General features: G+C 48.2%; 2 long non-coding RNA genes across 2 annotated transcripts; both read right to left on the bottom strand.

Annotated features, from left to right (window-relative positions):
- Window positions 1-21,826: 21,826 nt before the first annotated feature.
- Window positions 21,827-97,790, bottom strand: LOC135895939 (uncharacterized). The gene is made up of 3 exons (XR_010562525.1): window positions 97,359-97,790; window positions 27,766-27,878; window positions 21,827-21,999 (listed from the first exon to the last, which is right to left on the bottom strand). It is a non-coding gene; the product is annotated as an uncharacterized lncRNA (long non-coding RNA).
- Window positions 97,791-102,152: 4,362 nt separating this feature from the next.
- LOC135895926 (uncharacterized) lies at window positions 102,153-118,237 on the bottom strand. The gene is made up of 3 exons (XR_010562522.1): window positions 117,974-118,237; window positions 114,173-114,341; window positions 102,153-102,359 (listed from the first exon to the last, which is right to left on the bottom strand). It is a non-coding gene; the product is annotated as an uncharacterized lncRNA (long non-coding RNA).
- Between the last annotated feature and the right edge of the window lie 11,493 nt (window positions 118,238-129,730).

Here is a 129,730-nt window from a genome sequence, read left to right as displayed (position 1 = left end):
GGGCCAGCACATTCACCGAGGCGTCGCTTTTGGAGCCCGGTGTGGCTCATGCGCTATCGCCGCCGTTCCCGTCGCGCGCGCACGCTCTTCTTTCAAGAAAGGAAGCAGGGCTCTCGCGTAATCACGCCGTAATGACCGGGACGTTCCCAGCACTCGGCAGCGGCAGAAGGGGCGGCCAGGAAAAGAAGCAACAAGAAGAACTGAGCGGCAGTGTTGTGGCGCCCTCCTGGCAGAGAGGCCGCCATTCCTGGACAACGTAGGAGACAAGCGAGAAGAAGAAGCAGGAGAAGCCTCCCGGGCAAGAAGGAGGGAAATCGGCGCACGACCTTGGCGAGGACGTGTGCCAAGCGGTGCCTTCTTCCCTCCGGCGAGAAGCCGCGCCTTCTTCGGCCACTGGGCGTGCTTGTTGCGTGCGTCTGTACGTGCGTGCCTGTATACGTGGCGCGTGTCGGATGTGCGTGCGTGCGACCTTGAGCGCATGCTTGAGCTAGTGTGTGCGTATCGAGAAGAGCCGAGAACGCGCGTTAGATCCTGCACCTGTCGGCTGAGACTGACTGCCGGGCGTCACTGTCATCAACCGCGGTCCTTCTCTCTCGGCCCTGCAGTGCCCCGTCCGCCTGACGTTGGCGCGCTGATTCCGGTCCTTTCGTCACAGCCACGGCCGGTTGGGCTTCGGAATAAGACGCCTCCTCTTCCCCTTCCTGTTGCACTTTGCGGCCTTCCACGAAAGACATCGCGGTGCACTTCGGCAGGCCCAGCTGTCGACGATGCGATGCGCCGCCCCGTATATAGTAAAGCGTCCCGACAATATGGCGCCGGAGCACTGAAGCGTGTCCGCCAGATATACGCCGAACCCCGTTCCTTCGTCACGCTCGCACGTCTTCATTCCGGCTCGTTTGTGTGAATGTCCTTCTGAAGGACGTTGCAGGCAGAGCCTGCAGCGAAATCAGAAAACGAGGGAACTCGGTCTTTCTCTGAAAACATCCGTACACTGCAGCAACGATTTGTGGAGTTACTGACGCATGGCTTTTAACTGGACTGGTGCAGCGTATCTTCAGTTCATTCATCGTCAGAAAGATACCGTCGTTCATTACCTTCGCGGCGCTCTATAGACATGAGCCACTTTTCGCCGTGAAGTTACATAGAAGTTCGCACAAGTTCTTATCCCTAACTCCTCGCGCTGCAGTGCGGGGAGTTAGGCTTAGGCTGAAAGCTTTTGCATGGAATAATAACAATACGCTGCAGTAGCTTAGCGGCTGTAGCGTTGAACTGCTGGGGTAGCGGGTTCATTTCTGGCCTCGGCGGCCGCGTTTAGACTGCGATGAAGTGCAAAAAAAAAAAAAACAGTAGCGTACTCTGATTTAGGTTTATAGGTTGCAGAACTCCAGGTGGTCAAAATTATTCCGGAGTATGTCGATACGGCGTGCCACGTAATCGGATCGGAGTTTTGGCGCTTAAAACTGGAGAAGTTAATTAGCTTAGAAACAATGCCTATTTGTCATTTTATGTGTGCTTTTCGTCACCTTCAGTGTGGTGAATCGCCCTCGTGAGTATGAGCCACATGCTGAAACACTTTCTCACTCCCGTTAGCATCGACGAAGGCTAAAAACCGCGACGATTAATTGTACCGGGAAAGCAGTGTAGTCACTTCGGATGACTTCATTGAACACGTAAAGCACGAGAGGCAATTTACGGCGACCATTCTAGAAAAAAAAAAAAGTCGCCCTGAACGTGCAGAAAAAAAAAGTTTCACGTGTAACGCGAATCACTTATACGTGATAGCCGGCCAAATATACTGCGCAGCAAGCCTGAGACTGTTTCGTGCAGTGTTTGTTCTAGTGAGCATATAGGTATGAGGGAGCAATCTCCTTTCGAGAAAAAAAAAAAAAGTGGGAATCGTATTCATTTGTGGAAGTTGAAGTGGAAGAATTTGTGAAGTGGAAGAAGCGCTCGTTCCTAGCCAGAGATCGGCTCCGTGATTTCTAGCTAATTACGCAGTGCTATTTACCTCGAACATAAGTTTTGCTTGCACCAATGTGTCCGTGAAGGCCAGCGGCATCGACCGATCCCAGCTGACCCCAGAGAGTTTCGCCTTGGAAGGGAACGGACGTGTCGTCGGCACGCTCCCCAACCAAGAGGACGACGCCATCTTCACCGACCGCCCTCGGCCGGGCCGCTTTCGCCGGAAGCCATATGGGAAGCCGCTTTCTTGCCGTTTCCCACCGACCGCTCGATGGCTCTTGCAAATCAACCGCCTGACGCACCTGCGCGTCCTGGACCCTCGCGGGTGACGGACACGCGCCGCCAGGACCTTGACAGCATGGATTTTCAAGACTCTGCTGCTCACAACCTCACGACACCAAAAGGACCCAGCGACCAGAACGCCGGGACAGAGAGCCAAAGTCAAACAGATGGGGATTGGCAGACGGTCCTCACGCTTCGGCAGAAAAAGAAGGATGCGAAAGAGAAGAAGATAAGAGCACTGGAATATTCGGGGACCTTGAAGAATCAGCAAGTTTCCACTGGTCAAGCAACTGGTAAATCTAAACACAAACCAGCATACAGGCGGTTACCCCCCCTGCCAAAGGATGATTTTAAGATAGTGGTGCGACCGCATCAAGGGCTACCGGTCAAGAACCTGACTAGTCCACTACTGGCGGATGCCGTGATTGCTGCATGCAACGGGAAAATATCAGGTGAGCAATTTCTGCTCAGAATCAAGCCGGGCTCCAACATCTTTATCGTGTCCACGCCACACCAGACAGTGGCGGACTACGTTAGACGTATTGAAATGCTCAACATCAACGGCCGGCCTCACTCGGTCAACGCCTACGTAGCGACAAGTGACGGGACAACCAAGGGTGTCATTCACGGCTTGGACCCGCACACGACACCTGAAATGCTAAAAGCGAATCTACGCATACGCACGCAAGGGGTTGAGATTCTCCAAGCGCGCATGTTCCGTAACACTAAAACGGCCGTTATCACCTTTTTTGGAGGTATTACGCCGCGGTACGTCTACTACAACGGCGGAGAACTTGCTTGCTATCCCTACAAGATTACCACTCAGGTGTGCAAAGTGTGTCACCAAATTGGTCACCGATCGGACGTCTGTCCCCAGCCGGACATTCCAGTGTGCCGTATATGTGGACAACGGGACCCTGTAGCCGGACATGAGTGTGCTCCCAAGTGTGCAGCCTGTGGGGAGGGTCACATGACAGGAGACCGAAGTTGTAAAAAGCGTCTCAAACCCCAAAGCAAAAGAACGCCGAGGACTGGCGTTCAACGGACTACCCGGAAGGACAGCTCAACGAAGCCACCTCAACGCCTACGTTGGTTCAGTTCCGATGATGGAGAATCCGCATCCGATTCCTCGCCGGAGGTATCAGAGACTCGCCGTCGATCCAGGTCAAGATCGCGGACCCGAAAGAACTCCAATCCAAAAAACCCACCGCATTACCAATCACCAAAACCACCTAAATCGGGGGCTTTCGGCACTGTGACCAAGCAAGTGCCACAAGATAACACGGTAAGCTGGGCACGAGTCGTTTCTCCTACTGCTCCTATAACAGAAAATCCCGAATATCGGAAGATCGTTAACGAGAACAAGCTCCTCCGCGAGAGCTTGGCAGAAATTAAGCGAGAGTTGGCCTCCCTCAAAGCTAGTCGCTGTACCGAAACGAACAAAACAACACATACTAAAGCAGCAGGCATGCCTCTCGAGGTTATAACGACGCCGAATTCTGTGGAAGTTACACTCCAACAGGTTGTGCATCAATTACAAACTATGCAAAATTTTCAGCAGCAGATGTACGCAGAATTTCAAAGCCTAAAAACTTACGTCGATGAATCTGTGGCCAGTGCAAAGAGCGCGGCTCGTAAGCGAGCCAGCATTAGCCCCAGCGCTCAATCTAACCGCCGTCCGCGACCCATATCGACCTCGGACAGCGAAAGCACTATTCATGGCGAGTAGAACGCGAGTACATCACGAATATCTCGAAATTTGGCAATGGAACTGCCGCACCTTCCACAAACGGGCGGCAGCTCTACAACAATACATTAACACGGTGCCAGTCAAACCTGATGTTATTTGTTTGCAAGAGATCGGTAACAAGCCAGTCAGATTGACTGGCTACTACACGATAACCCACCCAGACTACCCTAAGGTCGCGACGATGGTGCTCAAGGACATAGCAATCAGTATAGATTATCTGGCGACTAGCAGCATCAATCATCAAATTGTAACAATACTACCGCAGAAGCGTAGCAAAGCAAAAACAATAATCACGAACGTGTATAGCCCCCCTAAAGAAAAGAGGGCCGATTTCGAGGCCATCATTCGGTACGTCATGTGTCACTCCGGCACCCAGGATAGACTACTGCTTCTTGGGGACTTCAATGCTCCTCACACCAGCTGGGGTTACCGAACAGACACCCCCAAAGGCCGAGAGCTCGAGCGAGCGACCGAAGCATATGATCTCCAACTCATAATTCTCCCTCAAAACCCGACAAGATTAGGTAACAGCGTCAGTGCAGACACATTTCCAGATCTCACATTCACAAATAATGTCAACGAGGTATTCTGGACCAATCTAGGAGAGAATCTAGGCAGTGACCATTTCATTATCAGTGTGTCGGTAGGCTCCCCGAAAATTCGGCGACCCTGTGGCCAGGTGGTAATCACGAACTGGGTAAATTATCGCAAAATCCCCATGCCGGAGATATCACCTGAGAACGCTGAAGAGTGGGCAAAACACATTCGAGACGCTCATAAAGCAACATCTAAGCGGCTAGCGCTCACAGCGGAAACGCCGGTAGTTGACAACCATCTGCTACATATGTGGGAAGCCAGAAGGGGGCTAACTAAACGATGGAAAAAACAGCGACTTAATCGCAAACTGCGCCACAGAATTGCTGAAATATCAGAGCGGGCAAACGCTTACGCACAGCAGTTAGAGACAGCGAATTGGGCGAGCTTTTGCGACTCACTTCGCGAAACGTTACACACCTCCAAGACATGGGCGATACTTCGCAGCATAATGGAACCAGGAAAAACAAAAACGGCCAATAACCGCACTCTTCAAAAACTTGCCGGAGAATTTTCAGGAACAGATCAGGCCCTCCTCACTAAGCTTAAAGAGAAGTACGTAGGAGCAGTAATCACTCCCCCATGCACCTTGCCATACCAAGGGCAAGAAAACGCGGTGCTAGACGCTCCGATAACTAAGGCAGAACTCTTCGCGGCAGCGCAAGCTGCGAAGAGAAATACTGCTCCAGGACCAGATCAGCTCACAAATGCTATGATCCGGAACCTGAGCGACGACCACCTAGAACAGCTTACCCGGTATTTTAATGAACAGATATGGGAAAGGGGCGTAGTTCCACAACAGTTGAAGGAGTCCAAAATCGTCTTTATTCCGAAAGCAGGAAAACCTCATGATCTACAAAATCTCAGGCCGATATCACTAACCTCCTGTCTTGGCAAATTATTTGAGAAGGTGATCCACACACGTCTCACGTCTTACATTGAAGACCGCAACCTATTTCCCACTAACATATTCGGCTTTCGCCAGCATCTGTCGACACAAGATGTTTTCCTGCTACTTCGCGAAGAAGTTCTATGCAACACCACGGTTGGTGCGGAACATCTCGTCCTAACTCTTGATTTAAAAAGCGCATTTGACACTATTTCACATGAACTTATCTTATCTGAGCTAAGTGACATCGGTTGTGGACAAAGAATCTATGATTACACCCGCTCTTTCCTGACCTCTCGCATCGCGACAATAGGCATTGGCACTACGCGCTCAGACCCTTTTCCCATGCCTAATAGAGGTACACCGCAAGGGGCGATACTCTCCCCCCTTCTTTTCAATATCGGTATGAGACGCTTAGCTAAAACACTCGACGTGATACCTGGGCTAGGGTACGCGATATATGCAGACGATATTACCCTATGGGCAACCAGCGGCTCGTTAGGACAAAAAGAAGAAATCCTGCAAGAAGCAGCGACCGTTGTAGAAACCTTCGCTCGCAGCAGTGGAATGAGCTGCGCTCCCGATAAATCAGAATTTATCAGGATCCGAGGGCGAGGCCGTCAAACTCACGAGCCGGTGAACCTCTTTCTAGGAGACAGCCAGATAAAGGAAGTCCAAAAAATGCGAATCCTCGGACTGTGGCTGCAAAGCAACAAACGAGTAGACCACACCATTAAAACCCTTAGGACTACGGTGAAACAGATCTCTCGTATGATCCGTAGAGTAACTTATCACCGAAAAGGTTTCAAGGAAACAGAGACGATCCGGCTCGTTCAGGCTTTTGTGCTAAGTCGTCTCACATATAGCCTCCCTTTCCAGGACCCCACGAAAACAGAACTAAAGGCCCTAGATGCGTTGATTAGAACGTCGTACAAAGCGGCTCTCGGCCTACCACAGGGAACCTCTACTGAACGCCTGCTGGCCCTCGGGATTCACAATAACTACGAGGAGCTACGGGCAGCGACGCTCATATCTCAACGGGAGCGGCTTAGCTTAACCACCTCAGGCAGAAAATTACTTTGCCGCGTGGGTTACCCTACTCATCCACAGTATGCGGGAGAAGAACTCGAATCTCTGACCAGAGTCCTTCGTGAAAGGATCGTAGTAGCCCCAATCCCTAAGAACATGAGTCCAAAATACCACCAAGGACGTAGAAATGCTCGAGCTCGAAAGTTAATGCAGCAATTCGATGGAAACCCGGATACAGTCTACACAGATGTCGCTCGATGTGGTGCTGACAAATACGCCCTCGCAGTGGTAGGAGCGGCTGCAAATCAAGGGCTTGTTACTTGTGCCACGGCTAGAGTTGCATCTGCGAATACCGCAGAAGCTTCAGCCATCGCGCTAGCTATTAAAACTAAGGACGCTCTGGGACAATCGTCGATAACTCTTACAGATTCCCAAGTCGCATGTAGACTATTCCTCACCGGGAGGCTACCACACAGCACCACTCACCTATTAGGATCCAACCTAACGCAGAAACACATGATCGTCTGGTGCCCGGGTCACGCAGGACTCGAGGGCAATGAGAGAGCGGACGGCGCAGCTCGTGCTTTTGTCAACCGAGCGGCCGACCACTCTGACGAAAACCCCTTTTTACCACGAGAAATCCTTGAGCACCAGCGGCGCGAGCGAAGAAAGTACAGTCCACCACACCCTGACCTATCCAGGCACGACTCTTATGACTGGCGCCGAATACAGACGCACACATTTGCAAACCTTTATTTGAAAAATGCCATTCACCCAACGCTGTACAGCGCTCGCTGTCCTTGGTGCGGAGGCCGGCCAACTCTCGCCCACATTACGTGGGACTGCCAGAACAGGCCACCCAAAATTAATACACCAAAAATAGCCGGCAAACTTTCCGGAAGGGAGCAGTGGGAGACTTGGCTCGCCAGCGAGGATCGGGAGATGCAACTAGCGCTTCTCGACCAAGCACGGCGGACCGCTCAAGCCAGTGGGGCCCTGGACTAGGGGCTCCACCCACTCGCTTTCTGCATTTTTTTTTCTTTTAAATAAACGTTTTGATATATATATGTCGTCTCCTGGGGCGGCTTGCACGAAAGTTTAATAACGAAAATAATAACGAATTTAAGAATCCGTTCTTGTAGGGACTACGCGTTGTCTATGGAACATTTATGAACGCCTTCTTAAATTTGATATTATTGTTGTTATGAAATGTTCGTGCAAGCCGCCGCTGGTTGCAAAGTGGAAAGACTCGGATTTTCTTTCTACTCTTACCTGTGTGGGCTTAGACACTGGTCTCTGCTAAAGAGCAATCATTGAGTTTGCTATTCTTGAAGCAAACAAGACGACGTCGGCGCCGTCCAGTAAGCACGAGAAGAAGCTGTCGATGCTGTCACTCGAATACCAATATTCTCTGAGAGAAAATTACAAAGAAAGAAAAATTTTCATAGTGGAGCTTGGCTTTCACACTCTCTTGACTTTGCAGAGAAAATCAGTCAGCATTTCGCCTGTCACGAATTCACCTTCTGTAATGTTACTTCACGGGGGCTAGAACAAACCGTGAAAGCCCCGTAAGTGTTGTTCCCCACCGGAACATACGGGCCATCGATGGTATTTATTCGTAATACCTCAAAGGTCCCAGAAACGGGACATTACATGATATCCTTGTGATTCTCGGGGTGCCTAGTTTGCCGCGTATAAGAGTTTATTTATTTATTTAATCATTTATTTATTTCAGGATACTGCAGGCCAGGAATCGGCTCAAAGAGCACCGATTACATTACCAGGAAAGGTTACAAGTGATTAGAAGAGAAATGAACAGTAGCAAACCACATATCAAATCACCAATACGACAACGCTGAGACTGCGAAAAAGTGGTTCCCGGCGCAACTACGAGATTATCACATTTAACAACATCAAGTAGCCGCAGAAAAAAAAGAAAAAAAAAAACTACGCTCACGACTATTCGCTGTATAGCAAAAATTGGAGTTAACGAGTTATATGCAGGGCAAAGGCTCCGCTTCTCTCCGACGGTGTCACTTCTCCCCGCGAGCGCCGGTCTACTTTTCCTGCGGCGAGGCACACGAGTTCATGCGTTATCTGTCGAGGAGCGCACGAGCGTGCGCATGCACCACACGCTGGCTTGTTGTGCCGGCCCGGGGTAAAACGGGTCGCTCGCACGAGCACTGCTGGGCAGGATCGCGAGTCGCGCCGGTTCCGAGGGTGGTTCCGCCCGCGATTCGGGGTGGCGGAAGTGGCGCCGTGGATAACGCGCCGCCTCGAGCAACTGCACGCGGGCCATCTAATGGACAGTACTTCCACTCGACCGCCCCCCCCCTCTCCCGCCCTTTTCGAGCCAACGAGTGAATGCGGAGATCGCGTGGTCGTTGTTGTTCGCGTACAAAGGCTACAGCAAGCCGAGCCAAGCGCACGTCCCCCTCTCCCGCGTCTTGTTTCCCGTCGTTATGGCACACAGCAAAAGAAAGCGCAGTTCTTGTGCACTGCGCTGACGCGCGTAACCCTCTATGTGACGTTTATCAGTCGATGGATATCGCGGTAAAAGCACGGTGCGTGGTCTCTTAATCGTGCTTTCTGTCTTTTTTTTTTGTCCATTTTTCCGCATGCGAAGGGCGTGTCTCCCTGCTTTCGCGTGTTGAGAACGGCACGACTTTCGCCGGAAGTTGTGCCTCTAACTTCACTTTTGTGTAACACGCGCGGGGCTTCAGGGAAAACAGCTTGTCGCGCCTTAAAGGTTTTCTTACGAAATTCGAATACTTCCGGTTTATACTAAATTTGAGTGCCCCCAGAAAGATATATGTGGCGATGTAAGCGTAGGATTAATATCGTTATGTTTTCAAGTAGTTATATGTCATATATGTGTGCTTAGGTTCCGCGCATTCGTTTGCAAAACTGAACCGGACAGGACAGGACCATCTCAGGTGTATGAGATTGACGTTGATCGCAGTGCAGTTGGGGCATTCCACTTGTGCTCCTCTACTTGCTGAAAACGTCCGGTCTAACTGGTGCCTTAGCTCTCGTCTTGTGGATAAGAACCTGGTGAGCTGCTCTGAAAAGGCGAGGATACTAGGAACCCACTCCTGTAGTGGAGTCTTCTTGTCTCGCAATCTGGTGGTCTGGTACAGTGACGGATGGCAGAGAGCCATAGGTGCGGTCCAGCAATGGTGGGCACACTTAGGGGCGAGGAAGGGTTCGCTTTAATAGCAGTCGAAGCAAACGCTAACAGATGTCGGCTTCTAAAGCGAAGCTTTCTTTGCCTTTCTCTTGCAATTTTCGAGTGTTCGTTACTGGCTGGTGGCATCTTGCACGACCGCCGGTACCGGATGTAGTGCAAACAGAGCTGGTGTGGCAGGTGATACACGTAAGCAGGGACATGAGCTCCAACACCAAAACTCCGCCGTCTTCACAGCCGTCGTCGTCATTCTGTCGGCATTTCATCATTATAATAATAATCACACCACCACCACCACCACCACCACCACCACCACCACCACCACCACCACCACCACCACCACCACCACCACCACCACCACCACCACCACCACCAACAACAACAACAACAACAACAACAACAACAACAACAACAACAACAACAACAACAACAACAATAATAATAATAATAATAATAATAATAATAATCCTGGCTACGCCCACTGCAGGGCAAAGGCCTCTCCCATACTTCTCCAATTACCACGGTCATGTGCTAATTGTGGCCATGTCCCAATCTCCATCATCTCCTTCATACCATTGTAATTATTCATTTGTTGACATGTCATCGCCTTCCTTCCGCTGTCTTCGCTCAGTCGCCGTTACGGCGTTGTCATGTCGTCGTCATTATGCCGCCATCGTCCTTGCCGTCGTCGTTGTTGCGTCGTCGTCACAAACTCGTCGTCGCAACGTCATGGAAGCTCGATCGCTGTCATTCTATCGTACAGCGATTACGGCGTCGTCGTGACATTGTCTCACGCCTTTGACGTCACACCGTCGTCGTCATGACGTTGTCGTCATGCCTTCGTCATTAACCCGCCGTCGTCATTATTCGTCGTTATTGCGTCGTCGTCATTCCAGCTTCGTCATCCCATTGCCATCACGCCGTCGTCGTCATACCATCGTCATCATTTCGGCATCAGTATCTCGATGTCTTGATTCGACCTTCGTCATCTAATGTCGTCATATCTTGGTCATCGCTCCAGCATCGTCATCGCCTTGTCGTGCCATCGTCGCCATACAACCATCATCACTCTAGCATTGTCGTCCCATAGGCGACACGCCGTCGTCGTCATAATGTAGTTGTTATACAGTCGTCGCCCTGTTACCATGGTCGTTCCATCGTCATCATCCTGTCGTAGCGATTCCAGTGTCTTCACGCCACTACCGTCACGTCGTCGTCGTCGTCATTCCATCTTCGTCGTGACAGTCGTCGTAATGCATTCGTGGTCGTCCCATCGTCGACATTTTGTAGTAGTTATTACAGTGTAGTCATGCCAGTGTTGTCATTCTAATGTCACCACGCCGTTATAGTCATAGCGCCGTCTTCGTACAGTCCTGGTCGTCCTTCGTCCTTCGTCCTTCGTCACTCGTCACTTCAGTCCTTCGTCACTACGTCTTCGTCGTACGGTCGTCGTCATCTAATCGTCGTCGTGCATGCCATGCGCATGGGTGAGGGCCGCAAGTTTACGCTGAGCGAGATGTTTCTCTGAAAATGTCAGGCTTCGTTGTGCTCTCTACGCTTGCAAATGGTCACTAACAAGCACAGTGTTCTTCTCAAGCACCGTGAAATCTTCGCTTAAAGCGAATCCCCATCCCACGGAATCCGCATATCTGTTCTTCCAGACTTGGACCGTACTACTACTACTAATAGCTTATGCGGATGGGCGCTAAGCCTGACTACACGGCATGATCCCCTCACCCCCCCCCCCCCCGCAAGAAAGAGAAGAAGAAGAAAGAAAAAAAAAACAAGGTGCGACACCTCGGCTAGAAGGTTGCACCGCTATCCATACTCCCACTCCCATGAGATCAATCATCATATTGCGTGTCGCCGTTTTCGAAACGTGACTAGCTAACACACTGTGTTGAGCTGTTGAGCGTCACGGAGAGGCGGAGGCATCCGCTTCATCATCGCCAGCGCGTAATCAAGGTCAGTATCCTTCCGAGTCTATCAACGCTTTTATCGCCTGCACGCCGTCTCCTCTGCTTCGTGATTCCGGGTTCAAAACATGTGTGCAGCATCCCTTGGGCACATTATGCTGCTTTAATGACCGCCGTTTCAACCTATTATCTGCGCTTTTTGACGCAGCCGTTGCAACGATGGCGTCGATCAAGGCTCGTGCGCGTATACAAAAGCGGCAACGAAGTAGGTCTCTTATCCTTCTCTGTCCCAAAAGGCCACGAACGAGTAACGCTAAATCAAATCGCTTTTGCACAAATTCGCAAGGTATAATAACGTTCATGACAGTAAAATATTATCCTCCTGAGGAAGTTTATCACGACGCTACAAAGCGATCGCACAAGGGTTCCCAAAAAAAAAAAGAAGTTTCACAGTTGACAACAAAAGTCATTGATCTTGGGATCGAAGCCGGAACCAACGCGTTTTCAGGGGGTCCCTCTACCATCCGAGCTATGCACAATAATAATAATATTTGGGGTTTTACGTGCCAAAACCACTTTCTGATTATGAGGCACGCCGTAGTGGAGGACTCCGGAAATTTTGACCACCTGGGGTTCTTTAACGTGCACCTAAATCTAAGCACACGGGTGTTTTCGCATTTCGCCCCCATCGAAATGCGGCCGCCGTGGCCGGGATTCGATCCCGTGACCTGAGCTATGCACAGGAGGATAGCAGATCGCAGGTCAAGTTCAATTAGTCCTTGCGCTTCAAATCGTCGCTTAATTCTGCCTCGCTCCACGTTCTGATAGCCTCCTGGTTAGCTCCTGTAATACAGCGACCACCCGTGAAAAGGCCTTGATTCCGTGTACAGCTCCCGGAACAGGAGATATTTTTTTTTTCATCCGCGGAGCCTTTTTTCTGCGTAACTCAGATAAGTATCTTTTGTAGTTTTGTGCTATTGTAAGGTCGATGACAATTTTTCTCTTTGAATACTCAGCGAAAATCCTGAAATTTTTTTAATTGCCAGTGGCAGATAGCACAATTATAGTTTATGAGCTAGTCTAGAGGCGGACATTACTTGCGAAAAAATTGAAATCCAACATCGACTAATAAAAAAATCACAAATTAAGCTTTAACTAATTACCTTACGGCAGACATTCCAATTTGCAAATTCTAGCGGGTGCGACTGCAAGGCATATCCACTTGAAAATAAATGTCAATGACACCATTCACAAGATATGTGCCGTCATAATTTCGGCAAAAATGCACCGTCGTTGCAAGTTACTTTCTTGGCAAAACGTCGTTCTATGCACTGAAGCACAAAACTAACCCGAACGCCAATGCACTTCTCTGCAAAGTTCGGGAACTAATATCTCGAAACCAGTGTCATCGGGAGAATACGTCTTGCGGACTCCCCAGCTAGAATTTGTAAATTACAATATGTGCCATAGTGTAGTTAGTTAAAACTTTAATTTGCAAATTTCGGTTAATTAGTCAGATGTCGTGACCTGTAGACAGGCGGTGTCTCCTGATGGAACGTTCGGTGCACTGGGTCGTCATGAGGCGACGTTTCTGTTGTCCTGGTATGCAGGAAAAGTGCTCGTGTCCTCTTCGTCGTTGTGCACAGCGTTGTCGCAGGAATCCTTGGGGTGAGAGCACTCCTGATGGATGGTGCTGAAGGTGTGTTCGACGACGTTTCTATATTGCAAAACGTCGTATTCGTTGAGTTCGCCTTGGATTGAACGGGCTTGAGTGTTGATGCACTTCTTGCTGTCGCATCTGTGAAAATTTCGGCGACGCTCTCCGTCGTCTTGTGTTTCGAAGTCATTGTGGTTGCTGCAGTTGTTTTTGAAGTTGTTGTTGTTGACGATGCTGTGGCGCCATTTGTTGAGGCAGCGTTTCTAACCTAATATGCCTTTGATTTCTTTCGGGAAATTGAAGGAAGGATCAATTGGTAACTGTGAGACTTGTCTGGTGGCGAGGGTAGCCTGCCAGGCATCTCACAAGACTCTTCGGAGGGTGCTGTGACGTCATTCAGGATGGACGCTTCTGAAATTTGACAGTGTGCGATGCTGCTTGGCGCACGCGACGCTTCTGTAGTGGCAATGGATTGTTGAGGGTGAGTACGCAGAAGAAAGCTAGAGAATCGCGAAGCCGCTTGATCTTCATATTTATGTGGCTCCAAATTGTCGTCGCATTGAAAAATACGTGGTTGTGTGCTGGCGCTTGTATTCTGATTGCACATTGGCAAAAGGCTAGTTGGCTTCGTTTCATCAGAACTGATCGTTGCAATATTTCCTGGATTCTTGTTGCCAATACCAAAGTTTGTGTTCGTGCAGTTTGGAATTTCTGCTGATTGATCGCTCGATAGTGCCGCAGCGAATGTCGCTTGACCATGTTCTTCCGAAGAAAAGTTGTCTGCCTGCGATGTTGTGACGTCGTGCTCAATCGCGCAAAGCATGCACTGCGGTCTGATGTTCACGAAAGAGCCGTGTGACTTGAAAGTTCATGGTGGCCTGCGCATTCGAGACGGGCGATGGAATCTGTCAGAAGTTGCAATGACCACATCAGAGCTGCAGCGTGCTGAAGACGTGCATATTGTTGACTGATGTGCGGAGGTCCAACCTGGTTCAATATTGCATTTCGGAGGAATGAATAGGCGCGCACATCGCTTAGTGCGCAGTGGCTTTTTTTTATTATTATTGGGAATGTCAAATTCATGCTGGACGTGCGATTACGTGCCCTCTTCGCGGGAAAATCACGACGAGGAAAACTCACCGACGATCTACTAATATAGGACTTTGTTTCGCACTCATAATGATCGCTACGTGGAAATCGCGTGCGACTGCGAAGACGCAGTGTAATTGTCTCTAGTTGGTTGATAATGGAGGGGTCGTTCACTTTAAGTTGGCTGATCATTTCGTCTTTGATATTGTGCTATGATTCATCGTTTTAAAATATGTGCGTGAGGTAGAAGCGGAATGCCTCACCGGTCACGTAATCATTGAGCTTGTGAGCTTGACGACGATTTCCTGTTCCGACCATGAGGCAGCGGATGCGTGGAACTCGACGAGGCGGAACCAATCTTCCAGGGGACCATCGTCCGCTGATCCGCTGTACTTGGGTATGTCCAAGGCTTTCGATGACGTGGTCGTGACGCTGGTCGATGTAGGTGGTCGATCGCTGCACTTGGGGTTCACCGCGTGGTGTTGAAGGCTTGCATGATGACGTGAGGCCGATGAGGTGGCTGGCAGGCCTTTGTCCTGTCGACTTGTGTGACGCTAGTAGGAGGTTGCGGATGGAGGCAAACATAATGATGATAACGAATCTCTGTCATGGCTCGCACCCACAAAGGCGTATAGGCCAAGAACCGGGCGGCAGGAGATAGCTAAAGGAAATTCTTATTTGAAGACGATAAACGAAAAGTAAAAGAAATACAAAAACAAGGAGATGACGTAATAACTACACTATTATATGAGCGAGCAGTCACACTAACTTAAAGGCAAACGTGGTCGCTCGAACATTGCCTTTAATCTCCATCTACCTCTTCTTGTACCCACCGTCCACCATTAAAATATTCCGATGGGATAGGGGCTCAAGAGGTGGGGGCGTAGCTGTAGCTGTGAAATCATCAGTTAGGGCAGAAAGAATAGACTGTAGTCTTTCAGAAGCAGTGTGGTGCAAAATCTTATTAAATGGTGTTGCGTTCGTAGTGGGAGGCATATACAGGGCCCCTGCTACCACGCCTGAGTTCCTGGACGAATTAAACGCTTTTTTGTGCACCCAGTTGAATAATAATACAAGGCTAATAATGACTGGAGATTTTAATTTACCCCACATAAACTGGAAAACTCTCTCGCCTGGACATGCGGAAGTTTCGAGTGCTGAAAAACTACTGGAAATTATGATTTATCATAACTTACGGCAAATTGTTGAAGAAAATACACGAGAAACTTTATATTCTAAGTCATTGTTAGACCTTGTGTTCCTATCTTGCAAAATAGCTGCTAATAGTGTGTCAGTCGAACCAGGAATATCGGACCACAAAATGATATCTGTCGATATACCAATCGATATACCCAGTCGCCGGCGGTTACCTGCTTTTAAACTTATAAAAGACTACGCGCGGGCAGACGATACAACAATAGTAGATAACTTAAGTCTATCATTTAGTGAATTTGAACTTGCGTCATCTAGTGAATCTGTAGAAGAATTGTGGCAACGTTTCAAAGGAATCGTCAAGCATTGCGTAGATAAATTTATTCCTACCCGCATGAAAAAAACAAAGCAGCATAGCCCATGGATAACTCGGGAAATAATACACTTAAAACGCAGAATAAAACGATTACACAAAAATAAACAAAACCCAGCCCAGGTGTCCAATTTGCGTGCTCAACTAAAATTAGCGTTACGGGAATCTAAGGAAAAGTACTTTAACATAACGCTTCCTGGGTTCCTAAGATCTTCGCCACAAAAGTTTTGGATGCACTTAAGGGATAAAAAAGAAGAGATACACCAGATAAAAAGCGGATCTCAAATGATCACGGAAAAAACGCAAATAGCAGACTGCTTCAACGTATTTTTCCAGTCAGTATTTACGAAGACGAGAACAGAGCAAGGAAACAATGAGCGCAGTGAATTGGGCGCCTGCGCAATGCGCCCACTAGAAATCACTCAGGCTGGCATATTTCAGCAATTGCTTACGCTTGATGCCAAGAAAGCAAGCGGGCCAGACGGGATCCCAAGTGAATTTTTACGGCGATATGCCGAATGGATGTCATTCTACTTAACCATAATCTTTAGAAAATCCTTGGAAACCAGTTCACTACCTCAAGATTGGCGTAGCGGTGTTGTGATTCCGGTTTTTAAATCCGGCAGTCGAAATCAAGTTAGCAACTATCGTCCCATATCGCTTACTTCTGTGACTTGTAAGCTTATAGAGCATGCAGTAGCAAAGCATATCGTTCTTTTCCTTGAAGCCAATAACTTTTTCTTTTCGTCACAACATGGATTTCGAAGCGGATTATCCACTATATCGCAACTCATTGAGACGGTTCATGATTTTTATCTAGCTTTGGATGCCTGCGAACAAATTGACGTCATCTGCATAGATTTCGCAAAGGCCTTTGATAAGGTACCGCATGGTAAATTGCTTTTTAAAATCCAGAACGCAGGTATTGCTCCTGACATTGTGAACTGGATTGCATCCTATTTGAGAGGTCGTGTACAATCCGTCCGGATTGAAAACATCATGTCTAATCCACTAGAAGTATTGTCTGGGGTTCCACAAGGGTCGGTATTGGGGCCGCTATTGTTCTTGATTTACATCAATGATATTTCAAGTGTTCTGGAATCACCTGTTAAAATGAAACTTTTCGCCGACGATTGTTTGCTTTATACAACTCTGGCAGATACAACCGACCAAAGGAAAATTAATCGGTGTCTCCAAGGTTTACATGACTGGTGCATAAAATGGGGAATGGAAATAAATTATTCGAAATCGACGTTTGCTCATATAACAAGAAAGAAAACTGTGCCTTCTTTTGACTATAAAATTGGTGATAACTCTTTGTTGAATGTACGTAGCTTTAGGTACTTAGGGGTGATCATTAATCATGACTTCTGCTGGCGCCTCCAAGTGGAGGAGGTCTGCTCTAGGGCTTACAGGAAACTGTTCTTCTTGAGAAAAAAGTTGCAGCATGCACCAACACATTTGAAGCTCATTGCGTACAAAACATTTGTTCGCCCGGTTTTGGAGTACGCCTCCCCAGTTTGGAGCCCTCACCAACTCTACTTGCGAGATAAACTCGAAAAAATTCAGAGAACTGCGGTACGTTTTATTTGTTCGCGTTATCGGAGAGCCGATTCTGTAACACACATGTTGAAATGCTGTGACTTGGAACTGCTAGAAACACGACGAGAAAAACAACGAATGAAATTATTTTTCCAGATAACCAGAAATCAAATAAGAATAAACAAAGAAACATACATTCGCCCCCCTTTAAAACACAGTGCGCGTTTAAACCACAGTGCTAGTGTACAACCTTATAAAACACGCCTTGATGGTTTCGAATACTCGTTCTTTCCTTCGTCTATTACTATATGGAATGGCCTTCCGGATTGCACTGTTACAGCACAAAATGTTAACGAATTTTGTAGTCTATTAGACTTGTATTACAATCAACGGGATCATTGAGACTTGAACATGCTTACTGTTATTCTGTGTACATTTGTTCATCCTGCCTGTAATTTGTGTTTGACAATGATGTATAATGTTGTATTGTCAATGTTGAAATGTAAATTTTTTATTCTTTTCCTCTCCTGTAATGGCCCTCAAGTGAGGGCTACAGTATTCCTAAATAATGAAAAAATAAAAAGATATATATATATATATATATATATATATATATATATATATATATATACAGTAAAAGCTCGTTAATTCGAACCGCAAGGGGAAGCCGCTTCAGTTCGAATTAACGAAAGTTCGAACTAACGAAAGTGAAGGAGGGCAACAGTACACTGCGATTTGGAAGCAGTAGGGCATGTCAGAAATTTGGCGTGTTAGAAAGTGATGGCGTGTACCGCGGGCACACGTCATCTTCAAGTCGAAGCTCTGGGTCCTACTGTGCCACACCACCGATGTCCACCGAAACGAACGTTAGCCGAGGCTTAACACCATCACAATGAATCCGCGACGGCCGATACCTCCTAAGCTGAAAACAGAAGTGCACAACCGATGAAGACTGCCGAGACAAAGACGCTGAACATGTGAAGGTGGCGAAGGCCCTGATTCGTTGGTTCTTGATTGCAAGCGCAGCTGCGACGTACTTGATTCGCTGTGTTTTGGAGCTTGCCGTGCCATCTCCACACAACATTAGCAGCTGTACAAGATTTGCAGAGCCTCCGAGATTCGCAACGGGCAAGAAGTCTCGGAGGTTACGTAGAACGGAGAGGCGGCAGCCGCCGCTGCCTTCTGACTGACCCCGCGTCGGTTAGATTTTTGTCCGATTTTGCCTTCTCTCGCCGTTCTCCGTTTCGGAGGCAATACAGCCTTGTGTGAAAGCAGTAGGCGCGTTTCTCTGGCCGTGTGCTAGGCGAGCGTAGTTCGAATTATCCGTGAGGGAACCTTCTCGCGTTCGAATTAACGGACTTTTTTACACATAGACTTCTATGGAGCTTGGCCGGACGAAATCGTACAGTTCTAATTATCCATAAATTCGAATTATTGAAGTTCGAATTAACGAGCTTTCACTGTATATATATATATATACGCAGGAAGGAGGCGACAAACTTTTTGGAAGACTTATTTACTAAACGTTTTAGGCTGGTGTACCAGCCTTCATAAGAGGCCTTCGTGCGGCACTTGCCACATGCAATACATAGGCCAGAATGAAACACCTTTCAGGATCCGTCTTAACAGCCACATGTCGCATGCCAAATCCCAGCCAAATCTACCACTCTCAAAACACGTTAACATGTCGGGCCACTCATTTAACAATCTCAAAGTAACAGTACTCGAATCTGGATTTCGCACCAGCCATGACCGCGAGCTTCACGAATCTTACCTGATTCATAAATTTAACACTGTCTCGTCCGGCATAAATGAAAGCAAAGGAAAAGTAACCTGTCTAACTTTAGATTGAGCACCAATATACACTTCCCACAATGTACATGTATGATTTCAACGCTTTCTTTACATGTGGCTTTTCTGACTTATGTGGCTGTGGTTTGAAGTTGTACGCTTAACACCTCAATTTTTAGATAATTCGAGGTTGCACTTAGAGATGCCATCTGCTAAACATCACACCTTTGTATCTGCATGTGTACGTCATTTTGTTTTCACTACACATAATCATTGTAACCGCTGGCACTTACCTGAGAGTCATGTTTGTATATATTGTATTCTGAACACATCTGCATTTCATTTTTTGTATTCCAAAATGTGTGTCATTGATATTCATTCATAATGCGCAATGATAATGATTTATGATGCGCAGTGTATGGTCTAGTCAGTAGCAACTTAATTAATTATACAAATTAATGTTCTAGTTAATATCGCAAGCGCGCTTTCGCGTGACTGCAGAGACGTGACCCAGAGAGCCGCGCAGTGAGAGCGAATGAAACTCCCTTTCCCAACACTTCTTAACAGAAAATCACCGCCTGCTGAGCCGGCAAAAATGTGTTATCAATGCATTCTGCGGCATGAGCTACGATGTGTATTAATCGGCGCTTATCACCCCGACTTCTTCTTTTCCCTTCGCTTTCATCTGCGTGGGACTGCGGCTACAGTTCTAGCACACCGTACCGCGGCTGCACGAGCGTGATGTATCCTCGAAAGGTGTCGGCCACGCAGCGTGGCGCATGGAAACGGGGAATATACGATGCGGCGGCGGCCTGCAGCCTTTCGAAATAGCCTCCATTTGCGCGGGGCAACGCCTCGGCTGCATGCGTCGCGCAAGCGGTCCCCCCCCCCCCTCCCCCCCACTTCGCTGGAAGCGTATATCTCCGGGCACGCGTGCCGTTGCGCTGTTTCTCGTCTAGGCACTGCACTCTGCGGAGATGCGTGCACATACAAGCGCGCAGACACGCGCGATAAGAAAACGCGCGCACCCGGTACGCCCGACACGCCTCTGGGCCACGAATTGGGGCCTCCTGCACGAGGGTTCGCGTAGACACTCACGGTCCGGCGCCTTATACTTGCAGCCGCATTACCTTTTTCAGTCGGAAGGCGAGAAAAAAAGAAAAAAAGTCGTACAGTAGCGTGGGCACGCGGTTATGGAGGCAAGAACATTCCTTACAGAATCTAAACGAATGCCCTGCTAAATTCTATTTTCTTTATTACTTTTAAATTAATTATTACTCATTCAACAGCACCTTCGTGATTTTATTTCAGCCGGTAATTCAACTCTATTCAATGCTATTCTCATAGATATTAGGAAATTTATGCTCCATATTAATTTCGTATAATCCACCCATGTCTTGGCCGATCCCCCATCGTGGTTAGGAGCCACACGTGCCACAGGCTACAACAACAACAACAAGCTAAAGGCTGCACAATGACGGGAGACACGGAACATCATAAGCGTAACGTCCAGAGGAACACTAGATAGGAAAACTAGGGGGTACAGAAGGAGAGCGTTAAATCTGTTTTAGAGTATTGAAGTATTCTTTCAAAACTCTGTTGTCGTTAATTTCGCGCTGAAATGTTCGTTACAGAAAAAGAAAAGGAAGTGAAGGCCAATCTGCAATGTTTTGAATTTCGAACCCGAACGCCAGCGTCGGCATGTCATCGCGGATCGGGGGCAGCAGCTCTTCTCAAAGCTCGTTAAGAATTGGCCCACTTAGAACGTAACGTAGTCGCAGATTACCGATAAAAATATTAAATATGCCCGAGAAGACGCTAGCAGTCAAAGTCTGTGACGTCACGGCGACCAGTTATGGGAACATGAGGGCGACGTTGCCACGTGCCTTTCGATTTTGCAAATTTTTTGTCTGATACTGAGCGTTCCCTGGTGGTAAGAGTGGCCTTTCTTGGTGTTCCAAACGTGTGATCTACTTGTAATTTGGTCAATACGGCACCATTCTTGAATAACATCATTGTTATCCCACCAGTAATACGTGGGGAATCCGTGCAATCGAGTTGGCAGGTACTACAACTATGGTGCCAGTTAACGCGCCGATTTATGTTAATAAGGTTGACTGCGAATATAAACATAAGTCACGCAAAGAGACATGATGGACAGGACGAGGATTTATCCTGTCCATCTTTTCTTGTACGAAACGCTTGTCGTTTTTCGAGCAGTCAACCTCTTTTAAGAGAAATTCAACCACTAGCGGACCGAGATGTCCTATAGTTAACGTGCCAGTGTGCTATCTTAAAACGCTCAGCTGAAGCGATCGTGGAATAGTTTACCACATTTGTAGGGCAAAGGTTTCCTGCTGCTATCTTCGACTGGAGCGGTAACAAGATAAGAGCGCCTATATAGCTCGACAGGAAACCGTACCCCCAGTTCCCTAGAGCAGGCATCGGCGGCAGCCACTCTTCCAAGGTCTTAACGCAACAGCGAGAGCCAACGGGCGAGCAGGTGAAGCTCTTTGTCGGCAGTCGTAAGTCGGCAGGAGAACGGCGAACTTGAAGGACGTTCGTAACAACTGCCAGCCGGTTAGCACTGGTCATACGTGCGTGCGCCACACCAAGCAATTGCTCGGTCTTTCTTTCTCTCTCTTGTTTTTGGACCCGTTTGTTGTTCGAGCCACCGCTGAACGTTCTCCTCGTGTTTCACTTTATTTTGTTGTCCAGTGTTCTCCAGTCACAGCGCGCAGTCGCATAATCTAGGGTTACGAGGTTTCCGCCAGCCATCGGGAGAGCTGCGTGAAAAAGGCTTTCGTTTATAACAAAGCAGGGATGCTTTCGTTGTACCATTTGCAAAGCTTTATAATGATTTGATGCCGTCCTTATGATGCAAATCACATCAACTTATGTGGTTAGTGATTCGGTGATCGTGTGAAAATAACTAAACTTATATAGGTTGTAAACAGAGATAAGGTGCCTAAGAAAGGCTGCCCAACGTATTAATAGGAGGACCTATCTTCGCAGATAGGTCCCGTCGCCACTTCCACCAACCAAACGTGACGTCACTCCACTAACCCGTTAAAACTAACGTGCCGAGGATAACGAGGCCGTCCGCCTATCGAAACACAGGCAGCCTTTCTGAGGCACCTTATACCTGTTTATGACGTGTCTACCACAGCGCGCTACTCCATCTATAAGTCCCATTCTTCATTTGAAACTTACACAAAGTAATACGGCATAAATTTCGTGCTCGTTGATTCGATGGCATCGCGTGCATTTGTGACAACTCTAGCTTTCGTCAGCTTCTTTCCTATGCGGAATATCTCAATGCTTACGATATCACATTTAGTGAGCCTATGTGACTAGACTTTGTGTTGCTGTGTTTCTGAGTTGACTTACAGTTTTAGTGTGACATTAGCGTACTTATGTAGCTGGCCCTCGTGATATTATGATTTTGACTTGATTTACAGTTTTAGTTTGACATTAGTGCACTTATGTAACTGGACTTTGTGTTATTATGATTTGGAGTTGATGTTTAGTTTTAGTGCGGTTAATTCTTTTTTTCTCCAATCCCTATGTGAAAAGGAGCAGCCGGCGCCAACTAAAGCGACATCTCCTAAGTACCATATAATAATAATAATAATAATAATAATAATAATAATAATAATAATAATAATAATAATAATAATAATAATAATAATAATAATAATAATAATAATAATAATAATAATAATAATATTAATAATAATAATAATAATAACATAGATCACTATATGAGAAGACTCCTTTGAATAGAGCTAGTACTTGGTCCACCAGGTGAGCCTTGCCCAACGACTCCGGTCATTAGATCTTAAAAGCAAGGAAGTCTGAAGCATGAACGTCACCTTATAGTACACCATAAGTTAAATCAAACTACACCATATTCATTTTCTGCCCTGTCTCCTCTAATAAATGATAGCGATAACTTCTAGCGTGTTTCCCATCAGCAACTAGTGTTTAGTTTTATATCTTAAATGCAAAGACCCTAAATTAAATATGTTTAGGTAGCAGTTCTCGAAGGAAGCAAAGTTCTTTTTTTTTTAACTTATAAACAACGCATAGAAAGGGAGACAAGAAAGTGAGACACGAACAAAATTTCGAAATAATGTACCAAACAGCGCAACAACAAACTTTGGCGAAGATTATTTTTCTTTAATACACGTGTTTTAGCAAGGGTCGAATTTATATTGGCGAGAGCTTAATTGTGAGCTCTTTTTGGGTCAACCTCCTTGCTTCATTAGACCCAATATTTAGTCTTTTCTCGACCGCGACTATCCCGTATCACGCCTCGCAAACACGACTAAATGAAGCAGCAACAAAGCACGCATGACTCAACAAGGCCAGTAAAGAAAAACATTAAATTAGTTTATACTCATAAATAACGTATTCTTTCAAATCTCTATTTTCGTTAATTTCATGGTAATAATATGATAATTAGGGATTGAAATTGAAGGTAAAGGCCTGTTCACTTTCGCGGCCAAAATCTCACCGCGGTTACGTCATCGCGACATTTTCACAAATATTAAAGTATTTTTCTTTCTTTTTGCATGTGCGCCATTGTGACTCGGTAAAAGTCTTTGAAACTTGCCAAGTTCACTCGTTGGTTCTTCTTGAACACGACGTAGTCCATCTACAACGACGAGACATTAATAAATATAGGCCTATAGCACAGGCCATCGAAAACCACGACGCCACAGGGAACTGGTGCGGGAATTTCAATACGCCGTCACCATCTTGTCTGGGATATATATATTCTTTTGCCTGCTTTCTGGCTGATTAGTTTTCCTCTCACGGTAAGGGTGGCTGTTTTGGCGTTGTTAAAAGGGTCATTATATGTCCACCTCGAATTTCCTTTTTCTTTTCTGAGTATAGTGTCATTTTTTAAGTTGATGCAGGAGCGAGCGTGCGTGGTGTTGCTCGCACGTGGGGCGTGGTTTGAAAGTGCGCAGCCTTGGGGGACGGCGGTCCTGCTCGCTTTTCTCTCTTTCTACTTCTTCTATCTGAGGCGAACTGAATGTCAAGCAGCGTTGACGTCCACCGGCCTTCCTTTGGAGTTCCGCGAAAGGGTTGCTTTCGATGACCGAGCGACAGCGGATGCTACGAGCGATACGGCTAAGTATAGCGCAAGGTCAATACAGGCCTACTTGTTCGGCATTTCTCGAGTCCGATGGTAAACAGAGCTCTTGGGCAGCTGATCCCTTGAAAAAAAATATTTGTTCAAGCAGTCAAGAGGAAGCTTATATAGACGTTTTTATGTTGTGTGCATATTTTGTGCAGATACCCTTTTGGACTACGTACTGCTTCTGACATATTTTTTTGTTTTGTTTTATCGACTGATGTCGATAAAGGGCTCGTTTCCTAAACGACGCACTGGAGAGTCTGTGACCACAATAGGCCAATGGAAATCAACTCGTTCACTAGTTTTTCCTGAACAGTGTGCATAGTTTAAATGAATTTCTTTACAAGTGATGGTCGTTTCTGTGCGCTACCCACCTCGACCAGTCAAGCTGTGAGTCCAGTTAGGTACGCTCAATTTCTGGTTCCAATACCGGCCGGGGCTTATTCTAATGTCACTTGATCTAGCATAGTCAAGGGGATGCGAACACGTACTGAGTGAGCGGTACATTTGCAAGAGGTGCAATACGCATAATTAGAGCAATGAATCCCCATTTTTGCAGGCATTTACCTGCCAACGTACATGGTGACGCAAACGTGTGAAAATTGTCGTATAGTGAGAAATTTTCTCAATCACAACACAGAGCATTTCAAAGGTGAAGAAACTGCAAAAATAACAATACCTTCGTTGTCCTATGTTCTCCAGATGTTCTGTCCTATATGTGCTGTGTCAACTTGCCTAATCTGATATTTCTTACTCTGTGACACTCTGAATACATTAATACGTGTAGGTCGATGGGACAGTCCGATTGAAAGAACACTCAGCCAGCAATAAAGCTCTTTGCAGTGCGCTACCTTTCCAGTACTGAAACTTTGTGGACTCGACGTTCTTTTTTTAAATGGGTGGGGCAAAATGACGGTTGCAACCCTGCCACTTTTAACAGTTGAGAGCAGCATTCCGGGCAAGTTGGTAATCCAATACTCAAATGATATTGCGCTACAAAAACCACACGGACGTGAGAGGACGACACACCAAGCGCAAACTTTCAACTATAGGTTTATTCTTCAGAAGAACTTCACTTTGGCCTAGTTGGTATTTACTACATATCATATTGACCGCAAATAAAGACGGGGACAGAGGGAGAGAACACATAAACAGCACGGGCGGTAACTTTCAGCCTTACATGCACTCTTCAATGAAGATAGGTTTATTGTACCACTGAAATCGATTTTATACACGTGAAGCAGTGTAGACCGCGCATGCACTTATACGAAAATGAACTGCGTATTCATGTAACATAGTTACGAGTCATGTGATGCCGCGTCCAAGAACCTTAGTTATTTTTCTTTGAGGGCCAGAGAAGGGAAGCTAACACACTTATCTCCCAATTTTGCGATCATCTGCGCTTCAGTTATTTCACGGATGAGCTGCGTACTGCCACGGGAAACAATTATGCATTGGTCCTCAAGAGGTTTGCGGCCGTGATCGCGACAATGACTTGCCAAGAAACCACTGGAGCCATTTTTTTACATTATTGCTGTGTTCGCGGAGCCGATCATTGAGGCAACGCCCAGTTTGTCCGGTATATTGCTTCCCACATGAGAGCGGAAGGTTGTAAACCACCCGGTGGACACACTCGACGAACTTTTTGCGGTGATGCTTTGTGCACTTATCGGGTGGGACGGCATTTGGATCCGTCAACCTGCAAAGCCTGCCGAGCTAGTGGGGGCAGAAAAAACAACTCTTACATTCGCCCTTTGGGCCATCTTTTTCAAGTTATGGGATACCCTGTGCATGTAAGGTATAACACTTACTTTAGGGCGTATGCCGGGAGGGGCATCAGCAACTGACTTCTGCGTGCTGGAACGCGCTTCTCTTAAAATGCGTTCCGCGACAGACACTAGCACCACCCTAGGATATTCAGCCAAGGACAAACGTCGAGTTTGCTTTTCAAAGCTTACGTCCGCTACATGACAGCAAGACTTGCTAAGGGCATTCTTGAAGCACAAAGTGATAATGGCCCGCTTAACAAGCTTAGAATGTGCGGACGTATACGGTAGAAGTGGCTTGTTGGCTCGCGGCTCATACGACCAACACGTGTGGCGGTCCTGAAAGCTCAAGCGAAGATGAAGAAAACGAAGAGACCTATCTACCGGCATCTTATGAGTAGTTTGAAGGGGAACTAAGCACTTATGAAATGTTTCTAACGCTTTCTTATTTTCCAGAATGAAGGCATCAGAAGAGCAGTCAATGAAAATTAAAAAGTCATCAACGTATCTAAATATTTAAAGAACTGCAGTGCGTTGCACTTCTAATAAAATGTCACGGTCTAAACAGGATAAAAACAAGTCACTAAGAATGTGAGCAATTCAAGAGCCAAGACAAACACCGCTCTTCTGCAAAAAACATTGGTTATCCCGAGTGATGCAGGTGGAATTAAGATAAAGTTGTAAAAGTTCTAAAAACTGATTGCAAGACATGCCGGCCTCATTCTGGAATGAAACAGCACCATACTTATCAATACATTGCTCAACACAGGACAGTACGCTTATATGCGGCAAAGAATAATAAACATCCTTTACATCGATAGAAAACACCTGAAGACCACGGTCGGAATGTGATTTCAAAAATATCAATCACAGTATCTGAGCTTGGGTTAGTAGCTCTTGGGTATTGGCATCACGATTTCATGGTGCAAGAGGGCTTGTATTTTTGTAATTGTGTTTTTCCCACTCCGGTTCTATTAATTTTCTATTATCTGGAGAGCCGAGTGGCTGGCCCCGGCGAGAACGAAGCCAAATCGTTGTGCGAGTCAATGAGGACGCGAAAAGTTTATAAAGTGGAAAGAGTTGCAAAAAAAAAAGAAAAACATGATACCGGCTGTACAAGATGCGTACGCTCGGACACAACGCCACTGATACTATGCTGTGCCTTTGGTTCCTTGTGTAGCAATGCGCAGTAAGCCACTCCAGGAGAAATGACCATATACAGGGAGCAATGTGTGGCTTCCGCGGCGGAACAACGAACCCGTATTTTTGTCTCCAGGAGAGCATACACTTAGAATCGAAATCGACACGCCAGGGTCGGGCATATCTGATGTGGCCACTGCGACGTCACACATATAAAAATGGTAATAAGATTAAGCTTCAGGTAAACAATCCTCGGAGGAAGAAGCGTTTTACACCTATATGTTCGTAGCAGTCGTATAGTGGGTTATCGCGAGAAAACATCAAAACCCTTTGACGTCGGCCGTGTTAGAATTCCGATCGCATTGTGGAAGCAACATAAAAACTTGCACAGAGGAAGCAAGATTGCTAAGCTCACTTTGGCATTTGGTACTTCACGCACGTACGCATGCGAGTGTCTCCGCAACAAGTTAGACACTTAGTGGACAATTTTAAATCACCTGGGGCGTCAGCACTGTTCATGACTTGTTCTTGACGCACGATGCGCTGCTTCCATGGATTCTTCTCGTCCGTATTCCAAAGCGATTGGTCTTTTCTGCTTCAGTGCAGCGAACTGTGTGCAAGAGAGCGCAATACGTCACGATTGATGTTTCAGGCGGCCGAGTACACTCTCGCCCAGTATAAACTAGAACGCGCGAGCTTTTTCATCATCGCTTCTCTCAGAACGCGTCGCACCGTGCTCACCCTCCCTCTGCCATTTAATATATTTTCATCTAAAGCTTCCGTTGAGACTGTCATAGAGTGGCTTCGAGCATTGCACTGACTCGCGCGTCAGTGATAGCACGCGATCGTCACACTCCGATTTTTTTTTCTGGCGTCTACAGGAGCCCTTGCAAGACCCGCCGTGGTTGCTCAGTGGCTATGGTGTTGGACTGCTGAGCACGAGGTCGCAGGATCGAATCCCGGCCACGGCGGCCGCATTTCGATGGGGGCGAAATGCGAAAACACCCGTGTTCTTAGATTTAGGTGCACGTTAAAGAACTTCAGGTGGTCGAAATTTCCGGAGTCCTCCACTACGGCGTGTCTCATAATCAGAAAGTGGTATTGGCACGTAAAACTCCATAATGATGATGAGGAGCCCTTGCAAGCAAACGCGATGTACAAGACGTCGCGCTTCATTTGGTGCGCGCTTCGAAGTACTCGCAACAACTTATGGTGTAAATCATGAATCATGAACTTCGAGGGGTTGAGGACTCACAAAGCCCCCCCCCCCCCCCTCCCTTCCCCAAAGAGAAAAGATAGAAAGAAAGGAAAGCGGAACAATAATTTTGTTAGTGCTGTTTTAAAAATTCATTGGAGGAGAAAACATGGGGTAGGGGGCACACGCACTTTTAGCAGCAATGGACGTCACGAATCCTAACTGCTGTAACAGTGCCTGGCGCCTTCATCAAATGTGCATGCTCGCGCACAGGGACGCCATAACATCGCACGTTCTGGTATCTAATGACACTGACCCCTTGTATGAATAGAGTGTTGCGCCGTAACGTCATTCCACACGCACACACACACAAAAAGAAATGGCCAGCTAGAAGAAGCCAACATTCGTTCCCGCGGGGCCACAACGAACTGTCTCTATGACTTCAAAAAGAAAGCTCCTTGGCCAACATCATGAACAGAAAGGTAAGTGTTGTCAAGTGTAGGTTGTGATATAGGAGCGTATCGACGTCATCCTTATAACAGCGCAATAAGATAAGGCTTAAGACAAACAGCCGAGGAAGAAGCGCCAGTAAGATATCGCGAGGAAATATCTAGAAGCTTTGGCATCGGTCGTGTCGGAATGTCGGTCGCCCCCTGCAGGCGCATCGAATATTGCGCAGAGGAAATGAGATTTCTGGGCTGATCTTGCGTTTGGTACTTGGCGCACGTATGCGCTATATAGCTTGTGTCCCCGCAGCAACTTGCGATACTTAAAAGGCAATTCTGACTTTTTCACGGGCGTCATTCGTGCGCACGGCCTATTCTTGACGCACGCGCGACTGCCTTCGGCTCGTTAATGTACAGGCGCGGCAAAGCAAGTGCCCTTTTCTACAACAGCGGCGCGAAGTGTGTGTAATCACAGACGAGCTGTTTCCTAACGCTGTGCTTGGAACTCTATAGAGGTGCTGTCAAAAGGTGTTTGACACGTTCAGATAACCCCCAAGCCGTTTCTTTACGCCGGAAAATGTTTTAGTTGAACTTGTTCAAAATGTTTATTCCTGAAGACAGGAGAAGCTTATCGTGGGGCAAATGGTCAGATAGCAAACTGTGGGGAGACCGAACGAGCAAGTGCGCGCATGCCGCCTTGGCACGAGCCGGCACGCAGTTTCGTCACAGACTAACCTAATATGGTTAAGATGCTTTATGAGGATATCGTGCCTGCTAAATCGACGTATCATCATTATTACCATCATCATCATCATCATAATCATGCTAATTATAATCGTCAACAGCACCACTACCACCATCACTATCAACTATCCTCCTCCTCCGGTCGTTCATCCTTTTTCTATCTTTCTTTCTTAGTTTGTTTCTTTGTTATCAGAGGTGATGGGGAATGGTATTGGTTGATTGTTCCTTTCACAGTGGAAGGAGGAAGAAATAAAAAAGGTTGCTGATGGCACTGTAAATTTAACTTATATGGCGATTAGTTTTATCCACTCGAGTCCTGACCCATTCCCCATAGTGCGTATGAGCCACAAGTTGAGAGGAAAACAACAGCCGTCTAGCTTGGGCGGCCTACACCTGAACGTCGGTCAGCAGATGGATAGGGGAATACAGGACAGGGAGAAAGGATAGCAGATACAATAGAGCGGCAGGAGGAAATTACCCTATACAGTTATTCACAAGTAGCAATTACATGTCAACATTTCACCAATAATTTCCTCGCGTGAGCCAGCATGAGCTAACAAAAGGAGAGGCCTGAGCGAAGAGAATCTGATAAGGCTAGTCCGCGCCTTCTTGTTATGCCATTTCACGTACGTTGCGGCCATGCACGTCTGGAAGAGGGCCGAGCGAGTCAAGATAAATGTCATGATAAGGAGGGGGATCAAGAGCGCGCTCGGTCTACCAAACTACAGACGCACTGACCGATTCCTGCAGTTGGGTATTCATAATACTCTTGGAGAAACTGCAGAAGCACACGAAAGGGCACAGATTCTCAAGCTCTCCGGCAGAAGGGCGGGCAGACGACTCCTAACATAGATGGGCGTCTTCCCGGTCATGGTCGAAGACGCTTACCAGGGCCTTCCGAAAGAGCAGAAAGACAAAATCGTCATACCCCTCGCCCCGCGCAATATCGATACCCAGCGCAACGTAGAAAGAAGGAAGACCAGGGCGGTGGCGCTCCTACGCCGCGCGACAGAAATTCCCTGGTGGCAGCTGCTTCGTTGACGCAGCCTAGTATGGCAACAGCAACAATTTCACAGTAGTGTCGATCAACCACAGGGGTTCGACCGTTAACACCGCTTCGGTACGAAGCACGTCGTCGCGTGCGGCGAGAGCAAATGGCCATTGCCTTGGCCCTCCTGGACGACAAACATGCCAATATATTCAGCGACTCCAGGGCAGCCATCTGGGCCTTCAGCGTTGGCGCCGGGTGTAAGGAAGCCTGTCGCATCCTTGACGGCAAAAGCATCGCCACCCACACTCTCACGTGATTCCCCGCTCAGGTGGGATCCATAATGGGAGGCCCCACAAAGCCTTCCGAGTCGGTATGGATGACAGCGCGGCTTGCAGACACTGCGGCGGCGAAGAGACTATCGAACACGTGCTTTGCCACTGTCCTCGATACAGCGCGCACCGGCTGTCACTAGCGACCGCGTTGGCGCGCCTTGACGACAGGCCGCTTTCAGAACAGTCGGTTTTGGAATGCCGACGTGAACTGTCGTCGCAGCAAAAGTCGGTCAAGGCTCTGTTGACTTTTCTACGTGACAGTGGCCTATTAGAAAGACTCTAATGACCCCATTTCGTCCCTTCTCATATTTTTTTTTCTCATGCTTTCATTTTTGTCACGCTCTTCTTTCCGTCTTTATTTCCCCTTTCCCTTCCCCTAGTGCAGGGTAGCAAACCGGACGTTTTAAGTCTGGTTAACCTCCCTGCCTTCCTTTCATTTGCATCTCTCTCTCTCTCCCACAAAGCTCAACGAGCTGGCCCACTCCAAGGCGCGAGGTCTCGCTTTCCGCGACCATGGAGAACTCCAACGCCGGCCCGCATTGGTGGAGAACAGAGATTAACCGACCACATACAATGAAATTGCGCAGCACTTTTATCTCGGCAGGAGAGACTTTCCCCTTCCACACAAGAAGTTAAATAGAGCGCAGGCATTGACCCTCAGATTATTGCAAACAGGCTCGTATCCCAGCCCGGCTTCATTCCACAAGCTTTATCTCGACACCTATGCCACTAGTTCTTGCAGGCACTGCAACGACATCCCTAGCCTAGACCATGTGCTCTGGAGTTGCCCCTCGTTACGAGGCACAGAACAAATCAATGAGGAGAAGTGGCTCTACGCTATCAAGAGCCCCGATGCCGGGACGCAACTATGGGCTGTCCAGAGGGCCCACGATGCGGCGGTCGGGCATGGCCTGATTGTCCCAACGTGGGAGCAGGCCCGCAGCACGTTGAGTCGCGTACCTCAGGACTTTCATTAGAGTTTTGCATCCATCCATCCATGAGCCACTTCACTGAGTGTTTTATGCACGGCTCCCGCACACTGTCACTGTGTTATTTGGTTGTACAGGAGCCGGGTTGTGAGAAACGACTGCGCTAAGAGACAATCGCAAAATGTTTTGTGAGTTGCCTGACACGCGCGAGAGCGGCCGCGAGGCAAGCTTCTCTGTTGGCCGGCAATCCGTGCGTGTGGTAGCAGCTGAAGAGTTCCTTCCGCAGTGCCACGAATTCACTGCACCGCAAGAGCAAGTGTTCAAGGGTCTCCACTGCAATGCAGCATAGTCTTGGTGCCGAGACAGGAGCCTCATTCTCCGTCAGTCCAACTTTTCCCTTCCAGTGTCCGTCCACTACAAACAAAGCGGCGGACAGAAACAAACAGGAAGAGGGATGCCCATCGCTTCAATGAGACGCCGAACTGGATACGCTACGTTTTCCAAAGCAAAAGAATCCTCGGAAGTGATCGACCCAGAATGCGCCCCCTGTATGCCCGCTGTATGCTACTTAGCTCCAATGCAACGCGGTGGCCCTTGAATGGCACTCATGAAAGCCCAGAACAAACGGACAGCTCCAGTCACCAATTTATTGCGAATGGCGAAATCGCTATAGCAGAGGAGCTTCTGTCGAAGGTGCCAAAGGGAACTAACCAAGATGTGGGATGCGCACGCAAGCGCCTCTGTAGCCTTTCTGGAGGCTAAAAATAGTTGTAAGAAGAGGCAACGCTCCCCGCAAAGCCTTCTCTCCCTGGCGGGCGATCGTTTGTCATAGAAGGGAAGACCTCGCAGACTTTGTCTGTGCTCGTTTGCACGACGACGGGCGTGATTTACGGGCACGCGCCCGGTGACCGCTTGATGCGCTTTAGAAGCCCACGGCTCGCGTGCAGTGCTGAATAACTGTCCTCTTTTGTGTGCGCGTGTGTGTGTTGATTTGCCGGGAAAGCCCCCAATCGCTATGCTGCAAAATGCGTTGCAAAAGATGAACAGTTTAATTATGTTTATAGTTAACCGCGTCATGAAAGCTACGCTTCAAATTGGTTCCACAATATGTGTTAGACATGGAAACTTACTAAAAAAACTTTCTGAAGTGACTTAGTGTTACAGATTACGTAAGCGAAGCGGCGAGTTGCAGGAATGGCGTTGTGGCGAATATGAAAGCTGCTGTAATTCCCCTGATATAGTCAGCTGGCCGTCAGCATTTGTCTGGTATTTTCAATGCTCGTCCCGTGCCATGAGTGGGGCTCCTGCATTACGAATGCTTACCAGCTTGCCCAATTTGCAGTCCTAACAGGACCAGCCGATGTCAAAGAAGATACAAAATAAACGCGTGAAGCGTATGCCTTCAAAGCTTTCTCAATCGACACAAGCGGTTATATAGGTGTCAGAGTATCTTATTCTAAGTAATCCAGAAAAGCCTTGAAGAAGACAAGTCCACTTGTCAAAACGTTGGCTCCTGCATTCACCTTGTTCACGTTTTGCTCATCGTCTTATTCTCAGTAAGCGCTTGTAGTTTCACTCAGAAAGGTATGTGGCTCGCACTCTCGCAAGGTCCCTTCAAAATATTCTGACGATGGCCCCGTTATCACAAGTTGCTGTACGTCACATGACAAAGGAAGCCAGAACTTTAACACTTTATGAGGTTCGCCTTGCCCGGACGAGAATTTTTCGAGGACGAGAATGTTCACAGCTTTCGTTTCGAGGGCTCAGGACGCGGTTCTGCTCGGTGGCGAGTGAATGATAATCTAAATTTATATCGCATTGCACTTAACCTCAAGAAAATACTTAGCTAACGAAAATGGGAACGTTACACAGAAGTACGCCTTATATTTGATCTTTATTAATCTCCTGGATAACAATGTAAGATTATGGATCATTTGTATACAATAACGCACTTCGTTACGCTGATACACTTCGGTTAGCGTTCTTTTTTTTTTGCCTTTTTTTTTGACACGGGAACGTGAAAGTGTGCCTTTGATTACAACTACGGCTTAAGTTTTATGGCGCTATTGTTCTTCACGGTTGTGTAAATGTCAATATTCTAACATGAAACGTGCTTCTGCGCTCGTCCACTCGTCTGAAAAACCTACATACATGCTTGTTCTTAGGATGCTTGGCACGCTTTACTTTTTTCGATCACCTTCCTCACAAGTAGTAGCCGCAGTGCCACCTGAAGATGTTAAAATCTCCACCGAGTTCCGTCTCATGTTGAAATTGAAGCATAATGAGAAAGCTGATGGCTTCTGGCGCACGAAGCGCAGTCATGTTCTCCAAAACTGAGAACCGCAAATAACCTGCAGCACACAAAACACGCAATACGAGATCAATTTGGGACATTCTACAAAACTCTAGACATCAGCCCTGCGTGATTAAAGGACGGACTTGCCAAGTGGCTGCCCTCTTGTATCCAGTTGGAACAGACTCCGCCTACACAAGTATGGACAAAACCAGGGGCCGAATTCACAAAGCTTCTCGTTCGTAAGTGACCTCTGTCATTGGATGGCCGCCCTCCCTTATGATATGGCCGACATCAGGAATAGCTACAATTAGTTCTTGCGAGCAAGCGTAGCGTAAGAGGGTTTTATATGAATAAGGATTCTGGTTACGCGAAAGCGGCAACGCCGCGAAGTGGGCCAACGACGCTGTCACAGAACGCGTCCACTGCTGTTACACCACAATAGCTGCCAGCAGCTGGTCAGCTAAACTGGCCACGAACAAAATAAGCAGAACACCCGTCCTTGAAGAACAGCGGGCTCCCGCGTGCACAAAAAAGACGCCCTCCGTATCCGTATACCTAATCCGTCCCTCCTCTATTTACGCGGGGCGCTGACTACTCGCTACGAAACCCTTTGTTCGTAGTTGCTCGGACGGCCGGTTGTTGTCCGTCACCGGAGCCGATTCTCTCTCCGGTTTCCACGGAAGACGATGCGCGACTCTCGTTGGCTCAGGGCCCGATTTCGTCGCCTGTAGTACAACCGGGGTTCCAGGCATCCATCAGCGCCAGTTCGCGCCCCCAGCAACAGCAACAGTATCCGCGCTGCTGGTCATGTTTTCCCGTCTTTCCTTCCTCTTTCTTTCTTTCCTGGCACCCCAGCGGCCCCAGCTGCAGCGACTGACCCCTTTCCTTCCCATCTCCGAGTTGTTTCTTTGCCCCGGTTAAACAAAGGCTCACTCTCACAGCGCTTCGTGGCTGTCTTGTATAAACGGTGTCCAGTGACCTTATTCAGCGCCTCGCAAGGGTGTTCGCGTATCATATTTCATCCGTGTCTTACACTGCGTATTTTCATCCTCAAACGCACAGATTCATTTATTTTGTCTTTCCTGTCAGTGAACGCGTAGTGATAATGACTTTCGAGTTAACCTATACCTTTGATCTAGCACGATGTTATGTAGTGCTTCCATACCTTGCAAGTGTTTCGTGCTTTCCAGCGCTGTGCGTAAGCTGTTGCAATGCTCCTTAGGTCTCCCGCTGTTAACCACTGATGACAGGTTATGAATGCGGTTCGATTGCTCTAGAATAAACGCTCGTGCGACGCATTACTTATGTCATTTAACATTTGTGCCCTTGTTTTTACGTACCTTTCTTCGTCGCTTGTGCTTATTATTGGTGTCGCTTGGATAACTGGCCCTTCGCTAGCTTATTCTGGCGCGTGCTTGCCTATTTTTCAATGCCCTACTTCGCCAATGAAGAACAATAAGCTCCACAAAATTTATACGGGAACACAGAACGTGCGCACCACACAAAACGAAGTGAGTTTGTGGATTGGGCCGCTGCACTTTCGAATTAAAACGAATCGGTGTCACGGGGTGCACAACCTTTCTCCTATGCAATGGCAAGCGCCATTTCCTCTTAAAACGACGACGACAACAACAAATGTCTTTAAGAAACTTTATTGTAAACGGCAGAGGTTTCTCTGGGGGTCCGCCTAGCGGGCTACTCCACGTGAATGCAATGACAAATAGAATGGTACGCACTAGACACACAGACGTATAACACATAAAGCACACACCACTCACTACATGCTACAACATCGTCCTCACTGACTGCCACATCACGAGCATTCTTCGAGTGTTGCTGTGACCGCTTGGCTAAATAATTATAAAAAATTGAAGGCACCCTTACCGGATACATTTATCTATTATTATTTTTTTTTTGCACAACGATGTGCACGACTGGAGTAAAAGTGTTGAGCAATCCTAAATTTTAAGATTGTGTAGTCGAATGCACATTGGGCATTTTTTTTCTTGCACACAGAAGCTTTGTCGATTGCAAGACAGTGCGTAGAGCTTTCATCAACGCACTGAGTAAGATAATCAATGATGAGTAGAACCTAATTAAGCTTCCAAAGCCTAAATTTGTGTTATCTGTATTCTATCGTCGCTAAGCGCGTGAGCTCAAGCACGAACGAAAATAAATAAATAAAAGCGAACAGAAAAGAGTGAAGAAACAAAGCCATGATATAGCTCTGTAGGATAGATGCGGTAATAGCGGGATGCTATCAGCTTTCACAAAACTGGGATTTTTTTAACGTGCACCCAAAACATGATAACCGAGCACTTTTGCATTCCGTGGGTCTCGCAACCACTGAAGCAATGGTAAAATTGCAGTGAAGCGGTCAGTACATGAGGCCTAATCAAGTTCAGAACAGAGCAAAAAATTCCGAATGATACGTTGTGACGGGCTCGCCATTACGCAATAAAGTTCCCAGCTGAAAATTCGGCAGCCTTACTCTGTCACGCACTTACTGGCCTATACCTGTCGATGCAGTCGATCTATTCAAAAAGATGAAAATAGGAAAAACCCATTCACAGAGTTCCTTTTGATTTGTTATTATTGGCCAAGTCATGATAAACGAGTTTCTTAGGAGGGCCGCGGCTTGAGCCGTAGCAGCAATTGCATTGGCTCTCACCCTATAGTCCATGCATCCTACAAAAGCGGACAGAAAAAGAGCGAGACAGAGACAGAGACACCGCGTCAAATACACGCAGAAACAAAGCGTAAGTAGTGTATGTTGCAGCATAACTGAATGTTCTAAGCACGTGAACGGCACAGTTATGCTATTGCTGCATCACATCGACCGTTATGCATAAAACGTAACTAAGGTCCGTGCTCAAGCAACGAAGATAGCCATGGGCTTGCTGCGTAACGTATTCACCCAGGGCACTCGGGAATTGCCTCATGGGACTTGGAGCGGCGTCTTTGAGAGGCGCAGCTGTGGGTGGTGGTATCGCATCGTTGTGCTCAGGGGGACGCTAGGTATCCGCGCCACGCTCTAGCCTTCGTGCCTGTGGAGGGCGTAGAAGGAACAAAGCAGTTTTATTATTATGTTTATTTGTTAATATGAAGCATTCTTCGCCTCATTCGTGAAGCGTTGTGGTAGGTAGGTACATTCCTGGGTCTCGCCTCGCTTTAACAAAAAGAAATTCTTGTGTGACAGATGGTTGAATCGAACCTTTGCCGTGGAGCATAGCAGCCCACTACTCTACCGCTAGGCCACGATTTCTTTTTATTTATTGCCTCGTATGTCACAGCGATTACGAGCTAAAAAGAACAGAATAACAAGATCATTTTACCGTGAACCGTCTGCTGTTTGCTGATTACATGTCATCAGTATTTCTGCATGTGTAGCAAAAGTTCAAATCTGGGAACTTACTCCAGTACATGTGTCTGCATCTTCTGCACTTCGCCAAAATGGGACGCAGATTCGTAAACAAATATTCGCGAACAGGTCTAACATCAACATCTGCATTGTGTACATCCGTCAGAGTTCACCACACGCTGTGCAGGCCCACGAGCATAACTAGATCAAAAAGCACGCCGTTCTCGTTGTCAACCATGCGATAAAGGATTCCATGCGGACTTAATAGCCACTTTTTTTTCAGAGTTCTTTGTGAGATGTCCTAGAGAATCACACCACTACAGCAATCTGCAGTCAGGTGTCCGGTTGTGTCAGTTTTTTTTGCATAATAAATAAGGAGTAACCCAAGGAACAAATGAAGCCCTATCTTCTAACCATGTTCTGACGGGTAAGATTCCTGTGCGATGTATAGAAAAAAAAAAGGCGGTTTTGGCCCGTGGTGCTACGATCATTCTTTTAACGCTTTTCAAAACATCTTTTCCTGGGCCATCATAGTATAGTTCACGGTACAATTGCACAGGAAATAACACGTCACCGAGGTTGTTGTACAGTTTCTTACATCACACTTCGCTCATATATTGCAAAGAAGAACTCACGGACAAGAAACGGCAAGATGAAATCACTTCTTTTAACTATTCCCGTACTGGTCCTTGCATACAGGACGAAGACACGAGGAATTCCAGTACCGCATTACTCAGCCTCAGTTGAATCATAGTTCTCAGAAACGTGTAGTCTGCATATCGGAGAAAAAACAAATCGACTGAGGTACGAGTTGTCTTACAAACAAGTGCACTAAACCCAGCGCGCACTCTTGTGAAAAGATTGTTACGTTTCTTTCCCACGCAGCGCTCCAAATAGATACCGCGAACCCGCTCTGCATATTTTGCACATTTAACCTGCTGCATCGCAAAACTCGCATTACATACCCCCATAGCTTGCTTACAAGAAATAAATTGCAAGTGGTGGACCGTGCGAGAATTCACTTATCACAGTCTTTTCAAGTAATACCTGTTTTTTCTTTTTTCAATAAGGCTAGTTGTCGCAGTAGTACCGTAGGGGAACTCCTACGCATATTGTCGGTGTTTTTTGCCACTTAATGTTCATAAACATTCTGGGTGTGATGTCCCATTCCCCATGCCAAAACTTCAGGCACTTGTCCCAGTTTATTGCACTAGCAGTTGCTTGACGAAAGCTTTGTACATCATAAACAGTATGCATTGCACTTTCATTATCAACACAGAAAACTGCAATGTCATCAGCGTAAGAAAGATAATAATAATAATGTATGGGGTTTTACGTGCCAAAACCACTTTCTTATTATGAGGCACGCCGTAGTGAGGGGCTCCGGAAATTTTGACCACCTGGGGTTCTTTAACGTGCACCTAAATCTAAGTACACGGGTGTTTTCGCATTTCGCCCCTATCGAAATGCGGCCGTCGTGGCCAAGATTCGATCCCGCGACCTCGTGCTCAGCAGCCTAACACCATAGCCACTGAGCAATCACGGCGGGTCGTAAGAAAGAAGGCTGACACCAGCTTCATATAAATTGAAGCCGCGTAACGCTTTCTTCCTAATTACCCTTGGACAAAAGTTTTCATTGTATATACAAAAAGGAATTGGCGATAATGGGCGCCATTGTCTGACTGAGCGCTGCACTGGTATGCATTCGCCTACTCATTTGTTTGTTATCAACACGTCACTATCTCGTCGTTTTTCCTCATGTGACAGCTCGCGCGTATAGAGGCGTCTTGTCAGACCTCACTATCTCCGTGACCGGACCACTTTTCGCAGCACTTACCTCGCAGCCATTTAAGCTAGAAACTGTGGGACGTTCTTCCAACATCACGATCGCCCAAGATAATCCTGTTTTAACACTTCTTCGGCTCTAGTACAAATGCCATCGTCTATTTGAGATAAACCCCACGACATGGCCAAAGGTATACGTATGATTATGTAGCACGTAGTCGCTGATGAGGTCACAATGCGTGTTTCTCTCGCTTACGCTCATATACTGATTCTGTAGAGCCCAGCAGTGGTGATGTGGCAAGCTCGCGTCGAACGATCAGCCTAGATATCGTGCCTTTGATGCCATACGATCGTCTTCGACATGGCCGTCGCGCTGCTATCGTCACACACACGTATAAGCTCGTGACCCACAAACAAGCACCAACTACTCAATTCATGCAAACACACCGGTTCCCCTTCTAACGGTTTGTGGAATACCAAATAATGCTAGATGGCCAGGTATCTGCAATATGCTTCACATAACATCCATTCCCACAGCTTGTGGGATCTACACAATTTCTTTTTCTTTTTTTTTGGTACAGTCGCAAGGCTAACTGCTGTTTTATACTTTGTTCTTCCTCAGTTCTGATGTGCTCCCTAGTATTCGCATAAATTCGCATCTTTTACCATCGTTCACTGGGCTGAACAACATTAACAAGCGACAGCATCCGTGATTGCTAAGTGGGTGGCGTAGCACCCATCGGTGCCCCAAAGACGCATCGCCTCCGTGCTCTATACGGTCTCGACGCAGCCCTCCACTGTGATTATCGTTATACCGCCGAGAAAGGATGACTTCGTGTGCTCTTGAGAGATGAGCGCGGTATTCCAGGCATACGACGGTGGAGGCGAGGCTGAGGGCGAGAGAGTTATCGCGAGTCACATGCCAGCGAGAAGACCGATGCTAGAGGGTGACGGCAACGGAGGCACACATGGTTTCTCAAGGTCACGAGCGTTTCTATTTCCGAACTCTTTGTCTGCTTTAGAAGTGCTGCTCTTTAGTTTCTCTCTCCTCGTCGTCCATTCTCTACGTCCTCCATTCTCCGCAACTCATTCGCTTCCTGCTTTGTTTAGCAGTTTTTTTTTTGGTTGCGTTTGTTTTAGTTTTGTTTTAGTCCTTAGATGTTTTGCCTTTTTTTGTTTCTCTTGCGAACGCTCTCTCGACTTGATACTTTGGTCGTAACCTCTGTCTCCACATACACACACACGCACACGCACACATATAGCGCTCGGCACATGAAATTCACTACCGCCCTACCGCACACAATTCTGTGCTAAATATGGCGCGCGTGCTTGAACAGCCATGCACTCGCCCACGCGAACGTGCATTACAGCCTCGTTCATTAATGGATGCGCACGCGCACACTCCAGCTCGGTTTGACTTTTGAGTGCGCCGTTGTCCCTTCCGCTTGTCGACTTTTCTTTCGTTCTGTCTCTTTTTGTGGTTTACGGGGCATCGGGAGTGGCGGGTGGTACGTGGCGACCACTGCTGCTGCTGGATACGAGATCCCGAGTGGTGGGTGGTCTTGACCCCCCCGGGCCTCCCGCTCCTTCCCCGGCGGCCATCGTGCGCGGAGGGCATGTGCACGCACGAGCGCGGGCAGTGAGCTACGGGAAAACCGGCCTCCCCGCGAGGCGAATCCGCACGCCAGAAGAAGGCAACGAGTACCAGAGGGAAAGAGCCGACGGCGGTCAGCAGCCACCTCGAAAAAAAGGGGAGCTCCGGTGTCACGTCCAGATTCGCCTCGCAGAAGGTTAGCCCCGGTACCCGGCGCAGAGGTCGTGGAGCAAGCCGTGTTTCGCTGCGCGTGTTTGCCCAGTGTATGTGTGCGTGCGTGTGTGCGTGCGCATGTGTGTGTGCGTGCGTGTGCGTGTGCGTGTATGTTTACACCATTTATCGTATGCGCCAATCACAGCATCTGTGTAGTTGTGTGCAGCATCAACGTAATTTGGGATTAAGCAAGAAAACATGTCCCGTTTTAGAGTCAGCAGCGTTTTTTCGAAGCTATGAAACGGAATCATATTATTTCGTCGCGTGGCCAGATATTGTACAGGGGATTATGAGGGGCGCCGTAGTAGTGGCGGGCTCAAATAACTTGTAGAACCTCGGAGTTCTTTAACCTGAACCTAAATATAAGTACGCGAGCTGTTTCTTTGTTTATTTATTTTTTTCCCAATGAGAATGTGGCCGGCGCAGCCAAGAATCGAACCCGCTACCTTATCACTGTCACGAAGTCACGCAGGCAGGTTTGGAAGATGCAGATGCTTGGTGTTGCTTACAATATATGGGGCTCCAGGTGCAATATGGCCGCTGCTGGCCTCCAACATACGTACACAGAATACACCAGGAAGGGCCCGGCGAAGGAAAAGTAACTCTTTCTCTTCGGAGTGATAGCAACAGCTTCTTTCGCCGCTATATATATGCCATACATACTTATAGTCCATATTCATGGCACGTACTTATGGTGCACATGGTGCATAAGTATTGCAGTCGTAATGAGCGATGCCAGTCAAGAATGTGTGCACTCAGGAAGCTCTTAAGCTGAGGAAGCACATCCGTACTGTCCAAACAAAGCAGAGGTTCCCCGGAAGGATTGAGTCTTAAAACTGACCAACAGGGATCAAACAAAGGGCGTCGCTTGAGCCAGTGTTGCAGCAAGAGGAAGTCGCTGCTCAGACGAAGAACAAATGATCCCGTCGAAACCTTAGCTCAAACGACGTCCCTTGTTTGCTCGCTGTTAGTGACTTCGTCTTCGTACTGGGTGGTCTGAAAACGCCGAATAAAAAATACCTACAGACTTGACAAGATGCGTCGTCACATAATTCGCAATGATTCGAATGTCCCCGACCTGGCGATGCAAGCGAATATTTACGCTCAATTTCTATGCGCACAGATACGTTGGTCCAAGTTAAGGCAGGAGCGACGCAGCCGCAGTGAACGTTTGATACTTATAACGCAAACGCTCGAGAAAAAGAAAACGAAAGCGAGAAAGAAGAAGTTTCGGATAACAAGTCGACGTGCGCAAGAGGAACGATTGATTAACGCGGACGCGAGACTTTAGAGGGTTCTATGCGGAGCGGTTCAGCCGCGAGAGCTTTCTACAGATTCGGTCGATGATTGCAGCAGGCATGCTTGCTCTGTACGGTAGGGTGATTTACGTGCGAGCTGCATTGTTTGCTAAGCAGAGAGGCGTGCATTCGAGGCAAGATAAACAATACCGTGTTATGCATATAGTCGCGCCCATGTCAAACTTCGGGATATCCGGACTCCCGTATACGCCACCGACTCCGCCCGCTCGACGGCAGCGCGAAAACTGCATACGGACAATGGCGGCGTCCTCGGCTCGTCACGCAACACTAGCTATACCAGGCACCACGCCAAAGGCGCCTAGCGGCGGACAACGCACTTGGGTGTACGACCGAGCAGGACGCCATCTATGCTCCCTGCGATGGCACGCATCCGACCGGCTCAACCTACAGCTGAACTGCAGGGCGACCGCTCTCATATAGACAGAAAGGAACTTCAAGCACCGAAGAGGGGGCTCCACTATATGAGTCGTGCACGTGAACAAAGAACAATGGTAGATGGCCACTTAAGCACCAAAAAAAAAAACACATTGTGAAATCGGTTTGTGAAGACAGCGAACACAACGACGATCTCACAGTGGGCATGTTCTCTGAATGTACGCCGTTATTATCCTTCTTTTACGTTTGGCACATTATTGCTCGAATGACGGCATTATATACGATGACAATTTTTGCCGCTGCGTATGGACGGACACATCGACATCCGAAAAGAGCCATTATATACTGTAGAGTCCACCTTGATACGCTCGCGGGGATATGACAAACAAACAATTGCAGGAAGTGCTATAAGGAAGCTACAGATCTTCGCCCATATAGTGCAAGCGTTTCGTTGCCTCTGTTGCCTGACTGCACGAGTTGACCGGGCCCATTGTACTCGCTACGGACCGTGTCTTATAGAGCGAGCTTGTTATTTTGTGCGCTCCGCGGCCTTGTGCACACCTTAGTGGGGGCGGACCACGGAACGCACGGACCAAGGTTCCTGGCAAACACGACAAAATTACCTCTGTTTCCTTTCCGGGTCCGCTTCTTGTTATTCTTTGCCAGCAAGCGGCTAGCTCGATCGAGCCTTTGCAGTTTAGTGGGCTTCATTTGCCCGCCCATCAATTGTGCGCCCACGTCATTTCATCTCTCCATTCATCTCTTCCACCGACTCTCGCTGCTACTTTTGTTCTTGCATTCAGAACGCGTGCTTTGTTTACGAACGACTCGAGCCGAACGAGCTGCATCTTAATAAGGTGATCCTGCATTCCAAGCTGAAGGATTGAGGTATAATTATGATAAACCTGCGTGAGAAAGCGGGGCCGGTATAATGTGACGGTTACACTTCAATTATTTTTCCGATCGCGCTTCGTCAGCGGCCCGAGCGCCGCACCGCCTGCGTTATTATCGCCAGGATCGCGATTGACGGATGGTATAAGAAAACAATAGAATTGAGTCACACGAATCGCTACATTGTGCCATACAAGGCTGTCTTCCCGCCTGTCTCGGTAAAAAATGTCCAAGAAAACGCAAGTGCACGACATACCAGGCGTTGTCATATAGCAAACATGACAGACTTGTTTCGATGCATTTGAGCGGTAACGTCTCAAGACTTTGCTTGCTAAGTGAAAATATAGACACTGAACGAAAGTTGGAAACCTCGCCACGCATTCACAATAGAAGTTTTTACGTTGTAACTCTTTGGAAGATGAGGTGCCAACCAATCGTTATAAGTTGGACACGTTGTTAGCGAAGGCGGCTGCAACCAATGGCGGAGAGCACTTGCTAACAAATAAAATAAAGAACGGTGACTTTGGCCCCTGGTGGCCGCTGTTTCCAATTCTTGACCTAATTGCGCTAAAGACGGCCTCTCGACCCAACGACGTTCATATCTATTTTATGCAATAAGGTTGTGTAGATTAAATCACAGGGACCGCCGCAAGAAGGTCCGCCGAACGACACCGTAAAACGGACCACGCGTCCTTGTTATATACGTGAGGTCGTTGCATCTGGTTGGGCTAACTAGGATACGACTTTGAACGCAGAAGAGGGCCGAGGGACCGCTTATAGCGTTGCGTCGACATCACTATTATTTACTACGTGTTGAAGTATAAGATGCAAGAAATCCGCGCGTCTTGGTTGAGCGATACCACAGAAGACCTTCGCAGCGAAAAAGGCGACAACGAAGCCGATGGCCAGTACCTCGTCTGCGCACGTTTGTTCGTCTGCATCCATTGTATTCTGCGCTGCAGACGACTTCTGTGTCAATAAAGCTTTCTGGACCGTGGCTGGAGCAATCTGAAAAGATGGCCATACCATGCCCAAAATATGTCTGAGGCGCGTTTCTTCTGCTTCTCGCGTTATATTCTGTAGAGTTTAATGCTTATCCATAACTAGTCAGTTTGTGGGGCAGCGCTTTTGGCACAAACGTGCCTGCCGCAAATGTGGTTTCTTTGCTGTGAGGTTTCGCCGCGCGAATTCCGCGGCACTTTTAATTAACTGTATGCAATGCACCCTGTTTCTTTCTTTTCGCCCTGAATGATAATGACATAATTACGTTAAATTGCTATCTAAGCAGGTGCAGGCATTGTCGTTCAGAGAACTTAATTGAAAGAAATACAGGATGAATAAAAGAATTGAAGCGCAATAATTTGTTTCTTTTCCGGCCACCGGATTTGCCAGTTACGTGTGTGAATTCGTTAATGACCTATACTGCAGGTTTTCGTATAATTTAGCTCCACGCAATTAAGGAAATGGTGCTAAACATACCTCCGTGCGAGGCTCCGAGACGGCAAATGTGGAGCGCGATAATAAGGCCCCCGAAATTACGCATCACCTTAAGTACGCTCCTGTAGGAGAGCGAGTTTTCATTAGGGAAGAGCACATGCGACACATACAGTATGCGAGGCCGGACGTGGAACGAATATTGGGCTGTGTACTTTTCCAAGTGCCTCTGACATACCAATGCAAACCAGGTCGCGCTATGGGCAGCGGTAGTGCGAAGTATCCGTAGTAGCCTCATCGCTTTGTCCAAAATTAAGAGCCGCGTCTACTTAAACTGAACTCTTTCTGTAAGGTAATTATTATGCTCGCAAGGCATAGCTCTGGTATCTGGATGTAAGGATGTATTTCCTGTCGCTTCTATCTATCTATCTATCTATCTATCTATCTATCTATCTATCTATCTATCTATCTATCTATCTATCTATCTATCTATCTATCTATCTATCTATCTATCTATCTATCTATCTATCTATCTATCTATCTATCTATCTATCTATCTATCTATCTATCTATCTATCTATCTATCTATCTATCTATCTATCTATCTATCTATCTATCTATCTATCTATCTATCTATCTATCTATCTATCTATCTATCTATCTATCTATCTATCTATCTATCTATCTAATTGTCTGTCTGTCTGTCTGTCTGTCTGTCTGTCTGTCTGTCTGTCTGTCTGTCTGTCTGTCTGTCTGTCTGTCTGTCTGTCTGTCTGTCTGTCTTTAATTATAAACTAGGTTTCCAAGGCCCCAAGATTTGTGCCTACAGTTCACTAAGGTGCATACCTTTGTGAAGTTACTACGTCTGTTAAACAAACAAACAAACAAACAAACAAACAAACAAACAAACAAACAAACACAAAACAGTGGCTTAGCTCGGCTGTGCCAGGATATATGTAGCGAAAGCTAAGGAATAGCATATTTAGCCTTGGTTATTCTTGATTGCAAGTCCAGGTTAGTCTGGTTGTCTAGCTTGTTGCGGCGTTTAGCCAGTCGTTCGGTGCGCTGTTAGTCTGTTTACTGGGCGATTCGTTTCCTCTTCATATCGTTCCGATGTCGATTCCAGGCCTCCTCCTGCTTATCAGAATTGTCGCCGTCCATACTGCCACCTCAACTGTGGTTGCGGCCTACGCGAGCTCTCCTTTTCAATCCTCCGACATGTTATCAGGCATGCGACGCAGTTGGCGAAGCGAGCGGAGGCGAACGCAACGACGAGGAACACGATGTGACGTTATGTGCCTCCTCGGAGCACGGCCACGGCGAAATCGCAAGTTTGCGGCCAGTAAAGCTTTCGCTTTAGAACACTTTGTTCTCAACGTGAGAATATTTAATTAGAAGTGCCGCTGCCAGCTAACGCCTGCGTACTGCGAACGCTGAAACATCAATTCGCTTTTTTTTAAGATCACTGTCTGGGCACCGCACGCGTAATGCGAAGACGTGAGACTGTTCCCCACCTAAGGCAAGTTGGTTTTCATCCTCTTTCGTTGCCATGAAAACATCATTTGTTGAATTAATTCAATTAGTAAGTACAAGTAATTTCCACTGTGCTTTCCATGGCGTCTTTGTTTGTTGGCTTCTCATGAGTCTGGCTTTTCGTAACTCTGCATCTGATACCAATTAGCTTTCTAAAGGGGAGAAGGTGAGAGATAAAGGCAAAGGAAAGATAGAGAGCTTAACGAGAGGATTTCTCCGGTTTGCTGTCCTGTACCAGGGAAGGGTTCTCCGAGTTCGAGCCCCGGACCAGGACGAATTTTTCTTCAACTGCGAGGTTTTCTTTCCGCGAAACCCATATGGGTTTCCTTTGTAGCTTCTTACTACAATTCGGGTGGATGTCACTTTTTCTTTTTCAAGATATAGCTCGTTCAGTCGTACCTCGGCACGAACAAATGGGCTAATGTTCTCACCCAGAGAATATTATTCTATGCCTAATATTAGTTGCATATTTAGTATGCAGTAAATGAACCAACATGCGAAGGTAGGCCTCATTAGGGCCAACTAGCCCACGATTTTTAGGTTGAAAGAAAAACGACACGAAAATAACCTAGTACGGACTAGAACAAGTCACAAGCTTGCCAGTAGTGTCACGCCGGTATCACGGTCTCAACGCTTGGTACAGTCACCGCATTTCGTACGGCTGCACCTAACAGTACAGTCATAAGCGCGCCAAGCTGAGGTTCACAGGCGGATGGATACTTGAAGTGATAAAAGGTGGTCTAACAAAGATGCCAGCTTTTCGACGAGTGCTTGTCTTCTTCCGGGCACCAGAAGCATGGTCTGGTTATTTGGCATGGTTTACCGAACCATCGCATACAGAGAATAGATGCGTGATAGATGTAGATCTTTATTGGATTGGATCGGAGCCAACTTTATTTATGCCTGCAGTTGGGCGCGCGTGCGCCCCGACGAGGGCCTACGTCATCCTCGAAGTCGCCGTTACTCGGCGCGGGTCTCCGCTCGCCGTTGCCGGCTCGCTGGGTCCGTGCATTTCGAGCGCCTCGAGGACCTGCTGGACGGCCCAGAGTTGATCGTCTCAGTCGTAGCTCTTCGCGGCTGCCTCGAACCGCGGTGGGAGCGTTCTTGATTTTGCTTCTTCTGGATATTTCACGCAGTCCCACAAGATATGCGTGTAGTCTGCGGTCTCCCTCCGGCAGACTCTGCACATATCTGTCGGATATGTCTCGGGGTGCAACTACATCTTTAGATTTAGTTGCACACATCCACTATGAGGTATTGGCCCCATGTTGTTGTTGTTGCTGTTGCCATCGTTCTCAGCGTTGCTGCTGAAAAAAAAAAATGACAACCTAGGTAAATGTTGTCGGTGGTGGCTAAACACACCCAACAAAAGTGACAATAGCCGTGGTCGTCCTTAGAGTTTATTGACCCCAAAGGCAGGTACGCTGATCTACCGCGAACACACCTCTGATTTATTTCATTTTCGCGCGTCTATCTCCTCTTCTGCAGCCCGTCTCCCCACACCTTACTCCTCCCTCACCCGCCGTATTTTGAAGCTAGAGGAAGGCGTTTCCGAGAACAAGAGGTCTCCTAATGACGGCGCAGCGGACCGGCGAACGCGGGCCGCTCCGCGGCAGTCGTCTGTATAGTTTCGCTTTCCTTTTTACTTGATTCCCAACGCGCACCAACGCGGCAGAGGGGGGACAAAAGAAAAACAAATAAAAAATGGCTGTGGCTTAGGTAAGGTTAAGCCCAGGATGCGAAGCATACTAGCCTTTATTTTAGTTGTTGAACCACTGTTTAGCCTGGTGAACTGCTGTTGCTTGGCTATATTTGGTTCGGCTAGACGAAGAAACAACTCATGCATTACTTCTTCGCCTTCAAGAGTGGAACGCGACAGCGTTCCCGTCGACCCGCCAAGGGGTGTAAGACAATGGGCTACAGGGCAGCGACTACGCGCCCCGCATTGGACGCGGTGAGCGTCGAGCAAAGCAGCGTTCGGCGCGGCAACGAAATGTGCGCCTGAGCAAGAGACGCACGCCTTAGAAACAGCGCGTTTCTAAGGCAACACCGCATTCACTAGAGGCGCTTTTGTACCGCTTTGAAGCGTTGTACTCGTGGCTCAGTGGTAGCGTCTCCGTCCCACACTCCGGAGACCCTGGTTCGATTCCCACCCAGCCCGTCTTGCAAGAGTTGAGCCAAAGCCACTTCTCCTCTGTCGTGACGTCACGGTGTCACGTGATTTCATGGTCACCGCCGCGCCTGAGGAGCTGGGTTGAGCCCTCGTAATATGCTTCGCATAAAACAAAACAAGCAAGCGGCCAATGTATGAGTAAGGATGGGCAGAAACAAACGACAGGCCGCCTTCCAGAGAAGGGGCGCTGATCCCCTGAGTGAAAAGGGCACGTCAGGAGGTCGGGACGTTCGTTCCGCGAACGCTTCAACCAGGAAACGGCGCTACGTGCAGGAGCAGGAACGCGTTTGTTCAGCTGGCGCGCCGATTGTTCACCGCCCGACAACGCCAAAGAAGTTCGCCTGGGACAGCTGCGCATAACTTCTGCAGCACAACCTTTACATCCAGTAAAGTGCGTAACTCAAACAGCGACACCACTGCCCGAAGATTGCGACAAATAACCGCGCTTACACGCTCTCTCAAAGACGGTAGATTTTATCGTTCTTCTTTTTTTCATTTATCCATGCAACAAATATTTGACTTCGCTTTCACGGGCTGTAGAGGTGCTCAAGATGGCGTACTCTTCATGTGCCAACAATGTCAGAGCGCAGAAGTACGCGCTATTGGCGACGTAACAACATAAGTTTCTGAAGCCTTTGTCGCTTACAAGTTGACTGCGCGCAACGGCGGTACATCTAGGCTACCGTCGCAAGACCTGCTATGTGCGGGCGGTGTTTCCCTGTGTCGGGAAGTACCTCGGTAATATATATATATATATATATATATATATATATATATATATATATATATATATATATATATATATATATATATATATATATATATATATATATATATATATATATTTGCGGGAGAAAATGGAACCTTGTCATTTCCGAGCGTTTCCCTACAGCATGTAAAACTTTCAGACGCTCTTAAGGTCTTGCGCAGTACAGCACGTTCGGCGTATACGCACCGATGAACGCGCCTCGCAACCAACTCTTGCGAGCGTCCGAACAAAATGGTTGTGAAAGGCCACCGCTGACCACGAAAAATGGCGACAGTGCCGAAGCTACTCATTTCGTTTCATTTTATTTTTTTAATTACCCTCACAGGCGGTGTGTAACATAAGGGTTGGAAACACAGTAAACGACAATAAATTCATTGCCACGTGTTGTCACTTCGCAACTTGCTTCGACGTGTGTCATTTCTGCTAACGATTATGAACAGGTGATGGCAACGATACCGCGAGGACGATGTAAGTGACGACATTCGCTTTCGAATAAGCTTCAGAAGAGTATAGGGTTGTTCTGCTCACCAACGGGAAGGTGAGAGACACACCGCGTACGTTATCTAGGAAACCACGTCCGTGGCTCAATGGCTACGACGTTCGGCTTCTCAGCCCGAGCTCGCAGGTTCCAGTCCCGGATGTGCTGACCCCATTCCGAAGGGGACAAAATTAAAAAAAAAATGATAACGCTTAAGTGATGTGCGTTGGGCGCACACTAAAGAAACCCGGAAAGATGGCCTAAATTTTAAGTGGAGCCCTCCAATGAAGCGTGTGTTAGATCCCGTGTGCTGTTGTTGGATGTTAAACACCGCGAATCAATATTTAAACTCGGAAAGGTTGCCCTCACCATGAATTCATAATTGCATGGATCATGAGCGAGGCATACAGGAGCCCTTAAGGTGTATACATGGAAGGAGCAGCGGATCGCTTAGTCCTACTTGTTTAACATCAAGGGAACCGACAAGATAGATAGATAGATAGATAGATAGATAGATAGATAGATAGATAGATAGATAGATAGATAGATAGATAGATAGATAGATAGATAGATAGATAGATAGATAGATAGATAGATAGATAGATAGATAGATAGATAGATAGATAGATAGATAGATAGATAGATAGATAGATAGATAGATAGATAGATAGATAGATAGATAGATAGATAGATAGATAGATAGATAGATAGATAGATAGACAGACTTTATTGACGCCCTGAAGGAATCTGCCCCTGCTTTATAAGGGGAGGATCGCGGGCCGCTCCCACGTAGGGACGGGGAAGCGTAGCCTCACCGCCGCGTCGCTGGTCTTCTGGACAGCCTTGAGTTTTATGTAGTTGGACCGGGCTCTTGATCGTGGGATAAAATTCATCTTCAGAGAAGTCTTGGTGTTTTCCCTGTAAAAAGGGGCACCTTCAGAGCATGTGTCTAAAATCACTGAGATCGTTACAGTCTGGACAAAGTGCTGAAATGTCTGAGTAATGACTGTAAACGGAGAGGCTGGGGTATGTGCCCGCCTGAAGCATGCGAAGAGAGATTGCCTGAGGGTGAGACAACTTTCCTTGTGGGAGTGCGAAGAAGCGCCTCAGACGGAGGAATCAGCCACCGACTATAGGCAGGAAAAAAAAAAACAAGAATTATTTGAGGCGTGTTAGAAAACCATCCTTCCAGAATACCAGTAAGGCCACTCTTGCCACAAGATGAGGCACGGTAAGCCAGAACACGCGCAAATGCAAAAAGGCGGGTGGTGACGCCGCCTCTAACTTCTCGAACCGACTTGCCATGACGTCATCGATATTGACGGCGTCTGCTCTTCCCCAGTTAAGCTTCTTATGGGCAAAGATCCACTATACTGTATTCCGAAAGGGACAGAGACCAAACTTGGCAAGTGTCGATAACTTACACATACCCATAACTGCCCAAATACGACAAGAAAAGAAACATTAAATCTGCCCCCTCAGTGCCGACACGTTGGTGACTCGGCGCGAAATTAAAAAGAAACGTTAACTTTCACCTCCATTTTACATTCTAATAATCAGCATATTACTGCGAAGTTCCCGAAAATATAGTTCTGAAAGAATGCTCCATAAATCTAAAATGATAAGGGCGTTTCTGTTTAGTGTCCCTCTAACAACGAATTCACTTCTGCACTGCAGATAGCTTGAAACTATGCGCAAAAAACGAAAGAAAAAAAAGGGCAATTTGAGAATTTTTCTTTTTGTTGTTGTTGCGACTTCTCCTCGTTGCGAGATCCCGAATTCCATGCGGCACATTTCCCAGGTGTACTGCTCAGTGCTTACCGTATGTTGATACCCCCCAAGCAGCGCGCAAGCTCCAAAGAGCCCAGTTTGCCTTCCTGTCTTATTACACACGCATCCCCCACCACGGCGGTGAAGGAACGCCGCTGCTGCCTAATGCGCGGCCGCTGGGGTTTCCTATCCGCGTCTTTCGGCTCCCAGAACTGGGGGCCCTCGCGGAAGCGCATCTCGAGCGTCAATGACCGAGAACCACGCGCTCGAGCGCTCCAGAGACAGGGGCGACGCTTTTTCGGGAAGCGACGCGCGGGCGCTGGCGCCCCAGAGCGCGCGCGCCGTCCAAGCCCGCCGCTGCCTCGCTTTCGGCTATGCCATACCGGACTTGTAACGGATGCGCATTCGTCCAGGCCCGCGCTTGCGAGGATGCGCCTCGTCCTCCGCGGTTTAAGCCGCCGAGAAGGAACGCCGCGCCAATTGCACATTGTGTCCTTGCAGGAAAAAGAGCGCGGCATATATATGGCGAGTAAGCTTATATAGGCGCGGCCACGCTGCCAAGCCGCTCTCAGTAAGTATCGCCTCTGCATGCGGGTGCGCGCGCTGAATCCGCAGATTCGATCTGCGCGAATCCTGCGGCCTCTTCCATCCGCCATGTTGCCGGTAGCACAGTGGGACAATACCAGGATGCGCGCGGTCGCGCGGGAGCGTACCCGCCAGTGGGCAAGCTTGCCGGAGATTCTCACGAGCTACTACTGAGAGGCGACCGCGAGTCTTTACGCTATAGCCGGGCGTTCTCCACTCGTGTATAGCGCGTCGAACCGCACAGGCGTTGTAGCGTGGTCGCCGAAGAAGGAAAAGAGGAACGGGAAAGAACTAGCGCCACTCGAACGACCGAAGCGCCTTCGGTGGAGCGACGAAGGGCTGCCCGAGGAACAGTCCGTGCCCAAGTAGACGCTCTCTTCCAGAGTACAGAAATAGCCGGATGAAGCTGGCCGGCGTGGTCGCGCACTTACGCGCTTGTTTTTCGACACTTCCTCGAATTGTTCGATCGGTAGAACAATTCCTTCGTCGGGCATTAAGGTGCCGATAGGCGATCAGAAAGACAGAATGGGAAAAAGATTGAGAGCGGATTTGAAAACACGAAGGTCAGCGGCGGAGGTTGCTTCGTATAAAGGAGAGGAAGTGACCCGCATAGTACAGTGCGGGTCGTGAAAGCGATCAGAAATCGCTGTCGGCTGCTGTTTCGTTTCGGTGCTATACGCGGAAATACGGAAGTTCCACTAATGATCGGGAAATCCGCGCCGTAGTGCTGAATTATTTCTCGTATGGAACGACACGGACGTCCTTGAGAGACGAAGTACGTATCTATGTACGCTTCACCGCCTAGCGTGCGGGTCCCCATTACTGACCACAGCCCATATAGCACTAGCTGCGTTCAATGCAACGTCCTGGTGCTTCCGGGTGGAAGATCAATTTCTTATTAACGATCGCTCTGAGCGAAGAGAGGTTGGTATCGACAAATAAGAGTAGACAGTACGCGCACAATAGGTATAGTAAAGTTATTTATTACTCCGCTGCTGCACATGCGATGGAAGTTCACCTAATTGATCGTAGGAGAACCGCATACTAGTGGTTGCGCTCCTTTCATATATTACAGTAGCATGGCAGCTAGCGTAGTAACACGCCGTAAGGATAGAACAGCAAGAAAGAAGCTTATACGAGATGGTAATGCATGAAAGGCCCAACTATAGCATATGTGTGTGTTCTCACGACGAAAAACGTTTGCGATTTCAGACCAGCATCACAGAACAGCTGTTACGCTAGAGCTGTTCGTGAGAAAAAAAAAAGTCAATTACAATGAGAACCAGTTCTTACGAGCGAACGCTTTGTTTATTTGGACCAGGGTTGCTGGTTTCAAAGTATGTGACCGCTTCTGTGTTTTTACGCAACTCTCCCAGAACCAGCTTCGCCGGTTCGGTAGCCAATCGCAGATGTAAATTGATGCGAACGTCCTTCGTTACCCGATTGCTATTGTTTTGGAATGTCTACTCAACCATTAATCATGTCATCTGCCCATACCGCAGGCGTCCTGGCCTTCGGCGTCCTTGGCCACATTCCTGTGCTTATATGAAGACGCATCGAGCCTTTTTCTTTTGTTTCGGCGCACTCAGAGCAACCAACCGTGGTCTCGCGTCCAGACTCATTATGTACCTCACGTAATGCCTCCTTGATTCGCTCTCCGGTCAGATCGTGTTACCCGCCGGGTGATTACGGAGCCGAAGGGACTGACTCCAACTGGCTTAAAGGCCCCAGGAAGCCCGCCGCCACAGGCCGCATTACAATACTGCATTCGAAATTGCCGAATTAGCGCGCGCGTCGCACTGGTGCGTTACAAGCTGACGGAACGTACAAGCTGACGCAAGCGTTGAGCGCGCTTGGACGTACGTGCACCTCGCGTGCGAGAGAGCTCGTCGCACGTGTGGCCTGCAGTGCTCGCATGCGAGCGCTGATTGAAGCGAGCGTGACGTCGACAACATCGTCGAGTTCCGGCCGCGAGGCGTGCGTCAGGGTGCTCGCGCGGCTGCCAGCCTTTTGGACTCGCGAAGTTACGAAATTCCCACGCACACTTTACACACCCCGCCTTGATATGGAACGAGGCGAGAATCGCCACTCGCTGACCTTGAGAAAAAAAATTTGGAGGCAGGATGGGGGGGGTACTCGAATACAGACGTAAGCTGTCTCGAGCCCCACGCGTTAGTTGTGCCATGTGAGGGATTGGCCTGACAGCTATAGAGGCGTGTTCGTTTGTTAGACCGCCACCGCTGAGTCAAGTATACACACACAGCATAGGTGGAGCCGCAGCATGTTGGGCGGTTTCGTTGAAAAATCGGAGACCGCGGACGCGATCGATGCGTGTTCTCTATAGTTCGCGAGCCCACGCCGGGAAAGTGATGGGGGATGGTGCATGCTCAAGCGACGTCTCTGTATCCGGATCAGTAGTGCGAGCGAGAAGACAGCCACGTGAACGAAGTAGGGTAGAAATTTCTTTGTTTAATTGATGGAAACAATTGATGAAATTGATGAAAACGTACCATCGTGTGGCAAGACGATATAATGTGTCAGCGGCATGGGATAGCGTGTCCGATTTGCTACGTATTCTTTGGGCGTGGCATGCGCTTTACGCCACGCGATAACGCCCTTATCATGGTAGTAATGGGTACAAAGCGCATGATTTCTTTAATCGGTGTCAACGTGAAACATATTCGCTATGGGGACTACGAGGTCCTATTGTAAGATGTACGTGCAGGCCCCCCTCCTCCTTAGTTGCTTGTAGAGCGTCGTTCATTCATTCCATATTGACTGCCTCTACATCGAGCTGAAGGTTCTGAAGCGAATAGGCACAAGGAAACAGAACAGACAAGACAACTGCATTGACGTTTTTCTTTTCGTTCCTTGTTTGCCGCGTCAAAAAACTATCTTTGCTAAGTGACTTTTGATTAGTTGATCGCGTCTATTATTCCACGCAGGTAGATTTTGCCTATTTTTTATGCCCGGATCGGTCACTATAGCCATTTAGACTATAGGTACAAATAACATTGCATATTTTCCCCCTAATCATCTAATAATATGTCGATTAAATGAATGAATGAATGAATGAATGCGGCCGCTGCGGAAAGCTGCAGAACGTCGTAGTTCTGCCATCATGGCGGGTACAATCGGGCAGAGTGCGTCACAGATTCTTGGGGGGGCAAACTGCAAAAATGTTACATAAATACGAACGAAGAAAAGGAAACAAAATAGAAGCAAAATCATCACTAAGGTGAGCTTTACCACCTACTTCCTTCCAGGGCGGACGAGAACGCGACAGGACGAGTAGTGGCTGCGAGCATCATCAGCGCCCGGTCCAGCTAGCACGGCATTCCAGGAATGAACTGCGTCGCTGGCGTGTATGCAATCGCGTCTTCTCATTCACGGGTCTTCAACGAAAACATACGAGCTACGCGGTGTCGAGTGACGCGCACACAAAAAGAAGCGGAAGCCTGGCTCCACTTTCCGGGATGCACTTCCGAAGTCTCCGTCAAGTGCGCATCTAAACACGCGGCGAACCTCGACACCGGGACGACGTGAGCTCGGAAGTGCACGCGCACAGACGCCCATACAAAAGCGCACCGCGTCGGGAGCCGTGACCTTGGGAGAAGCCTTGACCCTGCCCCGAGAATGCGCGACAAAGTGAAAAGGGCAAACAAAAAAACACATGTTTCCGGCATGGAAGCGTCACCCACACTTCTGTACAGTCACCCGGTTATTGTTCCATACGGTCGTCGCCCCTGGGAAGGCGTGCAGACGTGCGTTACACGGGCAGTGTGTATGCGGGTGCACGTTGTCACGACGTCTGTCCGCGTCGTCTTCCTTCAGCTCGCGTGACGGAATGTGGGCGGGAAACGCTGCCTTTCTGAGTGCTTGACACGGAATGGGCCGTTAAGACAGAGACGAAGGAGCCGTAAGCACTACTACGAAACTACTCATGGCAGCTCATGCTCATGATGTTGGGACGAATGGTAATAGACAACGTTGCCTGCAATATGTGTCAGTTACAATACAACAGAAAATAAGCACGACAGTAAGGAAACAGTTGAGGAACGATAAAAACTACGCGGAAGCCGTGAAATGCTCGCGGTATACCTTACGCATAAAGCCCACAGCTATTGGGATTGAGCAGCTATTGAGCACGTGGGATGCCACCATACAAGCAATCATCACAGCGATGGCGTTGCATTGCACAGTGTGTATTAGACACGCCGCAAGGTAAATACGCCGTGGATACGTTACATGTCGTTAGCGCTTAAACTTGGAATCGAGCAGATTAGTTGTGCAGGGAGCCGTTAGGACCCGCAGAAGGCTATGTTGAGAAGCCTGCACGCCCGGGATTTTATTAATTTAAGAGAAGGAAAACTACAAAGAAAACTTATTTTAAGGAACATGCCATTGGAGGGGGGGGGGTGAATTTAATTCCAACCAAAATTTATTTAAAAATTTTAAAATTTAAAGCTATATCGCACTTTAAGAAATGCGATATAGCTTGAACTGGTCCACGAATTCCGCTCCATGTGGCAGTGTAATGAAAATTTTTGCTCCGAGATAATTTAAAAGGGGAGGGACGAGGCTGCGCAGCCTTATATTGCCCGTCTTCGCCACCTCGTTTGACACGTGTGCGCCACGTTTTACGTGCTGGAACCACGATTTGATTATGAGGCACGCCGTGTAGCATGGCACTCCGGATTCGATTCTTTAACGTGCACCGAATGCAAGGGCGTTTTTTTTTTTTGCATTTAAGCCCCCCATCCAACTGCGGCCGCCGTGGCCGGGATTCGATCCCGCGACCTCGTGCTTAACAGCGCAACGCCAAAGCCGCTAAGCAACCACGGCGGGTCGTACACTTTCGTACGCCGCAGAATGCATATGTTGTGCGAAGGGCCGTGGCATTCGCCTGACTCGCGCTTTATTTGTTGCAGTTAGAACATGAGTTGTGCGTCAGTATGGGGCGGGTTTCTTTGTTTTTGTTTGCACCAAATTATTAAAAATTACCCATATGGTAGGGAGGATATTTCTAACCCTTGAACTAAATCACTCGATGAGGCGGTCGCCACTTCGCCTAGAAATCAAACTGCTTAATAGAGCAATTAAGATAAGAGCACTAACTATATTTCTCAATTATTTGCTTTGCGGCACATATCTCAATTTACGCATTTTAACCGGTGAGTTCAAGGCAAGGCGCATCCACTCAGAACGAATTCTCAGGGCTGCGCTAGTTTCTAGATGTTAATTTTTAAAGTGTAATAGAATAGACAACTGGGATAGTTGGTTTTATTGCATCTTGAAACTGTAAAGGCGCGCAAAGATGAGAACGAAGGGTGAAGCGCCTCATCCTGTCTTCTCTCTTCATTTTGGTCTTCGTGTGCTTTTACTGTTTCAAGATGCAATTTTTAAAGTGTCCGACGAAAGTAATTGGCGCGCCAGTTACTTTTGTGCTTCAGTGCATAAAACATCATTTCTTTTTTTGAGTAAGTGAAACAACAGTGCATGTTTACCACAAGTCTGACTACGTATATCTCGAAGCCGGTGACATCCTCAGAGTTACTTCTAAGTCCATCGTATGCCTTCTACGCTCAGTAGCTACAATTCATGTATGGAAATATGTGTCGTAATGTAAATAATTAAATATATTCAACGTAATTGTGCTAATTATTCAAGTAAGCATTACGTTTCTCGTACAAGTACTGGCCGCCTCATCGAGTAGTTTAGCTCGAGGGTTTGAATTGTCCCATCTGCCCCAGGCAATTAAACCACATAGTGGGAGCATGCTGTACACTTTTGATTGAATTAACACAGCAAGCTGGGTGAGTTGGTGATTGAACATGTTTCTAGGAGTGGGCAGCGAAACCCGGACGAAAGGCAAGAGGCTTTCGATTGACCTGGCCACAGGCTTGCTTTCTGCTGTGCATCTTACACGTAATCTTACCATTACCATGTGCAAAATAAAGCAGAAATTCTCGTTCGCGTTTCTTTTAGGAGAATGAAAAAAAAAGAGATCAGCAGCACTCATCGATTCTTCTGGAGCTGAACTGACTGCGACGTCTGCTGGTTCTCATCTTACCAAAACTGCGTTTTTTTTTCTATGCGATGTGCACAATTAACGTCGTCTATCGTTCGTCACATATTATTGCATGCAGTAGCAGCCTTCGGAATGTACGCGCGGACGTCGCAACATGCAAAGTCACGTTCAAGCGTATAAAAAACATCGCACAACTTTTGTCAAGCGTGAACGTGTGGCAGTACTGAGATTCAAAGTGTTGTTTCTATTCGCCATAAATGGAAAGAGTGCAAGCTTTGTAAGGATGAACAACAGGGGGTTGCGAGCTGGTCGGTGTTTCACTTGCACTGCGCGCTATATACCCTCGCGGAGCCACGGCTATAGCTGCCGGTTCACCCTCACACTGGCGCGCCATTTTGCCCGTTTTTCGTGTCTTCCCGAAGCGGCACACGTTATGAGCTACGCTGCAATGCAACCACAATGCTACCGGGAATTTTTTTTCTAAGATAGCAAAAATTAATTTTCACACACTAACTCATTCCCAATATCATGAGGTTTTCTTAATTCCTCAAAATATCATGTATCTTGTTTTCATCGACATTTGGGTGTATCGCAGCTTTGTTCGAACACTTTCATGATCCTTACGAGTGAAATGATTGCGACAAGAGCATAAATATTTTAAAGGTACTAAATTTTATAAAGAGAAGGCTTTTAATAAATGTCAAATGTTGCATCTGCATCGCCACATCATATTATTTTTGATTGGTTTGCCCATACAGTAAGCATTATATATATATATATATATATATATATATATATATATATATATATATATATATATATATATATATATATATATATATATATATATATATCATCAGCCTGGTTACGCCCACTGCAGGGAAAAGGCCTCTCCCATACTTCTCCAACTACTCCGGTCACGTACTAATTGCGGCCATGTTGTCCCTGCAAACTTATTAATCTCATCCGCCCACCTAACTTTCTGCCGCGCCCTGCTACGCTTCCCTTCCCTTAGAAACCAGTCCGTAACCCTTAATGACCATCGGTTATCTTTCCTTCTCATTACATGTCCTGCCCATGCCCATTTCGTTTTCTTGATTTCAACTAAGATGTCATTAACTCGCGTTTGTTCCCTCACCCAATCTGCTCTTTTCTTATCCCTTAACGTTACACCCATCATTCTTCTTTCCATAGCTCGTTGCGTCGTCCTCAATTTCAGCAGAACCCTTTTCGTAAGCCTCCAGGTTTCTGCTCCGTACGTGAGTACTGGTAAAACACCGCTGTTATACACTTTTCTCTTGAGGGATAATGGCAACCTACTGTTCATGATCTGAGAATGCCTGCCAAACGCACCCCAGCCCATACTTATTCTTCCGATTATTTCAGTCTCATGTCCGGATCCGCGGTCACTACCTGTCCTAAGTAGATGTATTCCCTTACCACTTCCAGTGCCTCGCTACCTATCGTAAACTGCTGTTCTCTTCCGAGACTGTTAAACATTACTTTAGTTTTCTGCGGATTAATTTTTACACCCACCCTTCTGCTTTGCCTCTCCAAGTCAGTGAGCATGCATTGCAGTTGGTCCCCTGAGGTACTACTTAAGCAAGGCAATATCATCAGCGAATCGCGATATATATATATATATATATATATATATATATATATATATATATATATATATATATATATATATATATATATATATATATATATATCGCCTCTCCATCACCTACCTTCTTGCCCTCTTTTTTTCTTTTCTTTTTTTTTGTCGGAAAATGTGGCAACCCTAATTAAGACATGGCCACACGGCGACGACACGAAACGCGAAAGCGGCGTGACGCAGATGGTGTAACAGGAAGCCAGAGACGGACACAACGAGCCAGATTTTGAGCTCTCAACTGTCCCCGCAGTGAAACTCGGCAGAGAGACTTGGGACCTGCTCGGTGCGTAGAGCGGACAGGAAGCCGCACGCGGCGTCCGGTCACGACACCGCCCCAGGATGCTTGCCCGCCGGCGGTGTATACACACATAACGGCGTAACTCGACGTCGTCGTCGGCGCGGGACGTGCTCTCGACGACGGAAACCGAAGAAACTTGAACGCGTGCCAGCCGGGCATTCCGAAGAGCTGTCGAGGCAGGCAGGGGGGGACTCGCTGGAGCGGCGCCGAATCGCAAGCGCGGTTTCGGGGTCTCTGCCAAAGAAAGGCATATATATATATATATATATATATATATATATATATATATATATATATATATATATATATATATATATATATATATCAGAGAGAGAGACAGATGAAGAGGAAAGGCAGGGTCGATATGTATGAGCCGTACGCCATGGGTATGGGGTTTGATTTTTTCGATTAAAGAACGAAAAACCGGTAACCCCGAGGAAGCCACAAATGACCGCAATTCTCGAAAGTACAGGCGTGCTTCGAAGATGTTACGCTATGTATATATGACCGCATCGGCGTCGCCGTTTTAATGTGACGCTATTTAATCAAAACGATGTCGCTTGTATACAATCACGCAGGTTGGAAACATGAGAGGCAGGAAGCGAAGCGGAACAGCTCTTATGCTTTTTTTTAATTAACTTGAATTGAAAAGAGATGTTGGCAGGCATTATTGGTGCCGTCTATACTCCTTTTCGCAGGGCGAGCAACGCGAGAGCGCGGAAAAGGGATATGCACTGGTGACAATCAAATATCACTCGCACTTGCAAAGTTACACCCACAGAAGAAATTAGCAAGGACGCTTAAAGACGTACACAGTTCCGTAAACTAATGAAACTTCCCAAGAGAGTCCGAATACACGCGCATAAGGTAGTTCGTACCTACACAGCAAGACATAAAAACATATATAACTAGGCCAGACGTGAGCTATACACATACACCATACTACAATACACATACACATACACATACACATACACATACCACCATACCATACAACCCCTGGCAGTTCAAAAAATATATACAACAATGGGGTCGACCACTCTACATTTAGTAGTAACTTGAAATGTTTTTTCCCCAAAAGGTTTTATTTGGAATGTGTTCTTGCCAGCAAAAGAGCTATACTGTAGAGACACGGACCGCCTTCGCCATGTGTTCGTATGTGTAGGACCAGATTAAGCCGGCAGACAGTAATATTCCAAATATTTTTTTTTTAGTAAACTATAAGGACAAAAGAAATATTAAAGCTAAGCCAGAAACGTAGCCCTGCTAACCGTCAGAGCACGCAATATAGCGCACTTAAAGTCTGATGAGTCTCGATAGCTTCGCGCGCTTGCATTCCGGGTGACCTTGCACACCCTCGTTCACTAAGTGACGTTTCCGTAACTCGTACATCTCACAAACTCGCTTTTTCGCGCCCACTATGAGGCACTCGCTTGACACACCTCAATTTTTCTGTTCGATACACCTCCAAAGAGGGTGAAGTCGCTTCCTGTAATTCTATAGAGAAATGCCTGACCGATGATGCGATCGAACCTTTGTCTTCCAGCACAACAGTGCTATACTCTTATAACCAGTACGCCGCGAATGCACGCATTCTCCACTCGTGCCAAAGTCGTTCTTTGAAACGTCCAGCACGCGCGTATACATAGTATGCACGTGACGTCACATCCGCTGCTGTCTTCTGCTTCCGCCATCTTGGGGTACCTTATCAATAGGCGCGCGCATAGGCCTATAGGTTCCCCAAGATGGCGCTGCCGTAAACCGGAAGTCGCGGAGTGTCATTGAATGACGTACGTGCATACTATGTATAGTGGGCCAGTTTCTGGAACTCTTCCCGCGTGACAGCTATAAAGCGCTTGGAGGCGATGTTCCCGACCGCACTGCCTTCGGGATCGGCCCATATTTTTTCTCTTAGATACCTCAAAAGTGGGTGAAGTGCGCCTGAAATTGTATCGCACTAAAATTCAATCTTGTTGCGAAACTTCAGGAAGAGCGAAGTTAGCGACACACACACGCGTGCTTTTGCCGCTTACCACGGCCACGGTGCGCGGCTCAGTGGCTAAGCGGCTCACAGTGACAAACTCGAGGTTCGAGGTTCGATTGCCGGCCACGCTGACCGCATCTCGTTGGAGTCGGAGTCCGAAAACTCTCGTGTACTGTACTTTTGAGTACGCTTTATAGAACCACGGAAAGTAAGAATTATTTTCGACTGCAGCGTCTTTTCATCGCATTGTGTCTATGAGAGACACTGCCGCCTTACGACCGTTGCACCATAAGGCCATCGAAAACTTCCACAAAGTATGTTCAGTCTGCTAAATATACTCTTTCAAAACTTAGTAGGAACGTGATGATTGCAAGAAAAATTGAAAGCCAATCGAAATATATATTTAACGACAAAATCCCAACGCCGGCACGTTTGGTTTGACTTGAGATATTTCAGATATCTTCTTTTGTTTTTGGCATTTATTCTTATTTTTATTTTTTACAAATACTGCTATCACCGCTTTAGCGGAGGGAAGGCTAGTAAATATCGCGCTATTGAATCTTGACTTTGATTCCTTTATAATGCAGTGTAGCTTTTCTTTGCCAACGAGGAGTTATACATATAATGAGGAGCCGACGTTCTTAAAACGCACGATTCCACGGTGACCTGCTGCAGGAACTTCAAGTCGGCGTCACCACATGTGTTTCCTTTTCGCGCATTTTATGGTCTGCCAAGGCTGATGCACCACGAAGAGTGCATTTTTGCTATTGCACGAGCTTAACTTGTGTAAAAAATTACGCTGAACCGACGCACATCTTATAATGTATGCGAAACAAAGGTTTTGTGAAGCGAAAATTAGAGGCTATGAAAACAAACGCGGTTTCTACAAGCATATTTATTCTCATCGCACAATATCAAGCAATGTTTACCTTTGCGCAACTCACAGGTCACAACTTTAGTGTCGTGCAGTGCTAATGGTTATGCGGTGCACCGTTCACGAACTGTAAGCCGGAATGCAAAATACCGGTTTGTGTGAATACACACACTGAGACTTCGACACAGTAATGTAACGAGTAACGAATACCATGTTTGACGTAGTTCCAGGAGAGTTCGAATGGAGAGAAAAATGTGCATGCAAGAAGCGTGAAGGATAGTGGTAACCAGTCGCGTAGCAAGGGGGGGGGGGAGGTAGGAGGGTGAGGGCGTGGGCTTCGGGAGCAAGGGGCCAGTGGAGAGAGGGGGGGGGGGGGGGGGGGGCGTCATAACGTCTGAAAACCAGAAATTGTCGATATCCTCGCCTTCCTCGACTACACCCGGAGGGGGGGGGGGGGGTGGAGGTGACAGAAGAGCTATGGGCCCTGGGTGCCAGACGACCTAGCTACGCCACTGGTGGTCACGTCACGTGACCCACGGGCTCATCGCTTCAGAAGTATGCTTGAGATTGCGACTGAATAGCCATAGCATCTGGCAGTTTCACTGGGAGACCGAGGTCCAATACCACCGTCGGACGTACAATATTCTTTCTCTCTCGGGCTATTCGGCAATACAACAGCAGGGTCAGCAAAAGCTGGGAAGGGTCGCAAGGAAGGCTTCCCCTCAATGTCGGGCAACTTAACTCTCCTTTAAGCGTCTAATTAACACAACGTTCCGCAGCTCACTTCGCGCGCGTGCATGTGTACACACACGCATTCCCTCCGCTTCCAAATGTGGGCGTAATCGGCGGCGGCGCGAGGGCAAGTTTCGAGTGCACAGCTGCACATCGTCTCGCTGCCACGACTGGCGGCTGCAGCAGCGTCTCCTTCTCGTCGACGGTATACGTACCGATGCGCAGGCGCAGGCAGCACCGAGCGTTTCCGGCGTTCCTTGCAGCTCGTGCGATGCGGGCTACGCAGCACGTTCCCGCCTTGGGTCTCGGGTTGTGTAACCGTATGCCGGCAAGCAAGCGCGTGTCTGATGGGTTGCGCGAGCAAAACAACCGCGTCGCGGCCATGGTGGATCTCGTTTTACACCCTCGCTGAATGTCACGGCGTGGCGATTGGTAGATGGTTCAAGAGTTCAAGAGTTCTTTATTTGCATATTAATAAGGTTACAAATGGGGATTATACATACATACAGAGGGAGGTCCCATAGTCAACAGACTGTACAGGGGACCTCCCATTACAAGTGAGTAGGATATATAAATACAAAGCAGCTATATAAAAACACAAAAGACACCATATTAAGTTAGTCACTTGCTTACGCTGTAAAACATTTAACGACACAAAGCATTTAGTAATAAAATGATAACGATCACATTGTTATATTGAGTGCAAAAATTTACGAAGGTTTGACTTGAATGTGTAAAAATGAGAGGATATCTTAATATGACACGGTAATGAGTTCCAAAGTAGTGTGGCTGAAAAATTAGTAGTAAATTTACCATAATTAGTTCTAGGTTTTGGTAGTAAATAGCTGTTGGTAGAAGCGAAACGGGTAGACGTGGAATATGGATACTGGCTGGTAGTAATTATAGGGAATGGGAGCTTTCCGTTAACAGATTTATAAACAAGTAGTCCAAGTGAGTATTTATTTAATTTCTGTAATGATAAAATGCCGTTAGATCTGAGCAATGGAGATGCTTCCGATGTGTAGCTGCTACGTGTAATGATGCGAATTGCTTGATTTTGTGTATGCTGTAGTGGAGATAAATGTGTGGGATACGTATTTCCCCATGATGATATGCAATAATTAATATGCGTGTGAATAAAAGCGTAGTAGAGGGAGATGAGTGTCTTCATTTTAAAGAAATTGCGAACTTTAATTAATATTCTAATTCCATATGCTGCCTTCTTTGTTAAGGATAAAACATGCTCGTCAAATTTTAGGTGTTTATCGAATATGACGCCAAGAAACAGTACACTATCAGTAGGATAAATCGCACTGGAAGCAAAGGTTAGCGATGGATACACTGAGATATGTTTTTGTTTAGCTGAGAAGATCACGAAGTTAGATTTGGCAGTATTAATGTGTAGTCTGTTTAGTTGGCACCAGGTTACAATATTTGCCGCGTCGTGATTAAGCTTACACATCAATGAATCAAGACTTTTGTCTGAGGAGAAGATGGTAGTGTCGTCAGCGTAAAGGATACAGTCAGAGGACTTTAGGTACTTTGGGAGGTCATTAATGTATATTAAAAACAAGAGAGGCCCTAATATAGATCCTTGTGGTACACCAATGTTAGTTGTTTTAGGGTGCGAGTAAGTGCTGCAGATTGATACAGTGTATTCTCTATCTTTTAAATAGTTACGTAGTAATTGCAGTGCCGGGCCAGTTATACCAATAGAGTCTAATTTAGCAAAGAGGATGTTATGAACAAGTGAATCGAATGCTTTAGAAAGGTCAATAAATAATGCACCAGCGAAATTTCCAGTGTCAATTGCCTGCCGAATCTTGTCTGTTAGAAATATTAATGCCAAATCAGTTGAGTAACCTTCCCGAAACCCAAATTGATTTGGTGATAGGATGCAAAATTTTGATAAATAGCTTGATAAGCGTGTTACGATTAGTTTTTCGATAATTTTACTGAAGAATGAAAGTATAGCTATAGGGCGGTAATTAGCTGTTAGACGCTTATCTCCCTTCTTGAATACAGGGATTATTTTGGCTTTCTTCAAAGAAGTTGGATATATTCCTGTTTTAAAGATGAGGTTCACTATGTGACAGAATATTTCAGATATTAGGTACGCTATCGTTTTTATGAGAGATGGGCTGAAGTTATCGAGACCAGGACCTGTATTTTTTAGACTGGAAATGACTGTGACTATGTCTTCAGGTGTTGCGGGATGAAGGAAAAAGCTATGGGGCACACGGGGGTAAGTTTCGGTCAATGAATCTTCGCACTCTTCATTATCAGCACAGAAGGAATTAACGAAGCAGTTTGCAATGTCCAAGGGATTATCAAGGAGAAGATCCCCCGATTGTATCACAGTTATTTCGGAATTATGATTCGACCGACCTAAAAAAGTGTTTAATACTTTCCATTGCTTTCTGACATCATTACCTGCAGACTTAATTTCATTTTCATAATACGTCGTTTTAGCCTGTTTGAGTAGTTTTCCTAGTAAGTTAGAATACTTATTATATCTTTCGTGAAGTGCTGTGTTAAATGGCTGTTTCTTTGTTTTTCTGTAAAGGTTATCTTTCTTCCTTAAGCAATTTAGCAAACTACTGGATAACCATGGGTTACGAGGAGCTGAAAACGTTTTTTTACAATTAAGGACTACCGTGGAATCTGAAATAGCATTAGAAATTATTTGTGAGAATGTATTATAGGCAGTTTCAGGGTTATCACATGCCATTACTGGGGACCAGTCAGCAGCGGCAATTATTTCAATAAACATTGACGAATTAAACTTCTTTCTTGTGATGCTTGTATCGGTAGTGCCAGCAGTAGAAGTTAAGCGAACGAATGTTGGGTAATGATCGGTTATTGAAGCTTCGACAACACCACAGTCAGGGTTAGTAAGAAGATTGGATACTATGTGGTCGATAAGCGTGCCCTGTTTATCTGTGGGACAACGAGTTGGAAGACTAATTAGGTTTTCATATCCGAACCCATTGAGGCAGCTAATGTAATCATTAAGTAATGTGTTGGATGTATCTAAAATGTTAATATTAATATCGCCCATGATAATGACATTTTTCTGTTCGAATGTTAAATTATGTAGCAAATTACCTAGGGCTAAGCAAAACGCGCTTCCAGATGATGAAGGTGAACGATAGATGCAGCCAACTATTAGGTTTTTTTTATCTTGTGAAAAGAATGTGTCATCAAATTCGACCCAGACAGATTCACAGTTCGCCACGTTAAGTGTCAAGTCAGATCGCCTGCGAAAACGCAACTCTGAGGACACAAAAATAGCAGCACCACCATGATTACTGTTATCACGGTGGCAGTATTCGGCTGAGTACGAGGGAAAGCAATACAAGTTATTGTGGGATGCGGAGAGCCAGGTTTCACTAACGCAAATAACAGAGAAATTATGACGGGTAGATGATAAAAAATTTGTGATACCATCCATGTTTTTTTGCAGACTTCGTGCATTGAAATGGATTAGTGAACGGCAGTGCGATGAAAAATAAGCTTCAAGTTCTTCAGGTAAAAAGTACGTAGCCATTGGACAGAATTTAAGAACTGAACGTTGGAAGGCTTATGCAAAGTTAGGTAATGATAGATAGGTCAGAATCAGAAGCGATGCGAAATACCCGACTATCGGGAGATTTCCGCACTTTGATCTGACAGTTTTCCGTCCAGATGAACTGCCAACCCTTTTCCTTCTTTAAGGCAAGCGTCCTGGAGAACAAACGCTTATTGTCTGGCGATAGATGCTCATTGATGAATATCGCCTGCGAGTGCTCTCCTGAAAACCCTATACTTCGGGTATTCAGTCGGGCCTTTCGCGCCTTCTTCATGAATTCAGTTTTTTTTGATCGGGAGCAAAACCGCACGATTATATTCTTTTCACCAGACTTTGCTGGTACGCGATGAACTGTGTCGACATCTGTCGCTGAGACTGTGCAGTTGATTTTGTCGGCGATGGCAGTCAGGATTGCGGTACAATCCTCCCCCTGGGTACAGGGCACCCCCTTTATTTCTAAGTTATTTAATCTTGAGTATTGCTCAAGGTCAGCGACTTTCCTATGAAGGGCGTCGTTTTCTGCTTTCAGAACACGGTTTGCCGCAGATAACTCAAGCTGTTGAGATCGGGTTGATTCGACTACTTCGTTTAGAAGCTTTAGGCTGTCGTCCATGCGACCAACTTCAGTTCTCATTGCACCAACGTCTAATCCTGTGTCCTGAAGCTTAGTTTGAATGCTAATAACAAGCCGGTCGACTAATTCATTCAACCGATGTTTGAATATAGCTTCTAGCTCGTCCATTCGTTTACAAAGTTCAGCATTTGTCGGCATTACGAGGACGGCTAAATAGTGAACACAATGTGAGCACAGAAGCAGAGAAAAACGATGGCAGCAACAACAGTAGCAGCAGCAGTTGCAGGACTTGAGAAATTCTAAAAAAATATCGAGAGTAATAAAAGCAACCGACCTGTGAAACCAAGGAAGTTTGCTTAGATGCGTGCTTGAGAATGCAACTGCTGCTGCTACAACAGTGATGCTCTCGTCGGGACGGCTTTTATGGCAGGAATCCGGACTGCGTAGAGTGCAGCTTGGGGGTGGTTTCAGCGGAGTGCGCGTCGAGATCAGCAGGGTAGTCAGTGCCGCGCAGGCACGTGTACGATGCAAGGATGACCAGCCAGGTAGTCACCGCAGCTATCCAAGGGACAGCCGATGTAGCTAGCCTGTGAAACCAAGGAAGTTTGCTTAGATGCGTGCTTGAGAATGCAACTGCTGCTGCTACAACAGTGATGCTCTCGTCGGGACGGCTTTTATGGCAGGAATCCGGACTGCGTAGAGTGCAGCTTGGGGGTGGTTTCAGCGGAGTGCGCGTCGAGATCAGCAGGGTAGTCAGTGCCGCGCAGGCACGTGTACGATGCAAGGATGACCAGCCAGGTAGTCACCGCAGCTATCCAAGGGACAGCCGATGCAGCTAGCCTGTGAAACCAAGGAAGTTTGCTTAGATGCGTGCTTGAGAATGCAACTGCTGCTGCTACAAGTTGCACATGAGAACGAAACATTCGAACGGAGCGTGCACACATTCGATGCCTGCAATGATACGGACACTCGAGGCGCCTTCGACGGCGAATGCGCGGCTCGCGCGTGGTGGGTTAGAAGGCCCAAGGAGGCACGCGCAGAGTATACGTTTCGCAGTCCAAATGACGAAGCCATGCTGGACGCGCCGTCCCGTATACCCCTCACGCTGCAACTGCTAGTAGCGCAAGCGCCACGTTCTGGCCAATGCAACAACAGCTGGGCGGGATAGGCGGGCGCGTGCTTTCTGGGAACATCCTCCCAGAAAAATCGTACGCCTCTGCGGGGGAAAAATTTACCCGTTTGTAGAGATTTAGGTGTTTATAGAGACGGAATCAAGCATGCGGTTTGCGATTTATGCAGGACACAGAATGTGGCAGAAAATAGGTGGCTTAGCAGAAAGGGCAAGGGGCGTCAACTGACGGTGAAACCAAGGTACTATAGGCCGGATTTAAAATAAAGTTGTTTCCATCCATCCCCCCCATAGTAGTAGAGCTGGATGCAATGACATATCTTTACTTAAATTGGCTCTTATTAAGTTCCGCTTGCTCATTGTTCAAACCTGCAAGTGCTCGCGTTTTATTCTATGCGTATTACGAACTACAGAGAAAGAAAAAAAGAAAGGTCACGCCAACGAGAGGCGCTGCCTTCGCGGCAACGAGTGGAGTCACAGAACCCTTGACGTCGCTCGTTGCATAACGCCGCACATGAGTGCTTTTGAACGCGCGCAAGTTTGAGAGCCAGTACCCGAAAGGCACAAATAATAGAAGAAAGTCACGTAAACGCCTACATTTGACTCTCCATCTCGTAAGAACTGCGGCAGTGTATTTGAAAACGCCGATCACTCAACGGTCGCAGTACTCAAAAGACCAACGTTCTACGCTTTTAGACCAAGATCTACGCAGATAGACGCTTCTCATCACGAAGGCAGTATATCTGCTGCGTTTTAATGCGCAGGGCCTGCAGCACAGTGTCTCTTTCCAAAATAATGTACGGCATCTTCGACATCTGCGGAGCTGTTACGGATCGTTATGACGCTAAAGCATGCATCTGACGTGTTAAAACGCGACCGGCTGCTGTGCTCAGCGACTGTCGCGGGGCTTTCAGCCGGTTGGCGAGTGCCAGCGCTGACTCACCTCTATTACGTGAAGTTTTCAAGATTGCCTATCAAGTTACATCTGAGGGAAATTCACTGATGATTCAGCGGATACCATTACACAGGGGTATTTCAAGAAACCAGGCAGTACGTACTATTGCGAATTCAGACCTTGGCCTGAGAGGTGACGCCTTATGCAAATTCGTCCCCGCGTGACTGCTCGTTGCTCATACTTCGTTCGCCACCTACAGCGTTCACAGCCGCATGAACGTTTCACCAAGGGACCGTATACCTCCACCCCCCACCAAACTCTCGCCTTGCCCGTCACGCAACCGCCGCGCAAGTTTTCTGCCGCTCAAGTCGCACGAGTGCAACATCGCCTTCACCGGCAAGGACGCGTGGCGTGCACCCTTTCGCGGCCACCGTGTGGACACCACCGCGAATTCACGTTTGAAAACTTGCACTTAAAATCCCAGGCTCTCACCAGTGGTCTCCATTTGCTGGTGACCAAATTCTAAAAACTGGATGTCTGTCGAACTGTGCTAAATCACTTATTTTCTAGAGGCTTCAACTCGACAACAGGCTCACGAAGGTGTATTGGAATTCCTTTCGTCCATGGAAGGTCTGTAGTGCTGATACCGTTTTTGTAATGTACATGTGGTGTGCGCAAGAAAAAGATAACCGAAGGCCTCTATCACTCATTGCGATAGCTGCTATTTTCTCATACCTCTCGTGATTATAATGCATACGGGTGTCCGCCGCCGCTCTTCGCTGAAATCCCAATATATTCTCAGAGAAAGTTACAAACGAAAAACTCTCATTTTGTTGCGAAAACTTGAACTTGCGACGAACACATCGGCAGACCAGGATTCTACGTCTCGGTCACTCTGCCAATGCTACAGCAATGTAGGATACTGATCCTGGAGAGTGCTATCATGCCCGCAGCTGCTATAATTGCCTAACGCCCACTGAAGGTTTGTGTACTGGATAGAGCTGGCGTCTACGCCTTCGTGTTCTAGGACGTCGCCTTTTCAGCAGATGTAGATGTAGAGCCTAGCTGTTAGCCTTCCTAGTTTCGGAGGCGGTCCTAAACTAAATTTTCTTCTTCTACATGTTCTTGTGTCCCTACACTGGCTCATACCCAGTACCGGTGATTGGCCAAGAAGCAGGGGGTCTAACATGTGTTTTGTTAGGATTAAAAGAATGCATTGCAGAGCGTCTACATATAATAAGAACGATTCAGCGCGTCTGCTTCATCTTTATTATAGTCTTCTTCTATCGTGCTCGCCTTCTCAAGTTTGCGGGTTGTCGCATGCGTCTTCTCTTTCTTTTCTAGGATAGCGAAAGCCCTATTAGTGGGATGCCCAAAATTTAAACTTGAGAAAAGCCGCCCGAATTCAACAGTGAGAAGCTATAAGATTTTTTTAGTAGAGACCAGCGGAAATCTCCAGATGGGTAAGGGGAGGGAAAAAGGCCGAGCCCTAATTTGAACTTCATCACCGGCAGGCGCGACATTCAAAAACGAATACGACTCACACTTCAACTTCTTGAAAGGAGATTGCTCGCTCGCTCCTTCGAATGTTTCCTCCATAAAAACACCACACGAGTCATTTTAAGACTTACTGCGAATTATATTGCACCAACCATTGCGTCACGGCTTCGCGTTATGCGAGCGAAACTGCAGTGGTTTTTGTTAGTTACAACCACATCAAGTTAGCAGACAAGCAAGAGAGGAAGAAAGAAAAGGAGAAGCCAGAGATGTTAACCAAGAAAGCGTCTGGTTCGCTACCCTACTCTGGGGGCGGGCAAAAGGGAATAAAAAGACGAGAGAGAGAGAGAGAGAGAGAGAGGAAACGTAGCCGCAGTGAATTCGCGCACGCACGCGGAGGGTACCAGTATAAGTCAAAGGCGTTCTCAGACATAAATATTGAGTTCAAAAGAAAGTATATGGGTAAGTAACTGTTATATTTAGGTATTTAGGTAGCAGTATGGCGTTACAGTAGGAGTGGGGAGAGTAAACAAAAATGTAGGTGTCATAGAAGATACAAAGCAACAGAGCAAAACACGTAACTTTTAACAAACAGCATAAAGCACAAAATTCAAAAGACGTAGCAATAAGAATTGTTGGAGGAATTATCAACTATGATTGTCAAAGTAAGCGAGTAGCCTTATGCGTACCGCAGAAATCAGCTGCATGCACTGGCTATGCTTCCGAGATATATAGCTGACGTCGATACAGGTGTTTGATGACGGCGGCCCGTATTATCGTCGACGTATTTTGCTACGACGGTGCGCTGATAAGTATTGAGCCTTACCCAGAAAAAAATTGTCACCCAAGCACTCTGCAAAGATTGTTAACCTGCGAAGCTGAAACGTTAATTTGGGCAATTCTGGTGGTTCATTAACAGATGGCTTGGTAGGCTGCCGGATCCTCTGTGCGCGGTTGTTGCTTGCGCTCCAATGCATGAACCTGTTCTTGTTCACGGGATGCAGCAACGGCACGGCGCATACGAGCTTTTTCCCAGTTCTGCTCGAGGCGTTGCTGTACGAAAGCTGCCTGCTCCTCAGGAAAACGTATGACGCGTGGCCTACCCATTTCGGAGCCGGAGAGAAACTGCTGCGCGCACGCTCGGCTGTGACGGAGAGCAATAACGTCACTACTGGCGCAGTCAATAGCGCGCCTCTCTTTTTCTTCTTTTTTGCGCATGCGCGTGGGGTTGCGCCGGAGGAGTTTTCGGCGTACAGCCGATAAATGGACGGACGGACAGACTGACGAACGGACGGACGAATCGGCTCGCCATTTAGAGCTTCGCTGGAAAAGTCTCAGTTATGCTATGTTCAGACTACGTTCGTAAGGCGCCGATTTTTCGTAACATACGTAAGCGGAAGCGCAACAAGCGCATGCGTCTAGTTCAGACTGCGAACGTAAACGTACCAACGTACGCAATTCTCGCAAAAATCGTGGGTGAGAGTGTTAAAGGGTCGGCAACATTTACGACTGTTATGTTACGACCGTTGCGACACAGCCAATGACCGATAAGCTTTCGGCTTTAAACAACCGGTGACGACACTTCCGTCCTCCCGTCTGCAGACAGCTCCGGGCGCGGGAAGTGCCATTCCGCCATTCCGTGCGCACGATTGGCTGTGTTCGTGAAAATTTTTGCAGTGCGCCTTGCGAGACTGTTTTCAGTTCACCTGGTTTATCCGCCGAGGAAATCGATGGCCGCAGATGCGTGCTCCGAACTTCGATGAGTGCTCTCATTAGGTTTTCAAGGAAGCGGAACTGCTGGGGCGACATGCGAATGATGTTATGAAACATCGCAGCGTCACCAACTCGGAGCTTGGCGAAAAGGTTGTGAAAATCGCCGTCCACGGCCCTGTCGAGAAATACTTGCCGCACCCAAACCCTTCTGCGTCGCCTTCGTCGTCTTTGGGCGATTGAATACATGACTATAAGTTTGTTTTGAGCGTGAATTTCTTCGATCTCGGCCAGCGCTCGCATGTTGACAAGAGCCATATTGGACCGCTGGTGACGTCGATTCTGCAGCTCCAAATTTGATTGGCCTGTTGTAAAAGCCGTAATTTAAGCAGCAGTAAATGTGAACAAAGGTGCCGGCTTAACTGCCGTAACGTTTTTTACAGCCGTTACGTTCGATACGCCAAAAGAGCTGTTACGCGCGTTACGACAGTAGTGTGAACATAGCATTAGGAAACTGGAACTGTCGCGCTTTTCTACATAATCTCCCAGTATGCCAGTACACTTGTGAAATATATCCTGCTGCTTGAAGGTATATGTACAAGCGCATCAATAGCTTTCTGCAGGATAGGGATGTTATCTCACATAAACAATACGGCTTTCAAATGGGAAAATCAATCGTAATGTCATTTCTGAGCACCAGAGGTGTAATTACAATTATATCGAAGAAGATGAAAGCTAACCGTTGGTACATTTTTAGACTTTCGTAAAGCATTCGGCTGTATTAAACATAATATTTCACTACAGAAACTCCGCATACGAGTATTCAGTATTTGGGGCAGAGCATCAGAACTAACGAGTAGTTATCTTGAATCTCGATTCCCGTGCACTTTCTTGCAGGGATACATATCTTGTAAAAGTATAATTAAATATGGTGAATCACAGGGCTCCATTTTTGGGCCGGTGTTGTTTATTAGTTGCATAAATAACATGAGAAACGCCCCCCTAACCGATAAAATATTGTTATGCAGAGACTGACGACCCGAACCTTTTCTTTTTCGGGAGTAGACCTTTAGGAACTGGAAGTTACAGCAAATCATTGGTTACAAGAACTTAGTAAATCACTTTACCTCAATCATCTTCATTTAAACACGAAATTCACGTTTTCTTTTTCTAGAAATAAGCAAATAAGTTATAACGCGAGACTTTCCTATTGTGACTCGCAGCTTCAAAATGTTCCTCCCATTCTGTTGTCGGTGTTTCACGTCACAAAATACTGAGTAAAACAAAGCCCATAAATAATTGTACGCACAAACGTTGTTGGATCCGTCGGTTTGCTACAGCGGATTCATATACCTTGTTCCTCTCTGGCTTTTAATCCAACTGTACTCTTTCTCATATGCATTCATGTTTCAGCTACTGTTTGTTAGTATGGGGAAATGGTCACAAAACAGATGCAGGAAAACTGGCTGCGTTGGAATGGAGAGTTGTTTGGCTACTTAATTCTTCGAAACAATACACAAGTTCTTCAGTATACAACGATGCGACACAACATTCGCAATATTACAAACATCTGTAGAACAAAAACATGCATGCACATATTTATTGAGGTCTGAGGTAAAGAGAAACAGGCTGCAGCCTTCGTCACACTAAGATATTGCTGGTGAAACCTAGGACAAACTACCGCACGTTCACTATTGAATGTGACAATCTGCGTTTATGCGATATGTACCCTGACATTGTCTCAACTAAGCTAGAAATTGTAAAACAACTCGCAGGTTTAAACGCGCAATGCTAACGCTTTTATTTAAATGTTCAATGTTATTAGCGATGTTATCAATATTGTGTGATTTATATTTTATTGTTACTACATAACAGTTGTTTCTAATCCAATGTATTTTCAAACCGCAACATTATTTAAAAATTTATATGTTCGTTTAACATGAAAACTGCTACTTCTGCTGCTCCAGTGAAACAAATGCTTTAGTCAGTAGGTTTACGACCTCCTTTTGCCTCGCGTTGCGAGTAAACCTTGTAATGTCCCAAATGAAATGAAAATGACAAAAAATGGTACCTGCAAATAAAATGATTTCGTCTGCAGCATTAGCTGTCTCCAGAACCCTTCGAAATCCTTGTTCCTTTAGGTTTCTTACAGGGAAGCTGACTATGGCTAGGATCCCGGAAGTTTTTCGTGGCGTAATGTCACCAGACAACTATCATCATCAAGGTCTCATACCCCCACATGCAATGGCTTATACCCCCGCAAGGCAGGGGCTACAGATAGATAACTTATTTGAATGAAGGCAGAGAGGTCGGCCTGAGCTAGCGTGCTCTAGCCATGCTAATCTGCACAGGAGGAGGGGGAACGGGGACGTAAAGGCTGAATGGTGCGTGATGATGACATAGAAGAATGATGCATAACGATGAAGACAAGTTCAACATTCTTATGGTTATCAACAAAGTCCCAAAAAGTCGCTCAGAAATGTCATCCGTCTTCCAGAGCATGGCTTGAGTCGCGAATCTAATTGAAACTTAACAAAAACGCGCAACGAAGAAGCTTGCGCGTGGGCTTTTCCTGCATGAGCAGCGCAGGGGCCGAGAAAGGTCTTTAAATGAGGCAAGGAGCAGTGATAAATGGCTCCAGTGCGGCGAGGACATTCACGGCGCGTTTGGCGGCCGTAGTCATGGAGACCACAGGGAATCGCGCACATTGATTCTAGCAGGTGCTTCAGCAGTTTTTCAACGCTTCCCATCTCATTCCTTTCGGCTTCTTTATGCCTGTAGGGCCAACGGCTTTACTATCCTTAGCATCCACTCCTCTACGTAGAGGAACAATACGGCAAGACGCGTCGTGTCCGTGGGCCTACGGGGCAGCAAATGCCACTCCGTGTCTGTGCCATCCAGGAGCGACGTGTGTTCGCCCTGTGCTCTCGGCGACCCAGAACTTGCAGTATAGGCGCGCTTGTCGTCCTCGGTGCCGGCACAGGCAGAGGTTGTCGTGGCCCCCTGCGTCCCGTAATGCGGGTCTTCTAAAGTCGCTGGGTGGCGCTTCTTACGCGAGCCCTGTCTGCCTCGGCCAACCGTCTGAGCAGCATCTCTATGGGAAGATTTGTTTCTTGCCATCTTTAGGAGAACATGAAGCCAGGACAGTTGGGACATGCCAGTTAAGGTGCCTCACAGTCGGCGGTATTACGCTGCCCACCGCAACGCTGGCAGGTCACTTGATTTCGTCACACGGCGCCTACGTGGCCTATATTGAGGCACTTCCGACACTGCAGAGGTCTCGGGACGAATGGTCGCACGCGGTGTATCACGTAACCCATGCACTTTGACAGACGTTGGCAAAGTCGATGAAGCAAATACTATAGTTGGATGCACCGGGAGTTTCCTACGCTGTGAATTTTTGAGAATGCGCACCGATGAACTAAGCGAATTCTCGAGGTCCACATACTTGATTTCAAGGTTGAAAGCAGAAATTACGCCAGTCGTTGACTTCTTCCCGTAATTAATAAAGAAAGGGACGGGAATTCCGCTTAATGTCGGAATAGTCGTAAACTTGTCAATTATAGCGAAATTTTTTGCATCTACCACCAGGATATTTTTTCCATAGTTGATCCGGATTTCGTTGATTTGCCCAGGTGCCGCAGTTTCAAAATATTTTGTTAAAAAATTGCCTACTTAGGGAGTTCAGGCTGTGCGACGCCCGCCAGCGGCACGTAAGAGACCATGAAAGATTGCTGCTCAGTCTGGTTAGGTGAAGTTTGCTCACTCGAAATCTGGCGCATCTTCTTCAAATGATGGCTCATAATTATGGAATAGTCATTGTCAGAGCCCATGCCTTCGGGCGTCGAGCTCTTCCAGGAATGGAGCTGGCGCGAGCTGCCAAATGCATTTCGTCCAAACACGAGTGGTTAAGTAGACGGCTGACCTTGTTCAGGAGGTTGCGCGAGCATGTTCTTGCTCATTCTTGATGAAAACGCATTCACGAAGCTGGCATGACATGACAAGAACTTTATTTGAGTCCTGAGGGACTGAGACCTCGGGGAGCCAAAACCGAAGGCTCCCGAAGAACAAGTCGGTGGCTCCGCCCACGATGGAACCGGGAGATAAAGTCCCGCCGCAATGTCGTGGGCCCTCTGGACAGCCTGGTGTTGAATGTGGAGATTGCTGCTCGTGAGATATTCCTGCCATTGTTCTTTCGTGATGGGTGGAGGGGCCTTAAGGGCTGGGCAAAGCCAGAGCATGTGATCAAAGGAGCATGAGTCATGACCACATTTGGGGCATGACTGTGAGTGTTCAGGATCTATCTTGTTAAGGGACCGAGAAGTGCGATACGAACAGGTTTGCAGGTGTCTTAGTGTGGTAGCCTGAGGTTTGTTCAATTTGGGGTAAAGGGGTGTAAATGTCCTCCTGCCTAGTCGATAATGGGAAACAATTTCGTGGAATGTACACAATGGATCTTTGTGGATGTTGACCTCGTTGCAAGCCTGGCTATCCGCGACAGCGCGGCACGTGAAGTCGCACGCTTTCCGGTGAGCCTGCTCGTTAGGATTACATCCAAGCGGGTTAATTGAGCTATCTAAATGTTCTGGGAACCACGAGATTTGGTATCCTCCTTCGGTACTCTCCCTCGTCCTTTGAAGTGCTTTGATCACAATACTGTACGCCTGTTCAGATATGAGGGCGGACGAGAAGGATCTAACCGCTGTGCGCGAGTCCGAGAAGACGATAGCGGGAACTTTTGAGCTGTGAAAAGCCAGAGCGATCGCCGACAAAGCTGGCAAAACCGTAAAAAACTGCATAACAGCGAGAGGCTCAGTGCGCGGGTGAGACTTGGGCGCTTTTCTCTTCCTCTTCCACACTTAGCAAAGTGAAGCGAACGGTGCATACATTCTTTGGAATCACGTATACAACATACAGAACATCATACGTTTCAATAAAGAACAAGCTCAAAACAAACATCCGAACCACATAAACTGATCATTAGGAGTTCCTGCACCTGCATGCAATGCGAAGCACGTCGCGCTCCCCGCACACGTTTCCCAGTAAAGATTACTGTTGCGCAGCGCAAGCTGCCACGGCGACGGCAGCTTGACTGTGGCATACGAAGAAGGGAGTGACGTAACTACCCTTTCGTACTTAAAAGAGGAACCCGCCTAGTAAGCTGTTTGTTTTGTTAAAGTGCTATGGGAAGGTCACACATAGTGAGCACTCCTAAAAGGCAGCGTGCATAAGAGGCGCGGCGAATTTCTCTTCTCTCTAGTCCCCTCTGGGAGAACCACGGGAGAATACCTCCCATGGCTCCGTTGCCGCTCATCATTCCAGCGTAGAATTTCATTTCTCTTCTGTCGTCATAAATTGGAGGCCGCGTTAATTTTTTTTTTTACTTACGGTGGTGTTGTTACGAACTTCCAACCGGTGCCACCAGTGTTACGACATCCAACCGGTGCCGCCAGTGTTACGACATCCCACCGCTGCCACCAGTGTTACGAACATCCCACCGCTGCCACCAGTGTTACGAACTTCAACCGGTGCCAGCAGTGTTACGAACTTGCACCGCTGCACCACGATTACGGCTTTGTGGTCCCGTAGCGCTCTTCACCCGTTTCGTGACAGAGCGTTGGTAGCGAAGACTCCGAGCACAAACGCGACTGTTCTCGCACGACGGCGTCCGGCGAAAACGCGTGACACATCTCACCCCAGTCGGGAGCGACCCTCTCTCCAGGTGGGGTCGGCGGATCCTGTTTTCGAGCGGCGTGTCGCTGCTTTTATAATCCCCGAGGCCCATTGTCACTCAAACGGCCCAATACAAAGTCAGCACACGACGGTCGTCCGAGGGGTCCAACCAGCGACCGCGCTGGCCACTCGGTTCAAAGTTCGCGCGCGCGGTGACCTCCAGGCAAGGGAGGTGCGGCGCCGGGCCGTCGGGCACACGCGGACACGTCAAAACACGCTGCTCCGCCGAGGCTTCTCCCGCACGAAGGCGCAGCATCTTGACTTGTGAAGGGAGAATTATGGCGCTCGCAGGATAGATTCTGCATCTTGCAGATTCGGGATCCGGGCTTGTGGTAATGGCACAACAGTGTGAACCATTGCTTAAGGAGGTATTAGCCATTCATTTTTTTTACGTGACGGACGCATTTAATAACAGAGAGGATACGATAATGTGTGTACGTACCTATCGTCACCATGACCACCGATCAGGACAATAAATATGTTCGTACCTTTGTTGAGTATTCTATATCACCTCTGTGTCATGTGCTAATCCGCTTCGCTGCCATCCACTTTCACAGAGTGGAACGGCTCATGTTTATTTTTTTCGATACTCTAATCGCGCCGGCTCGCCTGCGTTAATCTTTCACGGCACATTGGCTACCAAACGGACACTCTACGCCTAGCGAGGGACTATGGACACGGCGGACGCTACGTATACCACATACACGGCTTGTCTGCCCGACGTCTTGCCCCTCCTCGGTCAACGGTTATACGTGGAAGGCGGCGAGACAGCGTTCATTCGCCGCCGGTTTTGTTTGCGTTCGACCCCTACCTATGGCGCCGGTAAGCGAGGATTTCAGCTTGTCTTTGTCGCGGCGGCTCCTCCTCGACGCGGTGGTAGTGTGGCACCGAAGGTACTGTAGCGCCTGCACCTCGGTCAAGGCAGTGCCATCGTCGAAGCAGCAGAGACAGCCAGGCTCGCGCTGTGGGGCCTTGCACAGAGCGGAGCGTAGAGAAGGAACACCAGGCCAAAACGAAACCTAGATTTATTGTGACTGCGTCAGCAGGTGCTCGGAGCGCTGGCGAACCCAAGCGCGAGGCTGCGCTTCTCTGCTGCTGCGACGAGGATGCTGCCTTGAACGCTCGAGGTGCAGCCGCTGAAGTACATCCTTCACCAGCGGCGCTTTAGCAGACAACGTTGCTGCCGATAGGGTCCATACAGCCACCGTGGGCTACGCGAAGCTCTGCTGGCAGATTATGGCCAAAGCAACCATCGCCGCGCAGCGCTCCGATGGACCCAGCCGCAGCTTCACATCTGCGGCCACCTTTGTTCGACGTAAACTCCATGACGCAGTTGACGTATCTCACCCATTGTATATGGAGCAGCGTTACTCAAGGCCATGGAACCTGAGGCGTGCAGCTCCCTTCCGCGTCACTTCATTAAGGAAGAGCGTTCTGGACCCTGCATATGGTAAATATCCAATGCAGGACCGGAGTGGGCGACGCAGCAGATCCAGTAGGTATATAGCGTCCCAAAATCGGTAAGGTAATCACCGACATCGTGACTGAGTGTTTAAGACACTCGGCTCGTGTCGGCACACCCATGGATCCAGGTTCGCGGGTGGAAATTGTGGGATTACGGCCCAGGTTGGCCTGTGGCATCAGGTCAGGGCCGGAACCCGGCCCAGCTGTGTCTGGCTCCTCACCTCAGAGCCGGCAGTTGGGTGCGGTGGGTGCTTTCAATGGCCGCGGTGGGTAAGCTCTGCGGAGCTGTGAGGGGTCGACCCCCGCGGCCAAAGCGATGGGAAGGTGCGGGTTCCCCACAATTTTGCTATTTTCTTTTAACATGAATTTTTGAAAGAAACGAAGAAATGAAAGAGAAGCGCAGATTTTCAAAAATTAAGCATCATCAAATCATGACAAAAGTATTTCGCCTGATTCGCTGAATAATTTTCTACTGTGTGTATGTCTCCGAATGTGTTGAAAAATAACAAGCATCAACATCGACATCAACGCCAACAAAAACAACGACTAAAACGGTGTAAATAAATAAATAAATAAATAAATAAATAAATCATTTTATTTCCTTAAAGAAGGAGGAGTACAGGACTAAAAGCTTGGACAGGTTGACGATGTCCCGACCCGTAAGTTGGCATAACAGCAAGATGACAGCCAGTCATAAATAAGAAATGAAAAAAAAAAGCATCACAAAGCAACGGGTAATACAGAGTGAAACAAGACGGTAAGAAGTAATCAACACACATAAACAACAGTGGGGAACAAAATTAGGAGAATAGGAAGGCATGGTCTAGTCTTGCAAATAAATAAGTTGACAAAAACGTTTAATTAGAGAGTTTAGGTTTCTGGAGGGATCAAAATTTTGTCGGTCTAGTAAGTTTAATAGAGAAGGTAATGTATAAGATAAAGATTGCTCATCATAGGAGGTTCTCGGGGTGGGTACGAACGACATTTCTTTATGTCGGGTCTGACGAATATTTGTATTCTCTCGAAGTTTTGCCAGATGAATTGTATCATCAATGCCAAATTTTACGAAATCTTTGTGGCACAACACCAACCTATAATTGTAAAAACAAAACACAGGAAGAATTTCATATTTAGAAAAAAGTGGTTCTGCGGAGTGCGTATAATGGACATCAGCTATGTAACGCACAACTCTTTTCTGTAGCAAATGTAGTTTGTGCAAGTTTGTCACACCAGTTGTGCCGCCCCATGACGCAGTACTGCATGACAGATACCACCAGAGCACTGTATAGCATTATTTTTACCTTGGTCGGGAGTAAGCGACGCAGACGAGCAATAACACCAATGGCAGATGACAATTTTGATTGGAGATGATCAACATGCTCATTCCAGGTAAGGTGCTTTGTAAAACGCACCCCAAGGATATTAACGGAATCCACTATCTCTAACTGCTCACTGCTCAGACACAATTTCATATTAGTTGTCAGCAACTTTCCTCTAGGCGCGCACAAGATTACTTTTGTTTTCTTAGGGTTGATTTTTAAGCAGTTTATCGCGGACCAGCCTTCTAAGTCAGACAGCGTCTTATTAGCCTTTATTTCTATATCGGTTTCCACGTTCCCTGTAAGGTCGCTCTGATTGTTCGGCTTCTTAAGTCTCACGAATCGGCCTCGTGCTTTGTGTATAGAGAGGGGGTTCACTTCCCCCCATGTCAGCGGGGCGACAGTTGCTGTGTTATGCGGGGTCACAGGCAACGCGCGGGGTTTGGTGACGCATCGCGGCAGGTGCCAGGCGGGCGTGTGCCGATTGCTGGAAGTCAGTATTGTGCGCACGATGTTCGCAGTCCGCCGACGGGTCACACAGACCAGCCTTAAAACGAACCGCTGTACAAAAGGTATTGTGAGCCTGGCGCCCGAGTCCCTGACTAATTGGAGGCGCCGCCGAGGTTAAGAAGGACTTAGCAACTCTGACTCCGTGCTGCATGCAGTGAGCATGGACCTAATCCTCTACGCCTCCGGAAGGTAATCGCCAGCATTGTTGTTGGGTGCGACTGCCTGCGTGGTGTCTAAGACCAGCTTACCGTGCACGCTGTAGGAATGCGGTGCGCACGTAAAGAGTGCATTCGCACGACGGCGTCTTGGAAACACGCACTCAAAGAACTTTGTCTTGTAGACAATAAATTTGAAGGACAAGGAGGGTCATCCGTCTCCCAGACGGCCAAACTTTGAGTACAGCGGCACTTCGTGGTGCCGGTGCCCCTGCTTCCGAGACAGGTGCAGCCTAGACGCCGTTGGCATTTGAAACGGTCTAGCGATAACTTGTTCGGGCCTGGCGTGTTTTGCTGAGCCGGTCACTCACTACGGAGAAATGAGAGGGCAACGGAGTTTTGGCGAAGAAGGAAAAGAGCTTTGTTTTCCAATATGTTTATTTTTAAGAGTAAGCCCATCCCTGTGGGTGGTGGCTTAACAAACGGTTGACTCTGATTGGCAACTGAACCTGTGGGACGGGCCAACGGCCCTACCGCCTTTTTTTCTTTGTATATTTGGGCTATAAAAATCGGGACGACATGCTGTCCCTCAGACTTGGCTGAGATCAGGATTGCTGATAGACCAGTGAGCCTCCGTACTATGTACGTTAAAACGAGTCTGGGCTCTAACAGTCATTGAGACAGTAGAAGAGTGAGACTTTGTTTCTCAATTGTTCAAGTTTATAATGTATTTGTTGTACCTGCCATGTATATAGAAAAGTTTACGTATAAATACTTCTTGTACATCTGACCTCATCGTTTCCTGCCTGCGTTTGATCAACATCCGCCGATCATCATCCGAGAAGCTTCAAGTTCCAACGGTGAAGCGAGGACGGAGAACGAACGAAACTTTACTGGCGCAGCCGACAGGATCGGCAAGCCCCACAACGAGCAACGAGCAGCGAGCCAGGCGCAAGGCATCAGAGGGCTACCAGCCAATTCCGCAACGGTTGCAATTCATCTGGACGAGGACGTCAGGCGGCGCCCCCAGCAGCAACGGGTGAGCGGGATTCCTTGCGTTTTGTCTAGGTTGGCATGGCTGTTGTTCAGTGAGGTTAATGGTGTTCACGCGCAGAACAGCAAATGCGAGTGAGGCTAACGTAAACATTGATACTGCATCTGAACAAAGAGAGGGTCAGAGACGGCAGGAGCTGCAACGCGTCGGAGAGACCGAGTCTGAGACGTCGGATACTGAAATGGATAGTGAGACGCAAGGTGCTGCGCAGGCTCCGAGCACGACGGATCCAGAAGCCATGGCGGTGAGACGCCTGGAGCTGGAGCTGGAAAAGGTGCGCCTACAGCTAGAGTGCGAGCGCATTGCTCTACGGAGAGTGGAGCTCGAGCAGGCGAGCAGACCGCCTGCGGTGTCGGAAGGAAGCGATCGGCGCGGTGCCATCACGGATGGAATAGCGCAATGTGCTAAAGTGCTTAAGGCATACCGGTTGCCGTGTGACGCTGACGTTCCGATATGGTTTGAGGAGGTTGAAAAGTTGTTTTCATCTTTTCAAGTACCAGAACACAGCCGTGTACATTTGATCATGCCGGCGCTGGCCGAGCGGGTTCGTTATCTGTTGCGTGGCCTCAATGACGAGGAATGTACAGATTATGATACTGTAAAGAAGGCGGTATTAGATGAACTTAAGCTCACGCCAGCTAAATACTTGGAGAGGTTCGAAAAGGCTTCTAAACGAAAGGAGGAAACTTGGGCTCAGTTCGCGTCCCGCGCTAGAACCTATTTGGCCTATTACCTTCAGTCTCGCACTGCAAACACCAAAGAAGCTATGACGGAGCTTATGGTCGCGGACCGTATGAAAGCCAGTCTAAGCTCAGAAGCCCTTGAATATGTTCTTTTGCGGGAGGGCGAAGAATGGTTTAAGCCAGTGGAGGTGGCGAAAGTGCTCGAGACTTTCGAGCAAGCTAAAGGGAAAGGACGAGCAACTAAGCTAGCCTCAACAGCCTCATTGCCGCAGCACGCAAAACTAGCTGGCCCGCAGAGGACAAATTTAAGATGCCACGTGTGTCATATACAGGGTCACCTAGCCAGAGACTGCCCAAAAGCTTCAGATAAAGAACCGCAGGGGAAGCCACCGACTGTGCAAAAACAAAGGGTACAGAAGGTTGCTGTTGTAAGTGAAGAACCTCCACCAGAGCAAGAAAGGGTGCTAAGCGCTAGAGTACATGTCGTAGCTCAAAATGCTAGCTCGGGGAGGTCGAAGCTGGACCTAATCCCTATCATGTGCGGGGATATAGCAATGGAAGCTGTGTTGGACACAGGTAGTGAGATAACGGTAGTCCGTAAAAGTATGTTGCCCATCGATTTACAGGAGCCATCACGAACAGTAAGACTTGAGTCGGCATTCGGAAACACCATTCGAGCTAAGCTAGCTACGCTGCCCGTAGGCATGCTTCGCCCGGGAGCTGTGATACAACCGCAGAGGATCGATCTGGTGTGCGCGGTTACCGACGAACTTGCAAACGGGGTTGACTGCCTGCTGTCAAAGGAAGATTGGGAACTACTACAGGCGCAGGAAAAAGAGGAGCTTGGACGAGAAAATATTCCGCGACCAGCCGGTTCCGTTGGGGTCCGATCAGTCGAAATGGTCGATAACACCGAGCCGGACTGCGGTCTAAGTTGCGAAGAAACGACAGATGAAATCCCTAAATTGCAAGGGAATAGTTTGATGCAGGATGTCAATGGGGTGCCCAGTCAGCGGGAGCTAGAACTAACCGAGAGTGTAGCTGAGTTGACAGGCACCGAGTGCCAGAGCAAATATGCTCTAGTTTACGATAGGAGGGCACGGACAAAAGAATTTAATGTCGGGGACCAAGTACTCCTCTTTGACACAGGTTGGGCACTCAAGAAATTTGACTACTGGCTTTTCGGAGCAGTGGTGAATGTTGTCTCTGATCATAACCCACTGTCATATTTGACAACCAGCACCCCGCAGGGGGCCAAGTTAGCAAGATGGGCGCTTTCACTACAGCGCTACAATGTAACGGTGCGTCACCGGAAAGGAACATGTAACGCCAATGCTGATGCATTGTCAAGGCTCTCGAATCGTTCATGGGAGCCAATCGAGTAAAGAGCAGAAACGAAAGGATAGACAGAAACAGCCATGCCAGCTGGGACAGGCGTGAATGTTCCCGTTCACCCGAAGGATGTGTGCGTGGGACAGTTCAGCCTTGGTGGAACTTTCTGTGGCTGTTGTCGTCTATGTGTGTGAGGGTTATAAGACTATGGACATACTATGTATATAACCTGCATATGTTACTTTACTGCTGTTGTGCCGTGCAGTGCGTTGGAGTGTTCCTGTACATACATGAGTGTTTCTTTTGCATGCTCACTGTCATGAATGTGTTGAGCTTTCGCTTTTTTTTTTGTCTCTGAGAGAAAATTGTTTTTTTTCTGTGGTCCTTTCAGTTAATTTCCCTGTTCCTTACGGACTCCGCAGCACCCGTGTTGGGCAGCGTATGTCGATTTTCTTTGACGACGGAACCTTCAGAGCCTAAATCTTATGATACAGCGCCCTTTGGCTCTTGTAGTATAGCTGGGAACATCGTAAGCCCAGTATACTCTTTAGGAGGGACGTGTAAGGTCGCTCTGATTGTTCGGCTTCTTAAGTCTCACGAATCGGCCTCGTGCTTTGTGTATAGAGAGGGGGTTCACTTCCCCCCATGTCAGCGGGGCGACAGTTGCTGTGTTATGCGGGGTCACAGGCAACGCGCGGGGTTTGGTGACGCATCGCGGCAGGTGCCAGGCGGGCGTGTGCCGATTGCTGGAAGTCAGTATTGTGCGCACGATGTTCGCAGTCCGCCGACGGGTCACACAGACCAGCCTTAAAACGAACCGCTGTACAAAAGGTATTGTGAGCCTGGCGCCCGAGTCCCTGACTAATTGGAGGCGCCGCCGAGGTTAAGAAGGACTTAGCAACTCTGACTCCGTGCTGCATGCAGTGAGCATGGACCTAATCCTCTACGCCTCCGGAAGGTAATCGCCAGCATTGTTGTTGGGTGCGACTGCCTGCGTGGTGTCTAAGACCAGCTTACCGTGCACGCTGTAGGAATGCGGTGCGCACGTAAAGAGTGCATTCGCACGACGGCGTCTTGGAAACACGCACTCAAAGAACTTTGTCTTGTAGACAATAAATTTGAAGGACAAGGAGGGTCATCCGTCTCCCAGACGGCCAAACTTTGAGTACAGCGGCACTTCGTGGTGCCGGTGCCCCTGCTTCCGAGACAGGTGCAGCCTAGACGCCGTTGGCATTTGAAACGGTCTAGCGATAACTTGTTCGGGCCTGGCGTGTTTTGCTGAGCCGGTCACTCACTACGGAGAAATGAGAGGGCAACGGAGTTTTGGCGAAGAAGGAAAAGAGCTTTGTTTTCCAATATGTTTATTTTTAAGAGTAAGCCCATCCCTGTGGGTGGTGGCTTAACAAACGGTTGACTCTGATTGGCAACTGAACCTGTGGGACGGGCCAACGGCCCTACCGCCTTTTTTTCTTTGTATATTTGGGCTATAAAAATCGGGACGACATGCTGTCCCTCAGACTTGGCTGAGATCAGGATTGCTGATAGACCAGTGAGCCTCCGTACTATGTACGTTAAAACGAGTCTGGGCTCTAACAGTCATTGAGACAGTAGAAGAGTGAGACTTTGTTTCTCAATTGTTCAAGTTTATAATGTATTTGTTGTACCTGCCATGTATATAGAAAAGTTTACGTATAAATACTTCTTGTACATCTGACCTCATCGTTTCCTGCCTGCGTTTGATCAACATCCGCCGATCATCATCCGAGAAGCTTCAAGTTCCAACGGTGAAGCGAGGACGGAGAACGAACGAAACTTTACTTTCCCTGTAATAAAAACGGTTGTGTCATCGGCATACGAAACAAATGTAGCGTTATCTGTACAGCGTACAATGTCGTTTATATAAATCAAAAATAAAAGTGGGCCCAAAATGCTTCCTTGAGGTACACCATTGATAACTGACTTCCTTGAAGATATTGCGTTACTGGCATATACGAACTGCGATCTGTGGGACAGATAAGATGTCATCAGCGAGTGTGCGGTTCCACGTACACCATACATTTCTAATTTGCTAAGAAGGATGGAATAATTAATTAAATCAAAAGCCTTAAAGAAATCTATGTATATGCCTAGTGCCATATGCTTACGGCTAAATGCATCTAAAATTATTTCTTTTTGGCTAAGGAGGGCTGTTTCCGTAGAGCGGTGCTTTCTAAAACCATGTTGAAAGTCTGCAATCAAATGGTGACGGTTAAAGAATAGAGATTAATCGCACATGCATTATTTTCTCAATGCCCTTAGAAATTACTGGAGTTATTGATATAGGCCGATAATTATTTAATGCTGCTTTATCAAAGCGCTTGAAGACGGGAACAACGCGGGTAATTTGCATTCTCTTAGGAAAGGCACCTGTTGATAATTTTGCGTTATAAACATGGGCTAGAATAGGTCTTATAATATTGCTACGGCACAATATGTGCGATCACGAAAGGCCAGCAGTGTGAAGACGACGACGACGATTAGAAGCTAGCGCGGGCTGTTGCCTCTTGGCCAAGCGCAGCGTATTTTCCTTGCAAATATATTTGTACATAGCTTTTCGTCTGCGTCTTCCTACGTAACATATCTGGTGGAGGTGGACGTTCCCTGTACCTCGTCACGGAGCTTCGCAGTGGACGGTACGTCGAGCCTTCCTTCATGGCTCCCGGGGACGACAACCCGACTCCGCCGGCTCCGACACCTGCTGCCACTTCGACGACCTACATCACTCTCCCCGCTCCCCGTGATCCTGGCGTATTCTCGGGCCAAGATGGGGAAGACGTCGATGACTGGATCCGCCTGTATGAACACGTCAGCCGCAATAACCGGTGGGACCCTACTATTATGCTCGCCAACGTAGTCTTTTACCTCGGTGGCACACCTCGAGTTTGGTATTGCACGCACGAAGATGAGCTCACCAGTTGGGATTCACTTAAGACACAGCTTCGAGACTTGTTCGGCAACCCCTACGGTCAACAACTTGCCGCGCAGAAGGCGCTTTCCGGCCGTGTGCAGACGTCAACAGAGCCCTATGTCACGTACATTCAGGACGTCTTCGCTCTGTGCCGCAAAGTTGACACCCACATGACTGAGTCAGACAAGGTTTCCCACATCCTCAAAGGCATTGCCGATGACGCCTTCAACTTGCTCGTTTGCAACAACGTAGCCACGGTGGATGCTGCTATAAAAGAGTGCCGCCGCCTGGAACTCGCCAAAAGCCGACGTATTGACCAGCAGTTTGCCCGTCTGCCCAACACCCCAGCGACATCTTCCTGTGCCGACGCTCCTCGTCCCAACAACACTGCCGATGTTACCAGGATCGTCCGGCGTGAGATCGAGGCCGCCTATCCGGCTGCCTTCGACTCCAGTCCCACCAACACATCTGCAGTCACGGTCTCACTGATCCAGGCAGTTGTCCGCCAGGAGTTTGAAAACATGGGTCTTCACACCATCTGCTCGGCCCATCGCCCTGAAACCCGCCCGGCGTCTTCGATTTCGCCCCGTCCCACATCTTCTTACCCACCACGTTTCCGCAACCCATCTGAATGGCGCACTGCTGACGACAAGCCTATTTGTTTCCACTGCCATCGAATCGGGCACATTTCTCGGCACTGTCGTAGTCGCTGGAGTTCCCCGATCCGGTCTACTTATACTGCCTACTCTCGCCCCTCAGGTGGCCCTTCTCGTCCCTATGCCGCACGCTCCGATAATGCCGCCACTGATTATCCTGCAACGAACCGCCCCTATTCTCGTTCGCCTTCGCCCCAACGACGACAATCTCGCTCTCTCCAGCCCCGTCGCTCCTATTCGCCGACTCCCTTCGGACGCCGCTCCCAGCCGGAAAACTAGACGATGCAGCGCCTCGAGGTGACGTTGCATTGCTCCCTACGCCGCCAAATCCTCTACTGACTTTGCCCACTCATCTGAACCTTCTTGACGTACAAGTCGACGGTGTTTCTGTGTCTGCTCTCATAGACACTGGGGCGCATTTGTCCGTCATGAGCGCTGACCTTCGTAACCGGCTCAAGAAAATTATCACGCCCGCCACGACGCCTGTTGTCCGTGTCGCCGATAGCGGAACAGCCCCCGTAATTGGTATGTGTACCGCCCGCGTCTCCTTCGCCGATCGCTCAACAATCGTGCTATTCACAGTCATCGTCCACTGTCCCCACGACATCATCCTCGGCTTAGACTTCCTCTCCGCACATTCTGCTCTCATCGATTGTTCCGCCAGTACTCTCCGCCTTGACCTGCCTGTTCTGGATCCTGCTGAACCACACCCCAGTCGCCTCAGTTCCGCCGACTTCGTTCGCTTGCCACCTTCGGCACTGACCTACGTTGACCTAGTGTCATCCCCACCAGTCCCCGACGGTCACTACATCACGGCTCCTATGCAAGACGTCCTCCTTACACACGGGCTCACAGTACCCCATACAGTTTTATCTATTACGGCGAATTGCGTCTGCTTGCCAGTGGTCAACTTTGGCTTGACGACACAAGTGCTGCCACGTGGGATGTCTTTGGCCCAGCTTTGTTCATTCGAGGATCACTCACTAGCATCCATTGCAGTAGACGACACTTCATCCGATACTCCTCTACTATCGCAGTCGACAAATTGTACCATCGCTGACTTACCGAAAATGATTGCCCCCGACTTGCCCTCCGAGCACGCTCGTGAACTCTACCGCGTTCTGTTTTCCTACCACGATATTTTTGACTTTAACGATCGTCCTTTAGCCCAAACTACAGCTGTCAAACATCGCATTAATACCGGCGTTGCCCCTCCTATTCATCGCCGCCCGTATCGAGTGTCACCAGCTGAGCGTCAAGTTATTCACGCAGAAGTTCGCAAAATGCTTGCCAAGAACATTATTGAACCGTCATGTAGTCCTTGGGCGTCACCGGTTGTGCTGGTAAAGAAGAAGGATGGCTCATGGCGCTTTTGCGTGGATTATCGGCACCTTAACAGGGTTACCAAAAAGGACGTGTATCCCCTACCTCGGATTGATGACGCCCTTGAATGCCTCCACGGTGCTCGCTATTTCTCCTCTATTGACCTTCGCTCCGGCTATTGGCAGATTGCCGTGGACGATCTCGACCGCGAGAAGACTGCCTTTGTAACACCCGACGGTCTTTATCAATTCAAGGTGATGCCGTTCGGCCTATGTAATGCTCCTGCCACTTTTGAACGCATGATGGACTCCCTTCTTCACGGTTTCAAATGGTCCACGTGCTTGTGCTACTTGGACGACGTTATCGTATTCTCCCCAACGTTCGCTACGCACCTCGAGCGCCTCTCAGCAGTCCTGGATGTTTTTCGGCGAGCCGGTCTGCAACTCAACGCATCGAAGTGCCAATTCGGCCGTCGCCAGATTACCGTCCTTGGACATCTCGTTGACGCGAACGGAGTGCAACCGGACCCTGGCAAGATCCATGCTGTTACGCACTTCCCTGTTCCGAAATGTGTCAAGGATGTGCGCAGCTTCATCGGCCTTTGTTCGTACTTCCGCCGTTTCGTGAGGAATTTCGCCGCCATAGCACGACCACTAACCGACCTTTTGAAAAAAGACGCTCCTTTCCAGTGGGGCGATAACGAGGCCTCTGCATTCTCTCATCTAATCGACATTCTCACAATGCCTCCAGTTCTGGCCCATTTCGATCCTTCTGCGCCTACCGAAGTCCGTACTGATGCCAGCGGTCACGGAATTGGAGCAGTACTGGCAGAACGCCAGCGTGGCCATGACCGTGGCATCGCTTACGCCAGCAGGCTCCTCTCACCCGCGGAGCGCAACTATTCCATCACTGAGCGTGAGTGTCTGGCCCTAGTTTGGGCGGTTGCGAAATTCCGCCGATACTTATATGGCCGATCCTTTTCCGTTGTCACAGAGCATCACGCGCTTTGTTGGTTATGCTCATTGAAAGACGCTTCAGGAAGACTTGGTCGCTGGGCCTTACGCCCAGTGGCGTAGCGACAGGGGGAGCTGGGGGGCCGTGGGCCCCGGGTGCAAGGGGCCAGCGGGGGGGAGGGGGGGGGGTGTCATATGCGTTTGAAGACACCTGGAACTTGTTGATATCCTCGCGTTCCTCGACTACACCCGGGGGGGGGGGGGAGGTGACAGAAGACCTATGGGCCCCGGGTGCCAGAGGACCTAGCTACGCCACTGCTTACGCCTCCAAGAATATTCGTTCTCCGTCACCTACAAATCTGGCCGACTACACAAGGACGCTGACTGCCTGTCTCGCTACCCGGTAGACGAGCCTGACGACGCCGACAGTAGTACCGCCGACGGCATTTTCTCTGTGTCTGCCTTCGCTAACATCGCCGATGAGCAGTACCGAGACCTATCGCTGCGAGTACTCATCGAGCGTCTGCGCTCTACACCTACCGATGCATCCGTTCGCCGATATGTCCTCCAGGGCGGCATTCTGTACCGAAGGAGCTTCCTCCCTGATGGCCCTGATCTTCTTCTTGTCGTGCCAAGACATCTACGACAGACTGTGCTCTTTGAGATGCATGACGCACCCACTGCAGGACATCTTGGGGTAACCCGCACGTACGACCGCGTCCGCCGCCGCTTCTATTGGCCTGGTCTCGCTCGCTCCGTTCGACGCTATGTTGCTGCCTGTGATCCCTGCCAGCGTCGGAAGACACCTCAGGTGCTACCTGCCGGTCATCTCCAGCCGATCACCGTCCCTGTGGAACCGTTCTTTCGTGTTGGATTAGACCTGCTGGGTCCCTTTCCCACGTCATCCTCTGGGAACAAATGGGTAGCCGTCGCGACTGATTACGCCACCCGATACGCTATCACTCGGGCTCTCCCTACCAGCTGCGCCACTGACGTCGCGGACTTTCTCTTGCGTGACATTATCTTGCTTCATGGCGCCCCGCGACAGCTGCTTACTGACCGTGGTCGAAACTTCCTCTCGAAAGTTATCGCTGACCTTGTGCGTTCCTGCTCCATTCACCACAAACTGACTACTTCATACCATCCTCAAACCAATGGCCTGACAGAGCGGTTAAACCGTACTCTTACCGATATGCTGGCCAAGTACGTTTCCAAGGACCACCACGACTGGGACATTGCCCTTCCTTACGTAACATTTGCGTACAATTCTTCCCGGCACGACACCGCCGGATTTTCTCCCTTTTATCTACTGTACGGTCGCGAACCTACCTTGCCCCTAGACATGGCACTTCCTCCTGCTGCGGTCTCAACAAGCGAGTATGCGCGCGACGCCATCGCCCTCGCCGACCATGCACGCCAGCTTGCCCGTGCTCGACTTACGGCCTCACAGACCACTCAGCAGTGTCAGTACAACGCCCGCCATCGTGACGTACAGTTTTCACCTGGTGCGCTCGTGCTCCTGTGGTCTCCCTCTCGTCACGTCGGACTTTCAGAGAAGCTTCTTTCGCGATACACAGGGCCCTACCGCGTGCTGCGCCAGGTGACGCCTGTGACTTACGAAATTGCTCCTGTGGGCTCAACCTCGTCCTCTCCTGTGGCATCTATTAATGTCGTACACGTCAGTACGCTCAAGGCCTACTACACTGCTTCCGAGTCCGATCTTTAGTCGCTCCGGGACGGCGCTTTTGCAGCCGGGGGTAGTGCTACGGCACAATATGTGCGATCACGAAAGGCCAGCAGTGTGAAGACGACGACGACGATTAGATGCTAGCGCGGGCTGTTGCCTCTTGGCCAAGCGCAGCGTATTCCTTGTAAATATATTTGTACATAGCTTTTCGTCTGCGTCTTCCTACGTAACAATATCGAGCACATACTTTACAGAGCGATTCTGGATACGATCGGCGTCTAGTGACTTGCTGTTTCTTGTAGCTCTGATACACGAAAAAACTTCAGGAGAAGTAGTTGGAGCAAGGAAAAGCGATGCTCCATTCCTGTTTACTGGAAGAAACTCAGCGCAGTAAGTGAGGCTATGTTCTACGTCTTGTTGCGGTGCTAAAGTAAAGACTTCATTAAATGCATTTGGGACTGCATCTCCAGAAATTTGCTGCCCATCATATTCTAATATATCAGGAATAGCTGAGTAAGAGTTAGGCTGTAACAATGCATTCAATTTGCGCCAAAGTACATCACTTCGTTGGTTAGCAGGGTCACTAAATATTCCTAAAAAAAAAATAAGCATCCTTGGCAGCTCTAAGTTTATTTGTTAAACTGTTTCTGTATTTCTTAAACTTCTTAAGAAAGGCTTCATCCCTAGATTTCACAAATTTGGCATATAAAACATGTTTTTGCTTAGAGAGAGAGAGAGAGAGAAGGGAAGACGGAAAGGCAGGGAGGTTAACCAGACTGAGTCCAGTTTGCTACCCTACACGTGGGGAGGGGAATGGGGAGTGAAAGAGGAAGAGAGAGAACTTAAGTGTAGGATGTCTATAGCCGGGTACTCAAGTCTGTTGCCCTCAGGTAGCGAAAAAGCGCTCGAACGGCTTTCTGGGCCAAGGAACTGTGAGGCCAGGCTCCCAAGATCTTCGCTTCCGTAAATGGCCTGTCATCCAGTCTATTTAAGGCACACTGGAGAGTCTCACGTTGATTATCGAAGCGAGAACAGTGGCACAGAAGGTGACTGATGGTCTCTTCACACTTGCACTTAGCGCACATTGGTGAATCCGCCATTCCAATACGGTAGCTGTAGGAGTTGGTGAATGCTACTCCTACCCGCAGCCGACACAGCAGTGTTGCGTCACGTCGTGGAAGGTTCGCTGGTAATGTAAGTTTCAGTGAAGGGTCGAGGCCGTGTGAACGACACTTAGAGTTCTGTGGTGTATGCCAGCAACCTAACGTGATTGCACGAGCGAGACTGCGAAGCTCTCTTGCAGCGTAGACTCTGGATAAAGGTATAAGGAGTGTCGGTGAGCCAGCCTGGGCACGTCGGGCAGCGTCATCGGCGAGGTGATTACCAGCGATGCCACAGTGTCCCGGCAGCCACTGAAATATGATATCATGTCCTCTTTCAGATGCGCAATGGCAGGTTTCGTTGATTTGTGACACCAGCTGTTCATAATTGCCACGTCGTAAACTTCGCAAGCTCTGGAGGGCTGCTTTCGAGTGACAAAATATTGCCCATCTGTTGGGCGGTTCTTTTTCAATATATTCGACAGCAGCGCGAAGAGCGGCCAGTTCAGAACCTGTAGATGTCGTTACGTGTGAAGTCTTGAACTTGATGACGACCGATTGAGATGGTAGAACAACGGCGCCCGTAGAATTTTCCGAGACGGAATCATCCGTGTAAACATGAATTCGGTTAGCGTATGAACAATGAAGAAGTTCCAATGTGATCTGCTTGAGAGCCGCGGTGGTCAGGCCAGCTTTCTTCACTATTCCTGGAACAGCAAGGTACACAGGAGGCTTCTTCAAGCACCACATAGGGGATGGCGTTCTTGTTGCGGGTGAGTGCCTCAAAGACAAAGAGTGCCGGTTAGCCGCAATTGATCTGGAGAACGCTGCCTTGGGTCTTTTGTCAGGCAAGTGAGCGAGATGGTGGTCAGGGACTCTGGATATATGGCGGACATGCGCCCGGAGTGCGTCGATATCTATATAGGTCCTTATTGGGTTGTCTCTCGCGGTGGCAATTGTTGCCACGGTTGAAGCATTTCGAGGTAGCCCCAGACATGTTCGAAGGGCTTGGCCTTGAATACTCTGTAGGACATGGATGTTAGTTTTGTTAGCATTGGACAGCACCGGTGTGCTGTATCGCAAGTATCCCAGGAAGAGCGTCCTGTATAGTTGAAGCATAGATGCCACAGATGTGCCCCACGTTTTTCCGGCAAGAAACCTTAGTATATGGGAGATAGAAGTAAGCCTCTTCTTCAAGTATGAGATGTGGGGGCTCCATGAAAGGTCTCTGTCTATAATAACGCCTAGGAATCGGTGAGTTTTTGCGTAGGAAATTGGTTGGTGGTCAATAGAAATGGGGTACCAGGTCATGGGCTTGTGGGTAAAGGCGACTAAGGCGCACTTCTCGGTCGAAATGCTGAGGCCTTGCGCACTCAGGTACGATGATGTTAGGGTCACTGCTTTTTGGAGCCGTGCACGCACCTGGAGACGTGTAACTGCCGAGGCCCATATGCATATGTCGTCAGCATATATTGAAAGGTTTACTGTATGTGGTAGAACGTCGGCAAGGCCAAGGATTGCAAGGTTGAACAAAGTGGGGCTAAGAACCCCACCCTGAGGGACGCCACGGTAAGTGTAATGGTCAGCAGTTCGGCCATCTGCACTGTGCACAAAGAAGGATCTTTTGAATAGATAGCTCCGAATCCACCGAAACATGCGTCCACCAATTCCGTTATTTTCCAGGGCATCAAGGATGGCTTCGTGCGTTACATTATCATAGGCGCTTTTCACGTCGAGGAATAGTGCAACCGATATGCGCTTGTGGTGTTCTTCTTGTTGTACAGACGTGACTAGGTCGATGACGTTGTCAATAGAGGAACGGCCTTTAGGTGGCGTCGTAATTTTTTTGCATGGAAAGTGCGTGTCATATAGTGGTTTAAAAATATTAATAAAAGCGGAATATGCAGAGTAGCTGTCTTGTGCACAATAAACGCTGTCCCAAGTTTGCTGAGCAATGGCATGGCGAAAAACCTCCAGATTTGATGGCGTAATTGATTGAATGTAAACTGGTTCCTTAGTTTTCTGAGTCACAAGATTGATTTTACTCACTAGTAGAATGATGCCTAGATGGTCACTGATATCAGTGTACAGAACGTCGGCCTCTAATGAATGAATATTTATATTTGATATGAACACATCTAATAAGGAGGTGCTGTCAACAGTTATGCGTGTTGCTGTAGAAATTGTATTTGAAAAACCGCAAGTTGTAATTAGAGTCTGGAAATAACTTTGCAGCGGAGAAGATGACAGCATGTCTATATTGACGTCACCTCCTAAAACAAGATTCATTTTTTCTTCTGTTGCATAACTGAATAGCTTTTCAACGAAAGCAAAAAAGCGGGTGGCATCGCCTGATGGTGGCCTGTACACAACAGAGAATAAGTTTGTATGGTTTTGTAGTGTTAGTACCTTATAATCAGAAGTTATACCAGCGAAATCGTCGACTGGCTTCACCAAAAATATTATCTTTGAGCAAAAGCGCTACACTACCCCCTCGCTTATCCTGTCGACTACAGAAGAACGACTGATAACCAGATAGCTGGAACAATTGGGATGTGGGCGTTAACCACGTTTAGGTTAACATTATGACTGCAATCGGTATTCCGAAGCTATGTATTAACATGGTAAGTTCATCTGTCTTATTTGGAGCGATCGAACATTTTGATGAAAAAATGTCATGGCTGGTTGTTTATCTGATATTAAATCCTTTACCTCGGACGTTAGGTATCGGATGATACCTATCGACACGATGACCACCGATCAACAGAATAAATATGTTCGCACCTTTCTTCAATATTCTGTCACCTCTGTGTCGTGTGCTAATCCGCTTCTCTGGTCATCCACTTTCACAGAGTGGAATGGCTCACGATATTTTTTCGATGCTCTACTCGTGCCGCCTCCCCTGCATTAATCTTTCACGGCAAATTGGCTACAAGACGGACACTCTACGCCTAGCAAGGGAAGGTGGACACAGCAAACGCTACGCATCCCGCATGCACGGCTTACCTGCCCGGCGTCTTGCCCCTCCTTGGTGAACGGTTATACGTGGAAGGCGGCGAGGCACCGTTCATTCGCCGCCGCTTGTTTGCGTTTGACCCCTAACTATGGCGCCGGTTAGCTAGAACTTCAGTATTTCTTCGTCGGGCCGTCTTCTCCTCGCCGCGGTGGTAGTGCGCGACCGAAGGTACTGTAGCGGCTGCACCTCGGTCATGGCAGTGCCATCGTCGAAGCAACAGAGACAGCCAGGCTCGCGCTGTGGGGCCTTGGACAGAGCGAAGCCTAGAGAGGGGACGGGAGGCCCAAACGAAAACTAGATTTATTCTGCTTGCGTCAGCAGGTGCCCGGAGCGCCGGCGAACCCGAGCACGAGCCTGCGCGTCTCTGCTGCTGCGACGAGGGTGCTGCCTTGAACGCTCGAGGTGCAGCCGTTGAAGTACTTCTTCCACCAGCGGCGCTTTAGCAGACAACGTTGCTGCCGATAGGATCCGTACAGCCGCCGTGGGCTACGCGAAGCTCTGCTGGCAGATTACGGCCAAATCAGTTAACCAGCGCTGCGATGGACCCAGCCGCAGCTTCACATCTGCGGCCACCTTCGTTCGACGTGAACTCTATGACGCAGTTGACGTATCTCACCCATCGTATAAGGAGCAGCGTTACTCAAGGCCATGGAACCTGAGGCGTGCAGCTGCCTTCCGCGTCAGTTCATTAAGGAAGATCGTTCTGGGACCTGCATATGTTAATTATTCAATGCAGGACCGGAGTGGGCGACGCAGCAGATCCAGTAGGTATATAGCGTCCCAAAATCGGTAAGGTAACCACCGACATTGTGACTGAGTGTTTAAGACACTCGGCTCGTGTCGGCACACCCGTGGATCCAGGTTCACGGGTGGAAATTGTGGGATTACGGCCCAGGTTGGCCTGTGGCATCAGGTCAGGGCCAGAACCCGGCCCAGCTGTGTCTGACTCCTCACCTCAGAGCCGGCAGTTGGGTGCGGTGGGGCTTATAATAGCCGCGGTGGGTAAGCTCTGCGGAGCTGTGAGGGGTCGACCCCCGCGGCTAAAGGCGATGGGAAGGTGCGGGTTCCCCACAATTTTGCTATTTTCTTTTAACATGAATTTTTGAAAGAAACGGAAAATGAAAGAGAAGCACAGATTTTCGAAAATAAAGCATCATCAAATCACGACAAAGGTATTTCGCCTGATTCGCTTCGTACATGCCGTACATAAAAAAAGAAAAATGGAAAGAAAACATAGACATTGCTTAATTTTCTGCTGTGTGTATGTGTCCGAATATATAGGGAAAGAAAAGAAAACCACTCGGGATGTTGAAAAAAAAAACAAGCATCAACAACAACGACTAAAACAGTGCAAAACAACACATTTTAATACGTTTTGGAGCTCTTTCTGCTAACAAAGCTATACATTCTTGCGCATCCGGTAAAGCGAAGATACGAGTAAGTTTTCTTTCGACTTCGTTAGGCCCCGTAATTTGAGTGCGCATTCTTCACTTCATAAGAGCTCAAGTTGACGAATCGATCGACTCATGACGTCTGTGGGCACGCCCTGTCGTAGCGGTTTTGAAAAGAAGGCACATAAACCGTGAAGAACTCCTTCAAACTGTCCTGGCAAAGAACTTGAAATCACGAGCGCTCTGAGTTCTGTGACTCCTCGCCCAAGGAAGAGCGACTGAGAAGCTTGGCCTCGTCATAGAAATTATTGAAGCGCATTAACGGAAGACAGCGCGACAGCATTCAAACGATATCGGTCTAGTGAAGTCTCTTAGCCTCGATCAACCCGCATTACTTCAGGAAAGCCGACGTCCTTGAAGAAAACTGGCAATGTGTACTACATCATTCTCTAGTACAAGAACAATGATGGAGCTGTGTTGCACGTTCACTGCTCCGCACCTCGTAAAACACAAGGCGCTTCAGTGGAGTGAAAGGTGTACTGGTGTACGCCTTTCACCATAGGTGTACACCTTAGGTGTGCCCTAAGGTGCGCAGGAATATCTGTAGTTCCCTGACACGGGCCCACGCCTTGGCGCCACAGACGTATGCGTCTTTGCCCTAATGAACAGCGCATCAGGATATTGTGCTGGGTAATCCTGGTTTAATCAAGAAACTAGGCGAGGAAAAGAACCTACCGGCCTGCCACTAATTGCCTGGTAGGAGGAAGACAGTACCTCTCTTTAAAAATCTGGTATATCATAATATTCAGCTCGTGAGACTTCCGTGTATTGTCGCTATGCACCTCGACGTGGGTGTGTGCAGGTGAACAACTACAATAGTTTTGTGCGAAATTACAAAATCAGAACCCAATTTCCAGCTAAGCTGTTTATTTAGAGCAGTTGCAATAAGAGTTTTGGTACCTTCTAATTAGAGTTCCGTGTTTTCCGTAAGTATATGCCGACAAACCCCCGGTTTTCTCTGAATCGGTGAAAACCAAAACCCAGACTTTCAGCTGTGCAAGTATAGCGGACACTGCCATGAAGAAAGGAACTAAAGACAGCAGAAAAATACTTCCGTGGATTGTTTTCGTCTGTCGTGAGCTCTGCAGGCCTACCATATTTAAAACAGGAACCCTTAGAGCATTCACTGTCCAAATTTAAACCTGCTGAAGTTTGCCTTGTTAGCTTCTTTTGAGCGCACAGAAAATAATGGCCGCTGTTCTCAAAATGTTCCCTTCATTTTCTTGCCATCGCCGTGTCAAGCGCTAAGTAGAACTTGCATTTTCAGGCTTGCTTCTCCTGAGCTGCAAGGAGCGTGCTCGGATGGCTGACAAATAGCTCGCAATGTGCATGTCGATTTTTTAACGCGATAGCGTTAAGGGTCCCGTGTCGCAACAAATCCGGTGTCGGCGTCCCGCGTCGGACGTCGCACCCGCAAAAAGATTTTTGAGCCACCCCTACTCAGGCCCTGCATGTGGCGCACACAAGTTACTGAACTTGCAAAAATCGTAAAGTACGATTTACTCACAACCTATAGACACGATAGCGTCGGGGTGCAATTTGAATAGACGAGAAAACATAATTCAGTTACGCAAAACCTGAAACAAACCCCCTTTCCATCGTATCTACCATTCATAGACCAGCCACGGCGCCCGTCATTCGTGCGCGTGGCGCGCAAATATCTTGGAGGCCACAGAGCGGCGCGCGCGTTTACTTGCAACATTTCCAGATGGCGCTCGCCTCCCACGCATCGTGGCCCATGCAAGAGGCCGCGTTTCTACCACAAAGACCGCCTTCATGCATAGCGTGCGCCGCGAGCGCTTACCGCTGAACATTGCGGTTACATACGCTTGCAGTTTCCGGGAAGCGTGACACGCAGTCAGGTATCTTTGAATGCTATCATGTTCCACTCTTAAAGGCGAAGCTTAAGCGCCCTCCAAATGTTCTTCAATAAGCTTATGTATTAATTTCATGCTTGGAAACGCTTCGTTTCATTTGGTTCTTATTTTCAGTGGTTAGTGCAATAATTAATCTTGTTTAATGTTTCGTATGTGTTCCATGAAGTTTTGTACTGTCGTGTGCGTTATATCTTCTCTAATAATTATACCCGATATTAGTAATATTAGCTAGTAGCGCTATTTACGCCGGGACAGCTAGTAGCTATTAGCTAGTAGCGCTATTTACGCCGGGACAGTGTTAAGCAGATTCATAATTCTGCGGAGCACTTGCACACGTAATTTACTGCAAAGGCCGCAATTGACCCACGCTGTTCGAACTTTGCGTCCACCTTACGCATTACACACGCCATAAATTCTCAAACATAACCAAGGTGGCTTGGTGCTTCAGCGAGAACAGCGAGGAAACGAAGTAAGATTTTCGTTTCACGCATGGAAATGCGGAAAACACTGTATATAAGATTGAACAATTACGTCCAATGCGACTGTTCAAGCCAGAAACACGAAGTTTTCGCCGCGCAGGACACTTAAGTTTCCCCCTATTTTCACTCACTTGAAATTCGTGTCTTGTACGACAGCTTTATGACACTGCGAAACATCGGACAGCAGCGGTATGGCGCTTTGTAACGCTGAAATAATTGTCTCTCCACAAAGAGTATAAATAAGCTACACTGAGTAAGCATTTGTCGTTCGTAAGAGACAACACGCTTCCTGCTTCAAATATAAACACCGTGCCTCGTGAAGTGAAGCGGATGGTGCATACATTCTTTGGTATCACGCATACAACATACACAACAGCATGCGTTTCAATAAAGAACAAGCTCAAAACAAACGTCCGAACCACATAAACTGATCATAAGAAGTTCCTGCACCTGCATGCAATGCGAAGCACGTTGCGCTCCCCGCACACGTTTTCCAGTAAGGATTACTGTTGCGCAGCGGAAGCTGCCACGGTGACGGCAACTTGGCTGTAGCATACAAAGCAAGGAGTGACGCAACTACAGTTTAGTACGTAAAAGAGGAATCCGCATAGTAAGTGGTTCGTGTTGTGACAGCGCTATGGGATGGCCACGTATATTGAGGGCTCCTGAAGGGCAGTGTGCATACGAGGCGCGGCGAGTTTCCCTTCTCTCTGGTCCCCTCTTTTAGGTGCACGAAGTAGCGGCGCAAGCCAAGTCGCTGGTCTTTGAAACTTCTCAGTCTAATAGGTAGCTGAACTGCATGTGAATGTCGCCACGTGAATAATTTCTACCTACGTCGCAAGTGGTAATCTTTCTAGTTGCAGTTTAGGCTTCGCTGCCCAACCACCTTCACATTGTGAATGGGGACCATTTTTGCGATCCAGAATATGACGATCGTCTATTACGAACTAGGTCGGGTGAATAAAGTGAGTCGGGTGTAATTTGAAAGTCTTTACGGAAGTCAGAGTCGTGAGACAGGAGTCGCTCTTTTGGTAGAGCCTCGCACACGTAATGTGGAAGATGTGGACTTGTCGGCCAACGGACTGCAGCAACCGCCTTGCCAGCCTGCTTGCTTGCTTGCTTGCTTGCTTGCTTGCTTGCTTGCTTGCTTGCTTGCTTGCTTCCTTTGTCATGGCGTGTACTGACTACGGGGGAATGGTCAAGAAGCTGGCGGTTAAACGTAAACGTTTAGATGGAAAACGCGGTTTTTGAAAAGATCAATTTGAAAGTAACAAACATTGAACAATCTAATTGGAATCTATTAAATCAATAAATATGGTACGAGTAATTTGAAGTAAATTGAAGTTTGATAGAATAAAAAATAATAAATGAGTGAATTGACTTGGTATTCTCCTTAAGAGACGAAAGGGGGTTAACCGAGGGGCCCGATTTTTATTAGTGATATTATAAGAAGCCAACAAACAGTGACACCAAGGACAACATAAGGGAAATTACTTGTACTTAATAAATGAAATAAAGAAACGATAAATTAATGGAAATTAAAGTGGATGAAAAACTAGAGGAATCCCACGACCTTCGCATTACGTGAAGGTTGTGGGATTCTCCTAGTATCACCAAGGAACTCGCATAGCATAGAGTTTCTCACTATATTACCGCTATATTACCAATATAGTAAGAAATTCTGTCGCATAGGGCCCTGCATACGTTCCTGTGGCTAGAACCCAATGTAGATGCCCCAAAGGAGAGAATGTTTTCTGTGTTTATAGCAACGCCTAATTTTCGGAATAGAATTTCAAAGTACTTATTTCTCTGGCTTACGAATCGGCGGCAGGTTAATATTACAAAAATGACCAGTGGTTTCAGGTTCTTTGGAGAAATGACATAGAAGGACAGTGGTAGACCATACCTGTGTAGGTAAAAATTTAGAGGTAGAATTCGGCACCATCTGAGGCACTGGCACATACTCTATAGGTGGTTATCTGCTACAGTATTTCGAACCCGATTGCTCAAAGAGAAAGTGAGAAATAATGAGCGAAAATTTCGTAAGTCAGCAGAGCGACAAATGTTTTCCTTCCTCTTTTCAGGTACTCGTCGCTCTTTGGAGAGGAGCTGCAACAATACTCCCGAGGTAACGTGAGACGACGTCGTTGCCACGTGGGGCGCCATGTTGGTTGAGGGAACAACAATACCTGCGACTTTTACAGCCAAGCTGTATATGGCTAGTAGGGCATTTCCGTCGTCTAGTTGGCACGCGCTCGGGCCACTGCTCACGCGTTTGTCGTCTCCTTCCACAGCAGGCTCCATTGCCGCTCAATGCTTAAGGGGAATGAGCCATTCATTGGCAAGAGGAAGCTATCGGCGTTATCATCATCCTCATCATCATCATAAACTATCATCCTTATCATGGCTCGAGCATCTTCGACTTGTTCCATCATCATCATCAGCCTATTTTAGGTCCACTGCAGGTCGAACGCCCCTCCCTGCGATCTCCAATTACCCTTCTCCTGCGCCAACCGATTCCAGTTAGCACCTGGGAATTTCTTAATTTCATCACCTGACTGAGCCTTCTGTCGTCCTCGAGTGCTCTTCCTTTCTCTTGGCACCCATTCTTTAACCCTGATTGTCCACCGGTTATCTGGCCTACGCATTACATGACCTGTCCAGCTCCATTTCTTTCTCCTAATGTCAATTAGAATATCGGCTATCCCTGTTTGCTCTCTGATCCACACCGCTCTCTTCCTGTGTCCTAACGTTATGCCTTACATTCTTCGTTCCATCGCTCTTTGCGCGGCCCTTAACTTGTTTTCGACCTTCTTTGTGAGTCTCCAAGTTTCTGCTCCATATGTCATCACCGGTAGAATACATTGATTGCACACTCTTCTTTTTAATGATAATGGTAAGCTTCCAGTCAGGATCTGCCGAATGCTCTCCAACCCATTTTTATTTATGTTCCATAGCTGGCTCGTTAGTGCCCCTCGGCGCAACCACTCGAAAGCGCTTGTGCCTATGCTCGCGCATTGGTCGTCGTCGTATCCTTTCGCTGCTGGCTCCGTCGCCGCTCATTGCTTAGAGGGTATGAGCCATTAATTGGCAGGAGGAAGCTATGGTCATCATCATCGTCATCATAGACTATCATCATTAGCAATGGCTCGAGCATAGTCGTCTTCTTCCACAGCTGGCTCGTTCGCACCCCTCGGCTAAACCACTCGAACGCGCTCGTGCCTATGATCGCGCACTGGTCGGCGTCGTCTCCTTCCACTGCTGGCTCCGTCGCCGCTCAAACATCCTCAAACAGATAAAGCAGCGAGACATTAGAGCAAGCTCAAACAGACATTAACATCCTCAAACAGATAAAGCAGCGAGACATTAGAGCAAGCTCAAACAGACATTAGAGCCATCCTCAAACAGATAAAGCAGCGAGACATTAGAGCAAGCTTCGTCGACGCCGCGGAGTACAGCGATGGGAAGACCTTTGCCATCGTTGTGGTCGACTCCAGCGGCAAGATTTCTAATTGCGCCTCCATTCGCACTTCAGACCCCGGAGTCGCCGAGCAAGCCGCCATCGCCCTCGCCCTGCTAGACGGTCGTGGGTCCGAGATATATAGCGATTCTAAAACGGCAGTTAGGGCTTTTCAGAAGGGTTGCATCGCCAAGCAAGCTGCTTGTCTTCTTAGCAACTCGAATCGATATGCTCTCACGCATCATTCAATCCACTGGTTTCCAGCTCACGTAGGGTCGGTCGAGGGTGCTCCCCAGAACCTGAATGAGTCTGCTCACGAGGCTGCGCGTGACCTCACCGACCGCGCTTCCTCTGCAAGAAGCACCGACTCCCCTCCTCCCTACGGCCACAGGGACGCTCCCGCTACTCATAACGAGATTATTAAATTCTTCTACATGTCCAGAAGGGTCTTTCCACCCCCTCACCCCAGGTTGAATAGGGCGCAAGCCGTTTCTCTTAGGCTTCTGCAGACTAGTACGTATCCGTGTCTGTCCGTTCTCCACGAGGCTTACCCGGACGTGTATCGCGACGACGCCTGCCCCTCCTGCGGGCAGACCTCTACTCTAGCGCACATGCTGTGGGAGTGCGGGTCGACATACCCTAAGTTCATCAAGGAGGAGTGGGACTCGCTTCTGCGTAGCCCCGCTCTGGAAAAGCAAATCCTGGCTGTCCGGCGTGCCCGCGACCGGGCCGGTGGGCTAGACCTGCCGGTCCCGACGTGGGACTAGCCGGGTGCGCGACGAGTTCGCGTCCTCGCCGGACCTACAATAAATGTTTCTTCACTCCGTCGCCGCTCATTGCTTAAAGGGTATGAGCCATTCATTGGCAAGAGGAAGCTATGGTCATCATCATCATCATAGACTATCATCATTAGCAATGGCTCGAGCATAGCCGTCTTCTTCCACAGCTGGCTCGTTGGCAGCCCTAGTCGCAACCTCTCGAACGCGCTTGTGCCTATACAACACATTGGTCGTCGTCGTCGTCATCGTCTACAGCTAGCGCCGTTGCCGCTCATTATTCCAGCGTATAATTTTATTCTGAGGGCTTCGGGCACGCTCAACACTGTGGACAGTGGCATGCGGAAGAGGCTGTTATCGGCCTAGCCATCGTACACGCTTCAGCCATAACAGAACCGGATGGACACATCACACTGGTCACTGGTTCACAGACCGCCTGCAGGACTTTGGCACAAGGGAGGGTGACACCCTACATACACCGCATCCTTACATAATTACACCCCACAAATTTACACAGGGTGCGTATCTTCTGGACATGCCTCTTTCCATGGTAATGAACGTGCTAACGCGGTATATAGCGTGAGAGCTTGCTAACCGGGCGCTATTAGAATAGAAGAGCTGTCCAACGCAGACGACGCACCGATAGAACCACTGAACTACACTGAAACTCTACAACATTACAGCAGGAGACACTTACCCCCACCACATAATTCCCTTAACCCAGGAGATGCCGCCGCGTGGCGACAGCTTCAAACTCATTCATTTCCCTGCCTCTTTTATCTTCACCTCTTCCATCCCACACAATACACCTCATACGGTCCCTGCAGTGGAGCAAAGCCCACAGTATATCATTGTACCTGGGAGTGCCCACACCCTAAGGGTTAATCCCCTATTCGTTCATCTTCTTCCTGGGAGACTGCGCTGAACAGCTTAGACTCGCAAGAGCAGCGACGGCTGATCCGGCGGGCATGCGGAGCGGCGCGAGCCAATGGGGCCCCGAATTAAGGGCTTCACCCTACGAGGATGTCACCCCATCTCATTACAAATAGCCGTATTCTTTCTCCCTCTCTCTCTTCTGTCGTCGCAATGAGGAGGCGGCATTAATTTTTTTTTTTTTGCTTACGGTGGTGTGAACCATTCCTTAATGATCTATGAGCCATTCATTGTTTTACGTGACGGACGCATTTAATAACAGAGGTGATACGATAATGTGTGTACAAGATGATACCTATCGACACGATGACCACCCATCAGCAGAATAAATATGTTCGCAACTTTCTTCAAAATATTGCCGCGACGCCATCAGCGCCCAACCACGTTGACGAAAAAGACGACGACCCCGTCTGTGCAAGCGAGGCGCTAGAGAAGAAGAAGCCTGGACTGAGCGCTTGCCCTAACTCTCTCGAATAAATACCGCTCTCCTTTCTTGTCTCCAGTGAGCCGTGACACTGGTGGAGGTGCTGGGTATCGCATCATCACCTAATGATAGGGACGACTCCTGCGAGTAGCCCTGCATCCAGCCCTTCAAGACATCATCCACGCGTCGAGACACCTGTGCACCGCGCAAGCCGCCGCCTGCAAGGTCTGTGCCCGGAATTCGGCATCTTCCAAGGAACGTTGTCAGCGACTTCACCGACTCAGGAAATGGCGCTTGCAAGTCCTACACAGGTGACTGTTCAAAACAATCTAGTCCCCACTAGCTTCCACGGTGACACGTATGAAGACGCCGAAGACTGGCTGGACCAGTACGAACGCGTAGCTAAGGTCAATCAGTGGCGTCCGGACCAGAAGCTTTCCAATGTGTACTTCGCTCTTGAAGGTAGCGCAAGGACGTGGTTCCAAAACCGCGAGGCACATTTGACAACGTGGGACGAATTTTGCCGTCGGCTACTTGACACCTTCGGAAGCACTGATCGCCGAGATAATGCACAACGCCTTCTCGAGTTGCGCATTCAGAAGCCAAACGAAAGTGTTTCGATGTTTGCCGAGGACATGTCTCGTTTGTTTCGCCGCGCGGATCCCAACATGCCTGATTCTAAGAAGCTGAGCCATCTCATGCGCGGCGTCAAAGAACAGCTATTCGCTGGTCTCGTGCGTAACCCGCCTACAACTGTAGAAGAGTTCATTAAGGAAGCCACAGCAATCGAGCGGGCGCTGCAGCAGCGTTGCCGGCAATACGAACGCCTGACTAACGATGCGCCTGCAGGAGCCGCAGTATTGACAGCGACAGACGAGACCTTGCTCCGTGAACTAATAAGAGACATTGTGCGCGAGGAGATCGCGAAGCAAACTGCGACACCGAAGGAGTTCACTGTTGCTTCGGTCGCTGAAGTTATCCGCCAAGAAATCCGGCAAGCATTTGCATCACCTGAGCCACTCCCTCAACCGTGTCCCGAGCCACGCTTAGAGCCGCGCGCATACAGCTACGCGGACGCTGTTCGACGCCCTCTTTCTACCGAGCCAGTACAGCAGTACCACCAGCGGCCACCTATTGCTGCCTGGACACAGAGGGAGCATTTCAGGCGACCCCAGCTTCGAAGGACCGATGTATGGCGCACTGCTGATCGCCGACCATTGTGTTTTCAATGTGGCGAACCAGGGCACATTTATCGTTTTTGCCCTCATCGCCAGGGTGGCATCCAGGAAATGCCACCTGCCACTCCACGACAGTTTCCTGAGAGACATCGACGCTTCGACGACAGTGTCACTCGGGAACAAGGCAGCTCAGCTAATCTCCGGCCGCGCTCGCCGTCTCCGTTGCGTTATTCTTCGCCGAACCGTCGCAGTTTCGCCGACGTGGTAAGAGGCCGCTCTCCAAGCCCACGGCGGGGAAACTGAAATCGGCGACCTCCGGGGGGAAGGTTGCAAGTCGTCGAACCGCCGAAAGTCCCCCAACATTACAGAGAAACGAGCAGAGCAGCCCGGAGAATCGGAACGCCGACGAATTTGTGAGTTCCGACCTACTTTTAACGATTGATGGGCACGATGTGACAGCTTTAGTTGATACTGGCGCAGACTTTTCGATAATGAGTGAGCAGTTGGCAGACCGGCTTAAGAAAGTCAAAATGCAATGGACGGGCCCTTATATTCGAAATGCCGGGGGCCAGATAATGACACCTACAGGAAAATGTACTGCACGACTCCAGATAGGAAATACAGCTTTTGTCGCCACTTTTATGATCTTAAAAGAGTGCTGCAGATCACTCATCCTTGGAATGGACTTCTTGAGGGAGTACGGTGCCGTCGTTAACATACGGGATGGCGAGATAACCTTGTCAACTAGTACAGAGACGAGCCACGACGAAGAGCGCCAACGTACATCGTTACGTGTCGCCGACGACGACGTCTGCATACCACCACTATCATGCAGTCTTGTCTCCGTCAGTTGCGGAGAACAGTTTGCCAAGGACGGCGTAGCCGAACAACTAACTGCACTTCTGTTCCATCAAGGTGTTGCCATCGCTCGCGGTATTGTCAGCCTAATCGGTGGTCGCACAGAGATACTTCTGACAAATTTTACCAATGAACGCCGGCACATCAGTAAAGGCACCGCTGTGGCATACTTTGATGAAATTGACCACGTTCAACACTGCTTTGCTGTGAAAGAAGAATCGACCACCGATACGATGCCACATGCACCCGTCATCGACGTTGACCCAGGTTTAGCGCCGCAAGAGAAACAAAGTCTCAGGGAACTGCTTGACGATTTTAAGGACTGCTTCTCTACAACGTCCCGAGTGCGTCAAACACCACTGACGAAACACCGCATCATTACGGAGGAAACAGCAATACCCATCCGACAGCATCCGTATCGCGTGGCTGAGAAAGAGCGTGAAGCAATACAGCAGCAAGTCAAGAAAATGCTAGAAGAAGATGTCATCCAGCCGTCAAAAAGCCCTTGGGCATCGCCCGTGGTACTCGTTAAGAAGAAGGATGGTAGCCTGCGGTTTTGTATCGATTATCGCAAGCTCAATCGGATTACAAAAAAAGATGTGTATCCCTTACCACGCATCGACGATTCCCTCGACAGGCTACGGCATGCACGGTACTTCTCATCGATGGACTTAAAAAGTGGATACTGGCAAATAGAGGTCGATGAGCGGGATCGCGAAAAGACTGCATTTGTAACGCCTGATGGGCTCTATGAATTCAAAGTTCTCCCTTTTGGTTTGTGTTCCGCCCCAGCCACGTTCCAAAGACTAATGGATACTGTACTCTCAGACCTTAAGTGGAAGACTTGCTTAGTCTACCTAGATGATGTCATTGTTTATTCTGCCACATTTGATGAACATCTCAGACGGCTACGGTCGGTTCTTCAAGCCATACGGTCCGCTGGGCTTACCTTAAAACCTGAAAAGTGCCACTTTGGATATGAAGAACTACAGTTTTTGGGCCACGTAGTAAGTCACACAGGTGTCAGACCTGATCCTGAGAAAATCGCAGCCGTCGCAAAGTTTTCAAGGCCTACAGACAAAAAGGCAGTCAGACGCTTCCTGGGCCTATGCGCATATTACCGGCGATTTATTGCGGGTTTTGCACGCATCGCCTCACCGCTTACCTGCTTAACCAGAGATGATGTCACGTTTGTGTGGGGCGAGGAGCAGGAGGCGGCATTTAACGAGTTGCGGCACCGTCTACAAACTCCGCCTGTTCATGCCCACTTTGACGTGGATGCGCCGACAATGATCCACACCGATGCCAGCAACGTAGGTGTAGGCGCCGTCCTTGTTCAACGGCAAGACGGCGCTGAGCGAGTCATCGCTTACGCGAGTAGAACATTGTCACGTGCCGAGTCGAACTACTCCACCACAGAGAAGGAATGCTTGGCTGTAGTATGGGCAGTTACCAAGTTCCGTCCGTACATATACGGCCGCCCATTTCAAGTTATAAGTGACCACCATTCTCTCTGTTGGTTGACCAACATGAAAGATCCATCTGCACGTTTGGCACGCTGGAGCCTACGGCTTCAAGAGTACGACATGACGGTGGTCTATAAATCGGGAAGGCAGCACTTAGACGCTGATTGCCTTTCCAGATCGCCGATCGAGTCGTCAGGCGGAGATGATGACGAATCCACTGGCTTTTTGGGAGTTGTTGATGCGGCCACCATCTCTCAACAACAGCAAGAGGACCAGGAGCTCGCGTCACTAATTGATTTCTTAGAAGGCCGCACCACAAACAAGCCCAGATTGTTCTCGAGGCACCTGTCATCATTCTGCCTACGCAACAGTGTTCTTTTTAGGAGGAACTTCTCTTCAACAGGGAAGAAATATCTACTAGTCGTCCCTAAAACACTCCGCAATGAAATTTTGCAGGCCTGTCACGACGAAGCTACCTCAGGTCACTTAGGCTACACAAGAACATTAGCACGGATCAAAAAGAAGTATTACTGGCCACGGCTCGCAGCACAGGTGAAGCACTACGTTCGAACGTGCCTTGACTGTCAGCGGCGAAAAGTGCCCCCTACGAAACCTGCCGGACCATTACATCCCGTTCCAGTGCCTGCAACACCGTTTGCACAAATTGGGATGGACCTTTTGGGCCCATTCCCACTATCTGCTGCCGGAAATAAGTGGATCATAGTCGCGACAGATTACCTTACGCGATATGCTGAAACCAAGGCACTTCCTAGCAGCACAGCAGCCGAGGCCGCACAGTTCTTCATCGAAAACGTCGTCCTGAGGCACGGTGCTCCAGCGGTCATCGTAACCGACAGGGGAACCGCGTTCACGGCTGAACTTTTGCGAACTGTACTCACCCTCAGTGGCACGGCACACCGAAGGACGACAGCCTATCACCCGCAAAGCAATGGACTTACGGAGCGCCTCAACAAGACTCTCGCAGACATGCTGTGCATGTATGTCGATGTGGAACACAAGAACTGGGACCAAATATTACCCTACGTAACGTTTGCTTATAATACGGCTCGGCAAGAAACAACAAGAATGACGCCATTCAGTCTCCTCCACGGTCGAGAAGTGACTACAATGCTGGATGCTATGCTTCCTCATGACTTCAGCGATTCCGAGACTGACGCCGCAGATTTTACAGAGCGCGCTGAAGAAGCAAGACAGCTCGCGCGCGTTCGCATAGCTAGCCAGCAAGACCGTGATGCCCGACGTTACAATGAACACCATCGATGCGTCGTCTACCAGCCCGGGCAAAGAGTGTGGGTTTGGGCTCCAGTACGCCGCCGAGGCCTCGCGGAGAAACTTCTGCGACGATACTTCGGACCGTACAAGGTTTTACGACGCCTTAGCGACGTCAACTATGAAGTCGTTCCTGACAGCCCATCCTGCTCGAGGCGCCGTCAGGACCTGCCTGAGACTGTGCACGTGGTGCGCATGAAACCATATTTTTCTGAATGACATGGACACGCTCTGGTTTGCTGGACACCAGATGCTACCCGCCGAGCATCGGGACGATGCTCTTTCTGGAGGAGGGCAAATGCCGCGACGCCATCAGCGCCCAACCACGTTGACGAAAAAGACGACGACCCCGTCTGTGCAAGCGAGGCGCTAGAGAAGAAGAAGCCTGGACTGAGCGCTTGCCCTAACTCTCTCGAATAAATACCGCTCTCCTTTCTTGTCTCCAGTGAGCCGTGACAATATTCTGTCACCTCTATGCCGTGTGCTAAACGGCTTCTCTGGTGATCCACCTTCACAGAGTGGAATGGCTCACGATATTTTTTCGATACTCTACTCGTGCCGGCTCCCCTGCGTTAATCTTTCACGGCACATTGGCTACAAAACTGAGACTCTACGCCTAGCAAGGGACGGCGGACACGGCAGACGCTACGCATCCCGCATACAGCGCTTGTCTGCCCGGCGTCTTGCCCCTCCTCGGTCAACGGTTATACGTGGAAGGCGGCGAGACACCGTTCATTCGTCGCCGCTTGTTTGCGTTTGACCCCTGCCTATGGCGCCGGTAAGCGAGGATTTCAGCTTGTGTTTGTAGCGGCGGCTCCTCCTCGACGCGGTGGTAGTGCGGGAACGAAGGTGCTGTAGCGGCTGCAGCTCGGTCATGGCAGTGCCATCGTCGATGCAACAGAGACAGCAAGGCTCGCGCTGTGGGGCCTTGGACAGAGCGAAGCCTAGAGAAGGCACGGGAGGCCCAAACGAAAACTATATTTATTTTTATTGCGTCAGCAGGGGCCCAGAGCGCCGGCGAACCCGAGCACGAGCCCGCGCGTCTCTGCTGCTGCGACGATGATGCTGCCTTGAACGCTCGAGGAGCAGCCGTTGAAGTACTTCTTCCACCAGCGGCGCTTTAGCAGACAACGTTGCTGCCGATAGGGTCCGTACAGCCGCTGTGGGCTACGCGAAGCTCTGCTGGCAGATTACGGCCAACGCAACCATCGCCGCGCAGCGCTGCGATGGACCCAGCCGCAGCTTCACATCTGCGGCCACCTCCGTTCGACGCAAACTCTATGACGCAGTTCACGTCTCTCACCCGTCGTAAGAAGCAATGCTACTCAAGGCCATGGAAGCTGAGGCGTGCAGCTCCCTTCCGCGTCAGTTCATTAAGGAAGACCGTTCTGGACCCTGCATACGGTAAATATCCAATGCAGGACCGGAGTGGGCGACGCAGCAGATCCAGTAGGTATATAGCGTCCCAAAATCGGTAAGGTAATCACCGACATCGTGACTGAGTGTTTAAGACACTCGGCTCGTGTCGGCACACCCGTGGATCCAGGTTCGCGGGTGGAAATTGTGGGATAGCGACCCAGGTTGGCCTGTGGCATCAGGTCAGGGCCGGAACCCGGCCCAGCTGTGTCTGGCTCCTCACCTCAGAGCCGGCAGTTGGGTGCGGTGGGTGCTTTCAATGGCCGCGGTGGGTAAGCTCTGCGGAGCTGTGAGGGGTCGACCCCCGCGGCCAAAGCGATGGGAAGGTGCGGGTTCCCCACAATTTTGCTATTTTCTATTCAACAGAATTTTCGAAAGAAACGAAGAAATGAAAGAGAAGCACAGATTTTGAAAAATAAAGCATCATCGAATCATGACAAATGTATTTCGCCTGATTAGCTTCGCTGTCGTACGTTATGAAATAAATGAAGAGAAAACACAGACCTTGGGTAATTTTCTACTGTGTGTATGTGTCCGGGAAAGAAAAAGAAACCACTCGGGATGTTGAAAAAGTACAAGAATCAACATCGACATCAATGCCAACAACAACAACGACTAAAACAGTGTAAAACAACAAAATTTAATATTTTTTGTAGCCATTTCGGCTAGCAATACTATACATTCTTGCACAGCCAGTAAAGCAAAGATACGAGTAAGTTTTCTTTCATCATTTGAGCACACATTCGTCACTTCATACGAGCTCAATTTGACGAATCAATCGACCCCTGACGTTCGTGGGCAGCCCTGTCAAAGTGTTTTTGAAAAGAAGGCCCATAAACCGCGAAGAACTCTTTCAAACTGACCTGGCAAAGAACTTTAAACCACGTGCACTCTGAGCTTTCCATCTCTCTGGTCCCCTCTTTGTAGGTGCACGAAGTAGCGGCGCAAGCCATGTCGCAGGTCTTTGAAACTTCTTAGTTTAATAAATAGCTGAACTGCGTGTGAATGTCGCCACGTGAATAATTTCTACCTACGTCGCAAGTGGTAATCGTTCTAGTTGTAGTTTACGGCTTCGCTGTCCAACCACCTTCACAATGTGAATGGAGACCGTTTTTGCGATCCGGAAAATGACGATCGTCTATTACGAACTAGGTCGGGTGAATAAAGTGAGTCGGGTGTAATTTGAAAGTCCTTACGGAAGTCATAGTCGTGAGACAGGAGTAGCTCGTTTGGTAGAGCCTCGCATGGGTAATGCGGAAGATGTGGACTTGTCGGCCAACGGACTGCAGCAATCGCCTTGACAGCCTGCTTGCTTGCTTGCTTGCTTGCTTGCTTGCTTGCTTCCTTTGTCATGGCGTGTACCGACTACGGGGGAATGGCCAAGAAGCCGGCGGTTAAACGTAAGCGGTTAGATGGAAAACGCGTGTTTTTGAAAAGATCAATTTGAAAGTAACAAATATTGAACAATCTAATGGGGATTTATTAAATCAATAAATACGGTACGAGTAAATTGAAGTAAATTGAAATTTGATAGAATAAAACATAATAAATTAGTAAATTGACTTGGTATTCTCCTAAAGAGAAGAAATGGGGTTAACCGAGGGGCCCGATTTTAATTAATCATATCATAATAAGCCAACAAACAGTGACACCAAGGACAACATAAGGGAAATTACTTGTGCTTAATAAATGAAATAAAGAAATGATAAATTAATGGAAATTAAAATGGATGAAGAACTAGAGGAATCCCACAACCTTCGCATTACGTGACGGTTGTGGGATTCTCCTAGTATCACCAAGGAACTCGCATAGCATAGAGTTTCTCGCTATATTACCGCTATATTACCAATATAGTGAGAAACTCTGTCGCATAGGGCCCTGCATACGTTCCTGTGGCAAAAACCCAATGTAGATGCCCCAAAGGAGAGAATGTTTTCTGTGTTTACAGCAGCGCCTAATTTTCGAAATGGAATTTCAAAGTATTTATTTCTCTGGCTTACGAATCGGTGGCATGTTAATGTTACAAAAATGATAGTGGTTTCAGGTTCTTTGCACAAATGACATAGAGGCGCAGTGGTAGACCACATCTGTGTAGATAAAAATTTAGAAGTGGAATGCGGCGCCTTCTGAGGCACTGGCACATACCCTATAGGTGGCTATCTACTACAGTATTTCGAACCCGATTGCTCAAAGAGGGAGTGAGAAATAATGAGCGAAAATTGCGTAAGTCAGCTCAACGACAAATGTTTTTCTTCCTCTTTTCAGGTACTCGTCGCTCCTTGCAAAGGAGCTGCAACAATACTCCCGAGGTAACGTGAGACGACGTCCTTGCCACGTGGGGCGCCATGTTGGTTCAGGGCACAACACATGCGATTTTAACAGCGAAGCTGTATATGGATAGAGCATTTCTGTCGTCTAGTTGGCACGCGCTCGGGCCACTGCTCACGTGTTCGTCGTCTCCTTCCACAGCAGGCTCCATTGCCGCTCATTGCTTAAGTGGAATGAGCCATTCATTGGCAAGATGAAGCTATCGGCGTCATCATCATCCTCATCATGATCATAAACTATCATCCTTATCATGACTCGAGCATCTTCGACTTGTTCCATCATCATCATCAGCCTATTTTATGCCCACTGCTGGTCGAATGCCTCTCCCTGCGATCTCCAATTACCCTTATCCTGCGCCAACCGATTCCAGTTAGCGCCTGGGAATTTCTTAATTTCATCACCTGACCTAGCCTTCTGTCGTCCTCGAGTGCTCTTCCTTTCTCTTGGCACCCATTCTTTATCCCTGATGGTCCACCGGTTATCTGGCCTACGCATTACATGTCCTGTCGAGGTTATCTGGCCTATGCATTACATGTCCTGTCGAGCTCCATTTCTTTCTCCTAATGTCAATTAGAATATCGGCTATCCCTGTTTGCTCTCTGATCCACACCGCTCTCTTCCTGTCTCCTAACGTTATGCCTTACATTCTTCGTTCCATCGCTCTTTGCGCGGTCCTTAACCTGTTTTGGACCTTTTTTGTGAGTCTCCAAGTTTCTGCTCCATATGTCAGCACCGGTAGAATGGATTGATTGTACACTGTCCTTTTTAATGATAATGGTAAGCTTCCAGTCAGGACCTGCCGAATGCGCTCCAACCCATTTTTATTTATGTTCTATAGCTGGCTCGTTCGTGCCCGTCCTCGCAACCACTCGAAAGCGCTTGTGCCTATGCATGCGCATTGGTCGTCGTCGTATGCTTTCGCTGCTGGCTCTGTTGCCGCTCATTGCTCAAGGGGTATGAACCATTCATTGGTTAGCTATGGCCGTCATCATCACCATCATCATCAACTGTCATCAATAGCAATGGCTCGAGCATAGTCGTCTTCTTCCACAGCTGGCTCGTTGGCACCCCTCGGCTAAACCACTCGAACGCCCTCGTGTCTATGATCGCGCACTGGTCGGCGTCGTCTCCTTCCACTGCTGGCTCCTTCGCTGCTCATTGCTTAAAGGGTATGAGCCATTCATTGGCAAGAGGAAGCTATGGTTATCATCATCATCATAAACTATCATCATTAGCTGGCTCGTTGGCAGCCCTAGTCGCAACTGCTCGAACGCGCTTGTGCCTATGCAACGCATTGGTCGTCGTCGCCGTCAATCGTCTACAGCTAGCTCCGTTGTCGCTCATTATTCCAGCGTATAATTTTATTCTGAGGGCTTCGGGCACGCTCAACACCGTGGGCAGTGGCACCTGGAAGAGGCTGTTATCGGCCTAGCCATCGTACACGCTTTAGCCATACGGGCACCGGATGGACACATCACACTGGTCACCGATTCACAGACCGCCTGCAGGACTTTGGCACAAGGGAGGGTGACACCCCACATAAACCGCATCCTTACATAATTACACCCCACAGCTTTACACAGGATGCGTATCTTCTGGACATCTGGACATGCCTCTTTCCATGGTAATGAACGCGCTAACGCCGTAGCGTGAGAGCTTGCTAACCGGGCGCTATTAGAATAGAAGAGCTGTCCAACGCAGACGACGCACCAATAGAACCACTGAACTAGACTGAAGCTCTACAACATTACAGAGATAGCAGGAGACACTTCCCCCCACCACATAATTCCCTTAACCCAGGAGATGCCGCCGCGTGGCGACAGCTTCAAACTCATTCATTTCCCTGCCTCTTTTATCTTCACCTCTTCCACCCCGCACAATATACCTCACACTGTTCTTACTGTGGAGCAAAGCCCACAGCATATCATTGTACCTGGGAGCGTCCACACACTCCGGGTTACTCCCCTGTTCTTTCGCCTTCCTCCTGGGAGACTGCGCTGACCAGCTCAGACCCGCAAGAGCAGCGACGGCTGATCCTGCGGGCATGCGGAGTGGCGCGAGCCAATGGGGCCCCGAACTAAGGGCTTCACCCTACGAGGAAGTCACCCCATCTCATTACAAATAGCCATTTTCTCTCTCTCTCTCTCTCTCTTCTGTCTTTGCGATGAGGAGGCGGCGTTAATTCTTTTTACTTATGGTGGTGTGAATCATTCCTTAATGATGTATGAGCCATTCATTGTTTTACGTGACGGACGCATTTAATAACAGAGGTGATACGATAATGTGTGTACACGACGATACCTATCGACACGATGACCACCGATCAGCAGAATAAATATGTTCGCACCTTTCTTCAAGATATTCTGTCACCTCTGTGTCGTGTGCTAAAAAGCTTCTCTGGTGATCCACCTTCACAGAGTGGAATGGCTCACGATATTTTTTCGATGCTCTACTCGCGCCGGCTCCCCTGCGTTAATCTTTCACGGGACATTGGCTACCAAACGGACACTCTACGCCTAGCAAGGGAAGGTGGACACGGCAGAGGCTACGCATCCCCCATACAGGGCTTGTCTGCCCGGCGTCCTGCCCCTCCTCGGTCAACGGTTATACGTGGAAGGGGGCGAGACAGCGTTCATTCGCCACCGGTTTTGTTTGCGTTTGACCCCTACCTATGACGCCGAAGCGAGGATTTCAGCTTGTGTTTGTAGCGGTGGCTCCTCCTCGACGCGGTGGTAGTGTGGGACCGAAGGTACTGTAGCGGCTGCACCTCGGTCGTGGCACTGCCATCGTCGAACCAGCAGAGACAGCCAGGCTCGCGCTGTGGGGCCTTGCACAGAGCGGAGCGTAGAGAAGGGACGGGAGGCCCAAACGAAAACTAGATTTATTCTGATTGCGTCAGCAGGTGCCCGGAGCTCCGGCGCACCCGAGCACGAGCCTGCGCGTCTCTGCTGCTGCGACGATGATGCTGCTTTGAACGCTCGAGGAGCAGCCGTTGAAGTACATCCTCCACCAGCGGCGCTTTAGCAGACAACGTTGCTGCCGATAGGGTCCGTACAGCCGCCGTGGGCTACGCGAAGCTCTGCTGGCAGATTACGGCCAAAGCAACCATCGCCGCACAGCGCTACCGTGGACCCAGCCGCAGCTCCGCATCCGTGGCCACCTTCATTCGACGTAAACTCCATGACTCAGTTGACGTATCTCACCCATTGTATAAGAAGCAGCGTTACTCAAGGCCGTGGAACCTGAGGCGTGCAGCTGCCTTCCGCGTCAGTTCATTAAGGAAGATTAGATTTAGATTATGGGGTTTTACGTGCCAAAACCACTTTCTGATTATGAGGCACGCCGTAGTGGAGGACTCCGGAAATTTCGACCACCTGGGGTTCTTTAACGTGCACCTAAATCTAAGTACACGGGTGTTTTCGCATTTCGCCCCCATCGAAATGCGGCCGCCGTGGCCGGGATTCGATCCCGCGACCTCGTGCTCAGCAGCCTATACACCATAGCCACTGAGCAACCACGCGGGTTCCATTAAGCAAGACCACTCTGGACATTGCATATGCTAATTATTCAGTGCAGGACCGGAGTGGCTGACGCAGCAGATCCAGTAGGTATATAGCGTCCCAAAATCGCTGAGGTAATCACCGACATCGTGACTGAGTGTTTAAGACACTCGGCTCGTGTCGGCACACCCGTGGATCCAGGTTCGCGGGTGGAAATTGTGGGATCGCGGCCCAGGTTGGCCTGTGGCATCAGGTCAGGGCAGTAACCCGGCCCAGCTGCACCTAAGAGGCGACAGCTGGGTGTGGTGGGGGCTATCAATAGCCGCGGTGGGTAAGCTCTGCGGAGCTGTGAGGGGTCGACCCCCGCGGCTGAAGGCGATAGGAAGGTGAGGGTTCCCCACAATTTTGCTATTTTCTTTTTTAAATTAATTTTGATTGTAGTCTGTACTTTATGAATCAAATAATACTAAAAAAACGAAGAAAAGAAAGAGGACAGGTTTTGAAAAATAAGGCATCATCAAGTCAAACTTGGGCTATCGCTAACCTCGCCAACCATTCTTTCTTTTAGGGCGACTTCACTGGGATCCAGCCACAGGGATGCTTGTCTTGTAGTTTACAATTTTATTAGAGAGACAAAAAGAGTACCTTGCTGAACTTCTAAATTATCAATAATTTCTGTTATTTCATTTCCTTACGTTAATTCATTTTATCAAAATTCTCAGCAATATTTTCATTACACTTCTATAGTCCCACGCTCCCCAATTGAAATCTAGTTTCGCTTTTCTTCTAAGCATAAGGAAAAGCGCCTGCTTCTAGTACACATACGAGAAGACAGTAGCGCATACCCCATAGTGAGTATGCGCTACTGTCTGGGATACAAGACAATGAGAAGCATCGTCAAATCATGACAAAAGTATTTCGGCCGATTCGCTTCGCTGTTGTACGTCATGAAAAAAATGAAGAGAAAACATAGACTTTGGGTAATTTTCTACTGTGTGTATGTGTCATAATATATAAGGAAAGAAAAAGAAACCAATCGGGATGTTGAAAAAGAACAAGCATCAACATCGACGTCAACGCCAACACAACAACGACTAAAACAGTGTAAAACAACACATTTTAACACGTTTTGGAGCTCTTTCTGCTAGCAGTGCTATACATTCTTGCACAACCGGTAAAGCGAAGATACGAGTAAGTTTTCTTTCGACTTCGTTAGGCCCCGTCATTTGAGTGCGCATTCTTCACTTCATAAGAGCTCAAGTTGACGAATCGATCGACTCATGACGTCTGTGGGCACGTCCTGTCGTAGTGGTTTTGAAAAGAAGGCACATAAACGGTGAAGAACTCTTTGAAACTGACCTGGCAAAGTACTTTAAACCACGTGCGCTTGGAGCTCCGTGACTACTCACACAAGGAACAGCGACTGAGAAGCTGAGCCTCGTCATACAAATTATTGAAGCGCATTAACGGAAGACAGCGCAGTTGCTTAACGACGCTGCAGTTGACGGGAAGCATGAGAAGCAGACACGTATCTTCGAAAGGCGAAGCTTAAGCGTCCTTCAGATTTTCTTCAATAAGCCTATACATGTATTAATTTCATGCTTGAAAGCGCGTCGTTTTATTTAGTTCTTATTTTCGCTGGTTGGTGCAATCATTAATTTTGTAGAATGTTTGGCTATATGCTGCATGAAGTGTTGCATTCTCGTGTGCCTTATATTTTCTCCAATGATTACACCCTATATTAGTGATATTAGCTAGTAGCGCTCGTTACGCTGGGGCGGCAGGCTAAAGTGTTTGCCAAAGCACACTCATAATTCTGTGAAGCAGTTCCACACGTAATTTACTGCAAAGGCCTAATTAACCCACGGAATTTGAACTTTGCATCCACGTTACGCATAACGCGCCACTTAAATTTGTCAAAGATGACCAAGGTGACTTGGTGCTTCACCGAGGACACCGGGAAAACGAAGTAGAATTTTCGTATCACGCATGAAAATATGGAAAACACTATATATGAGGTTCAACAATTACTTCGAATACGTCTGTTCAAGCAAGAAACGTGAAGTTTTCGCTGCGTAATAGACTTAAAATTCCCCATATTTTCACTTCATTTGAAATTGGTGTCTTATACGGCAGCTTTATGACCCTGGGAAGTATCGCGGATAGCAGCAGTGTGACACTTTGTAACGCTTAAATAAATGTCTTTCCACAAAGGCTATAAATATCTTACGCGGAGTAAGCAGTTGTCGTTCGTAACTCACAGCATGCTTCCTACTTCAACGAAATATAAACACCGTGCCTCGCATAGCTCACCGAAGAGGCCGGGGAAAGGCAACTACATGTCTTTTATAACGCATAAAAATTGTATGAAGAGATGTATTCAATAAATATTTTCAAAGCACGTAATTAACCTACACACTTCGAACTCTAAGTGCGCATTTCCAATAAAGTGACTCTAATGTTCTGATCATATGAAAATTCTGCCGTTCATGGTCCTCTCAGACAAGCGGGAGAACTTTGTAAGCATTTCATATAACGCCTCTAAACGGGCCGAAAACTGGGGCTTAGACATTTTTTTTATTTAATCCCTAGCTGTCATGCACCCTTCAAAATTCGCCTTAAATTGACCATATTTAATTTGCTCCATTTTCTCAAAACACAAACTTTGTGAGTTGTGCAGTTTTTTTCAGGAAAACCATGAAAACTGGCATGCATGTTCGATCGCTTCCATCCCATGAACAACATCGATTGCTGTAAAAAAAGTAAGGCGTAAAGGGTTAAATGCTGCACACCAAATAATTTCTCTCTCAGTGGTATATAGCAGCCAAAGTCTTCAATATTCTGTGTTCTGTTTTAATGTATGTATGTATGTATGTATGTATGTATGTATGTATGTATGTATGTATGTATGTATGTATGTATGTATGTATGTATGTATGTATGTATGTATGTATGTATGTATGTATGTATGTATGTATGTATGTATGTATGTATGTATGTATGTATGTATGTATGTATGTATGTATGTATGTATGTATGTATCGGTCAAACGGGCGACCGACAAACCTATCAGATAGACAACTTTATTCAAGGAAAAAAATGCTGGTGCATCAAGAGCCCCTCAGTTCAGAGGACCGCTTGCCACCAGGCTGGCCTGGATATATCCCCACCAGGTATCGTTCGTTTGTCAGGTAGACAACGTTTGTGAGCCACTGGAGGAGGGATGTAGGGAAATGTGGCGGGGCGTTGGGGACCTAAATTAGGCTCGTACAGTAGAAAGCTGCTCCTCTTTTTCCACTTATACACCTGCTACATGAGGCGATGAAAAGCGCCATGGTAGTTTTAAACATTTATTAACTTCAATACTTCGTCGCCCCCATGCCCGCTTCTTTGAAGTTGTCGGAGTTGATCGAGCACGGAGTTGCTTGAGTGTATAGCGACACAGATGTCAACGAAGCCGCTTCGTAACTCCTTGAAGTATTTTGCGCCTAAGTCGTCGACATCAATTTCATCACTATTTACGTCGAAATGTACGCGATTCGCATTCAACGAACTCCCCGAAGTCAATCACAAAATTTAAAAAAAAATGAAGAAAGAAAGTATTCGCCTGTTGCTTGCATGAATGAACTTCACGCGAAAACCGTTATCCCTTCGGCGCTCGATCAGCAACCTTTTAAACAGGACGAGACTTGTTGCGAACAATCGCACCACTATATCCTTGCACAGATCATTAGCGCCTGGGCTAAGGTTGCGTAACAAATGCGTAAACAATCTCGCTTCCTTTGTGTGCACCTGTCCATTATCGAGTTTGGTTTAGGCTGTTGCGCAAAACGCCCGTAGCTCGCGGGGTAAACAAGTGAAGCGCGTCGGGGCTTGCCATGCGCCAGTATAGGAAGGCATTGTCTGAGCTCGCGCAGTAATTGAGGGTTCGACTTTTGAGGCGCTTGCGTATGCCTTCACCGGCGGGCAGTTGAGGCTCCGCAGGTGAAGTCACTCCGGGTGCTCCTTTGCTACTCAGCAAACCAAATTGAGGTTTATTTTTGTTTTTTTATCGTCGAACACGAAGTGCTAGAGAACTTAATACTGGCCATGCCGGCCGCATTATAAGATGCCGTAGTGGAATGCAAAATGTCTCGTGCGAGCTTATCGTGCCGTGATCAAGTTAAGGAGCCCCACTGGTCGGAAATAGTCTGGAACGAGTCTTCGCTGCGCCGACCCCCGTCCACACAATCCCGCTTTGGGGCGTTGAGGCCGGGACAACTGCTTTTATATATAGCTAAGCGCCAAGTTGACGTGAATGCATGCTACGTATACATGCCATTTCCTCGCCTTGCTGTAGCGTTGCAATTAGCTTTCCGATACTTTCGCTAAATAAGATACCTGAAATTATGGGAGAGAGGGCGAGAGTGATTCTGAAGAGAATAGGGCCTCTTCCGCTTCACAATCACGCCCACGCCCTCTCTCTATCTTCCCGATAATGTCAGGTATCTTCCCTAACGCTTGTAAGGAAATATATATATATATATATATATATATATATATATATATATATATATATATATATATATATATATATATATATATATATATATATATATATATATATATATCGTGGGCGTGATATATGTGTAGGGGCCACGCATTACTTCGACAAGAATAGCGCTGAAGACACTTGGAATATTAAATAGAGTGCGAGAGGCCCCTTCAGCGACCTCCGTTTATATGTGTACGGCTGTTCACTTTTAGGGGAAATGTCTCGACACTTTATCCTGCATTACTTCAGCACTTCTTCTACTCCGTAGTGCAAATGGGCCAATATATAAGGCATATCTACACTATGGAGTCGTGAGTTCCTCTTGGTATTGGTACTTTCTCTGGTATCTGTGTAAGTATATACCTGTCTATCCTGCCTCTTTCTTTCATCGTTTTTCGAAATTGCAAAATGATTTGCTTTGTAGTGTGATTTGTGATTTGATCGCAAGCATCGTAAGGTTTTAATGGTGTTTAATGCTCCTGTATACCTGCGCAATTTTACCACCATGTTTTTGCATTAAGCCTTAATTCCAGCTGTAATGCCTTGTGGCGCCGTGGGTATGTAATAAATAAATAAATAAATAAATAAATAAATAAATAAATAAATAAATAAGCATGTATAGCCACTTAATGAACACCATTTATTGAAAGATTACATTAGTACGGATTCCGCTGCTGCTTACTAAATTAAGCGCGGTAGTGTCTGAAGAATAATACCTGATCACTTCTTATACACACCTCCATCCAGAGAGGTGTTCCAGAGTAGACACAGGTGCCGCAGAAATATATATGCGGATACTTGAATCGACCGACAGTGGGCAAGCGAGGGAAGCCATATACCACTCTCACCAGTTGTCTCCGAAAAGCCTTTGACAGCAGTGAAAGCTGTGAAACGCCGAATGGTTAAGTGCCATTCACGAAACCTCACTGGGACTGTAGAGCCGGCAGAGAATACCGGCGTCAGGCCGAGCCGTGAACGACAACCACCGCGCGCATACCACACGCCACGGATTGCCAGTTTCGAGCGGCGAGAGCCGTCACAATTGAGAGTGCCTGCTGAGAACGGCCCGCCGCCGCCTCCGATTTAACCGGCCTCGGCCTCATCTGCGGTCAGCGCCTTCACGCTCTCGCGACAAGCGCAAAGGCGCGCATGCGAGCTTCGTTCGGCTAGCGGGCAGCAACAATCATATCTGGCGCCGCGGTCTCGCTTTCAGCCACGAGCACGATGAACGATACCTACGTGTTCTTTTTTTTCTTGCGAGCGCGATAAGCAAGACGACCCCAGAGCGCGCTGGTCGGAGATTAAGCCGGGCGCCTCCACGAGACCTCCTATAGTATATAGCCTGTATACGTTCATTGACTCGCCTGCCGGCGAGCTCCAATACGGCAAGTCCGCGGCCTTACGTACGCCTCCGCTCTCAGTTTTTCGCCGACTAACTGCGACCGCTCTGTTCCGTTATCGCTGGCGCTGCTGCGGCGGCGGCGTCGGGCATTGCTCGCTGACTCGCAGGCTGCCCGCCGGCCCACGAGGGCGGCTCGCCGAATACCGTATACGTCTCGCTTCTTTTGTTCTTTCCCGGTCGTCGGCTGTACAGATTGCATCGCGGTTGCTGGCGCGACCTGGCCTGGGCGACGAGTCTCCGCGCGGTTGGCCCCAAAAAACCACAACGGGGCGACGGGATTGCAGGCGCGCCGCGTGCAGGATCGGATCGGCGGAATCTATACAGACACACTCGGAGGCGAGAACTGGCGCGCTGAATCGGGCATGTTATGGGAGGCGCCCGAAAAGCTCTCTATATTTAAACTTCTCGAACGATCAACACGCCTGGTGGAAGAAGCATGGTGCGTCGGAATGTGCGAATATGCTCGTCGAAACCGGTCGCGTCGCAGACCAAGCCGCTTTCCCTGACCCTCTACACGGGCACGTATCCAGCGTCATCTTGATCGATATCCTGGCGCTCTACATAGCCACGCTTTTGCCTCCAATTAAGCACTATCGGCACAGTCAGTCGCATTTAGACAACAGGTCGAACTTTGTCTTCGCCTACGACGTGGTCGCTCAGGTCACGGATATCGCGTTCTGGGGGGTATTTTGCAAGTGTCTACCTAGTGGACTTGTTCCATTTCGTATGCCAGTGCTGATTGGCTTGGCTGGGGTAGGCGTCACAAGGAGACAGACGCCCCCAGCCAACCAGCACTTCAGCAGCAGACGAAATGGACATGTCCGCTAGGTGGACTCTTCCAGAATAGTCCCTCTGCTGCTAAGCACAAGGGGCTGAGTTTGATACCGCAACACGGCGGCCGCACTCCAGTGCGAGCGATATGCATAAATTGGAAACGCTAGTTTTGCCACCGAGCTTTAAATTGGCTTCACAATACATAGCCTACGCGGTTAAGATTCATCCGGAGCAGTCCATTACGGCATCTGTCAGAGCCACGCCTTTATTTTTTTTTTTCGAACACTAACACCAAACTTCCTCATTCTATTGACTGACTGTCTGACTGACTGACTGACTGACTGACTGACTGACTGACTGACTGATTGATTGATTGATTGATTGATTGATTGATTGATTGATTGATTTGATTGTACTTTTACACAATTTTCATAAGTCGACCGTGGTGTATTCACGTTCTGCCCACATGCTGAAAAAAAAAAAGCCCCCATGCCTCGTTATTACACATCTGCGATTAAAGAAAACCTCGCAGCATACCACATACAATAAATGGGCACAGAGGAAAGTTTATATCACCGAACGATTGAGGCATGTAGGCCTTGCTAATATGTGCCTGATCATGATGATGAGAGCTGTGATAAATATGACGAAAATTATGAGACTGCCAGATAGACGCAACTCAAAGTGGAGTTTACCGCTCGTCGTAAAGCCCCGGGCTTTAAGAGATATGCACATTTTTTTTTATCGACACGTGCCCCCGGCGCAGGTGCGGCCCGCGACTACGACACGGTAGTTCCTTAGGACCAATTAAAGTTTCTTGTCTGTCTGTCTGTCTATCGACACGTGTCAGGAGCTCGCTTGCTTCTTTCAACAGAAGACAACACTGTACAGTACCTTGCACGTCGTTCCGTAGTGCCGATAACACAAACGAAATCAAATCCACAGTGACCGGTGCGTGAGTTGCAGCGAAAGTGAACAATCTGATTTATGTGACACACTAATGGAGGAAAGGGTGGTGGGGGAAGGCGTATAGGCCGCGCATTGAAGTTCGCGCGCTCACGTGCGCGATGCTACAAGCGGAAGTGGTTGCAGACCCGTGAGTTACGACAGAGGCAGCAACTTTTTCCTGGGTTCGGTTTCGTAACAAAGTTCGCGACTCGACGCGTACACAAAGCGTGTGATCGAGGGCGAAGGTTCCAGTGCGTTCAGCGCAGGGAGTTCACTTACAAGTAAACCTTTTTTTTTCTTTTATAGGACCCCTCGGGAAGCGAGGCGTTCTTTAAGACCTCGTCAGAGAGATTGCAGGAAAAAAAAAAAGAAACATCTCGGCGTATACTCGCACTAGTTCGCTTATCGATGCGCACGCGCTCGCCTTTTAAAACGCTGCTCTTTTAGTTCGTCTACAGCAACCTAGCCACCAGATGCCTCCAACTGGCACGTGGCCCCCCCACAGATTTTCCTTTCGCAACTCCGCCTGACAAGAGATCCAAACAGGCATACAGAAGCGAAAGTGAGTAAGAGAAGCCTGTAAGAGAGGCGAAACGGCGACGCTGGAGCCGTGGCACTGTCCGAAGGCCTCATCTTACACGCGGCGCGTGTGGATCATAAAATACGGCCGCTGTAGGGGTTACGACATAAGCGAGGCTTCCCTTACCAGACCCGAGGGAACTTTACGAAATAGTCGCACGCTTTCGGCCTGCTCCTGCGGCGATGAATCAGATCAGTTTCCTTTCGCGGAAGAAAGAAAGAAAACAAAAAGAAGGACAACATGCAAGATCACGGCGAAGACGAGTGGGAGAGAACTCAGCTTTGTGCCTCAAGTATAACACTTCCTCCGTGCGCTGATTAACTCCAGTCGAAGTGAAGAACGCTTCGCGTCCAATTTATCCCACCTAACGGCGAGTCATCGCAGAGCTGTTGTGGCTTCGCGTATTGCCCTACGGGCGATGACGCGTTCAGTATTTCGTATACGCGAGGCCTTTTAATTTTTTCACGCCTTATACGGCTTCGGCGCGCCAATATAGAACAGGACGCAAGATTTACGGTTAAGGCAGGAAATCCTTCCCAATCTACTACTGGAGCTTCTTAACACTGTAAAGTACAGAATGTGCCTCATAGATCGCTCCTTGAGCTACCATGTGCTTGGGCCGTGGAGTATAATCACCTGTGCGTCCCGCGCTAGGAAGGCGCTTTTAAATTTTACGCCATACACTGGTCTCAACGAGAGACTTTAATTCCGTAAATTATGCGTTTTGTATGTGTTATCTCTCTGCGTTGGAGGTGTCCTGTCTGCACCATGTAATCTATCATCGCATTCATTCGGAGCCGCCTGCTAGCCGTGTCACCAGGCTTACTTGTGCTGCTTTCGTTATACAGCCTTTCTGTCTCTTCTTCGTGCACTAAAACAACGAAAGCTGTATTGAGGAGAAGGGGTCGGGGGGTTGCTACTTAACGCGAGAACTGTGCTATAAAGTACAATGTGTAACGGAGGTCTGAACTTACACATTTGTCCGGATTCTCCATTCCAACATAACTTAAATGTTCCATTTCATATTGGCGCCGTGTATATACGCGTACATGGCCTGTGCGAACCCTTACTAAATAGGTAAGCACTCGCATACATACATATACGCGTGCGTTGCATCTACAAGGCGTACGGGTTCGTTGGTCCCTCGGATATTCCCGTCCCGAACTTGCCATGCTCTTTCTTCCTTTGGCCCCGGCTTGGGCTGTGGCGCCGTATGCCTGAAACATTAAATGGAGCACGATGAGCACAGTTAAATTTCGGCACTCGCGACAGCTATCTCGGTAGGACACGATGGCGACCACCCACCGCGACGTCCCTTATTGTGCTTCGTTATGTGTAGTGGGTCACAGACCCGATATTATCGGCAGTGATAATGGAAAGACAGTGGGACACCGAGCAACGTATTTGTGATGGTGGTGCAGCACATGACGTGCTCGTTGAGCGCTTCGTGTGTAAAAGCGGTGGAGCCGTGGAGGTACAGATATTGCAGAAGAATGGCACACCATTTGCTGCGGCCCCCCTTTAGAGATTCCCAGTGTGTCGGATCCGCTGATGTTCTATCGGAGCTTTTGGCAGCCCTTGCTCAAATCATGCATGGTATTCGTGCATATCGGCAGAAAATCAATTGAAGGGAATAAAAATTACGCCAGACCCTATCGTGACTGCCGGCGGTAATGCGATTATCATTCGAGCAATGTAGCTTGCTTTCAGTTACCCAAAGCGCGGGTAACGATGTAAACGTAACAGTAGCCGATCGAATGTACGCACGTAAAAAATCTGATAACTGAATACAGTGACGATTTCCTTACGTGGACTACATATTGACGCGCTAAGCCACCACGGCGGGCGGCTTAGCGCCTAAATTGCACCTCTATGCCTGCCCTATGTGAAGTCTATCTGGCCAAATTTCACTCAAAACTCTGACTAGGTAAAACAAGTGACTTAGCCGCCAATTCGGTACTGGACAGTGTGTTACAGTGTTTCAAGGAGGGTTCCAAGTTCTTGGCATTTGCCATGGGACTACCTGTTAACAGCCGTCTCCGGTTCCTCGACTCAGCCCTGTATTTTAACGAAGACCGGCACATAAGTTGGCAGTATATGCCATGGTCCCAGAAAGTAATTTTACCATATGAGTGAGTGAGTGAGTGAGTGAGTGAGTGAGTGAGTGAGTGAGTGAGTGAGTGAGTGAGTGAGTGAGTGAGTGAGTGAGTGAGTGAGTGAGTGAGTGAGTGAGTGAGTGAGTGAGTGAGTGAGTGAGTGAGTGAGTGAGTGAGTGAGTGAGTGAGTGAGTGAGTGAGTGAGTGAGTGAGTGAGTGAGTGAGTGAGTGAGTGAGTGAGTGAGTGAGTGAGTGAGTGAGTGAGTGAGTGAGTGAGTGAGTGAGTGAGTGAAATAATCTTATTGGAGGTCCGGCGAGGACGCGAACTCGTCGCACACCAGGCAAGTCCCAGGTCGGGACCGGCAGGTCTAGCCCACCGGCCCGGTCGCAGGCACACCAGAAAGCCAGGATTTGTTTGTCTAGAGCGGGGCTACGCAGAAGCGAGTCTCACTCCTCCTTGCTGAACTTGTTGTATCTCGACCCGCACTCCCACAGCATGTGCGCTAGACTGGAGGTCTGGCCACAGGACGGCCAGCGGTAAACTTCGCTTAGAACGACCAGAAAGGGATATGTGCCGGTCTGTAGCAGTCTA

Source organism: Dermacentor albipictus, chromosome 2 (genome assembly GCF_038994185.2).
Source record: "Dermacentor albipictus isolate Rhodes 1998 colony chromosome 2, USDA_Dalb.pri_finalv2, whole genome shotgun sequence".
Classification (NCBI taxonomy): domain Eukaryota; kingdom Metazoa; phylum Arthropoda; class Arachnida; order Ixodida; family Ixodidae; genus Dermacentor; species Dermacentor albipictus.
Note: the sequence above shows the minus strand (reverse complement) of the source record. Positions and strands in the feature narration are given on the sequence as shown.